The sequence below is a fragment of the Hermetia illucens genome, chromosome 2 (assembly GCF_905115235.1).
Source record: "Hermetia illucens chromosome 2, iHerIll2.2.curated.20191125, whole genome shotgun sequence".
Lineage (NCBI taxonomy): Eukaryota > Metazoa > Arthropoda > Insecta > Diptera > Stratiomyidae > Hermetia > Hermetia illucens.
Genome location: NC_051850.1, coordinates 12,664,076 through 12,808,254, shown reverse-complemented (window position 1 = coordinate 12,808,254; position 144,179 = coordinate 12,664,076). Strand labels below are relative to the sequence as shown.

At 43.2% G+C, this 144,179-nt stretch overlaps 1 protein-coding gene across 1 annotated transcript; it reads right to left on the bottom strand.

The window, feature by feature from the left end:
• Positions 1-47,006: 47,006 nt before the first annotated feature.
• LOC119649386 (homeobox protein Nkx-6.2) lies at positions 47,007-131,602 on the bottom strand. Its single transcript, XM_038051506.1, has 4 exons — positions 130,223-131,602; positions 120,303-120,488; positions 74,390-74,577; positions 47,007-47,415 (listed from the first exon to the last, which is right to left on the bottom strand). The coding sequence occupies exons 1-4, from the start codon at positions 130,938-130,940 to the stop codon at positions 47,221-47,223; spliced, it is 1,287 nt and encodes a 428-aa protein (XP_037907434.1). The 5' UTR covers positions 130,941-131,602; the 3' UTR covers positions 47,007-47,220.
• Positions 131,603-144,179: the final 12,577 nt, after the last annotated feature.

The following is a 144,179-nucleotide window of genomic DNA, read 5'->3' as shown; positions in this document are numbered from 1 at the left end:
GAGAGAATATTTAGGAGAAGCACGGACTGCATTGAAGAAAGGACGAACAGCAAGCCAGACTACGGTGGAAAATAGGATGAACACATATCTTGAGAACGCTTAATCATGGCGATTGGCAGCCAAAGAAACTGATTCAGAATTGACTTATACATCGGTATGGGGCTAATAACGCTCTCGCTCTGTTGACTCAATCAAATTATTTCAAATGCATGTAGACATTCTTGATTGCGTCTATTGTGAACCTAAATTGCTATCCATTCTACGGAGGAAGGACACAGAGGAATTGAAGTTCTTTTCTGTTCCTCGCATGCTTCTGGCTTTATTCATTAAGAATTAGTTCAGCTCATTTACTTCAAAGTCTCGACAAAAAGAAAACATCTTAGGACCCATAACGATCCTGAAGCGGAGCGAGGACATGCTTATATGCCTTTTTACTATGTTGAAGAACTTTCGTTACATTTGTTAAAAATGCCTTCTCTATTCCCTAATTTATTTCCATCCAATTACCTTGATTATGAGGACCAATCGGAAAATGGAAAAATAATGTCGCGAGGCAGCACATCAATTTTTAAAATTTAATTAAAGAATGCAGCACAAGTGTGAAGGCTGTCCAAGACGCTTTTTACTTCTCCAAGACATTCGTTAATAGTGTTAGCGCTGACGACAACGACAACCGTGTCCTGAGAATATTACGTCCATTTCTCAAAAAAACTTTCTCGCCATAGCCGCCATGGCCGCCACCCCGCCCGTCGTTGCCTTGACAGATTTTCAATTAAGCAATTCAATAAGTGAATTACTGCTCTATTTTTCTTTTATTCATTATACGTTATCCACTTTCACGCTTTCCTCGGCCGCTCTCCGCTCCATTTGATTCCGAACATGTTATGAGCAAATGGCGAATGGAACGAGTACAAATGAAAAAAAATTGGATCCAAGAAAAAATGTAGCGAGCGCAGCTTCCAATTTGAATCGAGAAGAAGCAAAGTAGAAAAGAGTTTTTAAAAGCAATAAAAACGAAATGTCGCATATTTTTATGACATTTCTTTTTTGCGCCGAGAGGATACTTTCGATTTGAATTTCGATTCCAATGAAGAGGCATAAAAAAGCAGCTGAATTAAGTAGTAAAGAATGCGAGGGTGAGCCAGGACGCGATATGCAGGAGTCCGCTCCCTTCGCGGGAAGTACCACTCCCTCGCCAAGGAAGCCGTGCCAGGGCAAATTGCTGTTTATGCTACTAAACATAATGTCATCCATTCATAATCCGATTTTAACATTGCTCCGGCATTTTCATATTTTCGTTTCGGGAAAATATTGGACGAAATTGATTTTCAGCAATTGATAGGAAGTGATGTGGTAGTTGGTTGCGTCATGAATAGATGATTCAGAATATCAGCAAACACATGGACATCCAGATCTTTTTGGTTAGTTCTCTCAAAAAGCTAAAATCAGAAAAGACTGCCATTTATTGGAAAGTTTAATTAGCATTAAAATAGGATAATTTTGTAACAATCTTTGGTTGTACCTCAGATTGGTAAAGGGCGAATTGATGCTTACACGGTGCCAGCATCTAAGTGTAATCTCACATCTGTCATTCAGCTTAGGGAGGTGGATAGGGATCTTATTACTTCTTCTTCTTTTTCTTTAGCCTTTATCCCGTTCACAAGTGGGGTTCGGCCATCTTGATCGGTTGCAAAATTTTATTCCATCAAAAGCCTGATCTGGATGTATTGTGATGCCTTCAAATCACTATCCAGGGTATCAAGCCACCATTGTTTTGGCCGGCCTTTTGGTCGCTTACTATCGACTTTGATGCTCAGACCAATCTTGGCGAGTGAATTTTCGCAAGCGCGGATTTTATCCCCATACCATCGAAGACGCCTCTCTCGTAATTTTTCCTCGATCGGTGCAACCCCATATTGATCGCGAATATCCTCACTTCGGAAATGAATCCTAGGGGGTTTTACGAGAGCACCTGCCTCGTGGACTTAATCCCACGGTCTTCTTAAAACACGGGTTAATTTTGTGACCACAATCAGAGCCCCGCTGTGGGAAGCAACAACAGTATCAGTCTATACCGAGTGCGTGGCTCAGCATTCATACTGGTGGATGCAAGACTTACCTAAAACGCAACACCACGCTGAGACCCGAAGGTCTCTGTTCACTTGAACGTAATCACAAACCCCATGATACCCCCAGTATACCCCTGGTAAGGTTTCGTGACCAATTTGCCACTTCAGATGAGTCCCCGTGCAGACTCGGGTCTGATCGCCCTAATTAGGCCTTTGGATCGTTCGCCTACTGCATCATGGCAGGCAAGCCAATACGATACAGCGTCTCCCGGTGCAACCACTATGGAGGTTCTCCTCGGCCACTTGGTTCTGGTTTGGCCCACAGGGTTGCCGGCCCGCCTCCTTCACCGCCACCTTTGAGCACCTGTTGCGCTGATAGTTGGAATTGTCCCAAAGGTAGGCAATGCTTGTGGTAGTGGAGGATGAGCAAATTCTTCCGTTGAAATCTACTCGTAATATTCTCGTTATCTATCCGTTGCAGCTGGACGGTCGGTAAGCAAAGTACCCTTCCTTATTGATTTATTTATTTATTTAATTTATTTGATTAACAATAAAAGGAGGATGCTCCAAGTATTTATTGCATGTAAGTGCATATAGAAAATATAATAAAAGGAAAACAAAAATTACAAAGTGTCAATAACTCTGTTTTTGTGAGCGACTAGTAAGGACCCAGAGGACTAAACTCCAAACGGTTATAATCCCGTAACATTGGAGAAATTGGAGACGAGATGCAACCATTGAAGAAGACATGATTTTCTCTACCATCTAAGTAAAATCTTAAACAGGAGAGAATACTTGAGGGAGATCCATGCAATCGGAGTTTGCTTAGAATTAAGTAGTAGTGGTTAATGGAATCCAAAACTTTTGAGAAGTCAGTATAGATTGTATGGACGTCGTTTCATGTATTTCATGACTTCGCAACAAAGTTGATGAACTCCAACGAATTGGTCATAGTGGCATAGTAGCACCCGGGTTGAAACCCACGCTGTTCTTTCACAATGAGGTGACCGAAATCAGGCGAAAGGCAATCTTTTACGTATCTTTCAAAAAAGGATAGATATAGGACGGTAGATTTCGGCCTGGGTATTGCCACCTTTTATGCGCAAGGGTATAATACGAGCTTCCTTCCACATGTTTGGAAAAATACGTTTGGACAAGCTCTTGTTATAAATTATAGTAAGGGGAAGGGAGATGTTGGGTTTACATTTTTTTTAGGAAGAGATTCGGAACGACATCGTGACCGAGAGAGCCGTCAATGCCATTTAAATATTGAGAATGTGCATTTTTGATCAGAATTTTCGCAGACGAACTGCGAACTGAGTTATAAACCTGCCCCATCCTGACTTCGGCATTGCCGGAACGTCTAAACCTCAGACGAGTTTTGTGTTTCTCACGAAGGGTATTATAGACCTCTATAGAGAATCAGGCAGGGTATTTGCGCAAACTAGCATGGGAGAGGGGAACGAAACAGGAAAGAAGGTTTCCAAAATGTCATGAAATACTAAAACATCCCGGTTGGATGATTGATTTTTTAATGCATCGTTCCCGTCAAGTGCTTTAAGAGAATCATTCAGAGCTCGAAAATCAGCCTTGTGAAAGTTGAATTGGGACTCCTTGCAAGGCGGCAGTATGTTGAATCAATTAACATAGAAATCAACTCCAGAGGCGGATGGTGAGCGCCAATTTTAAAGGAAGGGGAATCATTATCATCATCAACGGCGCAACAACCGGTATCCGGTCTAGGTCTGCCTTAATAAGGAACCCCAGAAACCTCGGTTTTGCGTCGAGGTCTTTCAATTCGATATCCCTAAAAGTTATCTGGCGTCCTGACCTATGCCATCGCTCCGTCTCAGGCAGGGTTTGCCTCGTCTTCTTTTTCTACCATAGATATTGCCCTTATAAACCTTCCGGGCTGAATCATCCTCATCCATACGGATTAAGCGACCCGCCCATCGCAACCTGTTGAGCGGGATTTTATCCACAACCGGACGGTCGTCATATCGCTCGTTGATTTTGTCGTTATTTAGGCAACGAAATCGTCCATCCTCATGTAGGGGGCGAAAAATTATTCTGAGGATTCTTCTCTCGAACGCGGCCAAGATTTCGCAGTTTTTTTTGCTAAGAACCCAGGTTTCCGACGAATACATAAGGACTGGCAAAGTCATTGTCTTGTAGATTAAGAGCTTTGATCATATGGTGAGACGTTTCGAGCGGAATAGTTTTTGTAAGCTGAAATAGGCTCTGTTGGCTGACAACAACCGTGCGCGGATTTCATCATCGTAACTGTTATCGGTTATGATTTTCGACCCTAGATTGGAGAAATTATCAACGGTCTCAAAGTTGTATTCTCCTATCCTTACTCTTCCTGTTTGGCCAGTGCGGTTTGATATTATTGGTTGGTTCGTCTTCGGTGCTGACGTTGCCACCATATATTTTGTCTTGCCTTCATTGATGTGCAGCCCAAGATCGCCGCATGCTCGATCTGGATGAAGGCAGTTTGTACGTCTCGGGTGGTTCTTCCCATGGTGTCGATATCGTCAGCATAGACCAGTAGTTGGGTGGACTTGAAGAGGATCGTACCTCTTGCATTTACCTCAGCATCACGGATCACTTTCTCTTTCTGCTTTTATCTGGCCTCCCACATTGGTCAGGGTCAGCCTAGTCAGTTTTATTAAATTCGTCGGGATACCGAATTTTCTCATGGCCGTGTACAGTTTTTTTTTCAGATTACAGAATTAATAATATTCGCCGACGGGTCAGTCATGGAGGGTGGATCGGGCCCAGGCATGTTCTTGCGGAATCCGATTATAGAACTGGCCCGACCCCTCGGAAAAATGACGACCATATTCCAGGCGGAGATATATGCCATTTCAATGTCTGCGGCAAAAGTGGAGGAGTCGCACCATTCGAATCTGTTCTCACAGTCAGACGGCATTATCAGCACTAAATGGCAACGACATATCAAGCCAGTTGGTATGGAGTTGTCATCAGATGCTGCTGAAACTTGGCCGACTGAACGAAACATTCCTGATGTAGGTGCCGGGACACTCTAACATCACTGGTAATGAGGAGGCTGACAGACTGGCTCGCGGAGGGTCTGGATCCACAATGGTGGGGCCAGAACCAGCTCTTGGAATCCAACAATCTACTCTCAAGTCTACTCTGAATGGGGAATTGCAAGGATTCACGCAACCGAGTGGAGAAATTTGGACTCTTGCCGGCAAGCGAACATCCTTGTGAAGGAGCCTAGGGCCACTAGAGCGGCATTTTTGTTGTCCCTTAAGAAGTGGGACATGAAAACCTTAGTAGGGCTTTTATCGAGACACTGCTCCTTAAACTGCCATATGGAAAAGATTGGGGTAGTGGTTTCGGCTATGTGCAGCCAATGTGAGGAGGAGGAGGAGACAGCCCTACATTATTTATGCAGCTGCCCGGCATCCTCAGATCTCAGACGAAGACACCTTGGCAAGGTTTTCTTCAATGAAGAATCTGCACACTCTCTACCTCGGGAGAAGGTTTTCAGATTCGATAAAGCCTGCGAACACCGTAGGCGGGAAGCCGTTGAATAGTACAATGGGCCTAACAATGGCCTGAATTTGGCCTATTTTTAATGGGACATACGGAAGATGTTGAAATTTGAAGTGATTCATTTGAAGAATTTACCGATATTTCTTTACTTGAGCGACGACTTGTAGCTTGGGGAAGATTTGCTTTTACAGGGGTACCGAGAAAATACCGAAAATTTTACCTTGAACAAAAGCCCCAAACAACTCTGCTCCGTTTATTGTTTGGTACGTGCACCTCCCTGCTTGCACTTCCAGATATACGAAGAATTGTTTGACAGCTTACCTGAGCTTCTCGCTGTTTCCCTGTGCAGTAATTTTAACTCTCCCATGCTCCCCCGCCAGGTGGGGTTCTTCTCTTGGCAGTCCTTGGGCGAGTACAGTCGGTGTCTCGTTGCGATTGTCAAGGGCGGAACTCACTCGCACTACTTAGCAACCGCAGACTTCAGACGCTTTTTTTTGACCGCGGGAAATCCATAATGGATAGGCATCTGGACAGGCATCCCGGGCTCTTACCGACTAAAACGAATGTTACTCCCATGTATTTCGGCGAGGGCTGAGAGCTAATAAGATGCGCTCTGTTGCAAGTTTCACCAGTTTTCTTTTTCCGCCGCTTTGTAAAGAGCACCAACTTCGTCTTGTGTTCGGCAAGCTCCAGTCCGTGGTCTTTAAGCCAAGACTTGATCGTTCATATAGTCTCCTTCGCATATATCTGTACTTCGTCGGGGTGATTGGATGTTAAGACCACTTCAACATCATCTGCGAATCCGACGACAACAGCGCGATGAGCGGCTCCATCTGGCAAAATTGAACGCATTCTTGGTGTCAAGAGTCACCAGTGCGCAGTATTTCCCTACGTCATAGGCTTCTCTGGCTAGTTCAAAAACCAGTTTGGTAGCATCAACCGCTGACTGAGCCTACCGGAAGCCAAACTTCCTATTTGATAAAGAACCGCCACTATCAATTAATGGATATAGCTGGATATAGATTACCCGCTCGAGGACCTTGTCTATTGTATTCAGAAGAGTGATAGGTGTATAGGATGTTGATTCACCTATCGGCTTAAATGGCGTCGGGATCAATAAAATCTTGTGTATTTTCCACTCTTCTGGGAAAGACCCTTCTTTTAGGGAGTCTGTAAATGCCCATTGGAGTATGCTTGGTGGTTTCAGTTTGTATCTTCATGAAGTGCTCTGATGACCAGCCTGTTTCTGGTTTCCTTAAGTGAGAATTTATTGTTCTGGGTCCCTTATCAATAGTAATATAATCGCCTGGTGGTCGTTATGTGTGTTAAGTAATCCAATTACTTTTTTATTTTAATAATCCGTTAAGTAATTAACACCACTTCTCATTTCAACAATCCTTATAAATATTTAAGATATTTTTAAATTAACAATTCATATGTTGTTTTCATTAATGTACACTTAACATTCTTTTTAATTCAACGAACTCAAAAAGACTTCTCTGCTCAATTCCCAACTTGATGATTAAAACTTTTCTCATCTTTTTCAAGTTCCCACTCAATAATTAAATTTTAGTGACAGGTCTCAAAAAACAAAATTACTCATCGCACACTTTTCTGAGATCTTCCACTCCATTGGCGTGCTACGCAAAGTGGATAGATCCGCACCATCTATTCGCCCGCACTCGCAACATTCGAAATAAATTTCGAATGCTGCGAATCCTGCCGCGCCACATGTGTATTCTTCGCTAACATGGCAATGTAGACGCTTGACCGGTGAATCACTTACGAAAGTAAGATCTACGACAAATTCTAGCTCTCCACGCCTAAAAGTGTTTATACTTCCGATGTTGGCCAGGGTGACATTTAAGCTGGATATCTGGTACTACCCGTTACGTGGTTGCAATTGCGGTCTTCGGTTTTTGCTGCAGTCTTTCGCCAAATGATTTTCATCTCCCCATCTTCGATACAGTTTAGATCAATCAGTGGTGCTAGTGCAATCCTTCGCCATATATCCGAATCCGAGGCATTTGAAAAACTTTTTTAGTGGAATTAGCTCGCTTAGCCTTCACACGACCTAACCGATGCGGATTTCATCCGCAGATAGTGCTTTTGTAACTGAAGCCGCAGACATAGTTAGGGTCGCTGCATGCGTTCCACCGTACGCTCTCCTTAGGCTCTTGATGTCCGTTTTCTGCACGTCCTCCAGTTTCAATTGGTGTTTAAACGCTGCACAAATTTCCTCCTTGGTAGTGACCTCGTCAGGATCTTTACACTCTATCGCAATCATTGGCTGACTAACGCGGACGGTCGCTTGTTCGCCGAGTGAAGCTTCGATATTTCTTTGTAGGTCATGGTGCTCCTTTTTTTGCTTCGATAATTCAAACTGCAATCCTCCTTTTGTGTACGCCTAGTTAGTGTTACATTGTCACTAAGCTCCTGCAGCGTAGGATTTGCCTTAACCCTTTGTAAAATATCAGCATAGAACATACCCTCTTTTGTTGTTATTACCAGCGCTTTTTGACGCTTTCGTTTTGTAATCATTTGCTCGGCATACCCTACAATTCGTATTGCCGAAGCTGTGCAGAAGAGGGGGATATCCTCAGACATTTCCTTTGTGATTGCTCAGCTCTAGTTGGGGTCAGACTGCGGACACTGGGTAAACCATTCTATGCAGACCTAAGAGAGATTTCTAGCCGCAGGATGGGAGAGCTGCTTTCCCTTGTGAATACTACGGGCTGGCTCTGAAGATCAGAGCCGGCTTGACTATGATTCCCTGGTCTGAAAACAGCAGTTACGGTCTTAGGAGTTTGTGGCATTAAAATGGCACATCACAATGCTAACTGGGTTCCTCGGAGCGGCCACTGATACCTACCGACCAAAGTACGTCACGCTACGTACTTTCTGGATGACCTGAGACTCTTTCAGGGATTGACTTAACCCTTTTTGATCACTATTAACAAGAGAGAGAGACTAAATATTGGGCAGACATTACCAGAGTGCCCTCTCGAAGGTTATGCTTGTCACCGCCATTTTATCATTGAACATTCGACATCCTTATATCAAACGGGGATTTTTTTTTTCAATTATCAAGTCTACAGATTTATCCTGGCTTAATTTTCTACTCTTTTTACCTTGTCATACCATAATATGCAATATGTCTGGCTGCATACTTCATATTGTTGTTCATTCAGATTACCTACGAATATGGTATCTGCTCCTTTTTGCATCTCAGATATGTCGGAGGATGTCATTGACTGGATACCAAAAAGGGTCCTATATTCGCATTCGTAGCACAGAATACGGGTAGGAACTAGTTTTTTGACTTTATTAATTGCTTTATTATCATAAAATTCCGCCTTGCTGTTTCCCAACTTTGCAGTGGATTCCTGGAGTTGGAGAACTCTGTTGAAACTTCTCTGTAAGAATAGCATGTATATGTTTCAGTAAGTAATAACCAATTAGGAGTGGACACAAATCATGTTCCTTAAAACCATTTTCTTCAGTGGTCAATTTTTTTCTGTAAACTTTGGCTTGTTTTACACAATACTTCAGCCACATCCATTAACACATGTCATCTCAGTGTGTCCTTAACCATACGAGGAAATCATGTACGGTGTTCCTTTGCGCCATAATGTCGTCACTATATCTCCTCCTGCATTCGGAACGCAACAGTGAACTGAAGATGTTTTTGCAGTTTGCCATTTGCGCGGTTAATTTAATTAGAAAGACAAATGGGAACCTGCAAAAGGACACTTAGCCGCATGTACATCGCATTAAACTCCATTTGGGGATGTTTGTCTTTAGCCAGATTTTGGGCTTGACTCTAAGACTTGCACATAGATCCGTGGTGGAGTGCAAAGTGGTTTTGTAATTGGTAATTGACAAGTTGAGAAAAGTTATTCGGCCGAGCCCGGAAGGATGGCAGTTCTTCCGTTGGAAAACAAAATGCTTGCCAAATGCCAGGAAACCACGAGCCCGAGTTTGTTTGCAAAACTTCTTCACATTTGCGGATAATTAAATTTTAATTTGCATATCCGAGTAGTTTGCCGTGACACATGAATATTTTAATTTATTTGCCATGTTTGCATTTGGAAGGGAAAACTTTACTAACTGAAAAATATGCTTGAAATAATTCATTAATGCTGGGTTGTCTGCTAGACAGGATATGGGAGACATGAGGTATAGGGAAGCATTTCCGTACCCAAAACTTTATACAATGTTTAAGATGGAATTACTTCGCTAGCGTTGTGAAGCCTCGCAACTATTGGTATTACCTACTTTATGAGACGAAGCTTGAACAGATTGAACATTTAAGGATCATCGCTGGACAGCATCTGAGAAGGCGGAACGGTTGTATAAACTCTAGTAGACAAAGCGGACTGACCAGGTTGACCCTCACCCAACAATCCGCTGACTAACTTTCCACCTTATTTAAAACTTGAACTTCTTCCCAAGGTAGGATGAATTTCACCATTGATCATAATACGAGGGGCGTTCAGTCCTTGGAAGATCCAAGAGATGACACACCAGCTTGACCTGAAAGAAAATGAGTTTCGAGCGGCACCCTCCTCCGAAGGGGACGGCTTTGTCTGCTTTCGGTGTTTAGGGATAACGTTTTTCAGTGTCTATCTTACGCCGAATGAGACGATGCCGGACTTTCGGCGCAGGCTTGATGCTCTGTAGGACGCTATCTTGAACACAGAGAGGCGGATTCTGGCCTGGGGTGACTTCAATGGCAGGACCCTTGAATAGCGCGTGCCTCACCTGGACTCCACAGAGAAAAGAATTCTCGAAATGGCGAAAACAGGACTGGTAGTTTTAAACACCGGAAATACTCTAATCTTCCGCCGCCCAAGACCCGAGGGAAGCATTCCAAACGTAACCTTTGTGTCGGAGTCACTGGTGTCGCTGGTGGACGGGTGGCGAGTTCTGGAAGACTTCTCGATATGCGACCATCAACACATTGCTTTCGAAGTGGTTGACATAAACTCTCGGTGTGCGTCACTCCAGTGCTCTTTCTGTGCTTGTTGTAAATTTAGTTATGAACCTGATAACGACGTCCTGCGTAGCTTCCATGCCCAGAAGGGCATCGAGACGTGACAAGCCCTATATGTACTGAATTGTAGAGCTCCGGAAGGAGTGTCACAGACTCCACCGCTTAACATAACGTCTAAATGACCGAGAGGAGGCATGTACCATAATCATAAAGTACAGATCGACCAAAAGGAAACTCCGCAGCGCAATAAACAGGAGCAAAGCTCGCTGCTGGCAGGATCTGGTCGATAAGGCGCCATTCACCTTATCGACCAGATCCTGCCAGCAGCGAGCTTTGCTCCTGTTTATTGCGCTGCGGAGTGGGGACTCGGTTACAAACTGGTAACCCGGAAAATTTGTGCTCTGCGGAAACCTTGTTCACTCAAGGCCTAGCAAATGAACCGCATTATATGTACGGACGCTATTCCCTACGCACCCCGTACGCGATGATGACATCGATTCGAAGAGCGCCGAGGATTGCCCACATTTCTGTATAAAAAACTTGAAACAGGCAGTCCTCTCTATGAAAAACAAGAAAGTGCCAGCACCCGATGGTATTCCAGCAGCGGTATAAAAACTGGTATTCGAACACCGGCCAGATCTACTGCTCATAGCATTCAAACCTCGCCTGAAAGATAGCATTCTCCCTTCTCGCTGCGCTTGCGCTGATCAGCAAAGACGACCCTGAGTTGCCGTCTTCATACCGCCCACTTTATATACTTGACACTGCCGGAAAAGTGCTCGAAAATCTCATCAGAAGCAGACTGTTGCAGCGACACGGGCTGCCGGAGACTTATCTCCACAGCAGTTCGGTTTTAGAGCGGGGAGAATCACAGTTGATGCTGTCATGCAAGTCGTGGATGCCGTTCGTCAAGTGGAGGCACATAGCTGCCGAGCTTGATGAGTGGTGCTCCTCGTAACGCTTCACGTCGGAAACGCCTTTAATTCCTTTCCACGTGCTGAACTATCTTCTACGGATATTAAGGGACTATCTGAGGAACCCCTCCCTACTCTATCAAATGCTAGATGGTCAGAGGAGGATGAAGGTTACGTCGGGGGTAACGCAGGGATCCATTCTAGCACCGGACATCTGGAATGTTTCCTATGATAGTCAACTTAAAGTCGAGCTTGGTCGGTTATTCGGATGATGTCGCAGCGCTTGTTGCTGGACACAGGCACAAAGCAGACTTGGCATATTGATACAACGGGTAAGCGGACGGATGATTGCTCATGGTTTCATCCTTGCACTGGAAAAAACCGAAGTAGTCATTCTTATTAAAAAAAGAATTCTGACCCTGCGTCCCATATCGTTCGGCGAGTCGATAATTGAGTGAAAACCAACGGCAAAGTACCTTGGACTGACTCTCGACTCAAAGATAAGCTTTTGTGAGCAAATCAAAGCAGCTTCGAACAGGGCTGCAACTGTAGTTTCGGCGTTAGGTAGGCTAATTGCTAATATTGGGGGTCCTACGTCTAGCAGGCGACATCTCCTGATAAATTCAACGCAGTATGTCCTGCTGTACGGCGCAGAGGTATGAGCTGACGCTTTCGGTAAGGAGGTATATTGTAAGCATCTCGCGCAAGTACAGAGACGGGGAACTTTGCGGGTGGGGTCTGCGTACCGTACATCTCTGAACTGGCAGTGATGGCGATCGCGGGAGTGATCCCTGTTGCCCTTCTAGCCAAGGAGCGTTAAACCATACGCAAGGGAGAAGAACGAAGGGAGGTTGTTGCTCATGAAGGTGGGTTTCGTCAGTAGCTCTATTCAAACACAGGGGATCTCTCTCCAGACAACATTGTCGAGGAGATGCTAAGGAGCGCTGGCAGGTGGAGCCGTGTTGCCCATTGCTTTCAGGTCCTACTCGTTGCTAAGAAGATAGAGCACAACCGGTGGAGGAGGTGGATGGCTGGGGATTCCTTGACTGGCAGTTCCCTACTCGTCTCCCCTCCCGTTAATTTGTGCTAACGTGAATTTCGTTTGAGTATCGAAGTCGATGAGAAAGGATCAAAAGCCTATGACCAAAAAATATGACAAATTCGATTCAGACAAGCCAACAAACGCTAAAGACGAAGAAGAAGAAAAGTACAAGTTCCTTTGAAAGGAGAGAGAAACCTTCACTTCCTGCATCTCCTCTCCCTAGACCTCCACATTAAATAAATTGGAGCGTGCAGTGCCGTCAGATTACGTGAGTCTGGATGCTGAACAGCGAAGTCCTACAGCCACAGCAACGAAGTACCTCTCGGCATTCCCCAAGGACTATTCCACACGCAAGCTGAACTTCACGAGAAACTTTACTGTAGACTTTCCAACCAGGGCAAAGTGGAAGACCGGCGGCGTGTTGCAAGGTTATGACTTAGTATTCTTTACCGATGGATCAACGATGGTCTGTGGAGTCGGCGCAAGGGTTTTTCTCTCCAAGCGGAAGTACTGGCGATAATGAAAGGAGCAAGATTCGAGCCACAATCGTAACATAGCCATTCTGACCGACAGCCAAGCGGCCATCGAGACCTTGTACTCAGTGACGACGCTAGGGCAGTGCAGAGACCTGCTGAACCGTCTGTGTGGCACGCTCAAGATCCCCCTTCTTTGGGTTCCCGGGCATATGAACGAAGAAGGGATAAGCGGGCTGATGGAGTGGGCAGGCGAAGCTCTGCTCTTGGCAGCCTTTCGGTAAATACAGTCGGTATTTCGCTGACGGCTGTCAGGGGCGGAGTCTACTGGCACTATCTAGCAGGCGGAGCCTTCAATGGCGAAGACTTACGAGCTCTGCCAACTCAAGGAGAATTTGATCCGCTTATAGTATAGTCCGACCACGCGAGCTCCTGCGCCAGACGCGTACAAATGCATATAAGATTACGGCGGTCTGCACGGGTCAGTGGCCCATAGGAGACCATGCCGCCAGGCTCGACATACCCTACAATTCGCATTCCCGAAGCTGCAGAGAAGGAATGGAAACCCTCATGCACTTTCTCTGTGATTGCCCAGCTTTAGCTAGAGTCAGGCTACGGGAACTGGGTAAACCATTCTTTGGGGACCTCAAAGAGATTTGAAGGGGGGAGCTGCTATCCTTCGTGAATATTATGGGCTGGCTCTGAAGATCCGAGTCGGCTAGACCCTGCTTCCCTGCTCTCATACCTACCTATCTACCGTGACCTCTGGAAGCGCTACAAATGTCCACGAACATCTCCACCGCGTATTCACCTGTGAGAGTTGCGTCCTCTATCTTAGAATTCAAGGAATGGAGAGCACACTCACGGGACTTCCCACGCTGATAAGTATATTTGTTTTCATTTATCAGGTAAGTTTTACCAGTCACTCCAGACATTTAAAGAAGAATGAGATTAAGCTCATTTGCCTGGAATTCTTTGCTTTTTAATAAACATCCTTGCCAGGCAGGAAGCAGGCACGGAGCCCACCCCAAGACTCATCCGAAAGATATTTCTCAAAGGCCGTTCTAGACGGGTGCTTTATTCAATCGCCTGTTCTCCCGGCGGATATAGTTCCAAGAAAGTTTGCACTAATTCAACTTTCTCTTCTAAGAGATCTACCTTGGCAGATAAACCCGGCTTAAAAGCTCCGCATAGCCTTGAAGTTTCTCTTTCGTCTTACAATTTCACACAGTATGTACTAAAAGTGTCTCGCTTCGAACTTCCTACAAGTCTCCTATAGCCACTCAGTGATTTTCTACCTTCATTCTTATTGCTTTTTCAAGTATGATCCAAAAGTCGTCTGGTAGATTTTCTGAGTTTTTGCAGTTCCAGGTTCCACCAGAGAACTGTTTGACAGCAACTATCTCGGGTGATACAACCAACCACACTCTGAAAGTGTGCAATTTGGCGTTTCCAATTGAGCTTCGAGTGCCAAAGGGTTCCAAGGAATCTCATATAGACAAACAGAGTTTGAAGAAACTGTGGTCTGTCAGTGAGACTTCGTCTCTAATCAACTCTACTGGGTTTGAAGTACAAATTGTTAAGTCAATTATTTTACTTTTCTTTGGCCCGACGAAGGCGGGGTCATACCTTACGTTGGTCGTAATGAGACTGGAGAAAGCGCTGAAACGAAATAGTTTTTCCGTTGGGGGTTGGATTTGCTACTTCCCAACAAGACTGTTGAGCCTTCGCATCATGGCCTGTTAAGAATTCAATACAACCTAACTTCACATATGCTATAATCCCTTAGTTTTTACATCGGTTGAAACCACAAAGGATCATAGGGTAAGTATAACGTTTCTCCTCGTGCCATAAACCTAGGAATTTAAGGTCCTGGATGCAGAATCGTGCCAGCCCTTTTTACTGATCTAATACTACAGATTTTGTCTTGCAATTTAACCGGCTTTCCTGACAGTAATAGAGAATAGGCTTTAACCAACTACAAGCTAATTTGACTAAATTTTACAGATCAGTGCAGCCTTATATATGATGAAGAACTGCCAAGGAGGATCTCATCAGGGTTGGCCGAGGATTGGGTTTCCTTGCATCTAATTTCTCTGAATACTTAGCGGTGCACCAAGGTCCATGTTCTTATTTCCAAGAAGCTTCGCTTCCTGGTTTTCGACTTTAGCCTTCTCAGGTCCATAGTGTGCGCTGAGCATGGCTCTTAGGTCAGTTGCGCCTGCATTACCAGCTTCTTCCTTTTTCCACTTTTCCTGGCAAAGGCGAAAGGGAAGGTGTTGAGTGCTTCTTCGGATGTCTGGAAGATTCTGGTAGCAATGCTACGGATAGGACCGCCTTAGTCAGGATTCCAGTTTTTCCCATTATAGGAGTTCTCCTTTTTGGCTAACTACGCCACAGGCACAGAATGCATGCATGAAAGGGAGAGCATGTTTTCCAGAGATTTCTCTATGGGGGACATGAATTTGGTGATATCTCCAAAATCCGTGACATCTTACCGCTTGGCGAGTATAGGTCCTCAGCTTCTATGGACACTCTTAGTATAGGAGTGAACTACTTCACAACTTCACAAATCTTCAACATCAATTCTTACGTAATTTGAATGGTGTACAATAAATGTATGGATACCGATGTCTTAAAAAGTCAACCCTAACATCCCCAAAGTCCAGCAATATTGACCCTTCTCCCATTCGCTTCATAAAACTACACCAACCTATTGAACTCCGTAAAACCAAAATAAATTGAATTTTATTCGATTCTATTCCTTCTAACTCCCAAAACCGCACAGATTTGTTACGCATTTGTTTCAATTGCCACCGTGTTATTATTTTCGTCTCTCCTTGGGTAAAGACCACCCCTGGGACGCCAGGACCTAATTTGATGGTGACGTTGCCGCTCCTGCAGTATGCTGAGAACCCAAAATCCTTTTCTCGAATATTGTGTCGACGGCTCTGACCACAGGATATTCCATTTTAATTTAATGATTCTTAACCCTATCCTGGACGAGAGAATGGAATAAGGGGGATGACTTTATAGTCGACTAGACGTGGCTCTCTGTACAGTGTTACGATGCGTGCGCTTCGAATGGCGGTAAGGAAGGTGGCAACGGATGCTTCATATTGCATTTAAGATACTTTTGATTTGAATTTATAAATTTAGATGGACTTTTGCTTCGAGCCTGAAAAGTGGTTGTCCTTATTTATGTGGAGAGAATAATGTTTTAAATGTGCATCTAAGAATATTATGAAGTCATCTGATCGGGGAATGGGTTCTGTCCAGAGAATATAAACTAGTTGTCCTGTGAAGAGTATCTATGGCTCATGCATCTGAATCTGTAATAAGTAACACATGCTCGTTTTAAAAGCGTTGCGACAATACGGATAATGCCTGTAGACGGATAATAAAGAGGAATATGTGGTGACAAACGCAAGCTCCGCAGTTTCGGATATCCCCCTTTGGCCATAACTCATCGATTTTTGCAAAGATGCGAGGATCCTTACAATTATGAGTAGTCAATGGACTATAGGAAGCAATATCCAAATTACAACAATTACCACCACTTTCCCATTCTCGAAATCAATGCATTCAAAAAGTGTCCTTTAATTGCCCTCGACAACAGCTCTTTCAAAAGGTTCGTCCTCGTTTGCTCGATGCCAATCCAACCGACTAGGATAAATGGGATTACAAATGATTGGGAAAGGATCTTGCTCTTGCCAATCCGATTAACTTTGACGCATTATAGCATTAGTAACAGTCACCTAATTGTTCTGCACTGCAACATCGGAAAGGACGCAGAAGTGAATGGACGAATGAATAAATGAGGGCATTGAAAAAGTAGTTCAAATGCCAGGTTCCCCTCCCCTCGATTTACCCTCAAATTGACTCTCCAACTAAATGTTATTATACATCATCTAAGTAGCGGAGCATTTGTCATCATAATGAAATGAGCTCGTAAAAAATAAATGGATAAATGACAGCCATTCGAGTCCTGGTTTCGGAATGAGACAGGCTCGGAAACGCACGCAACCAGGTAGAAAATTGATCTTTTGAGTGAAGTGATTGATCACATGCCTCTGATCCTTTTGTCCTATTCATTCCTCTTGGCGGTGGCTGGCAGAGGATATGGCTTGGTGTGAATAGAATCGAATTTTGGAAATTCCGGTGTTTGAGCCTTCAGATTGCTGGTTCGTTTCCTCAGGAGCGTTGGCCAAGGGGGAATTCTGATCGTGGTAAATGCTTTGTAGTTTTTTGTGCTATTAGAATGAATGCAGATGTAAAGGATATAATGAATGTGTTTGTAATAAGGGTAAAACTGACGAAATTGATCTCATGTCACATGAAAAGCAGCAGGAATCGTTTCACAGCTCAGTAAATATTGCACATGATGGTCTATTGAAAGGGAGTTAATCGAAAGATACTTCAGATACCTTTGGGACCAATGCTGAGAACTAGCAAAATTTCAAGCCCCAAGTTACCTTCACACAGAAAATATATTCTGTAGCGCACGAAGATAGAATTCAGGATATATTATATGATATATACTATATACAACAGAATTAGGCATAGTCCTCGTATGTAGGGTTTTCGTAAGATAGGATATCTTTTACTGAAAAAATCCACAAACTTATTTTTGCAATCACTAGCCATCTTCCTGGGAAGGAATTCCAATTGAAATAATTCTCTTGGCCGGACCGATTCCAAAAACTTGGGGTGGCAACTGTTAAGCAAATTAACAACATTCGAAATAAATTTCGAATGTTGTTAGCCCCGCTGCGCCACATCACTCCGCCCCCAAATGAAATCTAGGGGTTTCAGCGACTGAACTCGGAACTGCGTTCCCCATCATTCGGCGAAGTGAACGGGACGTTGATTTGGGGCACAAACAGGCTTCAGCCTGGATAAGGAGACAGCGTTTTTATGTTTCCCGATCTCGAGCTGGAAGAAATGCTCTCCCCGCTCGAGAACACGGTACGGGCCTTCGTATGGAGGCTGCAGCGGCTTCCAAACATCCGTCCTGACCAGGACGTGCGTGCGCGTGTCCAGCTCCTTGGGATCGCAGGCAGGTGCGGATGAGTGTCAGGTGGAAGGTGTGGCTTTAATGCGGCGAAATTTGTCTCTAAGCAGGCGCAGCAATCCCGAATCTGTGAGACCTGATCTCTTGTCCAAGACCGGATCTTTTGGGATCCTTGGGTTCTCCCCGTATATTAGCTCCGCGGTGCTGGCAGCAAATTCCTCTCGGCGGGTTGTTCATTGGCCGAGTAAGACGAGAGGCAAGACCTGAGTTCAGGACGGATCGTCGCGAGCCATAATGGCGGCTTTCAGCGTCCGGTTCGACCGCTCTAGCATCCTGTTGGATTGCGGGTAGTAAGCCGTAGTTCGCTGGCGTTTGAATCTCAGAAGTTTGCCTAACTCCGAGAAAAGGATGGACTCAAATTGTATTCCCTGGTCAGTGATGACCACTGCAGGGACGCCAAAGCGAGGGATCCACTCTCGACAGAGAGCTTCGGCACAAGGTTGCGCCATAATGTCCGTCAGAGGTATTGCCTCAGGCCACCACGTAAACCTATCGATGATCGTAAGGCAATACTTGTAACCATGCGAGCCTCGCAAAGGGCCTACGATGTAGAGGTGTATGGTGTGGAACCGATTGGTAGTGCGGGGACATGAGCGCACTTCTTTTCTTACATGCCTGGTGACCTTACACTTCTGGCATGCGATGAACTCTCTGGCCCAGGAGTTGATGCCCTTATTCATGGAGGGCCAGAAGTATTTCTCCATGACTAATCGACTTGTCGTCCTGATGCCTGGATGCGCTACATCGTGAACCGCGTGGAACACTTCCTTGCGAACGGTGGCCGGAATGTATGACCGGAAAAGGGACCCAGTATTCGCAGTAGAGAGAGAGGTTCGAGCCGAAGATGGGCAATTCCCGAAATTTGTATTTGGGGTTTGATTTGAGGTTCTGAAGTACTGCGTCATCTACCTGCGCTTTGGTGATAGCCAAGAAGTCGGGGATGTTAACCTCGGAGACACGTGACAAAGCGTCAGCAACTATGTTATCCTTGCCGAACACGTGCTGTATGTCGGACGTGAACTGGCTTATAATGGTCAGGTGTCGAAGCTGACGAAGGGACGCTTTGTCGGGCATTTGTGGGTCCGCGGTCAAAGTAGGGCCTTAGAGAATTCGGTATCGCCGTGGCTTCGACAAAAACTCGCGTCGGAAAATCAACGTTAGGTATGTCGTTCGACAATAAAGACGCGGCAGGCCCTCCACTTGGGCGACGGAATCCAGAACGATGGTTCGCCCATCTGGAAGCGCAGTTCCAGATGTCCGGAATAACGGCGGACGCGACTAAATTTAACTATGCGATCGTAGGTCTGGATGAGGAGTCCATCCTCCTGGTGGCCGACATTGTGAAATCGGCCTCCAACACATTGTTGAAGACCTAGTTGATCAAGCGCCTGTCGGTAAGTGAGACAGCTAAGCTGGATCACTATCTACGGCCAGCTTCATGATTTTTTTCAGATTTTTTGGTTGGGCAGTTTCTGAGCACCAAAGAAATCTTCACTTTTCGACCCCTTCCGCCCCCGCCTTTCCAACAAATGTCAAAACTAAGACCGGCATCGAAAAGTATTAATCTAGACCTTGCATTTGATACTCAACATGACTATATTCGGTGAAACAAAATTTACACCCTGCTTTTGCTTGTACTCTCAACGTAGAAAAATATTACTCACTGCATGTCTGGGCGTTCACAGTTCCCACCTTCTCACCAAATTTCATGTCAATTGGTATAGCCGTTTCTGAGCAAAGTCCGTGTGACAGGCAGCTAGACAGACAAACGGAGAAACAGAAAGCCGACATACTTCGAAAGGTAAAAGCAGACCTGGAATTGACGGACTCGAGTGACGAAATGAGTCGTATCAAGTGAATAGAGAAAGGGAATCTGATGATAGAGTTAAATAAATCCAGCAAGAGATCAGCGGATATGATCCATGGCAGATGAAATAGGTTATATTATAATAGATTAGAAAGTTGAGGTTGAGATAACAATCGAATGCAAGTGCCTAGACAGTGCAGATATTTGTGATACGTTAAAAGAGTAATTTGAACTTAGCGATTTCGAGCAGAGGGACCAGGAAAGGAGGAAAGGAGGAAAGGAGAAAAGGAAAGGATTCCGTGGTGCGCTTTTGCTAGAGCAGCAGTTGGGTCACGGTAATAGTACTAATTCAGGAAGCGAATACCTTTCAACAGTTGCTTCAGATATCTTTAGGTCGAAAAAGGCGAGAAAGTAAGGAGAAAAGGAGGAACATTCCATCCACGACTGCACCGGGTACCAGGATACCAGGTATGCAAGGAGAAAGATTATGTGGATGACCAGTATGTTGTAGAAGCTAAGTGGCGCAGGCAAATGAGGTCGATACAAATCAATTTTAATGATCGCAAGGTGGATCAAAAGTAGTCGATTGGTGAATACTAGAAGTCAAAATTGAATTGAAGACGAAGAATCGAAGGACATGGTAGCAAATATTTGATGTGTGACCTACTAAGATTGAGAGCTAGGTTCGATAGTCGAGCTAACAACCTTGACATACCTCAGTGTGTGCGTATGTGTCTGAGGTGGGGGAGAGGCAAAGCCTCTGAGCATTCAGACCTGGGTAGTCCCTTGTACTCGGTTCCCCCGTTTAACGGAAAATCCCGGATTCGTTTATGTATTGCAGGATTTCCGTTCGTGGATGTGATGCTACTCACTGCAGTTGGACCACACCAGCGCCAAAAATCTGATGTCTGATGTGTGCATAGGCAGGGCACTCACATTGAAAATGTTCCGTGGATTCCACTTCCTCATTACAGGATGGACACATATCATCTTGGAGAATTCCTATTCTGAACATATACCCCTGCTAGTGAATTATGGCCTCTCAAGATGTGCAGAATACTACTGCAAGTCTTCCGACAGGATAGACTTTGCAATATGTTTGTTTGGTTTTGATAGGAAAAGTTTGGTGTGTTTAGCAGCATTAAGGCTGAGATTCAGTTCTCCCACTAACTCTTTCAGTGCTTGCGCTTCTAATGATCCAATAGCATTAGTCTATGAGCTACTCTCATTGTAGTGCTCTGAATAAACAAATCGAAGGGCTGTAAATTGAGTAATGCATTCAGAGCTTCACTGGATGTGATACCTTTGGCACCGGTGATACCCAGACATTTCATTTCTTCGGAAAGCTGAAGGGTTGTACTCCTCATCTCTGGAAGGCAAAACCGTTTCCTCCTTTTTGTAAATAATTCCATTGTGGTTTTATTTGGATTTACTGAAAGTTCATTCCTGAGACACCAACTGTCAATCAAATCAACGGCGCGTTGTGTATTTTTAAACACCATTCCGAGATCTCGTCTAACAGCCAGTACAGCTACGTCATCCGCATAACCTTGAACGTGTATTGGCAGATTTTTCAATTCGCATAGTAGTGAATTGATGAGTCCACAGTCCACAGCAGCGGCAATGGCACATCTCCGTGGGGGCAACCTTTCGTCGCTTCCATTGTTAGATAGCAATCAGAACGCACTGCAGCACACATCAATCTCTGCGTTAGCATGAAGTAGATCCACTTTAATAGAGTTTCGTCAACACCATGCTTTCTAGCGGCATCACAAAGTTTTTGAAAGGGCGCACAGTCAAAAGCCCATTCCATATCCACGAACACCCTCATCGCGTACTCACCCTTCATAATTGCATCCTCTATTTTTGAAACCAAAGAATGAAGAGCAGACCTACAGGACTTTTGACGTTGGTATGCATGTTGGTTTTCATTTAGCGGGTACGACCTTAGCGCCTTCTCGCGCTTAACCAGTCTCTCCAGACATTTCAGCGAAAATGATGCTAGGCTGATTTGCCTAAGGTTCTTTGGATTGGAATAGTCATCTTTCTCAGGCTTTTGTTATGAAGACTACCTTCACCTTCTTCCAAGAGGAAGGCACGTAGCCCAGAGCAAGACATCCTCGAAAAATGTTTTTTAAAAGTTGCTGTAAGTGCTGTAAGAGTCTGTATAGACTCAACTCTGGAGTTCGTGAAAGTACCATCCGGTTTTTTAAGGGAGTCCAACTTGGCCGTTTCGTCTTGTTTCGAACGTTTCACGAGCCTCTTATGTTCACGCTGTAACTTCCGGACTTTGGCCTCGGGAAATAGGACAAGCCTCTTCAAAGCACCTTAAAAGTGTGCGATTTAGAGTGTCCAATTGGTCTTCTATCGCCAAAGTAGTCCTTAGTCGCCCAGGGAGCTCAACTTTGTTGCCAAGAAGTTCATTGAACTTTGTCCAATTGCCAAGCAGCTCATTGAACTTTGTTCAATCCATTTTCCTAGGATTCCGTCTTTGTATTTCAGGCTGTTCCCCTGCAATTGTTAGACTAGATTCTAAGTAACGGCGATCTGAGAATGAAACTCCATCTAGTACTCGCCAGTTTCTAATCAACTCTAACAATTTTGAAGTCCAGATTGTTAGGTCAATAACTTTACTTCTTCTTGGCCCCCGAACGTAGGGGCACACCCTACGTTAGCGGTCATCAGACCAGCTGAAGTGATAAAATCAAATAGATTCTCTCCTCTGGAATTGCATTTGCTACTGCCCCAACAAATATGCTGAGCGTTTGCATCACTACCTATTAAAAGTTCAAGGCCACTTGATTTTGCATACACTACCAGATCCCGAAGTTCTCTAGTCGGAAGAGGGCACAAAGAATCATAGGGTAAGTAGGCAGAGGGAACTATAGCGTTTCTCCTCTTACCATTAACCTGCTATTGTAAGTTGACCGCAACAAGGTCCTATCCACTGCGGCAGATTCTGTTAAAACGAACCCATGGCTCTTGAACCAGGAATATACAAGGACAGCCCTGCAATTTTGTCAGCTTTGCCGCCAGTAGATACGAAGAAGCTTTGGCATGCTGGAGGTTGATTTGACTAACTCTTATGTTTGTAGCCAAAAATGCAGTCTAATGTGAAAACAGCCGCTAGCTGAAAAGTCTGCTGCGTTCAGTGTGGATCTCACCGGGGTTATCAGCTTGTCCTCACCTTCCACCGAAAGTTCCGATTTCTTGCGTTCGATTTCTCTGGATAGCACCTTACTTGGTGGTGTAACAACGCCCATGTCCTTCGCCTTCTTTCGCAGTGTCTTCCGTTGTCATCGGCTAGAAGCCCTCCAAGTTTCACGGAGTCCTGTGTGTTCTGACAGCCAAGCCTGTAGTCCCTTCTCCTTTGCGGCTGAAGTTTCTTTCTGCCGAGTCTTCCTCTCGCGTATTTTAGAAGAGTTAGGTAACAGTGTCACAGACCGACCGGCCGTAGTCAGATTTCCAATTTTTCTTATTAAGGGAGTTGCTGTACTATCCTTTTTGGCTGACCGTGCCGTAAACACCGGGTGTAGGTTTTCCATTGAAGTGGAGAGCCTGTGTTCCGCAGATTTCCCCATGGGGGAACATGAATTAGGTGAGGCCTCCAAAATCCACGACCAGATTTCTCAAAGTCGCAGGTGGATTCGAAGTCTGTGACTTCTTACCACTTGGAGAGTTACAATCCTTTGTTTCCATTTTCATGTGTTTTTGGACACTCTTAGTGTAGTAGTAAACTACCCACAAGCTCCCCCAACACGAGAAGGTGGTGTCCGAGGGGGAGGAAATGAGGCTTTGATTCTTAAAAGTTTAAAATAATTTGAAAATGCTGTTGCTGTGCTGTCCTCATGACAAATGATCGGTATTCACAAGCGTAACCAGTTTTGTTGGAAGGAAGCATTGCGTGCGGGGTGGAAATCATGCATCATTGCATAATTGGTCTAATTTTGTAAAGATTCTTTCTTCCTTTCTTTTTCTTGAAAATTGATTTATATAACCAACAAATTTTCGTTAAAAGTTGAGTTTATCTAAAAAAGAGCAACAATGTAGCGTTGAATAATACTATAACCCTTCCTATAGCCATTATACTCAAAGCTTCGTCCGTTATGGAGTGGAATAAAGGATCGTCCAGAATTTTTCCTCCCTTCCCCCTTCCTTACGCAGTAAGTTACTAACTTTGATAGTAAAAAACAGCTTGGAGTCTCCATCCTTACATTCGTATTATTACGAATTTATTGTCTGAAAATGGCCAAAACCGAGAAAAACACTTTTTTGCGATGCATCCTTGAAATATGACATCCATTAGAAATGTATCCTTGATACATCCATTCCACTTGAAACAAAAGCTGAAAGTCTCCACCATGTAACTCAATGCATTCATTTCGGAGGCACTTAACCGTCTTTTAGCCTTCCATTCACGAGATAAAAAGATCCTGCAGCGCCACACAATTGCTTGATGGAAATCGATACAAAATCTTTTCGTTTCGCTTCCTTCCTTTTGTCCGGACCGAACAATTCGTTGTCGGTGTGTTGTGTCGTGTTATCCTCGTCTTGGCTGCAGCGGAAAACAAAAAGACCAGCAAAATCCAATGAAACACATCCAAATCATCAAACAATTTACTCAAAATGGACTCCCGAGATCCTCTGTATAAACGAATCATTTCGAAGTTCGGAAGGGGTTTAAATTACCGCGTCGCCATTTATTTCGAAAGCCACGCGATTGGAAAAATAGCCAGCAGCTCACCAACACAGCCGCCCGCGGACACGACACCACGGAGAGAGGCTCCACCTCCCGAAAAGGCGTGGCCGGAGTGGTTGAGTTGGCTCCCGACTTCCAGTGCGGGAGGCGGTCGGGGTTGCACGGTTTCCGGAATGTGTATATTAACGAGCATAGGTTACAGCGGAACATGAACCGGAGACGCTGCTGCCACTATTATCGCACCCCCTGAAATCAGACCAGCCACGACTCCGTGTTTGTGTAGTGTGTGTACAACATTTACACATTACACACGCGTTTAACAAGATTAAATGCATTTCGCAACATGCGAATAATCAATAGCGAGGCCAAGTGAGCACAGGCTCCACCGCCCCCACCTGCCCCGGCTGTGATTTCTCTGGTCGTGTTCCAGGGGGTAATTATGAATTAATAAAATTCTCCTGTAAATGTGAAATGCAATTTTGAGTTAATGACATTCGCTGCTGCCGCACGATGCGGAGAGATGTGTGCCTTGCAAATACGGAAATATGTTGTGCGTATGCAAATGGTGAGCGGGCAATCAGTCAATTCTTGTAGTTGAGCAGATTGTGGATTTCGGACGGACATGGTGGCCTTTTTGTGGAAGACATTGTTGTTTGCAGAGGAGTCAGCACGTCTTCTTGTTGGGTAATAGTTGAGATACAAACTGAAGGTTTAGATAACGATTTTAAGTATGTGGAAGAAACGGTTTGACTCAGAGATATGCATTAAGAACTTGGCTGTATTTACACTCACATAAGGAGTTAGAGACCACTAATTTGTTAGGAGTAAACATACATCAGTGTAGGGCCCTCTCTGATAAAAGGAAGAGCTGGTTCTCTTCACTACTTAAAAATATAGTACCAGCTCGAAATTTAGAAAAAAAAAGTTTTGTTTAATATTGATTTTTTATGATTTCTAGGGGTAAGGATGTAGGTATCAGTGGCCGCTCCGAGGAGCCCAATTAGAGCTTTGGTGCGCCGTTTTGATGCCACAAACTCCTAAGATCGTGACTGTTGTTATTGGAGCAGGGAGGCAGAGTCCAGCCGGTTCGGATCTTCAGAGCCAGCCCGTAGCATTCACAAATGAAAGCAGTTCTCCCACCCTCCAACTAGAAATCTCTCTGAGGTCCCCAAAGAATGGTTTACCCACTGTCCGCAGCCTGACTCTAGCCAGAGCTGGGCAATCGCAGAGAAAGTGTATGAGAATTTTCCTTCCTTCTCCGCAGCTTCGGCAATGCGAGTTGTAGGGTATGCCGAGCCTGGTGGAATGGTCCCCTATGGGCCAGTGCCCCGTGCAGACCGCCGTAATTTTGAAAGCATTTGCGCGCACCTGGCACAGGAGTTCTCGTGATCAGGCTATGTTATAAGCTAGCCAAATTCTCCTTGACTTGGGACAGCTTGTAAGCCTTCGCCATCTTAGGCCCACGGCTGCTAGGTAGTGCGAGTAGACTCGGCCCCTGACAGCCGCCAGCGGAATACCGACTGTATTCGCCGGGGGACTGCCAAGAGCAGAGCCTTGCCTGGCCAATCCGTCAGCCCGCTTATTCTCCTCTATGTTCCTATGCCCGGGAACCCAGAGGAGAGTGACTTTGAGCGCGTCCCCCCCAGCCGGGAAGATTTCGTCGTTGAGTACAAGGCCTTGATGGCCGCTTGACTGTCGGTCAGAATGGCTATGTTACGCTTGGGGCTCAAATCAAGCTCCAGCCATCGACAGACTTCCAATATCGTCAGTACTTCCACCTGGAATACACTGGCGAAACCTGGGAGACCATACGATTTGGATACACCGTGTGTATTCGACAAAATCCCCGCACGGACTCCATAGGCCATCTTTGATCCATCCGTAAAGAATACTGTCTCATAGTCTTGCAACACGCCGCCGGTCTTCCCCTCGCCCTGGTTGGAAGGTCCACAGCAAAGTTTCTCGTGAAGTTTAGCTTGCGTGTGACATAGTCCGGGGGGGATGCCCAAATTTCCCGAGGTATTTCATCTAGGATGTTGCTGTGACTGTAAGACTTCACTGCCAAGCATCCGGACTCATGTAGTCTGACGGCACTGCACGCTGCAACATATTTAATGTGGAGGTCTAGAGGGAGGAGATGCAGGAGTACATTGAGAGCATCTACCGGGCAGGACTGCAGAGCCCCAGTAGCATCCGCACACGCTGTTCTTTGAATCTTATTAAGCTTCGTTCTTTTGTATTTTTTGTTCAAAGCCTGCCACCATACAATGGAGCCGTACGTTAGGATCGGACGCACTACAGTGGTGTACATCCAGAGAACCATCCTCGGCCGGAGACCCCATTTCTTTGCAAAGGTTCCCTTGCAGGCATAGAAGGCTATACAGGCCTTCTTAACCCTCAGTTCAATGTTCAACCTCCAATTTAGCTTAGGATCCAGGATTACACCCAGATACTTTACATTAGGGGAAGGTTCTTTGTTCATTCAGCCGTCAGTCTTGGTGGGGAATAGCATCAGTTGAGTTTTGGTTGGATTTATGCCGAGTCCGCATCTTGCGGCCCACAGGCACGCCTTTCGCAACGCCCTTTCCATGATGTCGCTCATAAAGGACAGAAACATCCCTGATGCTAATATCACCAAGTCGTCGGCATACGCCACCACCTTCACCACGGTGCTCAGAGGTGGCGGCGAGGAAGATGGGGCGGCAACCCTATCGACCAAACCAAAACCAAGTGGCCGAGGAGAACCTCCATAGTGGTGGCACCGGGAGACGCTGTAATCACTTTGGTTTGCCCGCCGTGATTTAGTAGGCGAATGCTCCAAAGGCCTAATCAGGGCGATCAGACCCGAGTCTGCACGGGGACTCATCTGAAGTGGCAAATTGGTCACGAAACCTTACCAGGGGTATACTGGTACCATGGGAACCGGGAAAGCCCCTGGACTCACATACTTCGGGTGAACTCCTGCTGTATGTGAGGACAGCTCGGTTATTTGCGGTTGGCACCCCTAGTGGGAGTTCATGGTGGTTGTGGTTATGCTCAAGCGAGAAGAGACCTTCGGGCCTCGACGTGGTGTTGCGTATCAACAAGGGTGCCGTACTTCATAGTTCGGTAGAGATTTAGGTAATTCTTGCATCAACCAGTATGAATGCTAAGCCATGCACTTAATATAGACTGGTACCATTGTTGCTTGTCTCAGCGGGGCTCTGATTGTGGTCACAAAATCAATCAGTGTCTGAAGAGGACCGTAGGATTTAAGTCTCACGACAGGTGCCTACGTAAAACACCATGGGCTTCACCACCTTCACCCCGCTGCTGTCCAATGTACGTAAAATTTTGTCCATTACTATTAACCAGAGCATCGGTGAGATGGCGCCACCCTGGGGCGTGCCTTTGTTCACAGCTCTGGTCAAGTGGTTGCCTCCCAGATCCGACTGGATTATCCTGGTACTCAGCATGGATATAATCCAATGCGTGAGATACCCCTCCAATCCTATACCGGTTAAGGCTTCCTTGATGGCGTTGGTACTGACGGTGCTAAAAGCTCCCTCTTTATCGAAGAAGGCAGCAAGGGTATACTGCTTGTACTGCAGCAACCGCTCAACCGTGCCAATTACCTCGTGGAGGGCGGTTTCTGTGGATTTTCCTTTGAAGTAGGCATGCTGGGACTTAGTGAAAGGTGTTCTCTCCATAATCGTTCGTTTTTTTTAAGGAGCAGTGCCTTACTTAGTGCCTTCATGTCCCAATTCTTAAGGGACAATAAAAATGCCGCTCTGGCATCCCCAGGTTCTTTCAAAAATATTGTCGCCCGCGGGCAAGGGTTCAAATTTCTCCACTCGGCTGGGTGAATCTTTGCAATTTCACCCATCAGAGTAGACTTAACGGTGGATGGTCGCATTCCAAAAGCTGGTTTTGGCGCCATCATTGCGGATCCCTGGACGACGAGCCAGTCTGTCAGCCTCTTCATTACTGGCGATGTTTGAGTGCCCCGACAACCGCATCAGGAATGTTTTGTTCAGTCGTCCAAGTTGCAGCAACACCTGATAACCACTCCACATCAACTGGTTTCATATGTCGTTACTGTTTAGTGCTGATAATGCTGCCCGACTGTCGGAACAGATTCGAATGTTCCGACTCCTCCACTTTTGTTGCGGGCATTCTTCTGTTGTCAATGAAATGGCATATATCTCCGCTTGGAATATGGTTGTCATTTTTCCGAGGGGTCGGGCCAGTTTCATTATCGGATTCCCCGCGCCCGATCCGCCCTCCATAACTGACCCGCCGGTGAAGATTATTAAGTCTGTAATCTGAAAAGACTCATGGCCACTTGTCGACCATTCTTCTCTTTTGGTGATTACGATAGTGTACGTCTTTTCAAGAACGAATCTGAAAACCACCAGAAATTAGGATTTCGTTTTCGGTAAGCGCTACGTCGAGGCATAGAAGCATCGCATGCCCGCTGCAATTTTTACACGAGCTGTCGAACTTTTACTTGTGTGCTTCCTGACAGCAATGTTTCTTCCAGAAGTACCTTCTTGAACATTTCTGGGTCAAATTTCTTGGTTACCCAACCCATCGTTATTTTTTTTTTAATGGCTTCATAATATTCCTTTGCGAGGTTTGGAAGATCATCGCTGTGTGTGTACTTCTCGCTAACACGCCATTGCAAGTCTCTGATTAGAGTGTCACTGATGAAGGTGAGGTCTACCACCGATTGAAATGCTCCCTTCTGAAATGTGTTGGCTCCCCCAGATTTGGCAAGTACCACGTTTAAGTACGAGCATGTCTCCAGCAATATTCGTCCTCTTACGTTGGTTTCTCTGCTACCCCATTCTTCTGCTCATGTGCTGAAGTCGCCGGCTATTACTTTGGGATTTTAGAGACTTTCATTGAAGGATAGTTTTTCCAGCAATGACGTGAATTCCTCTAATGTGAGGCTTGGAGCTGCCTTACAACTATAGATGTATATCCCTCCTATCTTGACACATGTGAATTCGTCCTCTGGATGTTTTTTCGCATCTTCTATTGCTTGACTTCCGCAGCTCCATATCGCCGCCTTACGGTTTTGACTGCTATCCATACTTCGCAATGCAGATTCTCATATTGTTCGGATACACTGACAAAGTCGACGCTGTTTTCCAATACGCTTTGGGGAAGTAGGTCTTGGGCCGCTCGACAGTGATTCAGATTGAGTTGCATAAACTTTATTTGACCTTATTTATGAACGCCTTACTGAGGCATTTATTGCTTCCTGCAATGTGGGCGCTGCCCCTTTTTTTGTTTATACGCAGAATATGCATTTGGGCATTCCGTTGAAGTCACTTATAGCATTTAAGCACTGGACTTTGTTCTCGTAACCGACAGACCACCCATCCAATATGTACTTTGTTCACTGCAATCGCCTTTTTTGCTGCTTCGATAGGAAGACTTATCGACGCTACCTGAGTGTCACCGTACGCTGTTCTAAGTCGTAGCATATTATACTCACTCACTGATTGTAATCCTAATTGGGTCTACAAGGCTTCGTATATTTTAGAATTTTGTGGTGGCTTCATCCAAGTCCTTGCATTCGATCACCACCGAATCCATTTTGACAGCCGCAGCTTCATCTAGTGATATTTCAATTTTTTGCCGTAGGTCTTCACCACCATCGTCACCAGCTTTAAGTTCGAACAGCAGGTCGCCTTTCTGTGTTTGTCGTATCCGCGTGATATTGGCATTCAGATCAGTCACGGAGGCATCTGCTTTAACCTTGCCTAAGATTTCCACGTACGTCAACTGGCTAGTTTTTGTTATTATCAGCGCGTCCGGCCTGGCCCTTTTTTGGAGTTTTTTCTTAGGTCTTACCTTTGCCAAAGTGTCTTCGGTGCTCTTTGTGGCCTTTTCTGCATGACCAGAGAAGCATCCGTCGTTCCTAGGTTGCGCCGGCATTTGTTTCTCTTTTCTCCTTTTCGCTGTTCGTTAGGGAGATTGCACTTCTCCATTTGAGTCTCGTTGTCGTTTGTTCCGTATCCTAGTCACTTTGGACGAGCTCTTTGCTAAAGAGCGTTCTGGAAAGAGATGTCTTTTGCTGGTTTGGGTTGCTACCTTCCTTCCTTCCTTCGGCACGTGTCTTCGCGTCCTCTTTGACCTTGAAGTATGTTGCCCTAATAGAACGCATCTGGCGTTGATCGCACTATTTTAACGCTCCGCACATGGTTTACTGGATGGCCACTATAATATATGGTGTAGTGGCTGGTCCCTGTCCAACGCATCTCCTGTAACGCTGTTATGTCAGCCCTATATTGGGACAGGGTATCGGCTAGCTTCTCAGCAGTATTCTGTCTGTACAGGGAGCGCACGTTCCATGAGAAAATGTGCAAGTCGTTATTCCTTTGTCGTTGCCGGGTTCGTCGTTGTGTTGTCCGTCCAGTCCGAGGCTCATGTTGTGGTTTCGTAACGTTGGTTTTCCGTGTAGGGTTGTCAGCCCTACCCAACCCCGAACCTGGAGGACCAGTTGGTACAATTTGTCCCGTTTTTATATGCAGGAGACTCGCCTTCATCCTTCTCCGTGTGCAGCTTTTCGTTAAGAAAAAGCTCCCACCGGTTACCACGTGGAAGTGGTGATGTGGTTTGGTAGTAGAGCTGTTGGTTTAGCAGGAGAGAGAGCAGGTTTTATGCTCCATCGTGGGTAACAATCCACGTTTCGCCCTTCGACCTATACTTCCCTTTGAAGCCCCCCCCCCCCCCGCCTTAGTTAGATCGAGACTAAGAGCAAATGCCATCCCATTGGTTGCACTTACATTAAACTGCCTGTTAGCACCAATTAAACTATCTGTTAGGGGCGTCCTCTAAGTCCTAATCGGCTTTCGCTACTTTCCGGGTGGTACAGGCCGCCACCTCATTCCCATGCTGTCCTAACTTTAGGAATCGAGGCTTTCCTCTTCGGCAATCATCTCAACGACAGGCATGTAACTTGGGGCGACCCAGTTAACAACGAAAACGGCAAAGCGCTCTTCAATTCAATCAATCTGATAAGCTGGGACAACTTTCAACGCGACTTATCTAGTGCATCTCCTGGACAAATCGCGCTTTCACTTCAACGAAGAGCTAGCAATTTACATCTGGAAATGCAACTCTGTCTTCGAAATTACAGTTGACAAAAATGCTCCCGTCTCGCTGCTGGTCACTACAAATACGGATGTTTTTCCTCCAGACAACATAGTCGAGGAGAACCTGATGCCCATTACGTTCGGGTCCTTCTCGTTGCTAAGAAGATAGAGCTCGACTGGTGGAGGAGCCGGTCGGCAGGTTGTTCCTTGAATTGACAGTTCCCTTCTTCCTGACGATGGGGAGGTGTTTAGTTGGTAGTTCGACGACGTACCGAATCGGGAGTCCAACACTGCGTAAATGCATTCACCTACCCTACCTCAAAGGCCCCAAAAGGCCGCCATTCAAACGCGGACTCTTCAGGTGTAACTGACAGGCCGAATTGAACGTACATGACAAGTTTTAGGCAGGACGGCGACTTATGCAAACATTGGCCCATAGACCCGCGCCCTAACCCTGAATGAAGTGTCCCGCGTTTGTGAGAGAGCGCTTCCTACTGGAGGGAGGAACTCCAAATTTTGTGGTAAGTGGACATAAGGCCGAAATTCCTGCTGTAGCCATGTCCGCCGCTATTTTGAATTATTTGAATAAAAAGATAACATTTGCATGTCGAGCGTCTATCCAATAATACTTAGCTTATTTGAGGGTTGACTTTGACCCCGTAATCGTCTATATGATCAATACAAGACGCAGGTTCGGGATTCTACTTTTACTCAAGATGACTGCTTTATTTTTTCTCATGCCAGTCTGAAACCATCGGCAGTAGCATCAATATGCCAAGTCTGCTTTTCGCCTACTGAACAGTGGGTTTGACAACTAGTGCTGCAACATCATATGCATAAGCAACTGGGCGGGACTCTTTTGGTTTATCGAGTCTCAGCAGACTATCGTAGGTAGCATTCCAAAGATTTGGCCCTAGGTTGGATCCCTGTCCTACCTCCGAGGTGATTTTTCCCTTGCCCCTCCAGCGTTTCATAACGTAGGAATCCCTATAGGCAGCTTAGCTACCTAGCAGTGACAAGTTAAAATATTATCTTTAAGCCAAGTGTTGAATACTCCGAGCAGTACGCCGGTCTATGGTGAAACACCAGTCTGTGCATTTCTGCCAGGATTCCCTTCGAGTCCTGGAGTGTCATCAGCAATTTAATATCGAGGTCCATTAGCTTCTGAACAATGGTGGTCTCACCAAAGACTAAAATCAAACACGTATCTGTCAAGCCATTCACAAATCACATCAAAGTCACAATGAATTATTATTAAATCAAGGTGGTGATAGTTGACTTCAAAGTTAGCAAACGCATTTAAGCGGTTATCCTGGCGGGAAAATCTGAGAGTGAAAAAAAGAAAAATCTTTAGATGACAATCTCAAATCACAGAGCCCATCCAATTTGTCGAAAATTAAAATTCCAAATTACATCGGAAAATAATCCTCAAGTTAATTCCCTGCAAAAAGATGATCCTTTTATTAAATCCAACAATACTTCCTACAATAAGTCAATTGTTGCAAACAAAACTACCTTACGGACCGGAATTCCTGCTTCCCTCAACCTTTTAGCACGGCATTGCCTGTCAGATCCCAGGGGAAATAAAACAGGAATGTAGCCACCAAACAAAATAAACAAATCCTATGATCCCTGTCGGGGATGTGTGTGCGTCGTAAAAACCCTCTAAAAGGCATTAAGTCAAATTTGCTTTTAACTCCATGAAGCGGAAATCAATAATGGGCTGAAAATGAAACCTATCCAGGTGTTGTTTAATTGGTTGTATATTTAGTGGTCTTATCCCCTTACCTGCGTCCCGGGTTACCGTGAAGAAGCTGAGCTGTCCGCCTTTAGCGGAAGATTGCATCTGAATGGTGAATTTAGGCACCGCGGCACGTATGGCCAATTATCAGGATTGGGTCGGAATCGAGCCGAGATTGGTTGATTCACTGGTCCTAGATGACTGTTACATGAAATATCTAAAATTTGGTCCATTTGGACCAGAATCAAGCAAGCCTAGATTAGAGAAAGATATGGCAAACTCCGTGCGGTTCTGAAGATTTCGTCCTTATTCAAATGTGCTTTGCTAATCGATTATGGCATTCGCTCTCCTGCAACCTGAATTAAAACTAATCGCATTTGCCTGTTGACCGCTGGATCATCGAATGCACCTGTTTCCAAAAGAAGCTGACTCACAACGTTAAGATTTCTTATTCAAGGTGTGAAAGTCATCTGACAACAAAGGACACGTCTACGTGTCCGTGAATGCACTCACTCATTCATGACAATGATCCCTTCGGCATGCCGGGCCGGAGAACATCCGGTATGCCTGCGCTCATTGTTTCCTGATTTACTTACAAATAGATTGCTTACGATTGTGTGTGCATCTATCGGCAGGGAAGGCACCGAAACCATACAAGGTTTAACTTTTGACGATTACCTACCTTTTCATTATGTGAATCCTTTGTTGTAGTAATTCCTTGACTATGGTAATCGGATTTCGTATTGGGCTTCGTGTTTATTATAAAGGCATTTGAGGAGAAGCAATGGCTTGTGGAGTATCTTCGGTGCAAGGAGTGTATTTTCGGCTAATAAATTTTAGATTTTTTTTCCAATTGATCATTTTTGATGTAACAGGAAAAGTAGAAATTTGAGCGCGGAAAAATTTCCCTCAGAACTTATTCTCAATTTTCTTCCATTAAGACGACACTTCAGGGATATCCCAATTTCGAACTAGCGTAACTCATGTGGAGTTCAAAATTTTGATTATTCTCCTTCAAAATTTCTATCACTTATAGTTTTAGGGTTTCAGAAGATTAGATACATTTTGCACATCACCAGGATGGTGGTATTGGCACTATTGCTCATTACTAGCTTCCTTCTATAGGCGAAAGGACCTTTATGAATCAAATTATAAAGTCTATTGCGGTACCCTCTTTCTCGCATGCGAGTGTCGACTACTCCTTCCAGTGCCACAATTTCACTTAGTCTCTTTTACGTTTCTTGTTTCGTCCTTCAGGCTTATTCAGAAAACCAACAGATCGGGCAAAAGAAGACTCTGCAGAATGATAAACAGAAGCATCCAAAAAATTGAGGCCCTGCGGAGCCACTCGGCAGGTGGACCACGTTGTACGGGCACTATTCCCTGCACATCCTCTATGGGTTACCCAGTTTTCTCTATAAAAGATGCAGTATTCTCTATGAAAAACAAGTACGTGCTAGGACCCGATTTTATCCTGGCAGAGGTATAGAAAGTAATGTTTCTACATCGCCTATACTACTGCTCGGCGCAATCAAAGCTTACCTGGAGGAGAGCATTTTTCCTTCCCGTTGGAAGGTGGCGAGGTTTATGCTGATCAGTGGAAGGCGGATCTGAACTGTGACTAGCAGCGTACCAGTGACTTTGCAGGCTTGACACGACGGGAAAGTGCTCGAAAAACTCAACACTCATCAGGGGAAGACTCGCTGATAGGCGATAGGTGTTGCCGAAGATGTATTCCTAAGACGGCGGCCTGGTCTGATTATTCCTCGGGTTAAAGCTACAGAATTCGGCAAGTCCTCATACTACCTCCTTACAATGGCCGCTGGAAAGCGTCTTCGGATGGATCAAGGGTGTGTAGCGCCAGGTTGAGAGTAGGCTGATCCAACTGACGAAGATTTGCTTGCCTACTGGTTTTGTTTTAGGGGCAAGTGGATCTGGCGGAGGTATGAATCGAAGCACCAGTCCGGCTAATAGGACCCCAAGCCAAGGTGGAACAGCGTACCCCTAGGACTGCGTGACCAATGGGGAGTTTGGTCTTTATTACGTAAACTCTGAATACCTTGGACACCTTCACTTTCAAATAAGACCTTTACTCTGGTGGCCGGGATAGCCAGGGTAAACATTCTTCCTGAACTACTTGTGGAACCTTCATGTTTTGGTCCCACAAGTAGCTCTCGGTTTTAAAAGAAACAAATAAACCTACAATAACAGAAGAGGTGGTGATCGGAGGATAAGCTGCTGGCATCCAGCGAGGAGACAGAAACTGTCGGCAGTAGCATACTCGGAGCCAGTCGTAGCACCGCTGTGCTGAAACCAACCGCAAGAACCTCCCGGAGCGAGGCGGCAGACAGACTAGTGGTTTCCAGCCTGGAATCCACTGTCGTCAAGCTGGGTTTACCAGACATAACTCCTAACCCGAAACCCTTGGCGTCGGGGGATCCCTCAAAAGAAAATACTGACAAGAACTTCGGTGACTGGAAATCTGCTAAGAAGCGAAGGTCCACTGGTGCCCTGCTCTAGAGTTAATACCAGAAGGCCATGCATATTCTCAGCCAAAGCACTAAGAATATGGAGGCTGGTATGGTCGACGATCGGGATGAAAAAGACTCTTGCTAAATACGTGGCGATTGTTTGGGAATGCAACAGCAAGCGCCTGGCAGAAGAGCAGAAGGCGAAGCCCATTGCTCGGAAACGCAATCGATCTCAAGACGAGGTCGAGCAAGATCACAAGCGGAGCAGGGTGCGCAAGAGCTCGGACGCTAAGCAACATCTGGAGGAAAGTACGCAGCAAAAGCTAGCCGATGAGTTATGAACTGTGAAACCTTTCAGCCACGTAGTCAGGAATCACTTACGTGTGCGGCTATCGATTGGTTATTCTGCTTCTCGGTGCGCGCGTCGCTAAAATTAGCTGCGTAAATCATCACATACGACGAGATCCCCAGGAGACCGGTCGCTCGTTCAGATTGCCGAAGATCCGCATGGATAAGGACAAAACTTCAGGATCCCCATGGACGACTAGGTCGTTATTAAGGGTGGAGGAACCCTAGACAAACAGCCAAACTTTTCCGCTCCATAGAAACGGAAAGTGCCTGTAGGCTCTGGAAAAGGTAGATTATAAAGTGCAGCTAGAAGTGAAAGTATTCCGATTTGCAAAACCGGACGACGACCTGGATCCAATCGACGCCGCCAACGAACTGTTGGAGAAGATAAGGATCAACGGTCCGATGGAGACGGCCGAACCCCCCACGCAAGCAGATCAGGCTGAGGGTAACATAGATAAACTCGAAGTACGCCTCGGCCAACCTGCTTGTCTTCGACATCGCACTAACAGAGGAGCCTTGGGTCGGAGGCGACCGAACCAGCAAAAGGCTCCAAAGCAAATATTATGATTTATAATACTACACAGGAGACACTGATCAGGACAGACCTAGAGCAGGTATCCTCGCGAGGAAGAGTCTGTGCACTTTTCTGAGTTCCAGCGACCTAGTCGTGATCAAACTGGAGCAGGCGGGGGCAGAGAACGTGCGTATTTCCCCGGCTTACATGGCTTGAGACCAATCAGTCCCGCCAGAAGAACTACATTTGACAAGCAGCACACCAACAAAGAAGGCCAACTTGTTGATAGGCTGCAACGCTAATTCAAGGCATACGCTTTGGGGAAGCTCAGAAATAAACGAGAGAGGTGAGTCATTCTTTGACTTTATTATTACCAAACCAATCGGTGTGTAACAGAGGCAGCACACCAACCTTCCATTTCCTCAGCTCGAGGAACTATAATGGTTGGAAGGAGGTCCTTGATATAACCCCACTAACCGACAATGGGATTCGTAGGGAAACTGGAGAGTGTCTGACCAAAGATCCTTCTCAGATCATAGTTGGATACTTTTCAGTCTTGATATTGCCGCAGAGGTCTCCAAAACCTTGAGAGACTCCATTCGGATCGACTGGAGAAAGTTTGGTTAAGTAATTTAGAACAAACTTCCCGGAGCGTAAATTGACAAGATTGGCACGACAGACGAAGTGGAGTCAAAGCTCGGGCCTCTAGGAAAGGCATTCGATACCGTCCTTAAGTTCTCGTGCTCTGCCAAATGCAGTAAGAAGACGCTGCCACCGTGGTGGAGCGAAGATTTCTCCAACCTCACGAAGCTGACTAGGGAAAACTGTAACATTTGCTACAGGCATAAATATTGGTAGCCATACAAGGACTGCGTGAAAAAGTACAAGTCGGTCATCAAGACCGCCAAGGGGCGGTCTTGGTTGGACTACTGTCAGAACATCGAAAGCACCGGCGAATCCGCGGGGCTCAGTAAGATTCTGTCCAAGGAACATAAGATCCCATCCAATACAAACAGAACTGACGCCATTCACCTCCAAACCAAGGGTACCTACCATGGTAGGCGGCTGAGTGAACAAAGATTGGTTCTTTCTTCCAATGTAAAGTATATGGGTGTAATCCTGGATCCAAAACTAGGGTTAAAAAGGCCTGTATAGCTTTCTACGTCTGCAAAAGAACATTTGCAAAGAACTGGGGTGGACTAGGATGGTTCTCTGATTGCTCACTGCTGTGGTGCGCATATTCATAACGTAGGGTTCCATTGTATGATGCCAGGATGTGAGCAAAAAATGCAATAGGATGCAGCTTAATAGGATTCGCAGACCGAGTGTTCAGGTACTACTGGGACTTTGCACTCTTGCCCAGCAGATGCTCTCAATGTACTCATGCATACCCCAGACCTCAACATTAAATACGCTGTAGCGTGCAGCGCCGTGAGACTTCGTGAGTCCGGATGATGGACAGCGAAGCCCTACGGCCACAGTAACATCCGGACATTGCCTACGGACTATGCTACACGCAAGCTGAACTTCACGAGAACTAAATTTTTACAACCCGGGGGTCGTGGAAATTTTCGATTTTCCTCGTTTTCGACTAGGCTCTCTGGTCGTCGATTTTCCTCGATATCTCGAGTCCCCGGAGTCGTAGAGTGACAATTTTTGCATTTTCTGAATCGGGGTCGCCTCCCCGTTCGAACAATGCATCGCCCACAAAATCCAGCGATTTTGCATTTTTGCGCATTTTTACGAAATTTTCAATTTTCCTCGTTTTCGACCAGGCCCTCTGGCCATCGATTTTCCTCGATATTTTGCGTCCCCAGAGTGAAAATTCTTGCATTTTCTTAATGGAGGCGCCTCCTCTGGCGACAGCCAAGGGTGGAATTTACTCGTACTACTTAACGGCTGGAGATTACAGTTGGCGAAGCTTCACCACCTGCGCTAAATCGAGGAAGATTTGGTCCATCTATAATAAGACTTGGTTGTAAGAATTTTTGAGCCCGCCGCGTGAAAATGCATGCAGGATTACTATAGTTTGCATGGGCAGTGGTTTAATAGGACAGTATGTCGCCAGGTGCCTACGATTCGCACTGTCTTAGTGGAGAATAGAGAAAACCTCGGGCAGTTCCTTTGCTATTATCCAACTCTAACTAAAGACAGGTTAGGAGCACAGCTGCACGATTCTTTGCTGACCGCAAATATATCTCTAATTGAGCTGCCATTCTTCTAAATTCTACGGTCTGACTCTGAAAATCTGAGTCGACTGCATTCGGCTTTCTTTGCTATTCCCACACCAGTTATGGTTTATGGTTATGGTTTTAGGAGTTTGTGGTACCAAAACGGCGCAACACAGCGGTAATCGCCTACCATCCTTCTGAGCATTGATACTAAAAAGTGGAATCTGTCATGGTTGCAGTCTGTCACCAATACGATGCCTTCTTATTATCGGTAGCGTCCTCCGTGCTGCCTTTCCCGGAGTACGTGAGGGACTTCAGTGGAACCTGACATCTTTTCTCAAACATTTGGACTATGGTGATGACATCTGCTTACTTTCACACCGAGTCATGGAACTGGATGGTTCGGTATTTGTCGAAGGAGGCAGGAGCATAGTTGGAATACCAGCCGAACCAAGGTTGTCGGTTTGGCAGCTCATAGTTCTTTTCCCATTTGTATTAACGGACAGAAACTCGAGGTATTGGTCAGTTTGTCTTTCTTGGTAGCGTTGGCTGCACACCGGGCTTTTGTTTTGACTAAAATCTGGAAATGCAGAGAATTCAATACTAGCATCAACCTGAGCTTGCCTCGCGTCAAAGTTCTTTTTGTGCTTTTATATGAACAGCAGGTGGAAAGTCACCACCATTTTTATTCAATGGCTCCAAGGCTTTTTTAATAGCTGCTTCATCAGAATACTTTTATCTGGCACAATCCGAAACGAAATGTTGCGTAGGGTACTGGGCATTATATGTGGCGATTAGAGGGCCCACGCGACAGTGGATAGGTCACACTTTAAGAGAGGACGACTACTCCATTGCTGAATATACCATGGAATAAAACCCACTCTCTCAGAGTGGCTGACGTTTGGATCGTTGTAGAATCACACGCTATAGAACACTAGAGGAGGAGTGTAGGTTTTACTAGAAGTCCTGGAGAGAGCTAGAGCATTTATCATCGAACTGGGAACGCGTAGGTGTGGTAGACGGTTTACGCTCCATTTCAGGGATATTGGCAAATATGGTGACTTTATCACCCGGCCTTCTCAGTGTTCGGCCATGTTTCACTTTTCGTAGGATCTCATCACCTGGACGAGCCTTTTTGTACTTAATTGGTCGCACTTCAGTCCAGACATTAGTTGTTACTTTCCGTGCTTCTGGGGTTTAGGACATTGAGTTTCCTTAGATTTGGTTACATTGGAGCTCCTGTATTTTAAGGCATTAAGAAGATCTTCTTCCTTCCATGTTAACCCTGCTTGTCTTCGGGTATTCTGGCCATGAAACAATAATCGTATACTATCTTGTCATGAGAGAACTTGGCAGAACCCGACGCTCTCATCCCAGGTGAATTTAGTAATATTTCTAGCAAATGTCGAAATGATCGCAAAGAAAACACTTTATTTGTTTTAAATCGTTCATTTTATTGCTATCTTTAAATTATATTACTATAAAAATGCTCGAGGTATTCACCATAAACAAAACATCAGAGGTATTCAACTTAAAACCATAAAACTATAATTTTTCTTATTTTTATTTCACTTTCTTTTCAGTTCTATTGCCTAAAGCTTAAAAAGGCAAACAAAATATTTATATTGCCCCAACTTACATACGCTTTCATAACATAGATTTCTTGATTCCATTCATGTTTGTTATATTTTAAAATTATTTTAGGTTTCCTAATCCAAATCTTAGCCTAGACTATTTATAATATAATGCAATACTATGCGTGTATCTTTTATATAATAATTATCGCTATTTTAAATAATATGTACAAATTTATGCTGGATTTTTTTGTTTTTATTTTTTTTTATTTTTTTGTGGAAGAAATTTATTTTTTAACTTGTTAACACGTAAAGATAAGTACATATTAACTAGGTATTTATTTATATAAATATTAATGCAATATTTTTAGTGTTCATTGCCTATACAATGTCCTTACATTTGTTACGCATATCTTGCCATTCCACATTTGAAGAAATCAACCTTTTTATATCAGATTTCAATCAATTCTTCATTTATTCAAGATCTTTCAACTATTTTAAATTTAATACAAGATAAAATCCTCATAAATTGTTCCCTCAATTTTTGGAATAAAATCATAATCATATAGTATAATTATAAAGTGCTGAATATGCAATCTTTTTTATAAGAATAGAAGAAAAGATTGATCCCTGCAAATGTGCAGCAATTTTGGGCATCCAATGCAAACAAATGAAAGTGGAAAGGTCTTACAATTGCTTACAAACGAGAATTGTTCAACACACAAACATTCTAAGGATCTACTTTTCATTTATCATCACATTTTCATATTTCCACGTTTTTTTAATTTAAATTGTTTCGTTATTAGATTTATTTTAAATTTTACTGTACAAGCAATTTTATATGCATTTTTTTAAATTTTATTATAAATTAATTTAAATTCGTGTTTGGCGTATCGCCTTGGATTGTTAAACAGCTAAAGGGGAATACTCACTAAAGGTAGCTGCAGGGGGTTGTAAGTTTTCTATTATAATATAAATGTTGAATGGTTTGTACAGTGCAAAAATTAACATGGGTTTCGGGAAAGATACAGAAATAAATTAAATTAATGGAATTGGTAAAGAATTTTCGTTCCAATTCTAGATTCCTACCCGGCAGTAGGAAGTCCCGCGGCATAGTGGAGAGAAATACAGGACTCAGAGAAGAGTACATGGAACTGCGACAAAAAATTTTTAGTGCTGTATTTTACGAGTAGACTTGGCCTTTATTTGCTACTTTCACTGTAAATCTGAATACCCTCACGATGGTGGGCCAAGAGTCGCAATGCTATTCACTGTGAAGACCCTTCTGAAGGGCAGGGTCATGACAATTCCCACAGCCAAATGGAATAATTTGATCTCCTATCGGCAGTTAAGGGTTGAGCCGTAATAGGGGTTGTAACGAAGAAGTGATCTTTAAAATGTCAGCTCAAGAAAATTGTGGTAGTAGGCTGGGCAACATACACCCAATGTGAGGAAAAAGAGGAGATGGAATCGTTTTTCATACGGAAATACCGGGCTTCCCTAGATAAAGATACCTCAGAAGGATCGTTTTGAAAGCAGGAGTAGGACGTCCTCAGCCCATAGAAAAGTCCTTGCATTTGCAAATGCCTACTAATGGTATTGAGAGAAAATTGCCTGAATAGACGCACCAGAGAATACCCTGAATCTATTGCTACCCGATTGCTTGGAACTGCGTTCTCCCTAGCGGGACCTAACCTAAGTGTAATGATAAGAAGAAAAGAAGGATCTGACCACATTTTCCAACTTTATTGTAGATTAGAAAGAAAGGGAGAGGAAGAAGGAAACTGCGTTTTTATAATGAACTCAGAGAAGGAGGGGGGGGGGGGGAATGTAAGGTGATTTTCAGAATATGAGAGAATGCAATGGTTAAGTCCTTTTCAGCAGATATTGAGATTACCTGTACATCGAGGCCCAGATTTGATATGAAGTCGAATATATGAGTTTTGTCTTGTACATTGTAGAGTTTTCATCGAAGTGTTGCGTACACACTTCACAAATTAGAAACTCTCAGAATCTCTGAATAAAAAAAACCATGGTGATAACCCTATGTGATCAAAGCAGTGGGCATAAGTACGTTCCAAGGGGGCGACAGCTCACCGGTACTCTGGTTAATATTGATGGACGAAATTGTACACAGATTGGATAGAAGTAGGCGAAGGTGGTGGGGTATGCTGACGACTTGGTGATATTGGCGCCAGGGATATTCCCTTGGTTATCAGTGAAATCATGGAAGGAGCATTGGGAAAAGTGTGCTTGTGGGCCGCAAGGTGCGAACTTGCTATAAATCCAACCACAACGGAACTGATGCTATTCACCACCTAGGCAAAGGTAGCGGAATTAACGAAGATCGGTTCTTTCTTCCAATGTATAGTGTCTGGGTGTATTCTTGGAATCTAAGTTGAATTGGAGATTGAACATTGAACTGAGGATAAAGAAGGTCTTTGTAAGCTTTTACGTCTGCAAGAGGACCTTTGCAAGGAAATTGAGTCGCTGGCCGAGGTTGGTTTTCTGGATGTACACAGCCTTAGTTTCTCCCGTCCTAATGTATGGTTCTAGTGTTTTTTGACAGGCGGTGAACAAAAGTACAATAGAACGAAGCTTCATATGATTTAAAGGGCGACGTGTGTAGGTCCTACTGGGGCTTTGCAGCTCCTTAGTTCTCCACGTTAAATATGCTACGGCGTGCAGTGCTGTCAGATTACATAAGTCCGGATGTTGTACAGTGAAGCGCTACGGCTATAGTAACATCCTAGATAAAGTATCTCGGATTCATCAGTGTATTTCAAGTGAAAGTACTGTCGATGGCTGGGGCATAATCCAAGCCTCAAGCGTAAAAGAGCCAATCTCGCTGATGGCCAACTGGACGGTGGCGACATACTCCAGACTAGTGAAGCAATGCAGGAACGCGCTGAACAGTCTGGCCGACAAACTCGTCAGCACTTCCAATGATAGAAACATAGAGGGGAATGAACGAGCTGGCGGACTGACCAGTCGGGACTTCGCTTTTGGCAATCCATTCGCGCTAGCAGCCGGGGAGTTCAGATGGCAAAAGCTCATCTCCTACATCAAGCTAAGGAGGATTTGACCCGCCAATAACAAGACCCAATCGCAAGAGCTCTTGTGACAGACGCGCGCAAATGCATACAAGGTTACGGCGAACTGCCTTATAGGGGATCATTTCGCCAAAGTTGCCACATCCTACAATTCACCAGTCTTGGAGGATCTCAGAGAGATGTGAATACCAAGGCTGGTCCCCTTGCTCTTACCATAGCAGTCATGGTCTTATGAGTTTCATCAATTTTATCAAAACGGGGCACCAGAGCGCTGATAGGAGAACTCGGAGTGGCCACTGATACCAACCTACTTACCTACCTGAGCTCTAAAATATTCCCTACGGATATCTGATCAAACCAAGTTAATAACAGGCTATTACTTCGAAAAATCGTGAATTCAATTTATATCAGTCGACTTGCCTACCAAACAGGACACAGACTAAAGAAGAAGACAAAGAGAAAATTTACTGGAGACCTTAAGTTCATTAGTAATATAGACTCCAACATAGAGCATCTTACTGAAAAGTTTGGTGTAAATCCTAATATTATTATCAAGGTTATAGTAGATGAAAGCTGTTTCTTTCTTGTAAATTTGCGTCACTCTAGAAGTAATATTTTTAACAAAAATAGGCTACAAAATATTGAACAGTCGGTTTTGCCTTTTTATCAGGATTTCGAAGATTTTCTAGATTTCCCAAAGTAGGGAATTCAATTAGTGCCCAATGTCGTCCACACTCCGCAACAATGATTACCACATTACTTCCTAGTCCAACAATCCATATTGGATCAGGGCCTTGAAGTGAGTTAGAGCACTTCATTCAAGACCCTAACGGTACACTACAGGATTACAGTATAGGAAGCACCGTGGTCAGCATTACGCTCGCCTGTGATTATTACCCTGATTCACAGCTGAGTCGACTGCTATCCGACGTCAAATCACGATACAAATCCCACTGCCACCAGTCAGATTTGAACCAAGGAGGGGTTGTATCAATAAAAATTAATTAATCCAGCAAATGAACGAGGTCTGCTTTCTAAGGAGGGCTGTGAAATTTTAACCCAAAATCCTCACTCTAAACTTCCGTCGGTTTGCCTGAAACCTACGAAAATATGACTAATATAGATAGTTTGATGAATTATGACCGTTAAATGAACGTTAGGATAATTGCGCCGAAATGTCCATAAAATGGCCATAAAATAGCCTCTGTTTTACATCGTCTTGACAAACGATGTGGTCATGCGAAAGATGTGCTCCAATCTGACCGCATGGGTGTTGACGGACGAATTAAGGGTTGACTGTGAGGTGACCGCGGACGAACTTTCGGGGGGTGTAACTTTTTTCTTATAAGGCATTATTAGAAGGGCAAAAACATATGCATTTAATAATGATCCGGAGATCGAATGCCAAAGCAAGAAGTCGTTGAGCAAATGAAAGTGAAAACAATTCCTTTTGCCTTTTTCAATGATAAAAATGTGGTCCACATGGAGTCTGCACGTCCAGGTCAGATAGTAAACGCTACCTATTATGATGATATTCCCGGAAGATCTAGTAATTCTTCGCGTATGAAAGAAGATCGCTGCGAACTCGGTATTTCACATTAATAATACTAACAGTCACAACACTCTATGTGCTCTTGAGTTCCTAGGAAAGTAGAACATAGTAACCCCAGTTGCATAAGCCTCCTCGCAGGTTCGATTGATATCCTTTTGTTTTTTTTTAAGATTAAGAGCATTCTCAAAGCCACCCATCTTGACGACATTGCAGCTCTCTAAACGGGCTTATCATCAAATCCTTTTAGGCCGCTCGTCGTGCTTAGGAAAGCCGCTTGCAAAAAGATGCAGATTTGCAGAAGAATGTAACTTTCCTATCCTCATTCATACTTTTCAGTGGTCCCAATAACCTTCTAGAAATCCAGCTATCTCAACACCAACATCAAGTTACCACCATCGTTTCTCGAAAGTTTCAAGCTTCCTCAACTTCTGCCTGCACCTTGTTATCGGGGCACCCTGGTTTAATACAACAGCAAACAAAGAACTTTGTCAAGGCACGAGCCGCACGCTCGTGGAAGTGTTGATAAGAATAAAAACTGCACCCATCCACTATACCGGAATGGCCGACGAGTGGATCGCCCATGAGGTACATGGCGCAGAACTGTGGGAGGAGAGTGTAAGCTTCTTAGAAAGTCATAGGCACACCACATAAACCTAAGAGCAAGGGCGCGCATGCTACTTTTAGTGATTTGTGGCAATCATAAAAAAAACACCCCTTCAAGCTATAAAAAGTTGTCGAGTTCTCCTAGATTATCGTAGTTCTCTTGACATCTTCTAGGGAAGACCGCGCGAGATAATATACACTGCTAGTCCAAATGATCACATGCATCTAAATCTAAAGAAAACAAAGTTGGTGGTTTGAGTAGCTCATAAGGTGTTTTTACCAATGGATGAAGTGGGGCTCCACAAATGGCAACCGACACATTAGTGAACGTCTTAAGTCCAAAATCCACAGTTGTGTCGTTCACCCTAATGTAAGTTATGGTTCCATTTGAAATAATTCAGACTTGCTTTCCTATTCGCTAATGATATTTATGCAGCTTGAAAATACCGATGTTTCGGGAACTACTTGTTCCCTTCATCAGTGCTAACAAGTCCATTTGTTGTACTGCATTAGCGGCATGGCTCGCTATGATTAGATTCGAACGATTTGCAATCGACATGACATTGAATTCACCGTGGAGAAATTTAGAGAGAAGCTCCTCCGGGCGTAAGGTTATGTCATCCGCCCTGATGATAGCTCGTTAGTTAAAATTATAATTATAATAATTATTCAAGACGATTGGAAATAATCTAAGGCCTCGCCCCCAAATCGAACAGCGATTGCGTGACCCTCTAAACAATAATTTGAGAACCTTTCGAATCCACTCGAGCGATCGGAACCAATCCAAACCATTCTATCCAAAGATCAGATTCTTGCTAGCAAATAGCGCAGGATGATCTCTGGAAGTCATCTCCTGTATATTGGATTTATCAATATTTATTGATTCAGGATTTTTAGTGATAAGTTTTCTGGAAGCCTCTTCAGTCCGAATAACTCCGAGCTTCACACCTTTTAAGATGAACTGGTCTTACTGGCACATGTATGAAAAAAACCCGATAAGAACTCGCCCTCACATAAGATAAATTAATTAAGGAGGTTAAACTATTTTCATATATTTTATTTGGCAAGATCTTCTAACGCAACTGAAGATAATTTTTTTGATGTTGGTTTTACGATTTAATCATCATCTACCATAATTGCCCCATTCCAAGGTCCTGACAATTTGGGGCAGGCATCGGAAATTCATAAATTTAGTCATAGGCCGCGACCCCCCAAAAATAATAACGCATAAATCCATTTTGATGTTGTGTTAATTTATTGCACTGTACAAGTGCTTCACTGGGGAAAATTACATACATAGGAACATACATACATCCACGGAAGAACCCACAAGGTCCTTCTCACTTAATAAAACTAAAAAGGAAGTTACCATTTATCATCATCCTAAATAGTCAGAAAAAAATTCATCTTTCGCTCACTTACTTTCTTAATTTTCATTATAATTAATAATTCTAGATAATTTTACGCGATCCGATATACAAATGACGATCACGACCAATTCTATTGTCGCATATCATCCTCCAGTCTACTTCGTTTTCGTCCTGGCTCACCCAAATCCAAGCTTTCTGAATCACTGTCCAGCGCTTCACTGCATTCCTCATCACCATCACCAAGTTCCTCCTGTTTTCGTTTTGCTGTTGCCATTTCGGCTGCATGCTTTTTACGCCATTTCGTACGACGGTTTTGAAACCAAACCTGAAAGGAGAAGAAAAAAAGGATTGTTAAGGAAATTTGAATAAAAAATAAGGAATCATAAAATAATTTAAAAGTGTTCGTTTCAAAGGATAATTTCTATATAAACCGCTAATGGAACAATGAAGCTGACAGTTTAGGTGGTTTTTGTAGCATGATTTGCACCAAACTTTCTAGTATCGTTGGGTTAAGCTGAAGGTAAGAAGAGATAGGATACCCTTTCGAAAAATGAGGGGATTGAAGCAAATTTGGACCTAGCAGAAGACCAACTGTACATTAAACAGCGCCAATGATAATGTACGAAGGGTTTCAGCAGACTCGCGGATCATTGACCTCCAAAGAACCTTTGAGGGTTACTTGTCAAACCTTGGGGGTAAAGCTCTACTCTAAGCAATAGTATATGCGTTAGCGATGGACAAATGGAAACTAAGGCTTGACCTCATTGGTTTATTAATAATATGGAATAGTGAAGGGTAGAAACATTGTTTCCGGCTCAATGGAAGAGTCAAAAGTTGGCCTTACTGCTGAAACTCCAAAAATCATCCGACCCAAATTTTTCATATTGCCCTACTTGACTTTTAGACATTGGGGAACGATATTGGAGAGGGTGGTATATAATAGGCTGCTTACAATCATCGAGAAAACAACTAGTTCCAGTAGGAATATGAGTTTTGATGAACTTGTTGTAGGGTTGATACGATAACAGCGGTTGTGGAATTAGATGAGGTTGTTTCCAGCAAGTGTTGGGGAGTGGTGATGTTGTGCATCAAAAATGTATTAAATTTAACTAACTTAGGTGGTGTTCAGGATCCTTTGTCTAAATTGTGTTTACCTAGTTGTTCAGCTCTTCTCTAATTGAAACTTGGTTCGTAGAGTAGCCGAAGGAGTACATTGTTCTAGAAGGATTTCCTCAGGCTTCCTTATTGAGACCCTTTTGATGAAACGTGATGTATAATGGAGTTCCTAGCCTTGGAATGCCAGAGGAGACAACTGTGAATTTTTTGTAGAAGCTTTGGTGATGGTTGTAATCGTAGAGCACACCCAGAGATGTGGGGCTATACTGAATTGAAACCTCTTCATCACCAAATTCGACTTATGAATAGCCAAACTGAACCTGGCGAAATAAAAAAGGAGGCGGTTCTTGTAATAAACCTCAAGAAAAACAAACAATGCCAAATATGTTGAATGAGTATCTACATGCGAAGGCGATTTGTTTGTCTTTGTGTTGAATTAAAAGGAGTGATGATTCGCAGTAAATTTGACAGCTGTGAAAACGAAAAAATGCCAAGGATACGTGCGGTGGACGATGGGCATAGATGTGCGGGTTTAAATCACAGCCTCCCTCAAGAAGTAATATTTAATATTCTGCTACCTGGTGCAGCAACGTCCAAGACTTTTACCTCCATTCATTAAAAAACAAATTGGGTAGCTCATTATTTCCCTTGATGCATCAATCTTGAAGAAATGTAATAGGGAGTAAAGGAGGAAAGCAGAACAACAGCTGAAAAGTGCTAGGGCATCAATCGTGAAAACTTTGATTTGTTCACCATATATACATGGCGAACTAGATATTGTAATCAAAAACCTTCATAATCGGCATGGAACGCGAACCACACTTACGTCCCATTGCTCTCATTTCTGTGAATGGAAGAATGTGCTTTAACTCCCTTCACGATTTTCTGAGAAATACTTGCACTTCTCCTCAATTGCTCTACGCCAGGTGGTTCTAAGGTGACCCACTCTTTGGCCATCTTGGGGTAGTGGATTCCATTGCATTGAATAACCCGCAATGCATTTGTTGCCCTTCCTTAATGTGTGACCTAACCAGTACTACTTCCGCTTCTTGATCAACTCGTCTGTGGATATCTGTCCCGAATGCAGACCAAGTTCTTCATTAGTTATTGTCTCAGGCCAGAATATTCCGTCACAAGGAGTAGACATGAAATTGATGCAAGCGTGGAGCCTTTGAGTGTGGTAATCACTTTCCATGTACTTCTCCTCCTCCTCTCTAGATTGTGAAGAAAATAACGAAGGCGGATTTACCATTGTTAATGGTCGCATGAAGTTTAGTGCTTCATAAATATTCAAGTTGATCAACGCCTTCGATTTTCTGCCCATTAATGTATGTAGGCAAATTGCAATGATCCGTCAGACTGAGAACCTTGGTTTTGTTAGTGTTTATCTTTACCAAATCTTTTGAACCCCTCCGTTTCATTTAGCCGAAACAGTATGAAGAACATTGCCGATAAAGACAGAGTATAGGTGATAACACGTCACCCTGGTAGACGAAAAGCTTACGACCATTGGAAGCTCTTCCTTGATGTGGTATAGCCTGGTGAAATTTTTGGCATTTGGGGCAATTTCAGCTTCCCGCGTTACAATAGTCGTACCTGTTTTCATATATTGTGATTGTACGATAGCCCAAACCGAGAGAGATCCCCCAAAAACCTAAAGAAATGACGGAGTTAACCGTGAAAATGCAAATACTGTAGCTCCACTTTCCCGTCGATCAACGTGCGCACGCCTCTATATTAACCAGGCTCGGAAATGTTGAAAGGGGGGTTTCTTTTGGACATTTAAGTTTCTCTTATGGCATTGGCAAAACGTCATGCCTGCTTTAGTCAATGTATATGACGAACCAGAACCTGAAATACAACCGCTTGGGTGGAACCTCAAAAACTCAATCCTAATTTAGAGGGAAGATATACGACGGAACACATCCTCGATCGATGTTTCCCCTGCCTCAAATTTATAGGAAGAGCGGCTTTTGGGGTACCCACTCTTTCTTGCCATCCAGAGGCCATAAAAATCGAGGACGCACATCGAGAGAAAGATTCTTCTCGATTGGTCCGGGCTACTCACTAGATGGGGGATCCAGAACTCCTTCAATTCCTAAACAAAATTCTGATTTGCTCCAGCCACCTTATACGCACGCCGTGTTTATGAGTTGTGTATTAGGGGCGAACAACATCTGGCCACTGCTTCGGTCACAGAGTTAACGGAGGCGATTCATCACCTGATGAATTGCCTTTGCCCTGGAGGAAATGACAAGTCGTCTACTTGAAGAATTACTTTTGCGGTTTTGGTGAAGGTGGGTAGGTGGTTATGAGTGACCGCTCCGTGGTGTCACAAACTACTAAGACCATGGCCACTGTGAGAAGGACAAAGTGGACTGAATTTAGCCAGGCCGGATCACCAGAGCCAACGCGTGAAATTTATGAAGGATACCAGGTCGCCATTCTGCAACCAGAGATCTGTTTAAGGTCACTAAATAACTATTTGCGTTTGGTCCGCAGTCTGGACTGTAGTGGCCCGTGGGAACCGCCGTGACAGTCCAGTAACTGAGTTTAGTTGTAGGAGGGCCAGATCTTCCTTAACTTAGCGCAAGAGATCAGTTTGCACCAACTGGAGTCAACTGCTACCAAGTTGTACTTGTAAATTCCACCCTTCACAGTCGCCAGTGGGATCGAGGTTGGGCACAACTTCCTCAGGCGAGATAAGTACTGCAAGCGGCCATCTCTAGAAGTGAAGTCGAACATATCAAGAGGTTATGTAAGGAACCGGGCTTCGACCCATGGAGGGGGGGGGTTGCATAAAAATCAGTCATGGCATCAATCAAGGATAAGCGCTCACCACCGGCCACCAGCCCTCATCTGCTGCGGAATATTATTAGCACTCTTTTCCCACAAGTTAGAGTAAATCGAACCTATCCGCTATCCAGATAGATCTCAATGGAATTCCCGAGGTAGCCACTGAAGAAATTCTGGAAGACGGCTGAAAACAAAGCACTAGGTTTAGACGGCGTTCCAAATGAAACTCTGACAGAGCCGTCAAAACAATTCCAAGGTATAAGAAAACAGAAGCTTTTGGTAATACCCAAGCCAAATAAATCTTTGGGTGATTCTTCGTCTTATGGGCCTATATGCTTATTGAAGGACATCGACAAACTTTTCGAATGGGTCATTTTTAATAGCCTTGTACCGATCACAGAAGGGTACAGGGAAGCAAGAACTACTCTTAATGCAATCAGTATGGTGACGGAAATTGTGGAAAAAGCAGTGAGGGGAGGGGGCAATAAATCTTCCACGTTACGCTTCGGACGATGGACGTAAGACATGCAGGGTTCCGCAGGGATCAGTCTTCTGTCCTCTCCTATGATTTATAATGCATGACGGAATTTTGGCTAGAAGAAGATGGACTGATGCTCGCAGAGAATAAAACTGAGGTAGTTCTCATCACCAAACAAAGGAAGCAAATGTCGATAAAAATCAGGATTGGCGAACACGTCATACATTCGCAGCTAACTCTTGAATACCTTGAAGTCTTGATAGACCAAAGACGGAAATTTAAGTCCCATTTTGAGAATTTACCAACAAACGCTTCCGGGGTGGCTACATTGCTGGCAAAAAATATTACCGAATGAAAGTGGCCCTAAACAAAGCCAAAGACAAGCATTATCTCGAGAGTTGTCAGCTCCATCTTGCTTTACGCAGCTCCAGTCTGAATGTCGTCATTGAAGGTAGAGGCAAATAGTGAAAAAATCGCAGCCTTGTATAGATAGAGTGCATTGCAAACTTCGTACCGCATCAGAAGTAGCTTGTGTTATAGCGGGCATCTACATCCTGGGGAATGAGGGTGAATGTTTCTATGACCAATCATATGCAACCGACGGGCCCTACACCTATCGTTGGCAAATAGCACAAAGCGAATTTATTTTGGAATGGCAAAAAGGGTGAGATGATTCTCCTAAGGGACGTTGGACATACAGGATTCCTCCAGATGTCTCAAAATGGATAAACCGAAGGCACGGTGAAGTTAGTAATGACCTATCTCAATTCCTAAGCCGAAACGGATATCCCGGATACATTTATCGCTTCGGGGGTGATGACTCCCAGTATTGGCTGACACGCATTATGATTCCGGAGGGTAGAGAGATCTTTTTTTTTTAACTGCCTGGGATTCGTCGCACGCAGGGCAGAGGCGGAAATTGACACCGGGGCGAGACTGTCACCCGAAAATATCATGTTAGCCTCTGAAATATTTTGGAGGGTGGTACAAAAATTACTGGAGGCGATCCATAATCTGTTGAGGAAGGAGGCTATTAAGAGTGAAGTTCCGCCTGGGCAGTCCGTCGATCTGCTCATTTTTCTCTAAGTTAATATGACCTAGGGTCCAGAGAAAGAGGACTTACGCCCCACCAGCATGGAGGATGTCACAATTGAGTACAATGCCTTGATGACGGCTTGGCTGTAGGATAGAGTGATTATGTTGCGCATGGATCGCGGAAATTTTCCACGTACAGCTCGGCTGAGAATATGAAGCGGATGCCTCAACTCCGGGGACCATCTATCAGTAAAAGAGGCCATGTCGTAACCTTGCAACACATCGATGGTCTGTCACTCTGTCCTGGTTGGTAGTCTCACCGCAAAATTCCTCTTGCGGGTCAGTCTTTTCTTCAGGTAAATAAGTAACTTTGGTTGAACCACTAAAATAGACGAAATATCTTATGGAACTCCTAAAATTTCAAGAACTTTATAGAATTCGAAATTAGCGGTCATCTTTAGTTAAGTTAACATCACTTTCCTGTTCCCTAACACTGCATCTTGGAATTTGCGGTTGGAGAGGCTTTCAACAGGACGACTTTTGGCTAAAACTCCATAGTTCGAGATCCTATTCGGCAAATTGGGCATACGTATGTTGTTGAATAAATATGAGCGATTGACAGGCCTGGCGAAAGGAGAGGGGAAGGGGGGGGGGGGGGGGTTCATGAATAGAGAAACTTCCGTGAAGTGAAAATTTCGGGAGAAAAGGCACCTGAGATCGAATTCCGTACCTACCTCCCTGAAGATTGATGGAACATTGTATGCAAAAACACGCCCAGCAATTAATTTTTGGATTTTAAACTTCTTTTTCTTTAGCCTTTATCCCGTTTACAATATTTGAATTATAAATAAATCTTTCCAAACTAATTCTAAGTGGGACGAGGGAATGTGATTTTAATGGAAGTTTGTTGAAAACGCCACAATGATGGGAGTGAGTTCACTGACCACTTTCGGAGCCAAATAGCTAAGATTTTTCAAGCAATTCAAAATGGAGGAAGAAATTTAAGAAACGCTATATCTTGGAACAAATAAAGATAAATAAATAAATTATTTAATGCGACTTCTATTCTCCAGTCCCTGCCTATTTTCTAAATCATTCTACTTTATCTAATGGCTAATGTTTTAGCATCCAATTAGACCACAGCTTGGCAAGAGAGAAGCATTTCTATTTGAAATTTCTTCGATAAGTTGCATTGAATTAAAGACCGATTTTAGACAGAATATTTCATAGTAAATGTTTATTATAAACTCAGCTTTTTTCGGGTACCCCATTAAGATTTATATTTAAAAATAAATATCACCTGAATAACCCACTTGCTTTCAACTAATGCATCTACAACTCATCATTTTAATGTATTTCATTGACCCATAAAACTCAGGTAAGCCTCCATTTTTATTGTGACTGATATACAAAGGAAGTGGATTGACAGAGCCATTGTTACCGATGAAAACCTATCCATCCTCTCAGATATGCAACATTCAATACACTCAAAAGCCTCGATTAGATTTTTATTTATGATGCATACTCCTATCTAGTTGACGAATTTGTCATCAATCCTTCATCTGTATCTTTCTGGCATATCTCATCCTCTGGCGACTATATAGTCATAAAACGGTTTAAATCATAAAAGCAGTGAAATTTTTCCTGAGATGGGATACCAGCAAGAAAACGCTCTGCGGCAGACGGACCGACAGGCAAACACAGTGGTGAATATTTCTATACAAATCTACTGGGGTACAGCACAAAGATACCACAGATACAAAGACCTTTGATAGTTTTATTGCAACCAATTCTTGCAATGGAACTGTGCAATAAAAAATTAAGAAGAGAATCACCACTTTTTAACCAATTGATAATAAATCTTAACTGAGTGATGTTTTAAGTGAATTTTTAGTATAGTTTGGATTTGATGGCCCCGATAAGGGGGTTGATGCTTTTGTTAGATTCGTTAGTGGGCTTTCAAGGCAAAGTGTTTTTTAAATAGAGTATCTTTTCCTTTTTTTTTTGTTTTTCACTTCTGAGACGGCTCATAATCATAAAAATCAATTTTAGCAGGTACAATAAATATCATCACAATCAAGATGGCTAGAGAGAAGAAGTGCCGGGAAATCCTGTGAGGTAATTTTGGCCGCAGACGATTTCCTTTTCAAATCATTTTTTTAACCGTTTTCTAGTTTAAATGGCGATATCTGATTCCATTTTTTATTTCTGTCTATCTTCTCTTTAAAAAATGATGAGTTCATTTTCAATAAACCTTTTTCGCACTCCTTTATGGTGAATAATATCAAAAATTTGTAGTCAATAATCTCAGCTGGATGAAATCAATAAAAGTGATCAGAAAATCTTAAATTTCTGTTGATTGATTCCGTGGTAGATATTCCAAGAAGCGGTTTGTTTATAAATTCACTTATACAATCTGCCAGTTAAGCTCCAAAAAAGGATTTTGAATGTAGAAAATTTCATGAGAGGTTTCCATTATTTTGGATGTTGTATTCAAATTTATGTTGTTCCAGCCAAGAATTAAGGTATGTATGCATATGTGAATGATGTCCTTTGAAGTTCGACTCCATGCTGGGTGTAGGTGGGTGGTCGAAGTGAAACTAGTTTCCCTAATATTTGACGGTGTATAGATCCTGCCAATTCATTTGTTATCAAATAAGTCCCGGAAATTACCACACTGTAGCTGAAAACATATCCCTTGAAAGTGATTGAGAAAGAAGGCAAGAAGATGTTTGAAACTTGATTCTCAATATGCATCTACAACAGGTAATAATTATCTTTTTTAACTAAGAGGAAATTTAGCTTATAAAATCGAGTAACTCCCTATGATTGATTTGTCAATTGACTGATATCGAAACACTCTTGGTGGTATGAGGGGATGGCGTCTGACAAGTTGGCCGTAGTCCTCCGTAAATTACCAATTCGCAATTCGGGGCTTCTACTGTATCTACTGTACCTTCAGCTGTATCTACTTCTCCTTCTGCCAAGGATGACCATACCAAGCCCACCGATTCAGCACAATTACTGAATTCCGCCGAAAACGTGAACCGTAACACTGGTGCAGTGCCAAAAACGCATCTACGTGTTCCCGCCGGCGCAGGATTTCGTTAGACAAGACTGTGACTTCCGAAAAGGCGCTTCCTACTGTGCATAACAGTGTAGTCTCAACATCATCTCAGGAGTCTATGCACCAGGCCTCCCAATCCGCTTTGAATTCGCCTGCAATGCCTTCCTACATCAGGGTTGCTTCCCCTGGCTCTACACCCCTGATCCAGCGGCCCCCATGCGACGAGTTACGGTCCACCGAGTCTCCGATCCTGTCTCGCTCCATCGTGCCTACAACGGGACAATATCCGCAGCCTCCTCAGCAAATCACGAATCGGATCACAGTCGCCCCACTTTTTGACATCGTTCCTGTTGCCAACGAAGCTCCGCTTCCCGCTATTGCCATATATCCTGGCACTTCATCCACCATACCAGTGGCCCCAAGCTAAAGGTGGCGTCCCCACCTAAACAGCTCTTTATCTCCAGGCTAGCGTTCACAACTTCTACGGGTGATGTTTTGGAGTATATAAAGAGCAAAGTTGGTCTACTTTCTCCTCTGTCCTGCACTAAACTCACAAAAGACAACAACACCGACCGGGTGATTGCATCTTTCAAGGCTACTTATCCACACGAAGTTGGCGTCCTCGGCAACCCTTCTTTCTGGCCTGAAAGTGTACTCATCAAGCCATACAAGCGCCCCAATTCGCGGGTAAATTTCAGGGCAACCCGCCTGCCTCGCCGAGCTATATAACTGGATCCATGTTCACTGTCCGTCTGTTTTATCAGAACGTTAGGGGTTTAAGAACCAAGCTGGGGGCCTTCAATTTATCCGCGCTGGCTTAGCAACACCACGCCATCTGTATCTCCGAAACATGGCTGGGCGATGCCATATTAAACTTCGAGCTCCCCGAAGGGTACTCCACTTTCCGCTGTAACAAGAACCGGGATGCTTCTCGTAATTCCACCGGCGGTGGGGTCCTAATTGCAATAAAAGACACACTCACCGCCGAACTCGTCTTCTCCTCTTCTGGCTTTCCTTTTGATTGTGTTGCTCTTCGTGTCTCCCCGCCCAACTTCCTCCCGTTCATTATTTCTTGTGTATATGTCTCCTGCGCTTGCCCTTCTTACCTGTATGAAGAATTGTTTGATAGTTTGTCTGAACTGCTTACCATCAGATTTCCTTCCCTCCTTTTCTTTCATTGCGGAGATTTGAACCTCCCGGTGGTCACCCGGTCTAATCATCCTAGCCTTCCAATTCCTTCCAACAACCTCTCCCATTCTTCCCCCCCCCACTTTCTTCCTTTATGACACTTGCTCTGCTCTGAATTTCAATACCACCAAAAACTCCTTGGGCCGCACTCTCGATTTCTTCCTTTCCAACCTCCCCGAGCGCCACCTCTCTTTATTTCCTTGCACATCCCCGTTTGTCAAAACTGACGCTCACCACCCCGCCGTTGAATTTGAAGCGGAGCTCCCTCGTTCAAAACCCAAAACCAAGCGTAAATCCACTAAGTTCAACCTCCGCAAAAGCCAATTTTGACGGTCTGAACTTAGTTTTAGCTTCTTTCAACTGGGTACATATATTAAGCAACTCATCGTGTGATCAAGCCCTTATCACCTTCTACAATATCTTCTCTCATCTCCTCTCTTGTTATGTCCGTTCTTCCCCTCCCTGCCTACGTTCGTACCCAACTTGGCTCACAACGGAAATTCTTATTAACATTCGCTTGAAACATACACTGCGGAAGAAGTTTCGGGGTTCTAAGAATGATACCGACCTTGCTCACTTTAAAGCTATACGCTCTACTATGAAGTCAAAGGTCAGAAAAGCACGTAAAAGGTACTTATTGAGCGTCAAAGCCGCTCTTGACCGCGGTAACTTAAAACCCTTTTGGTCTCACGCTCGCAATTCTCGTAATCCAACTCAATCTCTCCCTTCTGCACCTACTTCTCTTCAGTGTTTTCTCCCTCTCTAGCCATTCCTCTCTTTACGCCTTCCTTGGTTGAGTTCCTCATTGGTAATCTTGACCCCAATGTCGGACCTGGCCCCGATGAGCTTCCTAATCTCTTCCTCCTTAACTGTAGAAAACACATTTGCCTCCACTTGAGTATAATCTACAACCAAAGTCTAGATGAATGCTACTTTCCCCGTCTCTGGAAAGAGGCCCTTATCGTTCCTATCCTCAAGAGGGGAGACCCTTCCCTTGCTGTGAACTATTGCCCCAATTCTCTTCTCTCCTCTTGCTCCAAAATCCTGGAAAGATACGTCAACGACTGGTTGACCGCGCACTTCGGTCACCTCATTGTCAAAGAGCAGCATGGTTTCGTGAAACATAGATCAACGGCTTCAAACCTTCTGGTCTTTACCAACTTTGTTGCTAAATGCTTGAATTCACGACAGGAGGTACATGCTATTTATACCGATTTATCCAAAGCCTTTGATACCGTTGACCATAACATTCTCCTCTCTAAACTTTCATTACTAGACTTCCCTCCTTAACACTCTTCAATTCCCTTGTCAAAAACATCCTTGAATATTGCTGTGTAGTCTGGTCTCCCTACCGCATCCGTGACGGCCGCGCTCTTGAAGCTGTTCAACGCAAATTCACCCGGACCCTCTTTTATAAAAAAAACCTTCCACGGGTTGATTATCCGTCACGACTCCGCACCCTCAATCTCCCCTCCCTACAGCAACGCCGTATCTTCCTTGATATGTGTACTCTTTTCAAACTTTGCAATTGTCTGATGGACTGCTCCGCCAACTCGGATATTACTTTCCATATTGCTTCGTCGCATAACACACGTAGTGCGGACATTTTTGATGTACCCTTCGCGGAGCTCAAGATTTACTTTCACTCTCCGATCCCGAGGTTTTGCCGGTCCTACAATGCCCTTCAGGTTGGGTCCTTTGATTCTATTTCCCTCTCTAGCTTTAAGCGTAAAATAAGCCATTCACTTGCTCCTCCCTCTGAGGACAATATATAATAAGGAATTGCTTTCTGTGTATTGTCCTCAATAAATGAATAAATAAACCTGATAGCCATTGACTCCAAATGGCGAAGGTTTACCATCTACCCGTTAAGTAGGACCCGGTCTTCCTAAAACAAAATCTGATCATGAGAGCGGTTGGGTCAGACGTCAGTGGTTTGCACAGGGATGGAGAACATTTCACCAGACTTGGCAGACCTTACATTTCGCATTGCATAAGTTGCGGGAAGGACGAAGGATTGTCAACCCCCCGGTTTATATGTTACTCTTAACAAAGACCTTAAACTCACTATCACGACAAGGCCCAATTCGTTTATCAATTGATTTGAGGCATGTACTACGAAGTACTTTTTCCCATTCAATATGGAAGACAGCCTCTGATTTTGTTGCCTAAACTCATTAAACAACTCATCCTCGAATTATGCCAGCTACCTCGTTCATATGAAAAAGAAATGCCTAGAAGGGGTCATTTGCAATCAACTTTTCTTTGTTACAAAATTAACAGGTGGCCTGCCGGGATCATATTCTCCATCAAGTGTTATCACCGTACAACGACCGTAAAACTTACAAAGTGCTTTCTACTCGGCCAACTCGCGGTAGATTGAGAAGCTATTGGCTAAAATAGGGACCCTAGCATCGCTACAACATGAGACCCATATGGTTCGGTATTGCATCCTCTTCTATGGACCGTTGTTTAGAATAGAGTTTCCGCCCTTTCTAAGTCAAAAAAGACTTCAATATTTGGTTTTGCGGATCACTTAGTTGTTCTTGTCACTGCAAAAAATCTGAAGATATTTAGGTATACGCAAAAGAGACCACTGCGGTCATAAAAATGTGACTAGATTTGGTATAGCTTGACCTAGTAAAACAGAAGTCGAAGGCGCTCTTAATCACTCATTATTAGGTTGGCAATATGGTTAGTAATACATGAGTGGCCGCAGCATCACTTAACAACAGGTTATAAACTACCCTGGAGTAATAATCGACCTAAAGATCACTTTCAAGGAAAATCTGGATTATGTATGTGAAGCCATTAATGGCTGGCGTAATAGCAGGGAGGATGGTGACCACAAGGGCCCAAGATGCAGCCGCAGATTACTCATCGTCGAAAGAAATAAGGATCCCCACCCTAATCTCCCATATGGATCAGAACTACTTAAAACAATTCCAGGCCCAACTTGATGGTTGTAAAAAACATCGGAAGCTCCGTAGTTTTTTTGGCAGTAGGATAAGTGAATGCGTTTATGCACAGAGTGTTGGACTCCCGCAACAGTACGCCGTCGGACTACCAACTAAACACATCAGAGAACTAGCCCGGAACCGTTTGATACATTACTTTGGGCCCCCTCTCCCGGCTTTGGGAGCATTCAAGTCATTATCATTAAGAAGAGCCCGAACATAATGCGCAACATGACTCCATCTGCCAGCGCTCTTCAGTATCTCTCTGACAATCTTGTCAGGAGAGGGCTTCCCTGAGAGCTGACGAAAGCCGTCCTACCTTTCACAAGAGAAAAAGGCGTGTTCAACATCGTCCGCCACTTCATTGCCGAACAATCAATCAGGAGATCGCGCCTTCCCAATCTTGTGACTCTGAAAATCTCCATGCTCATTTAGAAGTTGGGTAAGGAAGTAAACTATCTCACCGTGCATTCGGTTCAGTCACGGATCTAAATTGTTGATGAGCCGCGCAGTCCATTTGCCTCTTAGTTGATTTTGCCAAAAGAGTTGCCATTCGGTAAGAGTGCGTTGACGTTCTTCACCGGCAATGAGCCTCCTTTTCAAGGGCATCAGCCCATACCCCCGCGTCATAGAAACGAACTGACTGCTTTGCCCCCATGAGAAGACGTCTCCTAATAGATATAGTGCCCCAATATCGCTGTTAACTGACTCAGGACCGAGACTCCAGCTGTAGCCCTGTACGCTGTTGCATTGATTTTTTCGAAGCAGCTCATCTTCGAGCCGAGCATTAAATTAAGGTATTTAACCGCTGGTTTTCACTCTGTAGTCAACTTGCCGATCAATATGGAACGCATGGTCGGGATTCTCTTATATGACTACTTCGGTTATGACAGCATTATGACAAGCACTATCCGTCGAGATCGCTGAGTTTGTGCCTTGGTTCGATCAACTGCATTCACGACCTCCATAACACCATCCACCGTGAATCTCCCTGCTTTGAAACCGAACTCCCTTGGGGATAAGTTCCCGGCGATCTTTGTGCTTGTTAAGGACATTGTCACACGGGGTATCCAACGTACAGAACTCTATACATTGCTTTATGGCTAATAGCAAAAATTATGCTGAGCAACATGTCCGAAAATGGCATGATCTCCTCCTGCAACCCGGTCTTAAATTGAATCTGAATAAAACCGAATTTTTGACGATCGATCACCGTGAAACAGGCACTATCGCTGTCAGCGGCAGTGACCTACCCAGACCTGAGCGATCAGCCAAGGCTTGTCGATGTCGATGGTAAGCGACCAAAAAGCCGTCCGGCTGGATAAGCTGGATAGAGGTTCAAAGGTCTCGCGGTGACATTCAGATCAGGCTTTTGATAAAATAAAATGGCGCAATCGATCACGACGGGCCGAACCCGCTTGTGAATGGGACAAAGGCTGCCCCGGCGGTTGTACATTGAATTCTGGTTGACTATCGTTACTTTGTATGAAAGGCGGAGATCTTCACAATATTGAGGCTCCAAATGGGACAAGGGGTGCTCTGAAACTTGATAGTCCTCGCTAAAAGATGATTTCCTACAAATCGACTTTACGTACTGCGAATAACTGCCCGTAAAGTTTGGGATCTTACGGTTGCAGCTTGACGGCACTAGAAATCAATCAAAACGTATCCAGGACCTTTGATTAAAAATTATGCAGCACGTAACTTAAGTGGCGCCACTTTTCGGAACTTTTCCCATCAAGTTCGTTGGACACTCACGCGATACCTCGGCCTAAGCCAGCTCCACCTCATCAGACCATGGCCGAGTTGGCATGGATAAAATGGAAAATGGGGAGCGGTACCCAGTAAAACGTTATCTAGTCGAAGATCCTCACAAGGTCGCAATTCGATTCAACTGGTAAAATGCGGATCACAGTCCAGCATGAAAGACACCGTTGGTCACAAGTTCAGAATTAAACCCGCCCTAGGAAACGGCCCGGTATTACCTGCCCGCTGCAAATCATTCGCCTTTCAAAATTTCAATAATGAACCTAATTGTTCAAGCATTATTCGCTTCACACGCTCTCGCTGTTCGAAAACCACCGGTATCGATCAATTTCGTTTCGAGCCCAGGTCTTTTGTCCTGCTATTCGGAATTTCCAGTGAGATTCCGTTATAGGCCAGGAAAATATCGATAGTCTGGAATAAACTTTTTCATAAGTCGAATGTAATCTTGTGCAAGAAAAGAGACAAAAGTATAAAAAACACAAAATTTTCGTCTCCCTAGGATGAAATTATGCTGCCCACGTGACCAATGTAATATTCTTCTCGCCACTTTCAAAAAGCAAATGATCGAATATTGAAGCATTAGTGATCGAATGATCGCTCAAATTTAAACATCAGATGTACTCGTTTAGAATTATCGGTTGACCACCGTTGCACTTGATTCGTTAGAGCAATGTATGTATTTATATGTTATGTTATGTATTTAGCAAGTACAGCGCACACTCGGTAATTTCCAACATCATTTACATATTTCTGATTTCTATATATCTTAAATGGAACCACTTAGACAAAATGCATTTTATTGAACGCTAACGTAAGTGAGTGTATAGCATTGAGAAGCAAATTACAAGAAAAAGTTCAATGATCACTTTTGCATCAAATGTTGGAGGGTTGTGGAAAATTTTAAGGTTGATCGATTTTGGGTGAAAATTCGGAAACAAAGTTAAAATCGATGAAAATGTAAATACTATGCAGTCCAGATGGGGCACAGAAAATTGGAATGGATGGATGGATGATGAAAATGATAGAATAACTGCTATGTAGTGAGAAAAGAGAGGGGCTGTGAACAACCAAATGAATTTTCCCACAACAAATAAGGATGAATCCCATGACGTGAAACTGGCCAATAAATGTCTAAAGTGGCCACCACCTTCAGCAATCTTATTAAAATTAATTGATGTGTTAACACAACAAGCATTGACACACATAAAATGAGGTATCATGGTTCTCTTTTTAGTTAGAGGTTTTACATTTTAAATTAACAAAGACCGAATTTTTTGCAGCGAAAATTCTGCCCTACTTTTGGCCAACAGTTTATTAGGAATCCTTTAAGATACTGATTGGTACCAAAAAAGCGCGTCCCAACTCGAAAATAGAAAATATAATTCCGAAAATGACATTGCGAGTCGAATTAGAAATGTTTAACTAGGTATGAATGTGTTGGCATTGAAAGAGCAAACAACTGGTTCCCGAAATATTTATTCCGACAAAGTAAAATTTTCTAGCCAAAAAAGGAAGTATATTTTTAGAAAATACCCAACCAAAAACGATTGTATTTCTCATGAGACGTTTATGAACCCTATCTGAACCAAAGGGTTCGACAAAAAACATTCTAATTGGTGATGAAACCCGGATGCTGGGGTCTCTCCTTAACTTGCTTTTAGAATCATTTGAAAATATTCCCGCATTTAGAGGTCGAACAAAATTGGATTTGTTTGTATATTCCTTTCACAAATCGTATCCGATTTCTTGAATATTCCATTCATCTATTCATTTCCTTCCGTAAGCCCAACTTCATCCCCTATAATTACTCGAACACAAATCTTACCCCAAATTAATCACAACCAAAGTCAATCATCTTAAAGATTTGTCCGACAGATAATCATACTAAATTATTGTGGTAAATTTATTCCTTAGTCAGGAACCGGTTACGTCTCAAATAATTATATTCCGTAGTTAATGGATATAATCTGCATGTTGTGAAGGGTATGTTGCACTGTCTGCAGCCATACCCTCTTGTTCCATCTATCACGTTCCTGTTTGTATTTCAATTTTGCTGGGTGACTTTATCGCTTGTTACATTTTCTGGAGACCATACGAGTGTACGGATACGTAAGGGTGTATATTACAGGACTCACTCCAAATATGGTAATTCAATCCTAGACTTTTGTGCACCCATCCTTGCCAGCGTAGGTGATTGCACTGGTGGGGATGTATCCGTGGTGGGGCTATGATATTGGACAAGTCTTGCAAAAATTATGGCTTTCGATTTGTATGAAATGCAATTTTTCCTGAGCCTTTACCTCGCCGCATTTGGTTCTTTGCCATCTACTGACTCCGCTTTCCAACTTGCTAGTTTCACTAACCCCCCCACCCTCACGGAACGAGCGTTTGACTCGCTTACTCATTCGAATACCATCAGGACATTGTTGTAGGCTTCAAAAATATATTGATGGAGAGATGTGGATTGGAGACGCGACTGCAGATTTCCGAAGCATTTGGAAAATGTATTTTTTCACGTTCACGTTATGTGGTACGTGAAGCGATTCCTTTTTGCCTTTTTACCTCGTCGATGGCTTCATACGGACGGACGGTGTGTTGTGGGCCAAGTACTTTGTGGGGTAATTTAAATTTGCGACATATCTCGAGGTTGCAATCAAATTGAAAAATAAAATTCAATTTCTGTTAGTTTGATTTAGTGGAGGATATTGCACATTGCACTTGTCTCGAATTGTTTTTGTCCTTGGCCCATACCACCCCTAGAAAGGATAGACCACTCTTCGGAAGGATAGAAGATGAATGGTGTTTTCTGAAAATGAATGGCAAACGGATATATTTGATGTTCCTTGGAAAACTAGCGATGGAATAGTTGACGGTTCGGTTTCGTCCAGGGCAGAGGCAACTCATCAGACGCTGCCTCACCTCTGGGGCTGGTGGACTTAGGATTGCCCCAATTTTTGAGAAGATCACAAATTGAGGATTCTAATTTGATTGTTTATGTTAAAGTGACAGGAGGATAACTTCAAGCCATCTAAGGACTCCTTGCCATATAAAACTCACCCACTCTCTTCCGGAGATAAACCCTCAACAAAGCCCACTTCGGGAATACCATCCTTTTTTTGGTTTTCAAATTCACAGCTTCTGAATATCCATACGTAATGAAGTAGCTTTGAAAAATGGATGCAATTGTCAAATGAAATCCGTTTGGATGCGCACTTGTGACATTTCAAATCGTAACGACTCCAATCAATCATAATCGCCAAGCTTGCCCGAGCCTGCACCATCCACAATGCATCTACATTATCCAGCCAGCACTATGTCCCGATGGGGGAACAAACCCCGGCAGCTCTTCATTATTACATATAATTATTCTGCACATCAAATTATCTTCAAAAAACTTTATATATCCTTTTTATCATGAACTAACCATACAACGGCCCTTATATAAAAGTCATTAAGAATGCTTTTCATAGCCATTATTCGGAGACCACAGATGTGCACAGATACAGCATCAGTTGTGATGTAGCCAGGCAAAGTGAAGGCAGCAGGAGCCGAGTTTATTCGCATCACGTCTCCCTTCGCACCCTACGAAACCACTACCTACTTATATGCTGTATTGTCTGGCAACATGTTGTAGCGAAACAAGGTCATCCACGTCGTTCCCGGGCCCGAATTTCAAGCCACATAAACAATATTTCTAACATTATTCAAGGGATAGTATTTGTTTGTTACCAAAGTACAGTTTGCTGCTACTTGTTTATGAATTTACAAATCCTTCGCTATCCCTTTTAATACTTGCAGGCGTGGGAGAGGATACGTCAGGAAAAAAAACGGAGTGATATGCATTTCTTTGAAAAAAAGGGACCCATGAGTGACACTTTGAATTGATTCGGCAGACCAATTGCAATAACTTTCTAGACTTGTAAATCTGTTTATCATGAGGAGCGAATAAATATAATAATGTCCTTTTTAGTCCTAAGTGATATCTTTTTGAATTTGAAATCTAGGTCATCCATCAGCTGCGACAATAGCGACAGCATATAGTCTGTGGTGAAAATTGCTGACCCAAACGAGCCGGACTATCTAAAAAAATAAAAAAGTTCGACAAAAGTTATAGTGAAGGTTATCCAAAGCCTGAGTGCAATTTCTATATAAATAGGGGCGGCTCATGGTTTTGACTAAAACAAAACCTTATTAAAATCGGTTTACTGACTGTCTATCTGTCTGTCTGTTCGTTTTTTTTGAGGTTGAATTTTCTAAAGACCCTGTACACATGTGCCAGTGTGTGGGACTTGCCCGCCCCCATCAATAAAACTACCCCCTAACTCCTGTCCTCTTCCTCACGGAACGACCACAAAGTATTTCGTTGCGGGGTCGACATGAATCTAGTGTCTCACTTGGCTCATCAATTGCATTCGCAATCGCGCCTTTCTCGCCTCTTCTGCCTCTCTCAACATGCATTGAATCCACCCTACCGTACTGTTCACTGCATTCGAGTTCTCCTGGCAAGCAAGGATTTTCTCAATTATATTCTCCGGTGCTACTGTTCCTCCCAATGTCTCCTCTAGACTCTTTCTTTCTTCAGCGAATCTAGGACAATAGAAGAAATCATGTTCCGGGTCCTTCGGAATACCGTCGCAGCTGGGAGAGTTGGATGTGCTGTCCAGCTTAAACCTATAGCGGTGAGCTTATAGTCTATCTCACCATGCGTCATTTGCGACCACGCCTTGATGCTAGAAATCAATCTGTGGGTCCATCGGCCCTTTTAGGCCCATTCCCACCGTTGTTTCCATCTGCTTAACGATTCCTCTCTCCTCTATCATAGATGTGTGCCATTTCATCGGCGAAAATGTCGATCGGTATTCCGGCTACTGCATAGGCCGCTTCGCCCGAGATAGTTCTATAAACACAACACACGCTTAAGGTTTGTACCGCGCTCATCTTTTGAGCATTACATGCAGTATACAATGCAGTTGACCAAATTGGAGGTCCGAACAGCAGTATGGAGGTCACTACTCTAGCTATAAGCAGTTTACGAGTGCATCGCGTGTCCCAATATTGGACATCATCCTTGCCAGGGCTATGCTAACACTGAACGCCTTGGTAAAAACATTTTGTAAGTGCTGCAAGAAATCACTCCAAGGTATTTCATTGCTGGTTTTGAAGTGATGATATTCTGCCTCATTCTGATACGGGCAGTGGTTTCCTTACGCAGCTTTATGATAACCACGGAGTACAAGACCTGCACCTTTTAATCACTTCTTTATAGCAGTGAGTTTTTCGGATGAATATAATTCCAAATCCACCAGATCTTTTGCAACAATAACCACCGCTACGTCATCGTCGTAACCCACTATTGTGGCCTCGTTAGTAACTAGGACGTTCAGGATATCATTATACACTCGCGGAGCTAATGTATTCTTTGGTTCAATTATCTGCGCCGTACCAGAGGGTTCTATCTGTTAAGTAGCTGTCGACAAGCACAGTTAGATAACTAGGTACACCAATCGCCGCCAATGACCGCCTTATAAGGTTCCAACTGGCAGAGTTGAACGCATTTTGCACGTCATGGGTAATCACAGCACAATACTTGCTAGCGCCACTCCTTTCGGTCAACGTTGACGGTTAGCCTGGCCGTACGGAAGCCGAATTGTCGGTCTGATATGCTTCCCGGTCTCTCTACAGCCGGGAACAATCTGTTGTAGATTATTCGCTTCAGCATTTTCCCCATAGTCTCCAACAGACATGTAGGTTTGTAGGAAGATGGTTCACTACAAGGCTTACCAGGTGCAGGCAACAACACTAACCTTTGCCTTTTGCATGTCTCGGAAACGATCCCATGTTTGGTATGCCGTCGAGACGCGGAGCTTTGTTGCCTCCCAGCCTACCAGTTCTTTTTTTGTCGTTACTAGAGGTATTTCAGCCACATCTAAAGATGTCCGTCGACTGTAATCGCTTGTGCTCTCCTGAGGGACCAAAACCTGAACGAATTTCAGTGGGAGATTTAATTTTCGCAGCTGCCTAACCCCAAAATCTCCCCACCACAACTCTGTAGATGCTTCCCCGTGGGTCTATATGCGCCTCTACGCAGAATTGCTTGAAGCAGGCCCTCTTGCTTCGTTGTTTTATCTTTCAACTTTTTAAGTATTAAAATTTCTGGTCGCTCGTGCCGTGAAGTGGAAAGTCATCAGTGAATTTTCACGAGGAATGCATTCTGAACAATTGCCTAATTTTTCAAGTCAACTAGAGAAAGAAGGACTTGCCATAGGAGTCCAGAAAGTCTTCTATACTGTCAACCGTGCTGCCCCCCTCCTAACCTGAAAACACCAATCACTAAAATGGTCGCCAGGTAGGCCTGCCGATAGTAGTAGTCGAGAAGGGGGGGGATTTTCCTCGGGCTCAGAGTTTTTACAGGGGTCTGGAGTGGAGAAACTGCGAACAAAAATGGGTTATGGGGTTATGGCGTTATCGGTTATGTATCCCAGTCGCCAGGAGGGTACCAAATAATCACGGACACTAGCAGTTGAATTGGCAATAAGAACTCAGGGTTTTGTTGGCAATTATGTCAGTTATTTCTCCACATACTTGCTTTCCCGTGCTCAGTTCAAGATTTTTCGACCTAAATTGAGGCCTTGGATTTCTTTGGCAGATGGTAAACTACTGCGCTGCCATTGTGTGTAACCTTGATAGTCATGAACATTTGTTCCGGTTTCAGTAAACATATGGCACCACTTGAATATGGTTCGTAACACCTCTGCGATAAATATAAACATAAAGGACACTCCTCAGAAGCTCGGATGCAATATCTTTCAGCATATAGCCGCAAAGGCTCGTAGATCCAAAGACTTTTGGAAGGCAATCACCTACGAAATGGTAAGGCTCAAAGGCAAACAAAACAAACGACTAACTGTTGTGGTATTTTACAAAAGAAAGGGCAGGAAACTCTACGTTACAAGATGGGAAAGGAAATTGAGGCTTAGGAACACTTGCTTCTGGGGAAAAAGGCGTGATACCTAAAACTAGAAATGTGAAGGCGTGTGTACGTGGAGCCTATTCGGGAACAATGTTGAGAATCTATTCTATTCTCTATCCGGCACCACCAAACGAAGTTTTGAGCCGGAATAGGCTATCCTTCACTGATTCAGAAAACCTGTAAATAAGATATTAGGCATCATCATCATCAACGGCGTAACAACCGGTATTCGGTTTAGGCCTGCCTTAAAAAGGAACTCCAGACATCCCCCAATTAGGCATGAATGTTGGGCGCCATATGTGACCGAAAACTGAGGATGGGAGGGAACATCAGGGGCCGCGCCTCAATAACCACCTGAGGCAAAAGAAGCAATGGTCGGAATTACGATTCGTCGTGGATCTTCCCTCTCGATCGCAGCACTCGGGTCCGAAGACCACGCGCGCGGTTAACCCTTTTTTTAGTTTTCAGGTTTAGCTCGCGTTCTGGTTAGGCCGTCGCGAATTCCTTGGTTCGTTTGTTCGTTGTCTCATTTTTAGATCCGGTACGGAGCCACGCATCGGTATAGACACGTTAATACTGTACAAGTGACACGTGAAGGACCAAAGAGCGCCAAGGACCCCCCTCCCCCCCTCTCATTTCCCCGACCCTAGCTAGCACAGAGGCGTGCAAGAACGTGTCAACCGAGCTGCTGAGGTGCTTTGGATCTGAAATTGAGATGTAGACGGAGGGTTATGAATTTCAAAGGTGGAAACCTTTCAAAAGAAGACTGACATAGCTCATGCATTCAACGCCACAGAGATTAGTTTACAGTGCGAAAATGTCAAAATTTTGTTCATTTGGAAAGTGCAGTCTTGCCAGGTAATATGACTACCAAACAAACCTCATCGTTCACTCAGAGAACCATTTTTCCTAGAGGAATGAAGTGCCCAGAAACAGAACGAGGGGCTACAACTCATTGATCTTTTTTACTAGGACTTCGGGAGTTTTACTAGCGTATTTTGTGATATACCCAGCAACCGACTCGAACATGGCAGCTTTAGGCAATATGGATTCGTTGCATATGGTCGATTCCAAAGGGTCCTTGGGGACTTGTGAAGAACTGGTTGCTGGAATAAGAGTAAGAGTGAATGATACCCTCGCTGGATATTTATAGATAAAAGAAAGTCTGAATAACAGAAAAACATCCCAAGGAGAAATTCATCCTTTCAATCCAGAAAATACACCAGCTCACCAAACTCACATGTCCTTATACTAGGTCCAAAAAGCGATGGCTCAGCTCTTCTGGTTTCGGAGTATCAAAGAAAAAGGCGATGCCGTAGCATAGATTCAAGCAGAGAGAAAGGTTCCGTGTTTTATACTTGAATGAAAACAGGACCAAACATTGAAACAGATCAAATGCCCCTAAGTACCTTTCCTGATTTTATTGAATGAGGCGTGGCAGATCATCGTAAGTGTTTGTGTCAGTTGAGTTACCGCATCAGCTTTCATAGAGTATAATTTTTTTGGTATTCAGTACTGGGGGTGCTATCGAATTGTCAGTTATGTATAAGGTGTCCTCGTTTTTGAAAAAAGTCATCCGTGGTGTTTTGGCAAACCATTCATGCGCTCATAATTATTAAAGGGAGCAAATACCACAGCGATGTGAAGTATAAGCAGTTTCGACCTTTTAGTTAGTTTAGTTAACTGGGGGGAGCCTCAGCTTCGAGCACTCAGGCCATTGTTAGGCCCATTGTACTATCCCCGTAAGTTGCCTATTCAATGGCTTCTCGCCTACGGTGTTCGCAGGCTTTAACGAATCTTAGAAGGTTCTCAAGAGGTAGAGAGTGTTCAGATTCTTCATTGAAAAAAACCTTGCCAAGGTGTCTTCGTCTGAGATCTGAGGATGCCGGGCAGCTGTATAAAAAGTGCAGGGCCGTCTCCTCCTCCTCCTCACATTGGTTGCACACAGCCGAAACCACTACCCCAATATATTCCATAAGGTAGTCTAAGGGGCAGTGTCCCGTCAAAAGCTCTACTAGGGTTTTCATGGGACAACAAAAATGCCGCTCTAGTGGCCCTAGGCTCCTTCACAAGGGTTTTCGCTTGCCGGCAAGAGTCCAAATTTCTCCACTCGGTTGCGTGGATCCTTGCAATTTCACCCTTCAGAGTAGACTTGACAGTAGATGGTCGGATTCCAAGAGCTGGTTCTGGCCCTACCATTGTGGATCCAGACCCTCGGCGAGCCAGTCTGTCAACCTCCTCATTACCGGCGAAGTTAGAGTGCCCTGGCACCCACATCAGGAATGTTTCGTTCAGTCGGCCAAGTTTCAGCAGCACGTGATGACAACTCCACACCAACTGGCTTGAAGTGTTGTTGCCATTTAGTGCTGATAATGCCGCCCGACTGTCGGAAAAGATTCGAATGGTGCGACCCCTCCATTTTTGTCACAGACACTTCTCTGCTACCAATGAAATGACATATATCTCCGCCTGGAATATGGTTGTCATTTTTCCGAGGGGTCGGGCCAGTTCTATAATCGGATTCTCCGAGAACACCCTTGCACCCGATCCGCCCTCCATAACTGACCCCTCGGTGAAGATTATTAGGTCTGTAATCTGAAAAGGTTCATGGTCACTTGTCGACCATTCTTCTCTTTCGGTGATTACGACAGTGTATGTCTTTTCAAAGACGAATCTGGAAACCATATGATCGGTCGACATCAGGGCTACCGGATATTTTTCAAAGAATTTCCAGATAGACGCGTGACCGTTTGATTGGCCGTCTTTCCATGCCCCAATGGTATCGAGCCTATATGCGTCGTTGGCCGCTTTCCATTTCACCTCCAAGTGAATGGGGGGAAATTTAGGATAGCTTCAAGTGCCGCAGTGGGCGTAGTACTCATTGCTCCAGTAATACTTAGGCAACCAAGTCTCTGAAACTGCGTTAGCAGCTTCCTGCTGTTAGCAAAGTTCAGTTTTGGCCACCAGACGATGGAAGCATACATCAAAATGAGTTTTATTATGGATGTATACATCCAATATATCCGCTTAGGTGAAAGTCCCCAGGTCTTACCTATCGCATTCCTACAACACCAGAGCAATCTGCAGGATTTCTGATATTGTTTCTGGATATGATGCTTCCACGTTAACTTGGAGTCGAAATGTACTCCTAAGTAGTTGACTGTTTGTGCCAGCTGGATTTCCGCCCCTGCTAAGGTGGTTTTTTTCTCCTTTGTCAGCTACATGGTCTTATTTCAAACTGCTTTAAACCCCATTCTGAAGTTCTCCAATTTTAGGAGTTACTTTAATGTGTTTGCTAATGCCTGAGTATGGATTTCAGGGTAAATAGTTGGTTCAAAAACCAAATGCAGATGTGGCTAAAAACTCTTTCAAGGTCGATGTATATGTCTACGTATTATTCACCATTCAATAGATACCACCTTTCGCAAGGAAGTGTTCTACGCAGTTTACGACTTAACGCATCCAGGCATCAGGACAACAAATCGGCTAGTCACCGAGAAATACTTCTGGCCCTCCATGAACAAGGATGTCAATTCCTGGGCCAGAGAGTGCATCGCATGCCAGAAGTGTTAAGTCTCCAGGCATGTAAGGAAAGAAGTGGGCTCATTCCCCCGCACTACTAAGCGGTCATACACCTTACACCTCGACATCGTAGGCCCTTTGCAAGGCTCGCACGCTTTCAGGTATTGCTTCACAATCATCGACAGGTTTACGTGGTGGCCTGAGGCAATACCTCTGAAGGACATTACGCGCCATCTTGTGCCAAAGCCCTTTGTCGAGAAGGGATTTTTCGCTTTGGTGTCTCTGCAATGATCATTATTGACCAGGGAATGCAATTTGAGTCCACTCTTTTCTCGGAGTTAGGCAAACTCCTGGGATTCAAACGCCAGCGGACTACGGCATACCACCCGCAATCCAATGGGATGCTAAAGCGTTGGCACTGGACGTTGAAAGCCACCATTATGGCTCGCGATGATCCGTCGTGGACTCAGGTCTTGCCTCTCGTCCTACTCGGCTTATGAACAAAACGCCGAGAGGAATTTGCCGCCAGCCTCGCGGAACTGGTATACGGGGAGAATCCAAGGCTCCCAAGTGATCCAGTCTTGGACAAGAGATCGGTTCTCACAGATTCAAGATTGCTGTGCCTGCGGAAAGACAACTTTCATTGCATGAAAACCACACCTTCCACCCGACATACATCCGCACCTGCCTGCGCTTCCAAGCAGCTGGACACGTACACGCACGTCCTGGTTAGGACGGATGCTGTCCGAAATCCGCTTCAGCTTCCATATGAAGGCCCGTACCGTATTCTCGAGCGGGGAGAGCATTTCTTCCAGCTCGTGATCGCAGGACACAAAAAGGCTGTCTCCTTATCCAGGCGGAAGCCCGTGTGCGCTTCGCTTCGCAGAATAATGGCGAACGCAGTTGCGAGTTCAGTCGCTGAAACCCCTAGGTTTATCTCGAATGTTGTTAATTCGACTGACAGATCGGTGTTCTCCGTGGCGGAGTAGGCTTTGAAATAAAATGTGAAAAAATAATTATTTATAATTATGTTATATAGTCTATGCACTTCATCTAATCTATGAATCTTTACCTTTAGCTAAAAAAAATAAGAATGAACTTATTCTATTTTGTAACCCATCTAAGTACTGCACAATTGCACCAACGCTTAACTCTGGTGATTGGTCCTTTGTCTGCCTTGGTGGGTTACTACTACATGACCTATGCACCATTAGAATTGTCAACCTATCTTAATTTGCGAACTATCCACTGTGATTTGCTCCTCCTAACCAATATATTTACAACAACCTGATCCGTTTGGTGGCGAAGTTCTTCAATCGAGATTGTATCAGATCAGAATCTTCTGATGACACCCAAGAGGTTTGGAAATACTCTGAATGAAAAATTTGCTCTGAAACCTTAATTCGAACAAGCACCCTTTAAGCTCCTTAATCTCGTTGTCCACATAATATTTGATGCATACATTTCAGGATTAATTTCATTGTAATTGTAATAAGCAACCCTTTCTTCAGTCAAAAACCATTACTCCCTAATTAAATTCTTAATTTGCACGTAGCATCCACCAGAAGTTATCTTCAACATATGTACATACGATGGCGTTTGATATTTAAACATATTATTCCCAAAGATAACGCGAAAACACCACCATTGTACGCGACATTTACAAAAGGATAAAGCGGAATTGTGATACGAATTTCGTGGCATTTTAAATTCGCTAGACAAGGGAGATAACGCAAAAACGAGCGAGCACCAAATATACAGATTTTTCACTGGCTCTTGGCTGTTTTAAACGACGTGCCAGGAACTCAATTAAAATTAGGATTACGACTAATTTGAATTAAAATACAGCCACGTGTGGTTACAAATCCAATGACAAGGATAAAAAAGATTTGCACAGTTTAGCAGAGCCCTCCGTTCATAGTAACTAGAACGACGTCAACGTCGCCGTCGTCGTCGTCATCAAGGAAAAGTATCCGCCCTTTCCTTTTTGTACTATTACCTAACTCCCTGTTTTCACTGAATTCAACCCAAGGGAACAAGGGTGTTGCTGGCTTTACGGCAGCCAGCCTCCTTGCTAGCGTTTGATGATAGCACCGGAGAGGGTATCCAATCCCGGGCATAGGAATACAAATCAACCGCTGTCAGTGCCCACAAAAACCAGAGACTTTTAAATCCTCTTGGATTTGTTTCAATAAATATGCAAATATCGGCTGAATGAAGTAAGGAAATCGCCACCTCCGTCTCTGAGATGATATCTCCGCCGTCAGAGGAATAGAAACGCCATTAAAAACCATTTAATATGCCCATTAAGTCACACTTTGGATAGGCAACAACAAAGCCCTCTGGCAATATGTTTTATAAATAGGACACTGGAAGGATTTCTACGTACTACAGCCTAATTACCTTCACTTGTGACTCTGTCATTCCTAAGGCATATGCTAATTTGGCTCGTTCAGGACCGGCCAAGTATTTCGTTTGTTCGAATGTTTTTTCTAAAGCGAATATTTGTTGTCCACTAAATGTCGGTCGTGTGTGTTTCTTCTTCCCGTCCTTTTCCGCGTTGTGATGCGCTTGTGATAAGCTTGCTGACACTGAAATTAAAACAAAAACAAAAGTCAAAACATTTATTGGAACAAATATGAAGCACACTAAAAGCAATAACTTCAATTTATTTATTATTTATCATTTCCATTGTGCAACCCACCCCCACCCTCTCACCAGACATTATTCTCTCTTTATTGTTATCTGTTATCTATTTGTAGTATTACGGTATTAGGAGGATTCAATAGCACCACGGATACCATAGATATTTATTTATTCCCTTATCCTTGATGATAAAAACAAGGGCATCATTCATTTTTATGGAGAACATCCCCCTCAGGCAGAGACAAACATTGGATAGGAAATGTACAAAACTCCCTAATCGTCTCCAGTTGAGGATGGAATTTTTTTTTTGTATTTATTATGCGATGACTGCGTATGGGGATTACAAAATCAACAGCGGCAGGAGTATCAAAGATAGCAGAAATGTTGTCGATCATTTAAAGTGTTTCAACACTTTCAAGTGAGAGGAGGGGATTACAGTTGTTTTCATATTTTTTCCAATGTCAGATAAAAATTCTGGGGGGTGAATTGAACCTAGGTGGTAAGTTGAAAAGCGCTAAGACGGTAATGGTAATAGAATTAGAAAGGGAAATGTCCTTGATTCCTACCCTCAATTTCCTTATGATGTCACCAATCCTAGATGAATTTTGGCCCGCCCATTATAGTTCCCCCAACCGTTCCTCTTCAATTCTTAGAGTCATAACCATGAAACCGTTTCCAATTCCAGAGAAGGGTTCTGGCCCGTGTAAAGGCGTCCCCGCTCTCTTCTTAGCTAGTTCGTCCGCTGCCTCGTTGCCTTCCAACTCAGCGAAGGAACCCAAAGTATCCAGACCTTGTTGGACGAGCCGAGTGTATTCAGAGTTCACCTGGTTGGACCTAAGTGCCTTGATTGCTGCTTGGCTATCGGGGAGAATAGCTATGTTCTGCCCCCTATAGTTCCTTTGAAGATTAAAGGAGGCACATTTGTCTATGGCGTATATTTCCGCCTGGAATATGCCAGTGTACCTGCCCATTGGTTCAAAGTATATTTTCCTTGGATCAATGGTCAGTGTACCAAGTAATCAGTTGCTGCTTTAAGCTATATGTCGCAGCCACGCTCTCCCAGTTTGCCTTGTTATTCCAACGTGTATCAAACTTCTTATCGAAGTGAAACCTCGTTGTCATGTTATCCTTTGGTATCAGTAATTCGGGATACCGCCTAGAAAGAACATCAACCTTCCTTCGATTTAGGCAGCTCCCCGCCTCACTCATACTGCCGGCCATCCTGAATATTGCCCTCCTTGCCTGCATCTATATGTGCAGATGGAGAGGGGTTAATCCCAGAAGGACCTCCAGGGATGCCGTTGGGCATGCCCTCATTGTCTCACTGATACACACGCAAGCCAGCCTTTGGAGCTTATGTAATTCCCTGCCTTGTGTGCTGAGTTGGGTTCTTTCTGCCCAGATTACCGCTCCATAGGTAATCATTGGCCTTACTATTGCAGTATCTTTGGGATGCAACCCCATTTTTTTCCTGCTATGGATCTGCAAGTCATCAGAGCCCTCGTGGATTTCCGACAAGTGTTTCCGACATGTGTCTTCCAGAGTAATTTTTGGTCTAGCGTAATTCCCTGTGTCCTATGCTCTACAAAGAAGTAGAAATGTCGAAAACCTACGAAGTTTAGCTGAAGTATACCTCGTTTGAGGGTTCATTTTTTTGAAGGTATTCTAACAAGGACCGTTACATCTGTACTTTAAATTTCCTCTTCGAGAGCGCAAAGCCTACCGCTGAAAGCAGATTAAGCTATTCTGTTAAGCACTTGTGTGCTCTGGATGTGATCAGAGAGAGAAAATCCGGAACCTTGGTGAAAATTATGAGCCATACCTTGAAATTCAAGAATCTAATTTTGTTAGACTCGGTCTTCCAGTGTCGCGACAAAAATATACGCCCTCCTCTTGAGCTGCTTCCAAACATCTTTTTGATTTTTAGTTCTTGTTTCTCGAGAAGTTTCCCAATTTACTTCCCGAAGACGCGAAAGACCGCTTATTTATGTTTTCTGAAGTTAACAAATGTGTGACACTTATCTCAACGCCAACCGCATCTAGATAGTCTTGTTTTATTGCATGTTACATACTTCTTCGCCAAAGTGGACTAGAGTCTTAACATCACATTTTCGAGTACAGGAGTAAACCTGATGAGAGAGGAAGGGAAAGAGGTGATTCCCTCCCTCGTGGAGCCAGAAAGCACGCGACGGAGGAGGAGAAATCCACGACAGGTCACATTTTCATATGGTGACCTTTCCGCCCCAAGTGTCAATCAAGTGCGGTCTATGGGTTCCCCTCGCTGACAACAGGGGCCGAGTCTATTAAATAAGGAGATATCCCTACTAAAGTCGGCCCTTTGGGAAGCTAGGAGGAAGGGCCCCAAATCTCAGGTTGAGTGCACTTTATAATCGATTTTGAAAAAAGGAAAATTAAGACAAGTCCGGAAACCGGAAACTTGACGCTTCAAGTATAAAAGGTGTTGTGTTTCCCTTTGTGAGGAGCATACCGCAGTTCTCCATTGGCTAATAGCATTGACTCGAGGTAATTAAATTGTTCAGTGCTATCAGCTTCAGTAACCTGCCCAGAAGTAAGCGAATTAAATATTTCGGATCAATGCTATCAGCCAATGGAGAACTGCGTAATGAAATTGCTTCACGCATTAATGCGACCTGGATGAAGTGGCATTCCACAACTGGTGTTCTTTGTGATCGACGTATCAGCGAACGTCTCAAATCTAAAATTTACCGCAATGTCGTCCATCTGTCGCTCTCTATAGTCCTGAGTGTTGACCAACTTTAAAAGACAATGAATGGCGTCTTGCGGTAACGGAGACGATGTTGTGTTGAACTGGTGGCGTGACACGTTTTGATCACATCCGAAATGAGGATATCCGCGATCGATATGGGGTTACACCGATCGTGGAGAAATTCCAAGCAAGGTTTCTTCGATGATATGGTTACGTACTTCGCGTTCACGAGAATTCACTTACCAAGACTGGTCTGAACATCGAAGTCAATGGTAAGCGACCAAAAGGCCGGCCGAAACAAAGGTGGCTTTGATACGCTGGATGGGCATTTAGAAACCTCGAGATTGCATCCAGATCAGGCTTTTGATAAAATAAAATGGCGAAATCGCTCACGATGAACCGACCCCGCAGGAGTGACGAGTGCATGAGAGCTCCGTGTCACATAGTTAAAAATTCACTTTTGGGTGATATTGACATTCAAAATCTCAAATTTTCAAAGAAGTGACAACTTTGACTTATTATAACTTTGTCAGTAATAGTGTGATTTCCACCAAACTTGACAGGATCAGGCTCCATATTATAGCCTACATCGCTATGCGGCCAATTATGGAAAATTATAGTAATATACTATTATTAACTTTATTTGAATGGATATCGACATGAAAAGTACTTCGGAGTCTAGCCACCATATAGTGGCAGCTTCTTGATTTTTCAAATTTTTCGTTGGGCAGTTTCTGAGAATGGGTCCGTTAAATAAATGATCACTTTCGACCCCGCGAACTCCCCGCCTTTCCAACAAATGTCAAAACTAAGACCAGCATCTGAAAATACTAACCGAGACCTTTCATTTGATACCCCATATGACTACCTTTGGTGAAAACAAAATTTACACACCCCTTTTGCATGTATGGGACCCTCTTCTTAAATCCGACATAAAAGGAAGTAACTCAGTGTATGCGTGAGCGTTCACAGTTCCCACCTTTTCACCAAATTTGGTGTCAATCGCTGCTACAGTCTCCAAAAATAAATCTCCAAAAAAATACAAATACAAAAACAAACAGACAGAATCATTGCAGGGTCGCTCAGGATTTACTTGAGCAGTCCACGTTCGTATCTGAGATGGAAATTACCACGATAAGTGATAGAAACCGTCATGGTGGCATATGGGTCACAGATTCTACTCATGGAGCTGCGATGTGGGCTTGCGGTCTACAGGCCATACAATCCACTGCAAGTCAGGCAGCCAGTGGCTTTATGTAGGCGAAAATAAGTGGTGTACATGTATCCAGCTGCTACGCACCAACAAGTTTGACACTGTCTGAATTCGAAGAAATCCTTGATAATCTTGTTCTCGACGCAAGGGGACGAAGTCCAAAGGTGAGTGCTGGTGATTTCAATGCTTGGGCCCTAGAGTGGGCTAGCAAAGTATCAAATGCTAGGGGGCGTAGTTTATTAGAAGCTTTTGCGCAGATGGACATAGTTTTGGTTAACGAAGGTGCTGTAAACACATTTCAGAAAGGGGGGGGAGGGGGTTCAGACCTGACCTTTGTCAGCCCTTCGCTGGCGCGTGGTATGTCCTGGTGCGTCAGCAAACGCTACACCCACAGCGATCACCAGGCAATCTTCTTCGAGACATGTGTCGAGCCACAGGACAAAGAGCTATCATGCGCGAAATCGAAAAAGACTTCAGGTTGGTCTGCATAATCTTTGGATGAGCAGACCTTCATAGAGGCGTAGCTAGATCAACCTGATAAAACAAGTGCCTCTACGGAAAGAGCCGTACATGTGGCCCAATGTATCGCCAAACGGTGTGACAAGTCCATGCCTAGGGGGTGCTCATTCCCCAGTAGAAGGCCAAACTACTGGTGGAATGATGAACTTACCGGCCTTCCATCAGCCTGCCACCGAGTCAGGACAGCGGCTCATAGGGCGGTAGGTAGAGTCGATCAGGGGCAGAAAGAATGCACCTATAAGGAAGCCCGCAAACCCCTGAAGCTCGCCATCCAGTGAAGCAAGAGGAAATGCTTTAAGGAGCTCCGCTCAGAAGCGGACGTAAACCCGTGGGGGAGTACTTAAAGAACCGTGATGGGACACCCACTTGCTGAAAATCATCCACGGGTTATTCCCCGAACAAGAGGAGGATACCGACACATTCCAACCACCTCTGATTGTGATGGCAATTCCGCCAGTCACCAGAGACAAGCTGATGGAGATCTGCGGTAGAATAGGAGACAATAAAGCGCTGGGCCTGGACAACATGTCCGAGGGAAAATTTCCAGTGGCATGGAAGCGTCAGAAGTTTGTACTTCTGCGTAAGCCTGGTAAACCTCCCGGTGAACCATCCTCATATCGACCCATATGTCTTTTGGACACTGTGGAGAAAATATTAGAGCAGGTAATCTATAATAGATTACTCCCGGTTGTTGAGAGTCAAGGCTGGCTTTCAGATCGGTAGTATCGGTTCCGTAAAGCCAGATAAACCATTGATGCCATCAGATTGGTTACTGACTTGGCCGAAGATGCAATTTATGAAAAGAGTAGTACCCTGGATATGAAAAATGCATTCAATTCGGCCAATTGGAATCTAATACGCAAATCCCTAGCGAAGGTTGGTATTCCCGGCTATTTCACTGCTATCGTCGATAGTTATTTAACTGAAAGGAGGCTCTGGTATGACACCGATGATGGACCCCAGGAGTACGTTGTTTCCGCGGGTGTCCCGCAGGGCTCCGTATTGGGCCCATTACTGTGAAACATTATGTACGCTGACGACATAGCGCTGGTTGTTGTCGCAAAGCATCTCGAAGTTGTTGAGTTATTCTCAAGCTTGGCAATCGGTGCTGTTAAAAGTTGGCTAGAGAGCTCTGGTGTGACACTTGCGGAGGAAATAACAGAAGCGGTCCTCATCACTAAGCGCCGGAAAAGAAATTACGCCTGTATTAGAATCGGGAATCATATCGTCACTTTCAAGCCGACCATCAAATACTTGGGGGTGGTGATAGACAGGAAGCTCAGTTATAAGTAACACGTACAGTATGTTTGCAATAAATCATCCACTGCTAGTATGGCCCTGGCGAGGATGATGTCGAACGTGGGAGGACCACGGCATACTTCTAGGTTGCTAATGCCAGGGTGCTGGCCTCAATCATGCTCTATGTGATCCCTGTTGCGGATGTCAGTTAACACTAACAAACTGAGTGCAGTCTACAGGAGGACAGCCTTGACGGTATGCTCTGCCTTCAGGACTGTCTCAGATGATGTAGCATTCGTCATCTCTGGAATGATGTCAATTGACACATTGGCAGATGAGATGGCGAATAGTTACAATGCGAAGCCAATCTCTCCCTTATCGCAGACGAAGAACGCTTAGAGGGAGAAATCCATAAATAGTTGGCAAGAGCGGTGGGAACGCTCGGGAAAGGGTCGGCGGACTCACAGGCTCATTCCTGCTATTAAGGAGTGGTTGGAGAGACGACACGGTAAAATTAATTATAATCTCACCCAGTTTCTCACGGGACGTGGAGGATATCGTCAATATACCTGCACAGGTCCAAATTGTGATGGAGTCCCAGAGGACCCAGAACATGTGTTCTTCCACTGTCCGAGATTTGTGGAAGAAAGGAGGAATTTAGAGGACACTCTAGGAGGGGTGCTGGTACCAGAAAATCTGGTGGCGAAAATGGTAGCTCATCAAGAAAATTGGGATGCGGTCAACTCCATGATCGCATTTATCCAAAGCAAACTACAAAAGGGAGAGGAGAGGAGAAAAGCGCGGTCACGTGCGCCGCGTATACAAGAAAGACGACTAAGGTAGAATGAGCTGACTCCACCCCGTGATGTAATACCTTATGGAGGTTCCGCGGGACTTGGGGGACGACGGAGGTGGTTTTAGTGGGTAAAAATCTCACACGCTGGTGAGTCCAGACCAGTATCTTTTGAAGATTCCCACCTCCTGAAAAAAGAAAATACAGGCAGTAAACCGATTTTAATAAGATTTTGTTTTACACGGGATGACCCCTTAGGTTCATCAATTAGCAAATACTGGCCAGTACAACGCAGAATTTTCGAACGTTAGATTTTCTGATTGCCGTTAATTAAATTAGGCTGGGTGAATTGAAGGATAACTGGTTCGAAAATATCTAAGAAGGTATTAAAGCCGAGTCCGGTATACGTCGTACCAAGGAACCATAAACGCGATAGACACGATTTATTAATAAAGAGAGTGGTGAATGCGGTCGAAGGAAAGTATATTGGAAGCGACGGCGAACAATATGTTAGAAGCCAAAGAATTGACATAGGCTGTGGGAAAAAAATATTATTTAGTGGTCCTTTTGGAAGCGGCACAAGTCGTGACAATGTATAGCATGAACGTCTGATTATCAACATTAAGAAACTACTTTTAATCGAGAAACATTATGTTTTCTTTTTGTTGAGCGCAAATTCAGGATAAAATACATAAGTAAAGCTTCTCACTACGTGACTGTAGCATTCAGATATAAGTTCTCTAGCGCCATAGGATGGACACTACCTTATCAACACTTCGGATCTATGTATCACTCACCCTAATTTAACAACCTTAATGTTTTGATATTACTTTCATCCTGATGGGGCAAAACTGCACTAAGATCTCAGCCAATGAAATCACCATCCCTTAACAGAATAAGGTAGTTTCTTGATATGTACCTGGACAGACAAGCTAGTAAGCTAGAAACGAAAACAATCAAATTCTACAGAGTAGAAAGGATATCTCAAGTCAAATAGCAAATTACAAAGAAGAGCTATCTATTTTTTGAATTCGAGTAAGTAGTTGCTTCTTTGAGCCAAAATTCAATTTAAAATCAGACAGATAGTAACGGTGGCGACAAAGGAGTGAACAGGAGCCATATTTATATGCATATAAATAATTAATTGATTAGATGTAGGGTAGGTATCAGTGGTTGTTCTGAGGAGCCCAATTAACGCTTTGGTGCACTGTTTTGATGCCACAAATTCCTAAGACCGTGACTGTTGTTATGGTAGCAAGGAGGCCAGCCGGCTCGGATCTTCAGAGCCAGCCCGTAGCATTCACGAAAGAAAACAGCTCTCCCACCCTACAGCTAGAAATCTCTCTGAGGTCCCCAAAGAATGGTTTACCTAGTGCCCATAGCCTGACTCTAGCCAGATCTGGGCAATCGCAGAGAGAGTGCATGAGGGTTTCCCTGCCTTCTCCTCAGCTTCAGTAATGGGAATTGTAGGGTATGCCGAGCCTAGCGGCATGGTCCCCTATGGGCCAGTGCCCCGTGTAGACCTTCGTAATCTCGAATGCATTTACACGCGTCTGGCACAAGAGCTCCCATGATCGGGCTATGTTATAAGCGGTTCAAATTCCCCTTGACCTGGCACAGCTCGTAGGCCTTCGCCATCTTAGGCCCGCAGGTGCTAGGTAGTGCGAGTAGACTCGGCCCCCGACAGTCGACAGTGGAATACAGACTGTATTCACCAAAGGACTGGCAAGAGCAGAGCCTTGCCTGACCAATCCGTCAGCCCGCTTATTCCCCTCTATGTTCCCGGGAACCCAGAGGAGAATGACCTTGAGCGTGCCGCCCATACGGTTCAGCGCGTCTCTGCACTGCCCCACCAGCCTGGAAGATGTCATCGTCGAGCACAAGGCGTTGATGGCCGCTTGGCTGTTGGTCAGAATGGCTATGTTATGTTTAGATGTAGACTTCACATAGTTGAACTGAATTAACTTATCTTGAATTCTTTGTTTGTACATTTTGAAACAATCAGCCTGTTCGCAGAGCTCAAGCTGTTCCAAGCATTCAGTCGTTTTGGGTAGTTTTTTTTGCACATCCCACTCTTATTAACAATAGTTTTTCTCTGTACAACACCTGTAAACCGGTAGTAAGTTTTTCAAGACCATTCTAAATGCCGAGTACATCAAATTCAATAAATCTTGATCTTTACAAGTCTGTAAATTCCGGCATTTTCCCATAAACCTTTGATTTAAATTGCCTCATTTTAATTCACGTATACACATGCCGCATACCACACATTCACATAATTAAAAAGCCAATCAGCAATCGTTCACTGCTGCTGTTCCTTACTAAACGATCAATCAAATCTTGACTATATACACATGAAAACTCGTAAAATATTGAAGAAAAATCATAAAATGACCATTAACTTCCCACTCAAAGTTGCCGTTGATGGCGAGCCATTGGGATGGAAAGCCACCAGGAGGCCAGAGCGAACCGGCGAATCGGATGGGCTAGTGGACGAAACCTCTAAACAACACATCGTTAAAGCTAAAGAGCGTACTAATTAAGGAATCGGTGATGCGATAGCACCATAAAATGGTCGTCCAAATGGCGAGCGTCGTTAAATGCTGGCCTTCTGATGGCTGCAGGCCGTATGTCTCGATGTTCCCGAATCGCCTACAAAGTGAACACATTGTTCAATATTATTAAATAAAATAAATTTTCAAGTGGCTCCGGCTGCGGACTGACGGACCCACAAAACTACCCGGAAGAGAACGACTCGAGTACATATCAATTTGCGCAAAAAGTAGGCAACAATAGAGCTGTCAGCCCCCCCGACCAGTTCCAATCAAATAGCCGCCTCCCAGTCAAAATGTTGAAGCAATTTGCTACGTTTCCTCCAGTGTTAAGGTACTCCCTAAGGCAATTAATGTCACCCCATTATTAAACGATCCCTAATTATGTGAAATGATTTAAACGAGTAACGGCAAGCAAGGGACGTAAGATAAAATACTTATTGAGGGTAGGAATGGTACGCTCAAGGTTTTACACCACCCGTCCTGGTTCGACGGCTCGTACCCCTGCTGCCGTTCCTGCTTCCACGTTGCTTATGATCCCAAAAATTAAATAAAATAACTGTATCCCTTTTGTACCCTAATTTGCCATTCCATTAGTTACTCGTATGTTACACGTACACATCCCGTTCCGTTCGTCCCGTACCATTATCATCATCATGTGAATGTAATTGTGGGTCGGCCATAAGGACATTATCCTTAATTTAACAATTAGTCTAATGTTTATGGCAATATTGTCCTTAAAGGAGTTGATGGAATGCGTTTATTTGGATGTAGGTAGGACATTATAAGGAACCAGTTGTGTCCCAGTCCCAGTCCCCATATCCAAATGAGTTTTGAGAGTTGGTGGATGGCAATTTCTTCATTTTTTCGCTTCATTTATAATAATTAAAGGACGAACGTGCTGAGATGGGCTTTCTCATCAAAAGTGCGATTCGTTAATTGAGTTTGTGTAAATATGATTCAGGATTGCTCATATCATTCCAGGAACAAAAGTGACTCTTATGAATTAAGTAGTTTTTCCATGTAAATTTGTATCTTTATATTCAGATACGCACAAGGGAAGTGGGTTCAAGTTCCATTAAGGACCGAAAATATGTCGCATTCCCATCTCCCAATTAAATATGCAAATGTATGCGTGCTTCAAAATTGACTAAACAATCTTTTGTAGCAGATTCAGATGTTCACGTACTCCTATGCAAAGACGATCTGTGATGATGAATTTTACGAGCTGTATCGCGAAGGGTCTGAAGGGCTGCCTTGCGTAGGTTATTCAAGTTAATTTGACTCATATGAAGAAGATAGCCACGCCTGAAAAGTATATTATTCATGGGAAAATGAGAGAAACATCTCCAGGGTCTTTGAATTCTGTTTGGTAGGGCGCCGAAGGAATGGAGGTAGTCGTGGCCAATTGGGTGAACCTGGCTATAAACCGGTATAGGTATCTTGAAATGTTTTCTGATCTTTAAGTTGCTTCAGTCATAGCGCCATCGACATTTATTGCGACTTTAATGGGTTGGGAAGGTAAACATTTAATGCACCATTTGGAAGTTGTTATGCTCGTCCTGGCGCATCAAATAGCTAAAATGGAGTTGTAAATACCAAATATGCCTTATAAATGTTAGAAATTGATGTGGTTTTTTTTTCTGGATAGCTGCATACAACGATTAAAATTTGAATCTTAAGGAAATTGTTAGATGCTACACCGAGTTCTCTAATAGTTTATCATACACAGACTTTTCAGTAGTCTGTTGCACACTGACTTGAATATTAGGCGAAGCCAGAAATCAATCCTAAAGGGAACAATCCCATTCCTGCCTATAAATCAAATAATGGGAATAATTGGATATTTCTTCTGAAATTTTATCTATTTTTTTGTCACGCTTGGTTTTTGCAGAGGAAGGCCAAACCTGTAATAGTTTGAATCTTTTCAGCCATTACTTATGCAATACAATCAACGCTCTTCCGCTTGGCAAGAATTCTGTTATATTTTTGATTCATTGACATTGATGTCGAGCTATTGTTGCCCTGAAAAATAACTAGATGGACAGTTTGTAGTATTCGGTGGTTTCACAACATACGAATCATTTTTCTACTCCATATTATTTTTACCATGTTCATTATCCTTTTTACAGTTTGCAAAACTTCATAATTCATATTTATTTGAAATGATCATTTGAACTTAAGTAAAGTTAAGATGTTACTCCCAAATTTTTACCCAAACCCCAAAGTTGTTACTTTAAAATCTACCACAATCCTAACCATTAACTTTTTTCGTTTTTTCACCATTATTATGCTTTGTATATTTCCATGCTAGCGGACAATCAAATGCATTTTTTTCATTAAAGATTTGGCTTAGGCATTACAGAAATATTTATGTACGTAATGTTGTAAAATTTTCAGATATCCATTGTACTATTGAATACCAGAAAATGTAATCAGACTGATTTGTTTTTACGTGCGGGATCCGAGAGTATCGATCGATTGTTGGAAGAAGGAAGGAAGGTGTTTTTCTTTGTCTCAAGCGACGCGGCGATCGAGAGAGACAATTTTTGATCAAGAAAATTTACAACATATCGGGCGCTTAAAGATTCTGTCAAATATCGAATTTTTCTTGTAATTATTTGCTACCTCGGCTGATTTGACTAACCTTGATGTCAACTCCATTATCTATAAGAGGATAGAAGTGGATGGATTCGCGACTGTAAAAATTGGTGCAAAATATAGAGGGATTTTATAGAAGATGCTGTCGCTGAAGATATTCATTTTTTAATTACGGACCTAATTTTTCCAATTAGAAAAGAATAACTGTGTTGTTTCCGAAATTTTGAGGAATTATTGAACATTAGTGAAAGTGTTATTTCTGAATAAAGTAGCTGATGATATAAAGTCCTGTCGGTTAATAAGGTTTAAGCCACAAAAATCCGATTTAAAATGTCGACAGTCGTTTATGGTCGTAAGTAACTAACATTCATAGATAACGCTTCAAACTTATCACGATGCGTTTGTTATGAGAAGCGGTTGTGCGGCTCCAATAATAATGTTTCGACGTAATCCACAGTCCGTGCAATTCATCGGCTAAAAAATCATAAGTCGCCAGGAGCCGATGGAATTACAGCCGAATTGGTTAAATATGGAGGCGACCAGTTACACCAAGTGGTTCATCAACTTGTGCTCAAGGTATGAGACAGCGAATCAATGCCTGACGATTGGCAACGAGGCATTATCTGTCTCATACATAAGAAGGGAGATATCACACAGTGCATTAATTATAGAGGTATCACGTTGCTGAGTACCATCTATAAGATATTCTCCACTATCTTGCTAGGCCGGATAGCCCCATACGCCCAGAACATCATTGGCCCATACCAAAGAGGCTTCACTCCAGGCAAATCAGCAACAGATCAGATTTTCTTTCTACGGCAAGCGATGGAAAAGCTGTTGGAATATGGACAACAGTTGCACCATCTGTTCATCGACTTTAAAGCCGCCTATGATAGCATAGCCAGGGTAAAACTGTACACGACCATGAGAGAATTCGGTATCCCAACGAAATTAATAAGACTGACTAGGCTGACCCTGACCAATGTGCGAGGCCAGATAAAAGCAGCAGGATCACTCTCAAGACCATCCGACATCAACAACGGTCTACGACAAGGGGATGCCCTGCGTCCTCTTTAACCTGGCCCTCGAGAAAGTGATCCGTGATACTGAGGTAAATGCAAGAGGTACGATTCTCTTCAAGTCCACCCAACTACTGGCCTATGCTGACGATATCGACATCATGGGAAGAACCACCCGAGACGTACAAACTGCCTTCATCCAGATCGAGCAGGCTGCGATTGGCGCGAGTCACGCACTGGTCAAACACAAATACGAAGAAGAATAAGGATAGGAGAATACAACTTTGAGACCGTTGACAATTTCTCCTATCTAGGGTCGAAAATTACAACCGATAACAGCTACGATGATGAAATGCGCGCACGGTTGTTGTCAGCCAACAGAGCCTATTTCAGCTTACAAAGACTGTTCCGTTCGAAACGTCTCACCATAGGGTCAAAGCTCTTACTGTACAAGACTATGATCTTGCCAGTCCTCATGTATTCATCGGAAACTTGGGTTCTTAGCAAGAAGCATTGCGAACTCTTCGGCGCGTTCGAGTGAAGAATCCTCCGAAGAATTTTTGGCCCCCTACATGAACATGGACGATTCCGTAGCCTACATAACAACGAAATCTATGAGCGATACCATGACCATCAGGTTGTGGATAAAATCCGGCTCAATAGGTTACAATGGGCGGGTCACTTAATCCGTATGGATGAGGATGATTCCACCCGGAAAGTCTATAAGGGCAATATCTATGGTAGAAAAAGAAGACGAGGCAGACCCTGCCTAAGATGGAGCGATGGTGTAGGTCAGGACGCCAGGCAGCTTTTAGGGATATCGAATTGGTGGACCTCGGCGCAAAACCGGGATGTCTGGAGTTCCTTATTAAGGCAGGCCTAAACCGGATACCGGTTGTTGCGCCGTTGATGATGATGATGACGTAATCCATTGTAAGTACTTTTTGGTATAGGGGTAGCAAGTGCGACACGAAAGTAAATTTATATAGAAAATTTTAATACACAAAAAAAAAGTCCAAAAACTTTTACCACCTTTCAATAGGGACCGCCTTCCAGAGACGCTATACTACAGTGCAAAGCTTTATTGGTTTGAGGACGGTTCAACAAGCGCAATTTTATTATCCAAAAACAATTCTTCACAATTTCAGCCCGTATGTTTTGGGTCATTTAAGAGGCATTTCGTACATAATGGAGGATAAATTCCTGAAAAATATCTGCGTGGACATTTTGATCCGCGATGTTCTTGATACTGTATATTGGACCAACAACATGATAGCCTCCTCCACCGTGCTTAATCGTTTTCATTGTCAAGCGAGAATCGTATTCACAACTCGGCGAACCTCGAGCATCCTTTCTTGCTCCTTTGAGACCAAAAAAGATTGATTTTACTTTCTACCATCGATAAAATATTTACTCGTTATTAGATCATGTTATTTTGCATGTCGAATGTAATTTGTGTTGCTTTTAAAAGTAGCTCATTTCTAGGCTCCGGGCAGTGATGGCTTTTTGATACCACAAGCACTAAATTTAGTACCTTTTGAAGTTCATTAGTACCTCAGAACTCTATCTAATTTTCCAGTATTTTTTAAGTTAAATAGGTAATAGGTAGATAAATAGGGTAATAGGTAAACAACAAACCGTCAGGAAGTGAATATTTGGCAATCCTACGTTTCCCTGAATGATAAAATGACCGAAAAGTTGAACTGCTAACGTTACGCTGCTTGTTGTCATTTTACGAAATAGGTCAAAATTCCCGTAAAATCGGAAAGGCTGTTTCAGTGAATTCAGCCCACTATATCATGAAAAATACAAAATAGCACATTAAGTTGGACATAAAGCTGGTCGGAAGCTGGCAGTTCGAAAGCAACGCAACGTCATTCACAGTCCGCATAAAACTCTGCGACGTGCACGCGTGACTAAGATCACTTTTAGAGCATACACAGAATTTCTTTGGGTAGCGAAGCTTCATAACCGCCACCTGGGAGGAAAAATCGTTCGTCCCCGAAAATAGCCGAGAAGACAGCATGCTATAAAAGTCCTAGCCTTTTGGTATTCAGTGTGTTCTGGTAAAAGTAGATAAAAGCAGATATGTGTGGGTTTTGTCGATGAACATCTTTTGTTGAGGATGCTGGGAGTCCTGAGTCTGCATCCAATTGATGACGGATCGGACCACTTGGGAAGCAACTTTCTCCCTCCCTTGTAGTCCACGGATTCCTTTTTTTTGGGTTAAACACCCAAGTTTATCAAAAAAAAAAGTTGACTGACGGTTTCGTTCAGGGTAGAGGCAACTCATCAGACGCTGCAAGATTCAGGGCAGAGGTGAGGCAGCGTCTGATGAGTTGCCTTAGACCTGGACGATACTGTCAGTCAACTCCATTACATCTCCTCAAAAATGATTTCCGGAAGGCATTGTAGGATGCAAGGAACAAAGTTTCGCACTGATTCACCCAATGCATTGTTGTTTTTTATTAAAACTAAGGTTCAGATTGGTTGGTTTTCATTATTCATGTTCGAAACGACCGCGCCTATGACCGGGATAAAGGCTAAGTGCGCTCAAAAAAAAAAGTTCTATTTAGTATCTTTTTGTTCCGCTTCCGACAATACTGGTGCTTCGGTCGTACATAGCTCGTAGAAGGTACCCAATATCCAATTCGATGTGGTACTAACATTTTATCTCTTAGGAAGTATCAATTTGATGCAAAAGAAGCAGCTTTAACCGAATGTAACTTTGTTAATAAAGGTAGGATTTCCACTAAACTTTCCAGTACCACGCTCCATATGTAAATCTAGATTAATGAATTGCAAGTCTAGTATCAAGTTAAGAGGGTCTGCAGTAAATTTTAAAAATATATTAATATACAATGATTAGCTTTATTTTAGCAGTTATCGGTATCTTAGCTTATATGTCATATAGAGGCATCATCATGATTTATTCAGATTTTTCTGGTGGATAGAGGCTGGCCCTTAATTCAAGTGACCCCTTTAAGACCCGCTAATCCCCCGTTTCACAAACGGCTTCAACACTAATACCTGACTTGGAAAGTACTAATATCAAATGAATCTCACATGACCACGTTCGGTAAAAAAATTTCACACCCCTTTTTTGCATATACAGAGATTACCTCCCGCTCAGAGGTATAAAGTTCCCAGAAGGACCATTAGAAATCATCTTCAGGCTGGCCGTTTGAAATACGCATTAGGCCGAACATTTTTACTTAGTGAGGGCCCGGATATCGATCTTGTAAGTAGAATTAAATTAAATTCATTGAAGTTGAATTGCCTGTAAGACCACGGATTTTTCGGCGTTTGTTCTATGAATATTGTGAGCTTAATAACATCAACCATAATTCCAATCAACTTGCTGAAGTCGCTGGAAAAGACTGGTTTAAGGCATCAAGGTATCGTTACTGATCACTTTAAAAGGTTGAAGCAAGCTTTTGATGAAATGGATTAGAAATATGGACGGGAAAGAGTGTCGTCTAACATTCTACCACCAGCAGACTGTTTTGGCAAAAAGAAGGCAAAAAGAGTGCATTTAGTCACTATGACGGGATGTGTTAATGCTATTGCTATACCACCTATGAACATATTTAAAGGTAAACCATTGAAATCAGAGTTGAGTGAAAACTTGCGACCCGGATTGGTAGAGAAATCAACGAAAGTATATCTGACTAATGATTTTTTGAAGCAAATAGGTGGAAGAATCGTGGAACCAAATGAAAGACACGGCCTAGGAAGCGGCCTCTGCAACCCTTGGGGTCATCAAGCCAGGTAAACGGTACGTCAACCGAGATACTTGGCTTTGGAATGATGATGTTGAAATGAAGGTCCGGGAAAAGAAACGCCTTTATCAGAAGTTTCTCGACGATAAAACGCCGATCAATTGGCAAATTTATTAGAATGCCAACCGGGAAGCGAAAAAAGCGATCGCTGTCAACCGAACGGACCATTACAAAAATCTTTACGGTAAACTGGACACTCGGGATGGCGAGAGAGATCTATATCGACTTGCCAAAAGCCGAGACGAACACACACAGGATATCGAACATTTCTGTTGCGTTAATAACAAAAACGACGCTTTACTTACCAACCATCAAGTCGCCACTGATAGATGGCGAGAATACTCGAGCATATTTCAACGGAAGAATTTGCTCATCCTCCACTTGCACAATCATTGTCGAGATTTGGAATAGTTCCACCTGTCAGCGCAACTGTAGACGAGGAGGCAATAAAACGAATAAAATCGGGGAAAGCCACAGGACCTGACGACATCGCATCTGAGCTCTGGCAAGCGAAGAGTTGGGACCCAACATTGTGGCTCAGTGAATTCTTTGATCCGATTATTCGGGAAGGTAGAACACCATCTGACTGGCAAGAAAGTACCAGAGTTCCATTATGGAAGAAGAAAGTTAGCCCAGCAGAATATTCCATTTACCGTCCGATCCGGTTACTTTCGCATACCATGAAGATTTTTGAACGCATTCTTGGCAAACGTATTCGCGAAACCGTTGAAATAACGGTGAATCAAGCCGGATTTGGCCAAAACTGTGGAACTACTAACGCAATACACGCTGCGCGGTTACTCATGGAGAAACACCGTGAAAATCACAAAAAGGCGTCCAGGTCCAGGCTGAAGCCCGTGTGCATCCCTAAACAACGACGCGTTCGCTTTAGGGACTGATGGGGGAACACGGTTCCGGATTCAGTCGCTGAAACCTCTCGGTTTCATCTGGGGGCGAAGTGATGTGGCGCGGCAGGATTCGCGGCATTCGAAATTTATTTCGAATGTTGCGAATACCAGCGGACGGATGACGTCACCGGCGCTCTTCACTCAGTTTCGAGCTCGCCACAGGAATAGAGAGCAGGCGGTGGAAGAGTCCCATTAGTAGGCGGCGGAATGATAAAAAATAATGACGAATCTTCCTTCAGCTGTCAGAGAAAAAAGAGGAGATTACCAAAAAAAAAGATTTATGTATTTTAATTGTACTTTTAATTATTTGTAAAAATTAACTAGATTTTTTATAATAGTGTTAGCTATAATGTGAAATAAAGTTGTATTCACTAAATCAGTATAATTAGCTAAATTTTCTTAGCATCTAATAGCAAAAATGATCTCCAGCAACTTGTCCAAAAATGGAATGATCGCCTCATGCTGCACCACGCTCTCAGATTGAGTTTAAACAAACTGCATTTTTGACGGACGAGCGGCAGTGATCTACCCAGAACTGAGCGATTTAAATACCTCGGGTCAACGCTATCAGCCAATGGAGAACTGCGTTATGAAATTGCTTCACGCATTAACGCAACCTGGATGAAGTGGCGTTCCACAACTGGTGTCCTTTGTGATCGATGTGTCAACCAACGTCTCAAATGTAAAATTTATTGCAATGTCGTCCGTCCTGTCGCTCGCTATGGTTCTGAGTGTTGGCCGACTATAAAAGACAATGAACGACGTCTTGCGGTAATGGAGAAGAAGATGTTACGTTGGACTAGTGGCGTGACATGTTTTGATCACATCCGAAATGAGGATATCCGCGGTCGTTATGGGGTTGAACCGATGGTGGCAAAATTGCGAGAGAGGCGTCTTCGATGGTATCGTCAATTCGTACTAACGAGAATTCACTTGCCAAGATTGGTCTGAACATTGAAGTCGATGGTAAACGACCAAAACTCCGGGCGAAGCAACGGTGGCTTGATACACTGGATGGGGATTTAAAAGCCTCGAGATTGCACCCAGGTCAGGCCTTCGATAGAGCCAAATGGCGAAACCGATTATGACGAGCCGACCCCGCTTGTGAACGGGACAAAGGTTAAAGAAAAAGAAGAAGACTTGCTGTTTAGATATTATGCCTCCTGGAGTGCGAGTATAATGATCGTATCTTCCAAGTTATAATCGCATAGTCCGGTTTTTACTACCGGATTTGTTGCAATTTAAGCAATATTGATGTTTTTGGTGACTGTGTAACTTATACTGGGGAGAATTTCCAACGCTTCAATTCTTCCAGTTTCCTGTGTGCTCCATGCCTTAGAGACGATTTAACAATTTGGTAAACCTCTTTTCATTAGTTGAACTGACATCAGGGCATCACTTTGTTTTCCGATTAAAATTATATGCTTTCGACTATAAAATCAGCGATATTTTGGCTTAAAATAAAGAGGTCAGCAGTATCAGTCATTATTTCGTGGAATAACAAAAGATCTTTTTTATCGACTTCATTTTACGTTGTTAAAGAAACGTTGATTTGTAGGTGACCGATTTAGTAGTTGCGTATCTTCACAAGATTGTTGATTTTTGTGTATAGATTTCATTATGAAAGGTTGAGAATTTTATAATGGCCTGTGTGTGATCTGTCAAAAGTTCATAGCAATGTTTTCCAATTATCAATTTTCGCGTCATATTTTGGTAATACCAATGTCGACCAATTCACAAATTTTGTCGATCTGGTGTCCAGGGTGCAGATTCTCCAGTAGATGCAAAGTCAGTGTGATATCTCAAGCCACTGTCACTTTTAGGCTGCGCTGGTCACCAGAGTACTCCACTTAGAGGATTCCCAATGCATGTGCTTGGCAGTGACAAAACGTCTGTTTAATAGAGCACTAAAGGTAAAGTCAACGTCTTTAAGAAAATTGAATTGAATTTTTAGATCCGGAAGGATGTTTAATATAGATCTTTCTAATTTGGTACAATGTATCATTGCAGGTCAAACTGAGAATTTGTAGGCCGCAATTTTCTACGAAAGAAGTTCTAAGGCATTAACACTAGACTTCCTGGCATATAATAATGGGGCGGACAACGAGGTTCCTTAAAAAGAAGTTGTTGTAATCGCAAACCCGTGTGATATTCGCAAAGGACCAAACTTTTTCCGGTACGCCATAAGGGTTCTTACTAGATAGAATCAAACGAGGTTAACCTTCGGATTTCCAGACTGTCTGCGTTTACTTTGAAAAAAACGAGAGAGAATTTATCCTATATTTTTCGGATATTTCAATACAATGACAACCAATTTATTCTACCTATTATCGCTTAGGTTTGTAACATGTAGCTTAATTTCTATAAGACTTGATTAATTTTAGATTGAAGACAAGTCGATCTTCATACGTTTTTTCCAGTAATCAATCCAAACAACACATTCAAATGTGAATCATGTACCGGCTTTTTGCCTCAAAATAAATCGTCATCTTTTTTATTGGTATATGACATGGAATAAATCTTTTTTATAAAATGTATCTACAATACCATTGAAATCTTGATACCATTGAAAACGCTGTACTTTAAACCAATTTGTGTATGGGTGAGCTACATATGTAGTTAATAAGGGGTTCTTTTCTCCGACAGAAGCAAGGGAAGTGGGAGAATGAGCATAAAAAAATTATATGAAAAACAACTCATTCTTACGTTGATAGTCTGATTGAGCCAGTTGAAAATAGGAAGGTGAGCGCTTCAACTTGGGATAAGGTATTGAAAGTTAAGAAAATGTTTGTACTTTTCATAGTAGCGAGGCATATTCCCTTTCTGTCAAATATGAAGTAAGGAGCTTTGTATAAAAAAGTAAACAGATAATAATATAATATATACATATGCTTGCCAAAGCCTGGAGGTGACCGGTAGTGTGCCAAAATGTCATAACGTAGTTTCTGTATTCTGCTCCTGAGAAGTACTCACTATTTTGTACCCAAGAACTATTGGGGATTTTCCATTCGTTCGTGGTTGATAAGGGTGAAAGTATTGAATGTTTTTTTAGTTCCCTTTCTTTGGTTTTTGATTAAAAATAAAAAAATTAAAAAATCATCCACAGCAACAGTCATTTTCTTTGTGCTACTCTGACGAAAAAGTGGTCACTTAATCAAAAGCCGATTCTCAGAATCTACCAGGCGCAAAAAAAAACCAAAATACTCTCCACTTCGACATCAAATCGCCCTTAAGTTCATCCTAGGATCCCTAGCATGAAGCACGATTATGGAAAGTTTAGTGAAAATCGTGTCAGGTTAACTGAATGTTTAGAGCACAAGGCTGTTGTGCGGAAAGTCGCGGTTCAAATCTCGCTGGTGGCAGTGGAATTTCTATCGTGATTTGACGTCAGATATCAGTCAACTTAGCTGTCAATGAGTACCTGAGTCAAATCAGGGTAATAATCTCGGGCGAGCGCAATGCTGGACACCTAGAGTGCACTGTAGTCTACGGTTACGATCTTGAATAAAGTGCTCCAAAACACTTCAAGGATCCAATATGGGTTTATGCACCAACGATTATTATTATTATTAGTGAAAATCTTATAAACCCGTGATATGCGAGTCTGCCAAAATAGTAGAAACTGCTTTACAAACTTCTGTTTAGTTTTACTGTCAATGGAAATTTTTACTCCTTGTTTGTTTTATATATTAAAACTAAAACCAGTTCCTCCAGAAAAACCAATACTTTTATTTTCGGTTGAAACCTTCCTAACAAGTTTCTTATCTTTTTTCCTTGTCTTGGTAAATGGCAATACATGTTTTTAGGCAAACTATTTTTTTGTCATTTCCTTATTTCGACTTTATAGGAATTTAGAGCAAATATCTGCGTTTAGTCCCACATCCAATGTATTGCATAACAAAACATGGAAATAATTTACTGAAAGCTATAACTAGTTTTATCGATTTTAGAATTTTACAAAGTTTCCCGTGAAGTTGCAAGATTCCGAAAAAAGAGGTTCCATTTCCATCTAAGAAGTTGTCTTTGAGTTGCGCCATTTATGATTAAAAATCTAATCAAAAGAAGAAGATTTCGATAATTAAGTCAATCTTTTAACTACTTTCCTAGTAATTAACAGGTTTGGTCAAACTTTGTACTATACTCGCCCCCTTCCGAGTGGTTCTTCTTTAAAAGTGAAATTTAGAGCGTGGGTTTTGAATAATTGCCTATAAAAAATTAATTAACTTAATTATTTTCTGAATAAAACATAATTTGTGATTATGTGCCTACTATATGCGTTACTTCATTAATTATTCACACTTGCTAATGGAAGCTCTAATTTCAAAAATGCTATAAGTTTTTGTCTAGCAGTCTACATTTAAAATATGTAATTTCCCAGTAAATTTTTTATAATGATATAGTCTTGTATTGACAGCTGTTGACGTTAGTCTTTCAACACACTTCTTCTTCTTTTTCTTCAGCCTTTGTCCCGTTCACAAGGGGGGTCGGCTCATCGTGATCGATTTCGCCATTTGACTCTATCAAATGCCTGATCTGGATGCAATGGGGAGACTTTTAAATCCCCATTCAGCGTATCAAGCCACCATTCTTTCGGCCGGCCTTTTGGTCGCTTACAATTGACTTCCATGTTCAGACCAATCTAGGCAAGTGGATTCTCGTTGGTAGGAATTACATGACCATACCATCGAAGACGCCTCTTTCCCAATTTTTCCAGGTGTTTGTCCTCATACATTTTTCTAACAATAAATGTAGGTTTTAGGAATTCAACTTCAATATATGAAAATCCTTTTTGTGATTACTAGTGACCCAGCTAGGTGATAGGCACAAAAACCAAATGATGATAAGTAAGACAAAGAGGGGGTGCAGAGGATTCTCTCGCCAGAAGATATAGGGCTGCATCTTCAGCATTCTCGACCAGACAGAATGATTTGGGCAAACGTTCCTAGGCCTATGCGAAAAAGGATTTTCAATATAAAGCAGCCTTTTGCATCGAAATGAACGAGTCGCGAGTCTATTTGCTGGAGGTCAATTCAGCTGGTAAAGCTGGATAATGCTTATTAATGTATAGATCACGTTCACCTGGACATTGTTGAATCGCTGTAAACCTCTGAGCTTGACGGTCTCCCTTGGAATTGTTTATCGCTGCACCTGCAATAACAGCAGATCTGCTGCTTCCACTTGTATGAAAATCTTGGGAGTCCGAGACCTTCGCCAGAGAATGGAAGAAGGGAATGATTGTTAAGCTTCCAAAGAAGGGCACCTGTTATGAATTTAACAATTGGAGAGGTATTTGCGTGCTCCCTGCTCTTGCAAGGTAATACCTAAAATAATCCTGGAACGCATTAAAGAGAATTTCGAAAGCTTGATTGACAGAGAGCAGGCAGGCTTCTGTTCCGGATCTTCCTGCATTGATCACATCAACAGCCTATGGATAATTTTGGTGTTAAACCTTCGCTTCATCTGTTCTTCATCCATTCCAAGAAAGCTTTCGATAGCGTGGACAGAGAGTGTATCTGAAGTGTTATATGTAGGAGGGCATTCCAGAGAAACTAACAGCTATTATCAGAGCGATATATGATGGCGAAAAATATCACGTATCTCAATAGGCTCAAATCTCAGAGGATCTTTAACTCCGAAGCGGAATCCGTCAGGGCTGCATCCTGCCACCGATATTATTTCTTCTTGTTATTTGTGACATTCTTGATGCTGCCTTGTCCGGAGAACGTGGCCGAATTCAATGTACGATGACATCTTTAACCAAACACCTCGATTACGCCGATGAGGTCTGCTTGCTCTCTCGCAGAGTCATGGAATATTGACAAAAATCTCTGAATTTGGAAAGAGAGGTAAGTAGAGTTGGACTAAAGATAAACATCAACGAAATCAAGGTTCTTAGTCTGATGGGCAATCACACTACCTTTATCTGCATTAATGGGCAAATATACCGAGAGCATCGATCAATTGGTATATATAGGAAGCGTTGTCTGCCGATATCGAAATGGATGTGGCCCGACACATTAACGGTGCTAGATTCGCTTTCGCTGCCCTATATCAAGTCTGGAAATGCAGTTATCAAAACATCAAGATCAAACTGAGACTGCTCTGTGTTAGTGTTCCTTTTATTTTACATATGGTAGTAGGTAGTGACCTCATCTGTTTCTGAAAAGCTAAAACCCTTTGTCAACACCTGTCTGTATCATATCATTGGAATGTGCTGACTTGATACTGTTAAAAACGAAGAATTTGGTCGGCGGACAGGCCTGGTACTCGTACGCAATGTGATCAGAAGGCGGAAATGGCAGTGGATAGGTTTACACATAAAGGAAATGTTGCGATTGCATTACCAGCTCGGCCATGCAGTGGAATCCACTTTGCCTTGAAATATAACTTAGTGGCAACCTACCATCCTTACTGTAAGTATACCCAGCAGAGAATTTTGGAAAATGATCGGACCAAACTACTGTAAGTTGGTCAAAGGGTAGTATAGGTCCCAGGGCGAAACATGGATTGCTACCCACGATGGAACATAAAACCTGGGAAACGGCTCCTAAACCAAAACCAACAGCTCTACTACCAAACCCTGTTTCCACCTCCACGTGGTGACCGCTGGCAGCTCTTTCTTAACGAAAAGCTGCGGACGGAGAAGCATGAAGGCGAGTCTCCCGGCTGACAATCCTACACGGAAAACCAAACTTACGAAGCTACAGAAGGAGCCTCGGACAGGATGGATTTTACAACGACGAACCCGTCAACGACAACGAAATAACGATTTGCGCATTTTCTCATGGAATATGCGCTTCCTGTACAGGGATGGAGCTGCCAAGCAGCTAGCCGATATCCTGCCCCAATATAAGGCTGATGCAACAACGTTGTAGAAAATGCGTTAGACATGAGTTCAGAAGGCCTCTCCAGACGGGACCATTTTCAACCAAATTGACCATGTGCTGCTTGAACGCCGCCAGCTCTCAGCCTTGATGAATGTTCTACATATGGGTCAATATAGACCCGGATCACTATCTCGTTGGCATTGTGCTCCGAGCTCGAATTACGACACCACCTACAATCCGCTCTGACAATCAGGTGACAGTGGATACTAAAGCCATCCACAACACAGCCCTCCGCGACACCTATAAGAGGGAAATGGATGCCGCAATAATCACAGTCAACAGAGATCCTGGAGATGAATTTAGTGTGATTAGGTCGTCACTTTCAGCTGATATGACAGATTCGACCTGTGTAACATGAATTTCAGCTAAATCTTTCTGATTTGAGGACTTCCTTTTCCCCTTTTTCATTATAACCTCGCAAGGTTCACATTAATTAAGGGACATTCTCCAATATGATGGCCTGAGGATAACAAGGCAGGGTGGGAACCTCGAAGATCGCATCTTACAATACATCTGAGGCAGGAGAAGCACCGATTGAGAATACAACTGGTGTGGATTTTCCATTGCGATCGCAGTACTCCACTGATTTTTGACGGTCTAATATGTAATTTGGAGCCCCTTGCCACGTTCATTTTGAAAATGGGATATATCGGAAATTTTTCACAATATTCGGCTTGTCTATATTTTTCAAGAATACTGTCCATGTTATTCTGGTTAAACGCGCTAAATAAGTTTGTCATTTTCAAATCGAAATCCTTGAACCAACGACTGACCATATATCACAGCCCATTTATGGTATTTTCGGTGCTGTCGTTATCCCGTATTCGCAAGCCAACCGACATAGTTTAGTTGGGGTCAGTCTGTACCTCAATTTTACAGACCTTTTTAAATATGAAACAAGCATAGCTTTGCGCTCTGGTGTAAAGACTGTTTGATAAGCAAAGCCCCCCGTTATGTTACTTGTCATTTCGTTGTCATGGACACTTTTCAGTTCTGTTAAGAAGGCAACATATATGGTTGCCAATCACTCCTTTGTGAGATATAGCGCGTCCACTACATTTACGTGCTATCGTTTGCGGTTACATGAGATGTGCTTTAGCTCTCCCACGATCTCCAGGGAGGTCCGCACTCCTTCTCTACTGTTCTAAGCCAAGTGCCATTCAGGCGACACCACTCGTCACCCATCTTGGGAGAGTGGATTGTCACCCCTCCTTGGTGTATGACCTATCTACTGCCACTTCCGCCTTTCGATTACAGTGCGAACGATTGGCAGGCCTCAGCGCCGACTAAAAAAGCGTGCAGGAGTGGAAAGAATAGGTTATGTGGCGTTCCTTTAATACTTTTTCCATAGAACAATTTCTTTGGTCATCACATCTTTGGGCGCTTTAACTCTTTAAGTTTTTCATGCATAGTTATTCATTAGTTCATTATTCTTACAAGCAGATAGATTAAGCATCTATTAGCTTGTGCTTTAGTGTGTTTATAAGCTCAAAAACGGCACTCGGTACGAAACCGAGTTTGGCGGTTTTAACTAATTTTTTTAGGTTAGCATTCAACAAGAATAATTTTTGGGGCGACAATTCAATTGAATCTAGGCCTTGAAGTATGTTAGTCATTGAAGATAATAACGATAAACTATAAAACTACGGCGCTCTGTAAGAGTCATTGTGGTCCAGTGAGATTTAAACCACAGCCTTCCGCTGTAGCATTCTAGGGATCTAACCACTAAGTCATTCGGACACAGATTACCAAACTAATTCGATTAAAACTAGAGCCAATGAGACCAACGTTCACGTAGAGAGTATGAGTATAATAATTTAATAAATGAAACTGCTATACCAAAAACAGAACCTTTGACGTGAAAACTGACATTTTTACTTACCACCTCTAAAAAAATCTTTTTGTATCCATAACCGACACCAATGATGAAATTTCTCTCGCTTGCCAGTCGCAAAGTAACAGGTGTGATGAGTTTCAGTCCCTCAACCTCGTTACTCCAGGTTCGAAGCTTAATCACTATAGACTCATTATTTACCTAAACTAAAACAGTCTCATTGAAAACTGAGACGGAGTTGCATCTCACTAGACAAAGCAGACACCATTCTCTATTGCAGGACGTTCACTGAAAAACGTCCGCCTTACCTTTTTAGGCCTCTGGGAAAGTAGATTTTCTGGATAACACATTACGCACTAGTGGACGATCTACGAGTCATTTTGCTGGGAGCCGACTCAGCTAGCAAAGCTTGTATGTAGAAATATAACAAGGACTGGAACTAAGAATATATGTCTTGACCATGATCAATTAATTCAAATCAAGAATATCGAAGTTGAAACCTCCTAAGAAGCACTAGACGCAGGATGGATTGCCCGTTTTGAAGCTATGAACTACGAACATCCTTTTATGTCGGCAAAATGTAAATTTTTTTTCATCAATTATAGTCATGGGGGTATCAAATGAAAGGTCTCGGTTAGTACTTTCCGAAGCTGGTCTTAGTTTTGACATTTGTTGGAAAGATGGGGAATGCGGGAAGTCGAAAGTAATCATTTATTTAACGGTCCCGTTTGCAAAGGAACTACAAGGGGCAGAACATAGCTATTCTCACCGATAGCCAAGCAGTGATCAAGGCACTTAGGTCCAACCAGGTGAACTCTAAACTGGTATGGGAATGCCCTGAGAGGCTGAATACACTCGGCTCGTCCAACAAGGTCTGGATACTTTGGGTTCCAGGCCACGCTGGGTTGGAAGGCAATGAGGCAACCGATGAACTAGCCAAAAAGGGAGCAGGGATGCCTTTACACGGGCCAGAACCCTTCTGTGGAATCGGAAACGGTTTCATGACTATGAATCTAAGAAACGAAGAGAAACGGTTGAGGTATTGGGCGGGCCTACCAGGGATGGAGCAGTCCAGGGTGCTTATTGGGGGATACGAACCCATGCGTACAAAGGATTGCTTAAACCTCACCAAAAAGAACCTTCGAATCATAGTGGAAATTCTCACTGGTCATTGTCGGCTGAACTATCACCTAGGGAAGCTAGGGATATCTACGGACACTGCCTGCAGGTTTTGTGAGGAGGAGGACGAAACCTATATGTAAGTCCTGGGACAGTGTCCGGCACTTGTGCAAAGTAGGTCGATACACCTGGGCGATCTAAAAATAAAAAAAAACGGTCCCGTTCTCAGAAACTACCTAACCGGAAAATTTGGAAAAAATTAAGAGGTTGCCACTATATGGTGCCTAGGCTACGAAATACCTTCCACACCGGTATCACTCCAAATAAAGTTAATGATAGTATATTAATTTTTAGTAATTGGCTGCAAAACCGCCCTTAAGTTCACCCTAGCACCACGAAATAATGTAGGCTATAATATAGAGCACGCTCATACAAAGTTTGGTGAGAATCGAGTCATTACTAACAAAGTTATAATAGGTCAAAGTTTGTCGTTTCTTTACAAATTAAAGACAATATCATCCGAAAATAGATACTCTCACATAATACAGGGTGCGGCAGCATAACTTCCTTTTTTAAAATGCGCGCCACTCAGCTAGTTGATGTCATAGTCAAGAGGAGATACTGTAAAGTTTTGTCCCGACACGGTTCAGTCGCCATCATGCGTTGGAATAGTGAGGAGCGTGCCTTTGCCGTCAATCAATTGTTACATGGGTCACTACATTCAGACAAACTGCAAGTGCGACAAAAGGAAGAACTGGAGTCCCTCGGTCCGTTAGATCACCTGAGAACATTGAAGCAGTGAAAACGTCAATGTTGCGATCGCCACGGCGTTCTGCGCGCAAACACGCATCTGCCCTTGGACTATCCGATCGTTCTGTGAGAAGAATTCTTCGTGATGATCTTCATTTTCATCCCTATAAGATGGCGATAGTGCAGGAATTTTCAGAACGTGACTACATTTCTCGGATGAACGCGTGTGAGCTTCTTTCTTCTTGATGTCGTCCCCGAGGGTGTTATTGTTTTTTTAGCGATGAAGCCCATTTTCATTTGTGTGGGTCGGTTAACACACAAAACATGCCTGAAAACATGACACCAACCCTTGAGAATTGCATCAAAAGCCTTTGCATTCACCCAAAGTCACAGTGTGGTGTGCAATTTCCTCAGCTGGAATTATTGGTCCCTGGTTTTTTGAGGAAAATGAGGTTACAGTGACAGTGAATTCGGACCGGTATGTAAACATGCTACAGAATTTTTTTTTCCCACGACTAGAAAATTTGGATTTGGGGGACACTTGGTTCCAACAAGACAATGACACTTCAAGAGCATCGATGGCTGTTTTGAGGAAACACTTTCCAGAGCGCCTTATCTCAATCAGAGGCGATTTGGAATGGCCGGCACGCTCTCCCGATCTGTCCCCTTGTGATTTTTTTCTATGCGGTTTTTTGAAATCCCGTGTTTATGTGAACCGTCCAAGAACCCTACAAGATTTGAAGACCAACATCCAAGAAGAAATTGCCAACATAACACCTGCTATGCTAACAAGAGTCATGACAAACGCCAGAAATCGGTTTACGCAATGTATGGAGAATGGGGGACGTCACCTAACAGATTTGATCTTCAAAACAATGTAAATAAAAACTTTAGACATGTACCTACATTATAAAAAATAAATAAATATTTTCCGATGCATACAATAGTTTTTATTGAGTTTTGAAAAAAGGAAGTTATGCTGCCGCCGCCAAATATTCATTTGAAGTTGTTGCTGCGCCTGCATCGTCCTTCTGTGCCTCCACAATTGCTGGAAAATTGCCGGTAGTGGGCATCTTAACCTCTACAACATTAAACGGGGTTCGGATACCTGGAGGAGACGACTGCGGCTATGGGTGCACCTTGCCAGAGAATGCGAGAAGTGTAACTTCTACCTAGTGAAATCGAAGAGTCAAAAAATGTCCATATTGCCATTTTCCATCTTCGGGAGCTACAGGGATTTGATGATATACTTCGGCTAAGTCCAAGGTCGAGAAAAGATCCCATATATAGATAAGTGGAACGTGGTATCGGTCTGGAATCGTCTGGGCATTAGACGTTTGTAATTGCCCAATGTTTTCATCCGCCTTTCGTTGGTTCCGCCGACCTTCTGACAGATCGTCCATTATGAGGATCGAATGAGGACCTTGATCTATGTAGTTCTATTTTCCAAATACAAAACACAGGCTATCTTCGTCGATTTCGTCACCCCCAAACTACTTTAATTCACGGAACCATATGGGAGTATCACATGGATGCAGTGGGGGTTACTGTTACTGAAAAGCTAAGAGCCTTCGACAACACCTATCTGCATTGGATCATCGGAGTACGCTGATCTGATTCTTTTACAAACGAAGGATTTGGTTGGCGTACATGCCTTGTACTCAAGATCAGAATAGGCCTGATAGGTTAAACATTAAAGAAGTGTTGCAATCACATTACTGGCTAGGACATGCAGTGGAATCCACTCTCCCAAGATGTCCGACGGGTCCGTCGCCCCAAGAGCACTAAGCGCAGAACAGTAGAGGAGGAGTGCAGGCGTCTTAGAAAGTCGAGGGATAGCTGAAGTGAATCTCAGGTAACCGCGATCGATGACGCGTAGGTGTGGTTGAGGCGCTATACCCCAACTAAGGGTCAATGGTAACCATATATATATACCTTCGGCTTTTCAAACTAGGCAACATAGTCACCAGTTTGCACGGTGATAGGCTCTCTGAAACGATTCGGCCTTACATTTTCAACATAAAACAATATTTTACGTAGAAATGGACACGAGTTAATTTGCTGGGGTTTCAACTTAGCTGGCAGAACATGGCGAAGTATATCCAGGACTGCGACCGGGTCTGCATACATACTATACTAAAGATGTAAGATAAAGCACGAGTACTTTATTGACCCAGAGAAATGTATCAATCCCGATCACCTCGACATTCCCGCAGGAGACTGTTCATATGTCTTGACAATGGTCCATTAACTCAAATCAAGAATGTTGAAGTTCCAACCGTCTAAGATGCATTTTTGGCAAGATGGATTGTCCGTATTGGATCTTCGGCTACAAACTCCACACAGATCAAGCAGCATAATTTTAGACATCACGTGTTACAGTACGCAGTTTTGATCAACAAACTCAGTTGCAAAAGGACGTCGAATAGCTGAGCTACTATACAGCACAGCTTTTTGCATCCTTGTCGAATTTTTGGATAAGGATGGCATTCTATTGGATCTAGTACTCCCCGTGGAAAAATTTAGGAAGCACTTGCGCTAAGTAAAATCAAAGCCGACGGTCCTTCCTAAAAAAGTTAACTTTTTTGTGCGCAGGGCTTTGTCGATGTAGACTCAACGATTTAGGCCTGATTTTTAAGACTTGAATTACTTGAACTCCTTAAATTTCTCCCTTCTATACGCTTTTGTCTATCATTTTACCCTGGGCGCAGTACAATATAAATGTTGGAGGCGATGAAAGGAGCCGCAGGAACTCACGTGATATCAAAAATCTGAAAAAAATCCTGTAGATGGCTCTAGTGGCCTCCTAGGTTGGAAGGAAGTTTGACACACGCATCTGCCAATGTACGTAGGTGGTGGCATAAGAAGTGTTTTCATATATCAAAAGTAAAATTTTAAAATCTCTGATTTTGTGTTTTCATAACAAATTTACCGGATGTATACACCATTTCGGTCTTTCACCAAAAGAAATTCGAAAATTGGCCTCCTAGTATACGAGACAACTGAATTTGGACATATCAAATTCTTGGACGGAGCAAGAAATAGCCGGAGAAGATTAGATGTCCAATTTTTTTGAAACGGCACCATAATTTGTCCATACGTAAGCCCCAAGCCACGAGTCTTGTCCGAGCCTTCGCTTTTAATAGAGTGATTGTCAATGAATGTTTCCAAAATCTACAAACCACGTACAGCCGAATAGATTATCCTCCACGATCCATCTACAATATGGACGAAACTGGTCTTACGAACGTACACACTCCCTGTAGAATTGCAAGCCGCAAAGGTTTTAAGCATATTGGACGGATACCCTTGACAGAAACTCTGATGACAATGGCGTTGACTGTATCAGCGCAAGGAAGCTATGTGCCACCATTTTTCATGTTCCCATAAGTAAACTTTAAACCTCATTTTTTGGAAAAAATGTTCGGCGATGGCGCCTTTACGGTTTCGTAGTCATGTTGTGTTCTGCCAATTATATAAAGGAGCACTGAATATCTGCGAGCCGCTTCGGTCACGCTGCTCCCAGGGCAGAGGTGAGGCAGTGCCTGACGATTTGCTTCTGCCCTGGTAAGAAACCGTAAAGCCGTCATCGGCTAACATTTTTTAAAGTTTTGGTACTAAGCCCTAAACGAGGGGTCCGTGGACCAAAAACAGAGGGAGTAAGTTGCTCCCAATTTGGTCCGGTCCGGTATCAAGTTGATGCGGAGTTAGGACCCCACAATTCTCAAAAAAATATTCTCATTTTTTGTCCAACGCATTTATTGAGTCATTTTCGAGACCATGTCCAGGGTTCAGCAACAAATCCAGTGCTTCTCATTTTGGACAAGCATCAATCTCATATCACTATTGAAGCTCTCCAGTTTTGTCAACACAATCATATAACAGTTTTGTCTTTGCCGTCACATTGTTTGTATAAACTTCAGCCCCTAAATCGAAGTTTTTTCGGTCCATGGAAAAAAAATATACAATCATTATTGTGATTTTTGGATGTTAAGAAATCCTGAAAAGACCATGACAATATATGACATTCCTTCGATTGCCACCTCTGCGTTGCCGTTGGCTCCAACAAATTCAAACATAACACCTGCATTTAGAGCGGCAGGAATCTTTCCCTAGAATCCTGATATTTTTGGTGAAATCGATTTCTCGTCCGGTCATGTCACTGATAGAGCTTGGAGTGAAGAAGACCGATCATGATCAAGGGCGTCAACCGAAAGCAATGCGTCGAATGCCTCAGGGTCAAACCTGATCGAAGATGACATTCCTTTTGCTCAGTTTCTCCAAAAAGCGGGTGAAAGAAAAGTCATAACAAAAGGTCGAAACGCCGGAAGACTGCAATTCTGCCTGACTCCACCGAAATGATTGCACTGGTGGAAGAGGAAGCAAAGAAGCCCGAGAAAATCAAAAAGAATATGAGGAAGGAGCCTTTCGCTAATCAGTCAGTCAGTCCCCAAACAGCGTGGACGCACAAGAAAAGTTGTCTGCAACATATCTGATGATGACTAAAAATATTTCTCGTTAAAAAAAACATTTGTAACAGTTCTCATGATGGCTGAAAGTAGAGGGTTGAAACATTGAAAAGAAATAGTAATTTTTCTTTTGTTTATAGCAGTCCAATTAGGAAACATTTGCAAATCGAAAATGTCACCATTTGTTCCGGTCTCCCCTATTATTTTTTTTATCGTAATTACATTAATTTTTTTTTCTATTTGAATGCATAATAATGGAATCCACAGTTGCAATTACAAAAGCTAATACGGCGAAAAACTGATAGCGTCTACCAACGTTACCATCAGAGATGCGCCTATCTGAGGGCTCATCACCTCATTTATGAAACGAATCTTTATCAAATTATTCCAAAACACTAAATATTGATTGAGAAATGTTGAAACACTTCGAAACCATAATGTCCTATTTAACGTACCTCCGAAGGCCACACTTTACAATAGACACGAATTCAAATGGCATCTGGGATGTTTTTTCCACGTCTATCCGCTCCACAAAGCCTTCAATGGAAGCAGTTTGATGTGATGATGTCGAAAGATCCATCACAATAGATAAATGAAGTTCAATGGAAAACTAACAAAATTAATGCCTTTACAGCTTTGTACTTGGATCTTTTGGACGCTAAGTAACTATCCAGAGGAGAAGGAGAACCATACGCTTCTTCCATTGACCAGTCCCAGTCATTATGATGGCGTTGGGCGATAATGCGAAAGCCCCGGCTGCATTCAACTAACTGGAAGAGTGCCTGCTTCCCAAGGTGTTATTAAAGATATATTTGTAAAGCTTCACAGAAAAGTAATCACAATTAATTTTCAGGAGGAGATAATGACCACACACGTAGCCTCAATGGACTCAGTGATTGTTGTAAGTCTGCAGAGTACAATACACAGACCTTTGCCAGGCAATAACATGGTCTGCGCTTTGTGCTTGGTAGTTGGTCGCCATTATTTCGGATAATTATTTGATGAGTTTTTAATGCACCTGAGGAAGAGGCTTAGGTCCTAATGAGATTAAGTGATTCATTTAAATTCATCGAAACTTTCGAAAAGCCAATGAATGGTTACGTTCACATCAACAACTCCACTCGTCCGTGCAGACGGCATTGAGGAGCGTTTGCCTCTTTCAATGCGCAAAAGCGAGTTTTTTTTTTCTCTGCTTCGTTCAAACCGTTATCATAAAAATAACGGTACGGCTCCATTATCTATGGATATGTTTACATGTGTAAGGGCGTGTATGCGGAGAAATAAAGTCAAGCGAAAATCTGAAAAATAGTCGACTACGAGTACAAGTACTACATGACAGCGCATAAAACAAACAACTCGATCCTTGTATCCCTGCGGGCTCCCTGTCTGTTGTAAGTAAGGCGGATATGCTCCACTTCGCCGTCGACATTCGTCCTCGTCATCGCTCTCGGCTACCTTCCCACCCTCGTCTGGCATCCTATCATCATCATTGTCTGCTTCTCTTCTTTAACTAGGGTTACAGACCAGCACGTCCTTACATCCTTACGTATGTATGTTTGTCGAGTGAAAGTCTTGCTGAATAATATAAATACAATGAAATTGTTTCTCTATATATAATAAGGATAAAAAGTGGAAATGGAGTCGTGGGGGATTGCCGGAGCGCTAGCTCTGCAAGGATGCCGCGGCACGATTGCTTCCCTTCGTTCCAGACTTTTTTCTCAGCACCAGAAGCAGCAGGAAAACATAAAGACCCATGATGATGTGGTGGATTTAGAAAGCGGGAAGAACAACGTTGCAGTACATGCGGGGCCAGGACACGCTATGCCTCCGTACAGCTCGAATAAGGAAGAGATGATTTAGAAAGATGAAAAGATGGTAAAATGGTGAAAGGATAGTGGAAAGATGGCGGATAAGAAGGATTCAGGATTCAGAACCAGAGAAATCAATTCTATTGCAGAATGGGCGAGGGGAGGATTTCCGAGAGTTGTGTATGATTGTAACAGCAATTTTATTATGACACATAATTCCAAACACATGTAAGCGAGGATATGATGCTGGTGTACTTGTTCTGCGAGTTCAATCAATTGGATGTTTTCTGTAGGAGCCCCATTCAAGGATATTGTGAATTGTTAGCTTTATTTGGTACTTGTGATTCCATGATGTAAATGTATTGGCGTTTTATAGCGACTTTATCTAGCATTTATTCCTGGGAATGTCGTTGAGCTTTCTTGAATTAAATCCGAAAATTATTTAACTGATTGTGCTGAGCGAAGGAGGAGGGGTCAATGCCACCCCCTTGCAAAACTTTGAATCCACATACTTTCATTATGGCTAGAGGGTTTGGGTAGCTTGCTTAAACTTCTGAAGGTAGTGAGTCCTAGTTATTTCATTTATGAGATTTCGGGAGACCGCTATAAAAATTACGAGTGGCCCATTATATTTTGGTAAGTGCTCGAGTCACTTGCGTTGACTACCAAATGCTTTTATGGTCCTGCAAGGATTGATGATTGCTCTACAAACTTACTAAGATTATGTTGAACAAAATGGAAAGGATAACCTTAAATGAGAGCATGCAAGGAGTGGAAATTCACTTGACTGAAATTCAAAACCGTAGTGCTTTGTTCATTCGAATACTATCAACGCTACCAAGAAGGATGATGTGGAAAGAACGCTCGACTTCCTCAACAAACTGCACCCCAGTATCGAGTTCACTCTGAATATGGAAAAGAAAGGTGAATTACCTTTCTTGGATCTGCTATTTAAGAGGAATCAAAAGAAATTAGACCTGGAAATCTACGGAAAACCGACGGATACCAAACGGGTTCTCCCCAGCACTTCGAACCACGCTTATCAGCACAAAGTCGCCTCTTTCTACTACATGATTTACCGGATGCTAACTCTTCTCATTTCCTTGGAGGGAGTGATGAAAGACACAAAGCATACTTCTGAGATTGTCAGACTGAATGGTTATTCCGAGCATACCATCAGCAGCTTGGTTAGCAAAAGGAAGAAGACGCTCCAAAGGCAAGAACTCAGCAAGTTGACCTCGGATCAACAGCCCAGACGAAGAGTAAGCTTTGGATTTCACCGAAATTTCCATTTTGTTGAAAAGAGGAGTGGGAAGACATGGTTTGGACGTCATCTTCAGCAGCAAGAACAACCAACTCAAAACACTTCCGGGATCGACCAAAAATCCTATCGATCAAATGACTAAGTCCGGGGTATAAAAAACTTCCTGCATTGATTGCAGGAAAGTATCCAACGGACAAACTAGAAGGAACGAGGAAATACGTTTTGGGGAATACTTAAAGGGAGCAGAATTGAAGGAAAAAAGGGTGCATAGGGTTTCAGATCAAAGGTAGCTAAGCATATCGTCCTAACTAAACACAGGGTTTCCAGAGAGAACGTAAGGTTGGTGAACTGCGATATGAGGAAATTAGACCTGACTGAAAGTATACAAATTTACAAAACACCGAAGGATGAACTTCTTAACGGAGATCAAGGCAACGGTTACTCCTAGCTCGAAAAATTCATCAGGAGGTGCACTCGTATCTGTGTCCGTTCCATTGACGAGACTAATGACCAGGAGGGGAGAATAAATGAGGTTTTAATTGTGCCTGCGATACCAAGGAGAGGAAGTATAAATAGTACGCTTTTTGATTTCTTTTCTCATCAAAACCTAAGCACAGAAGAAGGCAGCAGGCAGTCACCAAAATATGTATATTTGCCAATTAATAACTAATTTTCAGTAAAGTAAAAGGAAACGGCTTTTGGATAGTACTAGTCGTGCCCTTTCATTTAATACCCCACATGACCATATTCTGTGAAAAAAATTTTACACCGCCCTTTCGCATGTATAGGAAGCCCCTTGAAACTCAACACAAAATGGCGCCACTCACTGCTTGTAAAGGGACACACAGACCACATGTTTTTACCGAATTTCATAATACTCGGTTTAGCCATTTTAGAGTGAATCGGGTGGCAGACAGATGGACAGAAACTAACGAATGGAAGAACGCGACGAGCAACTCCGGGTAGGGAAACCTGCTCGAACGTCTGAGGAAGATGCGGCCTCTGACGATCCCTCCATTTATTTAAAGAAATCCACTGAGAAGTGGTCGATGATAAAACAAGAAAATCCGTTCAGAAAATGTAGTAGGATAATAAGATCGTCATCAAAAATATGCAACACGAATGTAACGAAGACCGCCGCATTCAGAGCTTCCTATAATAAATCCCATGAAGAACTTGGCAAGGTTTGCCCAACACTACCCGAAGAAACGACGATGGAAAAAGCAACACAAACAGTCGAAACTCGACTTCAAAAGGAAACTTCACAGCCAAGAAATAAATCAAAAAAACGTGTGAGATAAGCCATTGGCGATCAAATTTTATATTAACAGACTCAAAAGAAAAACAAGGAAGAATCGCCCACAAAAGCACTGGCCAGTGTTGGGACAAAAGGAAGACAGGCGAAGGGATCCTAGCCTAAGCTGGACACTAGTTAAATTAAAAAAGGAGTGAAGCGAGGCCGACAGAATAACTCTGAAACGAAACCGCCAAGAAGCCCTGGTGATAACAACAAACTAGGGCACGCCTTAAGCTGACATTCTACGTAGGGCAAAAGCAGATCCTGAACTTAAGGAGCTAAGGGACAATGTGAGGCGAACTAAGCGAATACAAAAATTATCCAAGAAAACGAAGGATTACGATGACCTACAAAAAAAATCGAGGCTTCATTTGGCGAACAAGCCACCGTCCGCGTTAGTCGACCAATGGTTGCAATAGAGTGCAAAGAACTCGACGAAGTTACCACTGTGCGAAGCACTCAGAGACCAATTGAAACTAGAAGACATACAGAGAACGGATGTGAAGAACTTAAGGCGAGTATATGGAGGAACGCAGACAGCGACTTTTACTATGTATGTTGCGTCAGCTACGAAGGCATTGTCGGTGGGTAAAGTTCGAATACAGGATCCAATTCACCTAAAAAATGCTTTAAAAGCCTCAGAATCGGGAGCGTGGCCAAGGATCGCACTAGCACGATCGATTGATCGAATCTGTGTGGAAGATGTGGAGCAGAAAATCATTTGGCGATTGGCTGCACCAAGGGCCCTCACTCTCTCCCATACAGGGAAGCTAAACATCGCGATTATAACGCGATTATGTAGTACCAGTTTATATGAATGAGAGTCATCCAGCTGAATTTAAATCCCTCTCAAGCTGCTCAGGACCTGCTATCTCAAAAAGTATATACAAAAACCTCCACCAAGACGTTTGGGAAATGGATGTAAGGGGAAAGGCTGCGGTGCGGACCTGCGGAAACTGAATTTTCCAACGAGCAGTGGAGCACCGCGAACACGACTTTGTGAGGATTAAGATCGACCCCCTCTACTTTTACAGCTGCTATGCCGCACCAAATATGACAACATCAGGGTATTTTAATATGCTAAGCAGACTAGTGAGAGACGCCAAAGAGCACAACCCCTTGACAGAGGAGTATGGAAGTCGCGGAACCAAATGAGAGGGGAAGAATCGTACTCGAGGTGTTCTCTTGCCTAAAAATCATCCTAGCTAATGTCATAAGTGAATCGCTGGTCAAGCATATACACTGGCATGTTAGTGAGGAGTATATGCCTAGTAACCACCAGGCGATATATATCACCATTGATAAGCAACCTAGAACCAAAAACTGAAAAGATGAGAACCAGGTTGGTAATCAGAATCACTTGATGAGGATACATTTCTAGAGGTATTGCGGTGGCGTACTGAGTTTACTGGAACGGCTGCAGATAATGCGTCGCAGTTCTCCCAACAGATATATCGAGTCTGCGATGCTTCCATGCCAAGACGCCCGTGGTTGATGCCGCCAAAGTGTTTTTGGAACTGGTCGGGAAAACCTCTGACGAAGGAAAATACTGTGCACTGGTAACTCTCGACATTATAAATGCATTGAATTCTGCCGATGGAACTGTATCATCGAAGTGCTCATCGAGGCACAAACACTAAATTATATATTAAGTATAATTTTCGACTACTTCCAACAGCGGAAGTGGACATACAGGCTAATTCCGAACATATGTGGATGTGGAGTACACGAAACCATGGCGAAACGAATTACGACTTGATTCAATTCTTAAGTGGACATGGTGGTTACAGGAAGTACCTCTATAGGTTCGGTTTGGATGAAACGCCAGATTGTTCTACATGTGAAGCTCCAGAAGATATATGTAAAACACGTTTTCTTCCTCTGCCCAAGATTCGAACACTCAAGGAGAAACCTCGAGGATGATTGTCAGACGATCACGGCTTTACGGTTTCTTACCAGGACAGAGACAAAACGACAGATGCTGGCTAACTTCTGCCCTGGGAGCAGCATGACCGAAGCGGCTCGCAAATGGTAAGTGCTCCTTTATATAATTGGCAGAACGCGACATGACTACGAATTATATTGAGCGCAAATCTGCCTTATTGGCCAGAGCTTCGGTCAGAGCAGACATTTTTTTTAAGAATTGTGGGGTCCTAAGTCCGCATCAACTTAATACCGGACCGGATCAAATGGAGAGCAACTTACTCCCTCTTTTTTTAGTCCACGGACCCCTGGTTTAGAGCTTAGCACCCAAACTTTAAAAAAATTGTCAGGCGACAAGAAACCATAAAGCCGTCATCGCCTACAATTCCCCATACTGTAATGTCCGTGGGGTTTCAGCATTCTCAATACCTCTATTACCCTCTGTACAATTTCACATTTGCCCTCGCGACTTTCAATAATAATAATAATAATAATTCAAAAATAATCATTTTTGTTTTTAATTTTTATAATTTTATCTACAAAACCCTCACACCTTTTAACTTCCACCAAAACTCTAAAAATGAATTTTAAATAAATTTTTAAATATTTCAAGGTTAATAAAGAAATTTTCTAACATTTCAAAACCGATCATTAACTTTTTTTTGGTGTTTTTTACACATGTTTAGACATACATTTGATCATGATGCATATTACGAAATGCATTTCTAACACTTGTTTTTGGTCCAAGCGAAATATTGGGCAGCAGGATCCTGGGATCTAGGTGAACAGTTGTCTGGCTAGAAATCCGTTTTGGGTCAACAGCTGAAGGTTGGTTCTTGGACTAAGGTATCACCTTGTTCTTTTGAAGGAGTTGAGTTGTTCATACTTTATCTAGTATTTTGAACAGTGTTAATTGTAGATCATCAGCAAGTAGTGCGTTACTCTTCTTTTTGTAGAAAATGTATTTCTGGTGTAAACTAATATGGTAAGATGGTGGCGGTGGGCTTGGCAGAATCGTGGGAACCATCAGATTGATAATCGCAAGTTTTGTTCGTGCTAGCTCTAAAGCTGCAATAAGAAATCAGGAACATCTTCAAATGGCGAACAGGATTCGACACTATCATAGGAATTTGAACGATTATTCGACTTGGGGAATCACACGATCACGAAATTTGATTTTTCCGAACAAAGATGATAAGTAAAGCTAATCCGCTGGATGTATTGCAGGTGTTAGTGTCGAGGTAAGTGGAACAATGAATCTTAAGACCACCCTTGAAAATTCATGTCCTCAATCAAAAGATCACTGGCGGTCATTAAGTAGATAATACTGTCAGTGTTTCGTCAGTAAAACGTAGTAAGGTTTATACAGGTGCGTCCACTAGCGCATTGCCATTTGATGATTCGTCTAAGGCTTGTCAATCTGTACTTTATATATACATCGCTAATGAAAATTGTTCGCACCTTACCTACTTCTTTTTGTGGTAGACAAGTTTTCATGAGTGCAACATTTGCAGGAAAATTTGAATTTTCAGAGTGGACTAAATTGAAGAAACGCTGGCACTCAGAATTTAGAAGTAGATTCGGTGAAATTAGAGGTAAGTTTACCGGGTGCACGTCGCGTTTTAAGGGAGACAATCTGTGACTTTGGAGCAACGCCATGCACTGCCGGGAGTAAGGTAGATTCCGTGTCGTCATGTCTTTGAATTAGATAGACAATGATCGTACAGTTCGCTATTTTCCGTTGGTAATAGAAAGCGTGGAAACCCTCTAGCTAAACTTCCAAATTATATTGTTTGGTTCCGCTATGTGGATGACGTTCTGACCATTGTAAAAGAGGGGAATAAACAAGATATACTTGACCAACTCAAAAAGTGGAACCTTAATATAAAATGCACAATGGAAGAGGAATCGAATGGTGGCATTTTCTTCCTCGACATCAAAGTACTAAGGAGAAATAACGGCTTTGAATTTCACTTATATAGGAAGCCATAGAGTATACAGCAAGTCTAACCACTCACTTCAGCATAAAGTGATCGCCTACCTATCAATGGTGCACAAAATTTGACTATACCACTTACTAAAGAAAGGTTTGAAAAAAAAGTCATATATTGTGGATACAGCTACAAAAAAAATAGATTTTGGCAAACTCTAATCCAGAGCTTAATTAGGAAGATGCAAGGTATGAAGGAATGAAATGGCCTAACAACTTTGTTCGAACAAGAGAAGATGAAGATCGACCAGGATCGAGCCAGGATAACACACTCAACGGAATTGCTCCCAACTTTGCGACAAATTTTGGCCAAAGAAGGCATACGTGAAGGTGATGTTTAGGCTCTGGGCCTGTGTTTACCAGCTGTCTTTCAGTCGTATTGGTAATTTGGCTAGGTTTAGGGCGTATTTATGCCAGCTGTCACTCGGTCGTATTTGCCCTTTATTGCTGAGACTCCTTGCAAATAATAAACTCTATTAAACTCCTAATAAACTCTATTAAATCCTCAATGTGTTTCTTGCTTCCATTTCTAAGCAACATGTTAACAAAGTTGAAAGCTTTGCTCCAACTAGGATTCTTTCTAAAAGCGGCAAAGATCTGACATAAGTAGAATATGTGATCAACTGTATCTGGAGTTCCGCAGGTGTAACATAAGTCATTGCTTAGTTTATCAATTCTAAAGAGAAAAGACTTGGCATATACATGACCCGAATAGAGTCTGTTGAGGGTCTTGATTGTGGGAGCTGTTTGCGAATCAATGAATTCTGGTAGAAGAAGCTAGCAAAAAACCCTGCCTTTACTTCTGGAGATTTCTTGGTAATTTAACTGACAGTCCTCGTTGATCCTGTTTCGAACGTGCCATATTATATTATTCTCAGCAATTGTGGTTGTTAGATGGGACCCACTATAGATGACCCCTTTAGCCGCATAGTGCGCCATTTTATTTAGATAGATTCCACTTTTTACCAGAGCCCATATGACTTTTATCGCTTGGATGCTCGAACTCTCAATTCTGCTGACGATCTCCCATGATTGAATCGTTGGTCCTTTGATTTTTAAACAGTGAGCAGGCTTTTTGGGAGTCCGTTATAATGACTACTTTCTCCTGAGATTTATCTTTGGTCAGCAATGTAGCCTGCTTGATAACCATGAGTTCCGCAGAGAGGACCGTCATCGCTCTCATTCTATAGCCTACCTTTATACGGGGAGATGCTGAGACCACAGCACAACTCATGGCTTCTTTTGTTGTTGCTGCATCGGTGGCTTAAACCACGAAACCCTTTCTTCTGGATCAGTTTAGTTTGTTGTGGACTTTCTCCATCCATTCTTGTTTGATTTCCCCAGCTGTCCTGTTCGACCCATTCCAGACTTTCAGCTTTCTAATTAAGCAATGACCTGCGTGAGATATCATGATGTCGAAAACTTCCACAAACAACCGCTGCAGTGCATAAGAATTAAACTGTACACATGCGTTGGAAAAAGGGATCGTTAATCACTGCCTATCAATCCACACTAGGAACACTTGGTTTAAGAACACAAGAGGATCAAAGCATGTCCGATCTCCACGACTTTCGATTGGGAAGTGTTTAAAATATTGGTTAATAAAAGGTTACTTCAGACTTCAATTACAATTGTTAGATGGGCTGTCAATGTCGTTCACAACGACTACGGACGTGTCAGATAGTTTCGGTGTAAGAACCTGATATTTCAACAACAACAAGAAGGAATTTACATTTACTATCATCATCATCAACGGCGCAACAACCGATATCCGGTCTAGGTCTGCCTTAATAAGGAACTCTAGACACCCGGGTTTTGCGCCGAGGTCCACCGATTCGATATCCCTAAAAGCTGTCTGGTGTCCTGACCTACGCATCGCTGCATCTCAGGTAGGGTCTGCTTCGTCTTCTTTTTCTACCATAGATATTGTCCTTATAGACTTTCCGGGCTGGATCATCCTCATCCATACGGATTAAGAGACCCGCCCACCGGAATATGTTGAGAGGGATTTTATGCACAACCAGACGGTCATGGTATCACTCATAGATTCCGTCGTTATATAGACTACGGAATCGTCCATCCTCATGTAGGAGGCCAAAAATTCTTCCGAAGATTCTTCTCTCGAATGCGGCCAAGAATTCGCAGTTTTTTTGTTAAGAACCCAAGTCTCCGAGGAGTACATAAGGACTGGCTAGATCATAGTCTTGTACAGTAAGAGTTTTGACCCTATGGTGAGACGTTTTGAGCAAAACAGTTTTTGTAAGCCGAAATAGGCTTTCGCCGTAGCTGTTGTCGGTTGTGATTTTCGACCCTAGATACGGGAAATTTTCAACGGTCTCAAAGTTTTAGTCTCTTATCTTCATTGTTTTCGTTTGGCCAGTGCGATTCAATGTTGTTCGTTGTTTGGTTTTTGGCGCTGATGTTGGCACCATGTACTTCGTCTTGCTTTCATTAATGAGCAACCCAAGATCACGGGCCGCCTGCTCGATCTGGATGAAGGTAGACTGAACATCTCTGGTTGTTCTTCCCATAATGTCAATATCATAAGCGTAGGCCAAAGGTTGGGTGGATTTAAAGAGAATGGTGCCTCTCGTATTTACATCGGCATCGCGAATCACTTTCTGCAGGGCCAGGTTAAATAGGACGCATGATAGGGCATCCCTTGTCTTAGACCGTTGATATTGAATGGTCTTGAGAGTGATCCTGCTGCTTTTATCTGGTCTCGCACATTGGTCAGGGTCAGCCTTATCTTATCAATTTGGTTGGGATACCGAATTCTCTCATGGCCGTGTACAGTTTTACCCTGGTTATGCTGTCATAGGCGGCTTTAAAGTCGATGAAGTGATGGTGAAACTGATGTTTATATTCCAACAGTTTTTCCAGCGCTTGCCGCAGAGAGAAAATCTAGAGTGAAGCCTCTTTGGTATGGGCCAATGATGTTCTGGGCGTATGGGGCTATCCGGCCTAGCAAGATAGAGGAGAATATCTTATAGATGTTACTCAGCAACGTGATACCTCTATAATTGCTGCACTGCGTGGTATCCCCCAGTCGTCAGACATTGATTCAGTGTCCCATACTTTGAGCATCAGTTGATGAACCGCTTGGTATAATTGGTCGCATCCATAGGCTGTAATTCCATCGGCTCCTGACGACTAATTGTTTCTAAGCCGATGAATTGCACCGACTGTTTCTGCTGACTTATTGGTAAAACTAGGTCTAGATTTGTTATGTCAAATTTTGGCCTGGCATAGAATTTGAAATGAACGAGTGATAGCCGATAACAACGAACACCTCTTGGAGTTGATTTCCAATTACTACAAAGGCAAGACTATTAATACCGAAAGGTGATCCAACCAGAATGATTTTGCATGAATCAGCTTCAATGCTTACCTAAATCCTCTTCTTCTAGTCTTCTTTAAAATAACATCCCTTCACCTTTCACTTTTTTACCACTTACACCATCTTATGTACTTGAATGAATGGGATGGAGTCTATTATAGGATGCTCGAGAATTTAAAGAAAAACGATGCAAACAACGGGACGGTAACATCAACAATGAAGCGTAGATGTACGAGTATCTTACCTTCTTAATTACTGCAACTAAAAGAACGTACAAAGCAGTGGGACCTCTTTGATTGGGATCAAACCACATCACCATCATACGACAGATCATGAGTAATAAGAAATTTCATCAAGATCATAAGGAAATGCGAAACTTCAACTATGTCAGTGCCCCTGGGCGCCTACTTCATATAATTTTACCTGGGATTTAGTGAGGGACTCTTCTCTCATCTTACAAGCTTTTCTTTTAAATGTATCTATGATATATAGGAAGAAATTCAATCGGACTGTATAATAATATCAATCTGCCAAATAGTGATTATCACTATTTGGTCTATCTCACGACTCTACCCCAACTCAACACCATGTTCCTCTGTATCTACGAAAATAAGATCGTTTTCACAAAAAAAGAAGGTAATTACGGGATTCAATCATGCGAAATGACCCACACCAAGCTCCATCGGAAAGCAAAGAAAACGTAACTAGACCTTGCACAACCTAACGACGGTAAACAGCGAAAGTAATTGATCACATCAAAAAGACCTAAAGCCCCAGAAACAAATTCAGAAGTCAATACCTCCGAACTTACTATCTTCGATTACCTTCCATAACATATCCCCGAAAATTAGATATTAGATATGTAATAACACAATAAAAATGGAGTAATTGATTCATTTGTCAGCTTATCATAGACATGAGCCACTTAGGTCGACACAAGCGACATATGTACGATGGGATCATATTGTTTGATAATAATTCATAAATATGTTAATCAATGACAATAAAGATACAATATTATTAATTTTAATAAGTTATCTGACGCCATCTGTTCGCTAATAAAACTATCCAGCACTCCAAGCGTGCATACATGTTGTATCTAAATTAATTAAATCCAACTTGAGCGTAAAAGCCAGCTCGAGTGTTCAGATATAAATTTTCTTACTTGGGACAATATATTAAACCGTCATCGCATTATTCTAATGTAAATAATCGATCAAATCAAGCGTTTGATGATAGAAAAAGATACGCCGGTGGAATCTGATAGCTTTATTTAGACGGTAGCCCGACGGGTTAGTCATGGGGTTTTGTGGTGACCGCCAGGTTCAAGAGGGGGTTTTTGTAGCGACGTTCTGAATGGACAGGAATGTTAATACGAAATCTAAAGAGCTGGAATCTGGATTTAGCACTGTAACGATCTGACACGTCATTTATATTTTTGGATACCAACGTGCGTTACGTTTTCAGTTCCCATTCACAGGAACTAATACCCTCGTTAAATACCTTTGTTGGTAGCTTGTATAAGCTACAATAATTGAATAATTGACGCCGACATCCAATAAACCAATTTTTTTATCGCTACCTAATTTTTTTTTAGGATACCTCTCCCTGAAGATACTAATCTTATGTACTTACTTGAACTAGTTATCCTGTCTCGCCATGCTATTGGATTTGCTACTAGACCCTGTAAACCAGGCCAATATAAATGTGATCTATCAACTATGTGTCCGGAGTGTGCTTTTAAAGGACCTCCTTGACTTTGTGACAGGTATTGTGCCATTCCGGCTGCTGCGGCTGCTATCGAAAATCGCGGCATACCACCTAGAAATAAGAAAGGAAGAATTTATTCAACACTCATATGGAAGCATTGTTTCTTTAAAACTAAGATCGTTTTTCTCATTTTCACTCTTATCATCGAATCCATCGAAGTCCTGGGAATCCGAGGCCTTACTCAGACAGTGGAAGAGAGGGATCGTAAAGGTTCCAAAGTGTTGAGTGCGACAACTGGGAGGGTATCTGCGTACTCCCTGTGGTAGCGAAGGTAATAATTGAAATAATCCTGAATCGCATCAAAGAACATCTCGAAAGTGTGATCGACAGAGAAAAGGCTCCGGATTTTCCTGCATTGACCACATTAACCTATGACCCTGCGGATCATTTTGGAACAGTGCCTGAAGCTTTGACCTCCACTTCACCTGCTTTTCGTTGATTTCTAGAAGATTAAGAGGCTATGAATCTGGAGTTCTCTAAGCAGAAGGGCAATTCCGGAGAAACTAATAACTATCTATTATCAGGGCGACATACGAGGAAGCAAAGTGTTTCGTGCTGCATTGAGGTAAAATTTCAGAGGAATTCGAGGTAAAAAGTGGAATTCGCTAGGGTTGCATCCTGTCACCGATATTATTTCTTCTTGTTATTGGTGACCTGCTTCATCCGGAGAACGTGGAGGGCTTCAATGGACTATGATATTTTCGCTTTCTCATCGGCTCATGGACTTTGGCAAGTAGAGTTGAACTAAAAACCAACAAAATCAAGGTTCTCAGTTTAACAGGTCATCACATTCGGCCTATTTGCATTAATGGGCAGAGCATCAAAAGCAACGATCAATTTATATATCTAAGAAGCAGGGTTTCTGCCGATGATGCCACCGAACTGGATGTTGCCCAATGCGTTAACAGCGCTGGACGCGCTTTCACTAAAATCTGGAAATGCAGTTATCTCAAAACCAAGACTGAATAGGTACCTAAACAGGCAGTTGTGTGTAGTTTAGCAAGTTTTGTCTAAGTTTTCGTTCAATTGTCACAGTGCTGTGTTGTCTGTACGTGAGAGATACCGAAAAAAGTAAGCAGATAGGACAGGAGAAGGAGTGGTGCACGATTAAGCGAATCAAAATCCATTTACAAGGATTTGAACAAGGAGACTCTTCTGCAGCGATGTCTCTGTTTGTTTACCCAGCAATGAGAGCCTCAATCAACTTGTCTAGAAAATTCCTCTGCAACCCGGGAGTGGTACCGCAGTCCTGGTGGAAATTGCAGCTAATGTGGCAGCATGCACTTTTAATAAATTTTTTAATGAATATTAAAAGTGGACAAAGTTGTCATGTATTATAGTATTCAAAGGGTAGTATAGGTCTCAGGGCAAAACGTGGATTGGTAACCACGATGGAGCATAAAACTTGGGAAACGCCTGCTGAACCAATACCAACAGTTCCACTACCAACCTTATCATCTCCACGTAGTGGCCGCTGGAAGCTCTTTCTTGACGAAAAGCTGCGGACGGAGAAGGATGAGGGCGTTCCAGATATGATATCAAAATCATACTTGCGGATTTTAACAGCCAAGTAGGGACGGATAGGGCGGTACGTTGACTTCCATAGTTTACATCAAAATACAAATGATAACGGACTGCGGATCATTCAATTAGCAGTGTCACACGAAAGGGTTGTTGGAAGTACCTGGTTTGCGCTGAAGGCGGTCCACAAACAAACGTGGGATTCTCCAGACGGGACCACTTTCAACCAAATCGACCATTTGTTGATCGGACGCGGCCACCTCGCAGCTTGATGAATGTCAGAAGATATAGGCGGGCCAATATAGACTCGGATCACTATCTTGTTGGCATGGTGCTCCGAGCTCGAATAACAACACCACCCGGAATCCCCTCTGACAGTCAGGTGAGAGTTAACACTGAAGGCATCCACAACACAGTCTTCCGCAAGTTATCATAAATACGGCCACAAACATACTTGACCCCAGCCGCAAAAAGAGTCGGAACATCTGGTTTGACTATGTAAGCTAGCAATGGAACGGAAGAATGCTGCATACCGAGTAATGTTGCATTCTCAAAGGACGCCAGCACTCGCGGAGACTTTTCACGAACTCTGAGCGGAGAAGCGACTTCACAGACGGAAAAAGGAAGCCTGGGAGAACCAACAGGTCTGTGAACTCGAAAAGTACAGGGAGCAACAGCACCAGTCGCGAAAGCTTTACCAACAGCATAGTCAGGGTAAAACTGTACACGACCATGAGAAAATTCGATATCCCAACGAAATCGATAAGACTGACTAGGCTGACCCTGACTAACGTGCGAGGCCAGATAAAAACAGCAGGATCACTCTCGAGACCATTCAACATCAACAACGGTCTAAGACAAGGGGCTGCCCTATCATGCGTCCTCTTTAATGTGACCCTGGAGTAAGTGATTTGCGATGCTGATGTAAATGCGAGAGGGACCATCTTCTTCAAGTCCACCCAACTACTGGCTTATTGACATTATGGGAAAAACAATCCGAGAAGTACAATCTACCTTCGTCCAGATCGAGCAGGCGGCGAGAGATCTTGGGCTGCACATTAATGAAGTCAAGACGAAGTGCATGGTGGCAACGTCAGCGCCAAAAACCAAAGAACGAACAACATCGAATCGTACTGGTCAAACCGAAACAAGGAAGATAGGAGACTACAACTTTGAGACCGTTGAAAATTTCTCCTTCCTAGGATCGAAAATCACAACCGATAACAGCTTCGACGATGAAATCCGCGCACGATTGTTCGCTGCTAACAGAGCCTATTTCAGCTTACAAAAACTGTTTCGCTCGAAACATCTCACCATAGGGTCAACGCTCTTACTGTATAAGACTTTGATCTTGAAAGTTCTTATATATCCCTCGACCTGTATTCTCAGTAAAAAGAATTGCCAACCCTCGGCCGAATTCCAGAGAAGATTCCTCCGAAGAATTGTTGACCCCTTACATGAGTATGGACGATTCCGAAGCCTATATAACGACGAAATCTATGAGCGATATCACGACCGTCTGGTTGTGGATAAAATGCGGCTCAACAGGTTACGGTGGGCGGGTTTCTTAATTCGTATGGATGAAGATGATCCAGCCCAGAAAGTCTATAAGGGCAATATCTATGGTAGAAAAAGAAGATGAGGCAGACCCTGCCTGAGATGGAGTGATGGCGTAGGTCAGGATGCCAGACAGCTTTTAGAGATATCGAACAGCGGAACCTCGGCGCAAGACAAACTACCTAAAGCTCCTTGAAAAACCAGACACCATGCTGAAGGCAGGGCAGCAGAGAGAAAATCCGTCCCTGGGGTAAAAGTTATGCGGAAAAACCGGGACCTCCTATCCTTTTTTATTGAAACTTCTGTTCCGAGTTTCCGAGGAGGGCGGCTCACAGGACGGTAGGGTAACATCGATCGCGTAAAAAAACAGCACGTATCAGGATGTACCCAGGCTAGCTATCCAATAAAACAAGAGAGGATGCCTTAAGCAATTTTGCTCTGAAGTGAAGGTAAACAACTCAGAGATCATTTAGTTCTGCATATTACGTCTTCTACTCTCTTGCTAAAAATTATCCAGGGGCTATTCTCCAACAGGAGGCCGTTTGCAGAGGCCTTTTAATTTAACGGGACTGCTAGAAACCTGCAATAACATAAGGGATAACAAAGCTTCTGGCCAGGATGGCATATAGAATAAGGTCTTTAAGCCACAGTGAATTCTAGACCTAGACCGAACTGGTCATCTACTAGAGGTTATTCCCAGTTGTTTAGAATTAAGGAAACCTTTCACATCGGCACAATGGATTCCTCCCCAACTCAAAACGAACAATGGATTCCGTACATCCAGATCAACTTTATATGTTTCCTTTGTGGAGTATAGCGCATCCACCCAGCCTCTCTTTCTCTTTGTGGTTATTGTTTACTAACCATCCAAGGTGACTGAGATTCGAACCCCAGGAAACGAAATTGATAACGCCGTTAAGGCTTAGGTCTCAAAATGCATAATCGGAACCTAGGACGTGGTCAATTCAACTAATTGGACCCGATTATGGTAATTTCTATGGAGATAAATATCCTCTTTTATTTGTTTTATTATTTTTTAAAGGTTGTGGACCATCGTGTACAATTATGCACTTAATTTGCCTGTTCTGACGGAGGTCACAATGGTACTTCCATACCATAACACTAGTTATAATCGCAAAATATCAAGAGGATGCTGAATTATATTTATGTGAAATAATCAGTGTTATTGAGGTTGGGGAGCGCGTGACCGACACTTTCTGAGAAAAAAAACGAAGTAGTTCCCATCACTTCGAAACACACAATCAAATATTTGGGATATTTGTGATAAACGGAAAGCTCACTTCTAATTAGCACATGCAATATGTTTGGGAAGAAGTATTCAGCGCGAATATGGCTCTGGCAATGATGATACATAGGGTGGGAGGGCTGTAGTATACATGCAGACACATGAAATGAGTGTGGTCTACAGAAGCGCATTCCTAAAGGTGACGTACTCGAGGAGGGCGATCAGACCCGAGTCTGCAAGGGACTCATCTGAAGTGGCACTGGCCACGAAGCCTCACCGGAGGTTATTTGGTACCAAGGGAAGCAGGACGGTCCTCTGGGAGCATATGCTTCAGGAGAATTCCTGAGGTTGTAGCACGTTAGCACCAAAAATCTGTTGTGTGATGCGTCCATAGGCGGGGCACTCACATAGAAAATGTTCCGTCGATTCCTCTTCCTCATTACAGGATGGACGCGTATCATCTTGGAGAATTCTTATTTTGAACACATGCCCAATGAATTATGGCCAGTCAAAATAATCACAATACTTCTGCAAGTATTCCTGCTTTTCGACAGGATATACTTTTCAGTATGTTTGTTTGGTTCTGACAGGAATAGTTTGGTGTGTCTAGCAGCATTAAGGCTTCACCACTTGTCATTATAAGAAGCTTGTTCCTAGTTTTTGATTGCAGCATCAGCCAATGCTACTGACACCCCAATTGCTGGTTTCGGTCCGAACATGAGGGAAATTGAATCCCTTTTTGCTGTGGTTTTATTTGGATCTACTGAAAGTCCATGCTTGAGACACCAACTGTCAATCAAATCAACGGCGCGAGATCTCGACCAACAGCCAGCACAGCCACGTCATCCCCATAAGCTTGAGCGTGCATTGGCAGATTTTGACGGTTCACATAGTAGTGAGTTGATCAGCATACTCCACAGAAGTGGCGATAGCACACCTCCTTGAGGGTAGCCTTTCGTCACTTCCGTTGTTAAGTAGCGTTCAACACCCACTTCAACACACAGCAATCTCTGCGTTATCATAGTGTAAATCCACTTTTTTAGAGTTTCGTCAACACCATGCTCTCTGGCGACACCACAGAGCTTTTGGAAGAGCGCACACTCAGAAGCTCCTTCAATGTCCACGAACACACCCATCAGGTACTCACCATTCAGAATTGCATCCTCTGTCTTTGAAACCAGAGAATGAAGAGCAGACTCACAAGACTTTCCAGGTTGTTTTCATTTAGTGGGTGCGCCCTTAGCGCCTTCTCCCGAATGTGATGCTCAATCAGTCTTTTCAGACACTTCAGCGAAAATGATGTTAAGCTGATTTGCCTGAAGTTCTTTGGATTTGAATACTCATCTTTCTCAGGCTATGATATGAAGACTACCTTCACCTTCTGCCAAGAGGAAGGCACGTAGCCCAGAGTAAGGCATCCTCGAAAAATATTTCTTAGAAATTGCTTTAAGTGCTCTATACCCTCCTTTAGCATCACTGGGTAGACGTCGTTCATGTCAGGTGCTTTGAAGTACCAAGTATCAAATGATAGTATACCGGGGAGTTAGTTGGTGCTGTTAGAGACCTTCGGGCAAATATTTTTTGGTGCACACAATATTTGGGATTTTTTTTGTTTGTTTAGGGATCGATGGAGGAAGGAAAGTGGACGAAACCTATGATTGTTAAATACTTGGGTACAAAACCCAAAACTAAGTTCGAAATCTAAATCGGTTATGCTGCTCCCAAGGCAGAGCTGAGGCAGCGTCTGATAAGTTGCCTCTACTTTGGACAAAATTGTAGGCCGCTTTCCTCTATGATCTTTGGTGGGTAAATTATTACCAAATTGACTATAAAAAAAGAAACATTGGAAAGCAAAATCTATGCTACCTCCAGTCTCACTTATATATTTTTGGTAACTAGTCACATTGATTGCAGGATCGTATACGCTTTCGGGTTCTATGGTTGCCAGGAAACCCCATTGCCGGGTATAATGCGTTAACTACAACTGCTATCGTGGTCAGTTCATGGTAATTTGCTTCAGTTCCCTCTATTACTCCAGGAAATTTGCATTGCTTTCTACTATTCTTGTGCCATACAGCTTAAAGGTGACTTACTTTTCTACCATCCTGAAGTCTCGTTATTCTTACAAAGTTTCCTAGTGTAAAACAAAACCTTATTAAAACGGATTTACTGTCTATCTGTCTGTTTATCACATGCTTTTTCTCTAAAACGGCTACACTGATGGATATCTATGAAACGTCGCGCATACAATGAATTGTATAAATTTTCTTGGGGTTTAAAGAGAGTGAAAAGTGGGGATGTAAACATCCTTCTAATATACCCATGTGGGGTATCAAATAAAAGGTCTTAATTAACACTTTCTTAGATAGGACAATTTCGACGTTGTTTTGAAAATTGGGGAGTAAGGTGTAAAAATTTAAAGTGAGGTAGTGCTTATTTTCGGAAATTTTCCAACCAAAATATGTGAAAGCATTCAGGGTAGTAGGCCCCAAAATACACATCAAACCGGTATCTGCTCAAAAATTTAATATTTGTACAAATTGGCCGAAAAAAACCCTTAAGTTCCTCCTAAGTAGTGGTACCAAGTAGAGAATAGTATCGCTCTTAATACTGGAAAGTTTCGTCAAAATCCTGCCATAAGTAGGAAAGTTATAGCAACTCAAATTTATCAATTTTATCGAATTTATCTACATCTCCCATTCTCTTTTTGTATTTGTTTCAAATTTTAAATAATGTTCAACTCTCCCAGCAAAGCAAGTTACTACTATGCCTGATACCCAGAGTTCACCGTTTACGGCCACATCTTAACCTCTGTTACCATTGAGCCCTCGGCACGGTAGTCACACCTTAGCTTGGGGTTTTGATTACCGCTTGGCTTCAGGTGTCACCTCCCGTTTCCTGGAGGATTTTCCTCACTGAGCTCCTTCACCACGACAAGGTAGGTAATCGTCGAGGGAGCGACAAACAACCACAATGTACTAGGATTGAAACCTGGAGTGTCAAGATTGCAAAGTTGACACTTGCTGTTTAACGGTTTGATGCAGGCATCCAAATGTTGTATTAAGAGTATCCTTCATTTGAACGCATCTTAATAATTAAGAAGGAATTTCTTGATGTACCAACATTTTTCAGTGATAATAGATAACAAGTCGAGAAACCGGAAGCTGGGCGCTTCAGGTGTGAAAGGTTTTGTTTGCTTCTTGTGTGAGTATATTTGAGTGTAGAACTATCCTATTTGTACGAAGCCCGTTAAGAATATGCATTTAGCATATCAGATTTTGTACCTCGGGTTGTAAATTTACATGGTAAAGACACCTTTGAGCTACTGTAACTTTGTTACTAATAGTATGATTTAGATTAAACTTGGAGATAATATGCTTCATATTATATGTTATACCACTACCAACTTTTATAACTCTGAGATAAACTTAAGGGGGGTTTTACTCAATTTTCCCAAAAATATGGTAATATACTATTATTAACCTAATTTGAACAGATATCGATATGGAGAGTATTTTGAGGCCTAGGCACCATACAGAGACAGCTTCATGATTTTTTCAAATTTTTCGGTTGGGTAGTTTCTGAGAACGGTTCTGTTAAAGAAATCATCACTTTCCACCCCTCCCACTCCCCGCATTTTTAACAAATCTCAAGACTAAGACCGGCTTCGAAAAGTACTAATTAAGACCGTTTGATACCCCACAGAACTATATTCGGTGAAAAAAATGTTTACGCCTCCCTTTTACATGTATCGGGACCCCCCTCCCCCCTAAGTCTCAACGTAGAAGGATATCACTCACTGCATGTCTGGGAGCCACAGGTCCCATCTTCTCACCAAATTTCGTGTCAATCGGTATAGCCGTTTCTGAGAAAAGTGCCTGTGACAGACAGACAAAAGGGAGAGATCGCTAAAAAGATGGCAAGAGCGTTGGGAACGCTCGGGAAAGGGCCATCAAGGAGTGGTTGGAGAGACGGCACGGTGAGATTAATTATACTCGTAATCTTCCCCAGTTTCCCACGGGGCACGGGGATATCGCCAGTACCTCAGGGTTAAACTAGATACCTCACCCGATTGTCAAAACTGCGATGGAGTCCCAGGGGACCCAGAGCATGTATTCTTCCACTGTTCGAGGTTTGTGGAGGAAAGGAAGAACCTAGAGGAGACTCTAGGAGAGGTGCTGATACCAGAGAATCTGGTGCGAAGAATGCTAGCATGTCAGGAAGACTTGGATGCGACCAACTCCATGGTCGTATCTATCCGTATGTTGGTTCCACGGGGCTTGGAGGAAGTCGGGGGTAGTTTTAGGGGCTAAGAATCCCACACGCTGGCGTGTCCAGACCAGTGTTTTTTGAAGATTTCCGCCTCCTCAAAAAGAAAGGACAGACAGACAGACGGACAGACAGACAGACATTGAACCGATTTTAATAAGGTTTTGTTTTGCAAACAAAACCTTAAAAAAGCGCAATTGTAGATTCATCGAATTTATGAGATATTTCGCTAATGCAACAGTTTACTATCCTGAAATAAAGAGGATACTACAATGTTGCTAAATCCCAATCAAATAATGGTTAATGGTTCGAAGGACATACTTTGCTGACACTACTAGAACCGATTGTAAGTGAACAGCTTGAAGGTCAATGGCTAATTTGGTCTGCTAAACCATTGAAAAAGGAAAAGATACTTTCAGCAAAAAGCTGCATGTGAAACCCATACTGGATAAACCAGCGAGAAAGGTGTAGAGACAAGAAAGGAATAATGAGGACCAAAAAAAAAATCCAATCATCAAATGGATCCCAATGTTAACTGTCGTCACAAGAATGGAAAAAAAATCTTGCAAGGAGAAAAAAACAGAACCAGGAGGGAATGGCCATATCCTGTTTTGCATTCGCTGATAGATGTGAGTATAGCTCGACTGCAGCCGAAGTCGTTCGGATGAAATCAGCATCAAAAATAGATATTATAATATATGGTATCATATTCCTAATATTATGTGGTATCATACTCCTTTGGAAGAGATGAGGCTACATCGACCCCAGTAGTGTAACCTGTGTATACTAAAGTATCCGGAGAAGGTCTTACTTCGCCTACTATTTTTTTGTTCTAAGAAAGGTTAATGCTTTAGGAAATTCAACAAAAATGTTACTTCCACACTAGTGAATCCATTATCTCTCTAAAACGCGTCCTTGTCCTTAATTCATGTAAATTTTGGTGTCAAGGTATTCCTATAACAAGTAAAAGGAGCACAATAGTTCTTTAAGGACGCGGTGCGACTTTCCCTTAACAGAATAATAATAATTCCTACGTTGATATACTAAATGATTGCAGCTGAGAGACAAATAAAAGGACCTTCTTGTTAGGAGTGAAAATAGCAATTTCCAGGCAACTGATGAACTCTCGTACGGTTTTCAACATCTTATCCTTATCTAATCATCACATATCATCATAATAGTCTAAACTCACCTCCAGCCAGAGCATTGAGCCCATTCGACGTTACAGGTGGCGGTCGTGACAATATCGTATCAATACCATGCGGATTGGCCGTACCATGTGAATTCTGTGTTGATGTTTGTGTTGCACCCAATCCTGCACCAATTCCCCCGCCTACACCCGCACTTCCACCCCCCAACGGTCCATGTTCATTGAGACGTGGTGGACCGCCAGGCGATTTCATTTCTGTCATGGAGTGTAGGGCGGCTAGTGGTGGCCCAAGGAAGCTCAATGGCAATTTATGTTCCAACATTTCGGGTACAGCGATTTTCGGCGAAGGATAATCGCTAAAACGCTTACTCGACAAATTCTCAGGACTACGTGTATCCAAGCTGTCGCCACCGGGAGGTGGACTCTGTCCACCTGTATCCTCACTACTTTTCTGACTCACAGGATATGATTGGGCACTGTCTACAGGACTGTTATTGTTCTCATAACGGTGATTGTTCAATTCAGGACTTTCCGACTGAAGGCAGGACGTTATTGTCGCCGAGTCCTCGAGACGGTGGTTTATGGGTCCGGAGGAGTCTGTGTTGTTTCGCTCGATAGTGTTATTATTTATGCAACTACTATGATAATTACCACTGTCCTTGTTAGGCTTGAAAGGTTGATAGTCACTGGGGGTTTCTAGGACGGGGCTGTTACTAGCTCCTGTGTACTGATTCGCGGGGCTGGAACTGTTCTGTCGCATGTATTTCACCGATTGATTGAACTCTATCGAATTCGAACTGTTCTCGTCCCGGTAGTTTTGGCAATGGTTATAATTGAAAACCGACTGAGGGTTGGATGCACCCGTAATGAACTGACTCGCGAAGGGCGAAAAGCCATGGGCTGCAACTGCAGCTGCAGCCGCCGCGCTAGGGTTGATTATTCCGCTTCCGGTGCCGGGCGATCTAAACGCTGCGAAATTGAAGGCGGACGCAGGTTGCAATGGGAAGCCGGGGAACGGTTTGCTGGCCGCCGCCGCCGCGTTCGACACAAAATTCGAGGCGAGATGATGCGAAAGTCCACTCAGTTTTGGGCTATCAGAGCCCGCCACATTGATATACGGGCTACCCAGATTGATGCTGTTATCACAAAATGGCACAATTTAGATTCATTACAACACTCGCGACTATCCGGGATATGGCAATTATCCTTCTAATCCGCCGTCTCCGCACAGTAACTTCCTGAACCACTCGCGACTTGTTCACTGCACCGCGCCTGAAGCAATAAGGAAGCAATCGAACTGCCTAATTAACTGCCTGAATGGACTGTGAAATTGTTATCAACTCAGGTCGACTTCCGGTCAGATTCACACACGACAAAGGACAAGGTACCTGCACCCGATCGAGTAGGCCTAGGACTGACGAAGCCGCTCGGACGCTCCACTCGCAACAAATTACTTTCAATGGTCACGGCAAGGAAGCAGCCGGGCCAGCGAGTTACTTGATATTCGCACCTTTCGAACTTATTTAACTAACATACACTTCGTCACGTTCGCCTAAGTACTTAATGGTCGCTTAACAAGGGGGCGGGCTGGCTGACTACTCCCCTTCGGACTGGGCCTGGAGCCACTTGCGGCCGTGCATGGAAAAAAGACTCAGATGGACAAACAGTAGCGCACTCGTGGTCGTGGTGGAGCGGCACTGGAGTGTGTTTGTTGCACTTAAATTAAACACTAATGCAAACACAATCACTGTTCGTCGCGTTTAAAGGCTGAAAGGTAGTCGCTCGCCAGTCGCCACTGCTCTCGATGACGACTCAACTGGAAAACGAAGAGGTGGACTCCGCGCCCTTCCACGCAGTGTCTGTCATATTTCAAGCAGATTATGGAGGACTAAAGGCGAATCCAATGAACAGAAATTATCGCCAGGAACGCCTTATGCTGCGTCGCAACGGAAGCGTGTGTTGCTGTCAGACTGGAAGGGCTGCAAATCGACCCTGCGAGCAACACCACACCGACTGCGAGTCACCCTGTGTCTGCACAGCCATGCGCACCTCCCTCCCTACACAGCTCAATTCATGCAATTCCAAGGGGCGGGGTCTGAGCTGCGTGTAGCCGATGGGCTGGGCCACAGACTCGCAGTGCAACTTCTCGTCGGGGTTCATTTTGTGCAGGTCCCGAGCCCGCCCGTCGACCAGCCACAGTGGCCGTGGCACCACTACGAGCTGTTGATTCCATTCTCTTCCATTCTCTGCCTAATGATTTTGTATTTGTATTAATAATCTTTGCGTTAATTGATTTATATCCATTTATTCGTGTGGCTAGTGTTAATATAATATTATTATTTTATTGTCCATGATCCTTGTCCTGGCTGCGTGGAATGAGTGCTGGTTCTCGACTTTTTTCGCTCGTCCTGTTGACGCTCGGGGACTGATTTTTTCCTGGTGCGGTGGAACGAATTAACAAGCGCTTTTTGATGTTCTCTGGATGCGGAGTTAATATGGTTCCAGTAGAAAAATTTGGTTGGATTGTCCCATGGTTGACGCTCCAAGGCCGGGGGCTGAGGCGCCCCTGCCGCTGGGTGTGTGCTATTTCATTCGCATTAAAGTTGATTTGCCATATTTACACGAAGTGTTAAATGAAACCACTAAAATGTGATAAAATTCAGTTAGCGAAAAGTTAATGATGGTAGAGTTGTTGTGAATGAAATGCACACGCATGTGATACTATGAATGCAATGATTTTGAAATATGGAAACTACCCAAGGGGTTGAATATGGGAAAATCCTTTTCAAAAGAATCGGCTAACGTTTAATTGCTCTTGAATTTCAGCTCTCATTTCCGTGGGGTTGCTGAAATTGCAGCTACTGGTCGATACGGAACATCTCTCTGTTGGGTGGTCAAGACGCTTTTGCATTTTTAGTTTAAATTAAAAACATTTTATTTTTATTTACATCAATATTTACAACTCCTTCTTGAAATCCCAAATGGCATTATTAACATTTTACTTTCAATTATTTTTCCTCACAAATCAAGGCCTACTCCGCCACGGAGAACACCGGCGTCGGCAACTGTCAATCAAATTAACAACATTCGAAATGAATTTCGAATGTTGTTAACCCTGCTGCGCCACACACTCTTCAATTGCCTTTCATTTCATCTGATAGTGGATGCAATACTGTTTTCCGCATGCCTAATATCTCACATCAGTTTTAACAATTCTTGATTCGAAGCTTCCTCCTTGATCTAAATGAAGGCAATTCCTACGGATAGACGTACTTTATTTTTAAAGTTTCGTGTGAAACAAAACTTTATTAAAATCGATTCAGTATCTCTGTTTATGTCTTCTTCTGTTTTTTTTTATTGAGGAGGTGGAAATTTTGTGGGATTTTTACCCACTAAAATCACCAGGGACTCCCACGACTCGTGGAACCACCATGAGGTATTATATCACGGGGCGAAATTAGCTCACCTTTTGTTTCTATGCGGCGTACATAACCGCGCTTTTCTCGTCCCCTCTATTTTTGCAGTTTGCTCTGGACAGATGCGATCATGGAATTGATCTGGTCCCAATCCTCTTGACGATTTTCTGGTACTAGCGCCTCTCTTAGAGTCTCCTTTTGGTTCTTCCTTTCTGCTACAAATCATGGACACTAGAAAAAAAAACCCACAGGGTGAGTCCATCGTAATTTGGATAATCGAGTGAGGTATCCAGTTTAAACCTGTGCAGGTCCTAGCGATATACTCTCTGTCCCATGAGAAACTGCGCAAGTAAAATAATCACTCTGACCCTGCCGTTTCTCCAGCTGCTCTTTGATCACAGAGCTGACCCGATTCTTTCGGACTCGTTCCCAACGTTCTTGCTATATATTTACAGATATCTTTCTTTCGACGTTCTTTGTCTGCGATAAAGAAGAGATAGGCCTTGCATTGTATAAGTTCGTCATCTCATCTGCCATATGACAAGCATAGCATCATTCCCGAGATGACGAACTCTGCATCATCTGAGACAGTCCTAAGGGTAGAGCACAGTTTCAGTGCTCTTCGGTAGATTGCAATCGGATTATGAACGTTAACCAGGGCCATAGAGAGGACATCCGGGCCAGTGGTGAAAATTATACGGGTCTGAATTGAGATTATGGCGGACTGCACTTGTGACTTATAACTGAGCTTTGCGTCCATCGCCACTCTCAAGTATTTGATGACCGGCTTGAAAGTGCTGATAAAATGCCTAATTTGAACACGGGATAATTTCTTTCACCGCACTTGGTGATGATGACCACCTCTTTTTTTTCTCCGCAAACGTCAGAGCAGAACTCTCTAGCCAACCGTTAACAGCACTGATTGCTTGACATAAGTATAACTCAGTATATTCGAGATGATTTGCGACCATAATCAGTGCTATGTCGACAGCGTAACCCACCACCGTGGATTCCTCTGAGAGCCGGAGATTAAGCAATCAAGTACAGAGCCCTGTAGGACACCCGCGGAAACAGCATATTCTTTTGTCACACCCCAGCTATCGGCAGTCAATGGTTGATCCGGCTTCATGCAACCCATACTGCTGATCTGAAATGCCTCCCGGGCTCACGACCATCGGTATCAATCTATTATAAATTACCCGCTCCAGCATTCTAGAAAATGTATTCATCTATAGGAAGACAGCTTGGAGGGTTACAGCAGCAATGCCATTTCGAACAATTCAGCGAACATGTCCGGCCTGGATTTTACGGCGAGCTTAAGGGCCCTATTGGGTATTCCGTCCAGGCCTGAAACAGCCCATCAGTGGTCACTTCCGAAATTGCCGTCATATTTACAGATCTCTGAAAGGTGTCAGCGCCCCTCTCTTGCTGGTGGACTATTCCTTGGATGATTTTCAACAAGATGGTAGGGCACGTGATTTGAGGAGTTGACCGCTCTATGAATCGCCCCATCATGATTCTATAGGCGCTCCTCCATGAATTTAAATCTGCCTCAAAGCAAAGCTTCTTAAACATTCCCTTTTGCTCGACTGGATAGCCAGTTTGATATTTTTTCACTCTTCCTTGTATGCAAGCTCTTTTTGCATCTGATGTTGTGGGCGTATGGGACTATCTGGCCTAGCAAGGTAGAGAAGAATATCTTGTAGATGGTACTCAGCAACGTGATACCTCTATAATTGCTGCACTGTGTGATCTCCCTCTTTTTATGTATGAGACAGATAATGCCTCATTGCCAGTCATCAGGCATTGATTCGTTGTCTACACGTTGAGCATCAGTTAATGAACCACTTGGTGTAATTGGTCGCCTCCATATTTAACCAATTCGGCTCCTGGCGATTCATGATTTTTAAGCCGATGAATTGCACGGACTGTTTCTTTTATGCTTGGTGGTGGCAGCATTTGTCCGTCGTCTTCAGTTGGCGGGACCTCCAAATCGCCGATATTTTGGTTGTTGAGCAGTTCATCAAAATATTCAACCCATCGGTCCAATATGTCGAAAATCAGATTTCCCTCTTTGTCTCGGCAGGATGAGCATCGAGGTGTATAACGCTTCGTCCTGCTGACTTGTTGGTAAAACTTCCGCGCCTGGTGCGGTTGCTCCCTGTATTTTTCGAGTTGACAGAGCTGTTGGTTCTTCCAGGCTTCCTTTTTCCGTCTGTGAAGTCGCTTCTCCGCTAGATAGAGTCCGTGATAAGTCTCCGCGCGTGCCCGTGTTCTTTGAGAATGCAACATTACTCGGCATGCGGCATTCTTCCGTTCCGTAGCTAGCTTATGATCACCGTCAAACCAGCCGTTCCGACTCTTTTTACGGCCGAGGCCAAGTATGTTTGTGGCCGTATCAACGATAACGTTCTTCAGGTGGTTGTGAAGATCATTTGTTGATGCTTCATCTCTAGGATCTCTGTTGACTGCGGTTATTATGGCATCCACTTGCCTCTTATGTTGGTGTTGCAGAGGACTGTCTTGTGGATGGCTTCAGTATTCACTCTCACCTTATTGTCATAGGGGATTTTGGGTGGTGTTGTTATTCAAGCTCGGAACACCATGTCAACGAGGTAGTGATCCGAGTCTGTATTGGCTCCCCTTATATGTTCTGACAATCATCAAGGCTGAGAGGTGGCGGCGTTCGATCAACACGTGGTCAATTTGGTTGAAAGTGGTCCCGTCTAGAGAGGCCCATATATGTTTGTGGACCGCTTTCCGCGCAAACCAGGTACTTCCAACATCCATTTCGTACGATACTGCTAACTAGATAATGCGCAATCCGTTATCATTGGTATCCTTACGTAAGCTATGGCTCCGTCCCTACTTGACTGTTGAGCTCTCCAAGTATGATTTTGATAACATACTTGGGACAGGCTTCGAGGGTCCGCTCAACTGCCTCGTAGAAGGTATCCCTCTCCGACTCTGCAGTCTCCTCTGTAGGGGCGTGAACGTTTATGAGGCTTATATTTCTAAACTTGCCTCGCAAACGCAGAGTGCATAGCCTTTCGCTTATATTTTCGAATCCGATAACAGCAGGTTCATTTTTTGGCGGACTAAGAAACTGAGCACATGGTTTACTGGAAGGCTCTTCTCCAGGGACCCGTTGACGTTACCGGGTTCGTCGTTGTAAAATCCATCCTGTCCGAGGCTCCTTCCGTGGCTTCCTCCCAACCTGGAGGACCAGTTGGTACATTTTGTCCCGTTTTAAGGCGCGGGAGACTCGCACTCATCCTTCTCCGTCCACAGCTTTTCATTAAAAAAGAGCTCCTGCGGTCTTCATGTGGAGGTGGAGATAGGGTTTGGTAGTAGAGCTGTTGGTGTTGGTTTAGCAGGCGCTTCCCAGGTGTTATGCTCCATCGTGGGTACCAATCTACGTTTCGCCCTGGGTCCTATACTACCCTTTGACTATCAAGAATTGCGGGGTCCTAAGTCCGCATCCACTTGTTGTCGGACCGGACCAAATGGGGAGCAACTCACTCCCTCTTTCTTTGGTCCACGGACTCCTCGTTTAGGGCTTAGCACCCCCCCCCCCCCTTCGGTCACGCAACTTCTAGGGTAGAGGTGAGGCAGCATCTGATGATTTGCCTCTGCCATAGTAAGAAATCGTAAAGCCGTCCTCGCCTAATATTTTTGAAGTTTGGGTGCTAAGCCTTAAACAAAGGGTCCATGCCCGGAAAAAGAGGGAGGAAATTGCTCACCATTTGGTCCGATCCGACATCAAGTGGACTTAGGACCCCGAAATTCTTAAAAAATATACTCTTTCAATTGTTTTGACTTTGCACAGTACCTCACTCACTACAGTGATTTCATGAACTTGGATCTGGCCAAGGCATATTATCAAATTCCCGTAGCTTCGGGTTCACCAGGGCAACATTTGGCCTGTGCAATGGGCCATCTCAAGTACATTTGTCAACGTCTCCTTGAGACCGGTCTTGTTCTAATCGTTGAAAAGTGTAAATTCCTACAAAAGCTGGTAGAATTTCTCGGCTATATGATCACCCCTGACGGAATTCAAAAAGACGTAGACAAGCTTAAAGCGATAAAAAAAACTGTCTCCTGCCGACCACGTTGAAAGATCTATTTCGATTCTTGGGCATGCTAAACTTTCATCGTCGTTTCCTGCAATTCCCATTGCCGAAGCTGCGGAGAAGGAAGGGAAACTCTCACGCACTTTCTCTGCGATAACTCAGCTCTAGCTGGAGTCAGGCTGCAGACACTGGGTAAACCATTCTTTGGGGACCTCAGAGAGATTTCTAGCTGCAGGGTGGGAGAGCTGCTTTCTTTGGTGAATGCTACGAGCTGGCTCTGAAGATCCGAGCCGGCTGGATTCTGCCTCCTTGCTCCCATAACAACAGTCACGGTCTTAGAAGTTTGTGGCATCAAAACGGCGCACCAGAGCGCTAATTGGGCTCCTCGGAACGGCCACTGGTACCTCTACCCTATCTACTCCCAACAAGCGCGTAAGAAAGGAAGTAGACGAATTCCCTTGGTCGACTAAGCGCCTCCACACCATCCACCGCGACATCTTAGGCTCTTTGTGAAATTCGCACGGTTATAAATAGTTACAAGCCTCGCAGTCATCGAGAAGTCTGCGCCTGACTAATATTACCTCACAATCAAGCCAAGGCCGCTTGTGGAGAATGGATCACCCGCTTTGGTTTACAAGCCGCAACCATCACGGACCAGGGAATGCAATTTAAGTCTACCCTTTTCTCGGAGTTAGGCAAGCTGCTGGGTTTTAAACGCCACATGACCGGTGCATACCACCCGCAATCTAATGGGACGCTAGAACGTTGGCATCGGACTCTGAAGGTCGCCTTAATAGCTCGATTATTTGTAATGGTCGCAGTCCTTGCCCTTCGTCCTCCGGGGGTCGACACCCCTCGACATGCTGGTGGGTCCCCATTAGGGTAAGTGCTTCGCGGAGGCCGGTGCAAGCATCATATGAGGGCGTTTAAAAGTCCTGGAGCAACAGATACGTTCTCTACTCACTACAAGTTCCATGTCCGAGGCGGGCCAAATGGGTCTGATTCGCGCAAGGCGTTCATGAAGCGTCAGGTTCACCCGGCAACATCATTGGTGGAATCGCGTCCCGGGTTCCTCCGCTGGTTTTAGCTGGAGCAAAGTGGTGTGCGGCGCAACGGAGATGCGAACCGCACACTGCATTATCGTCGCATTGATCGCAGCCACTGCGCACGAGATCGAGCGGGATCGTGCTTCCTTCTTGCTGCAAACTTCGAAGGAGTGGGGACCGGTTTTAAAAAGCCATCAGCTTGTTAACGCCGGTAATATAGGATGTTTGTGGTGTGCATATCCAAACTTCCTCGTTAAGGAAACTAGTACACTGGATCTTGTTATTTGATGATCAAAAGTATGAAGAGACTATGCTTTGGTTACGATTAATGGTATTGTTTCTCATAATCAAAATGTTTCTATTATACAACAATATTTTTAACCCTTTCCGCTCACCTTCGTTTCACAGACATGCTATTATGAATACTCCAATATAATCGATTGGCAGTGAAACCCAAAATGCCATGGAATAGCATTTTACGAAGCAAATTCTGAGCCAATGACTGTTTTCTACATGCTCGGCCTATCTAAAAATTTAAAATGCACATCACATCGTGTCGATATTTTTCCAATCAAATCTGAAAAGGAATAAAATAAAGAACGAAGACACGTAATAAAATATAAATTTGCTGATTCTTATGTGGAATTTACTTTTAGTTTCCAACATCTTTGAGGAATGGGAAATATTGGCTGAATTTGTTTTCAGGGTTTTCAGGGAATTGTTGTCTTGTGAAATTTGCAAACAATTCAAACAGAAACTTTTCCATATGGAGAACAAAGGACGAGTTATTTATTGTAATTTATTTGATGCTCGTGCGAAGATACAAGATGAGAAATGAATTTAACTTTTTATTTTCTGTAATTGACCCTGCTCCAAACGAGTGGAAAACTAGATGAAGACGTAAACCTTTCAGGCAATTCGTTACGATTACATCGAATTTGAATTTAAATGTTTAACCCTTAAAAATATTAACTAGCATCACTTACAGTATGTAATAAAAGTAAACGATCCAAAAGTCTATAAAAACTCGAATGACTCCACATCTTTTAAAAATTCCGGGGTATCTTTTACTTTTACCCCTTGTAATATAATATCACCAAGTGTTATCTTCCTCTTTGTTCACCGTCAAAGGGCGCAAAGTGTGTTGAAAGTAAAATCTTAAATTCATATTTAGTTACAACGAAAAAGACAGAAGTGGAGAGAATGAACTCTTTCATTTTTATATTGAAAAAAATAAAAGTTGGGGGAGGTAATTTTTCAGGAAACACGTTTTTTTTTTATTTAAATGCGACAGAAACGTAAACAGGGACGTATCATTATACATTTTTTATCATCTGGCTAGCCGCCACCATGCTGCGTAAAGATGAGTCCTTAATTAATTTTTTTAAGGACGGACAGAATGGCTTTTAATTAAATCTTTCATAGGAGGAAGAGGACATGATTACAATGTCACCCAAGATTGTGAGATTTGTATATAGAAAAAGATGGAAACTAGATAAGACAAGGACTTTTTTAATAATTATCTTTTGAAGTGCATTTCGTTGTTTTTTTTATTCTTGGAAATTGCGCATCTAATTAAGCCATGCCAACACACGGTTTAATAAAATGCAGAGCAGATTGTGGTGTTTAATTAATTTGTTTTCATTTGTAAATGTATGCGTTTCAAGGTGAGGGCGACAGTGGGAAATTAACCTCAGATGAATTTTAACTGATGTCCGATGGATTATATGAAAGACAATTTTAATGACAGGTAATATATAGCTGCCATTACTGTTTCCCTCCTAGCTCCGAAGGACATCTGGCAAGAGTATATTTCTTTCAATATTTGCCAGAACTTGGCGCGAAGATTATTAGATTAATAACGAACCATAAACTGCTCGAAGAACTGAAGAACCCTGAATACCTCATTGTATTCCTAGATGTCTCGGACTCCGCGCAGAGTCTAGTTGAACCCATGCTAAGAAGGTAGACTCATTCTCCTTTTCTTATACAGACAGCGTGTCCCACTTGCCAGAATCCATTGGGATCATTCCCGCACCCACAGCCTCGCCTGAGATTGTCCTGAAAGCGCTGCACACCATTGACATCACTAAACAGTCTATCAGGTTTATCCTCCTCCGACAGATAGGTGCCGCGTAGTACAGAGTAGCGAACCACTCCGGCCACAAGGAATCTTTGCCTGTATCTTGGACCTTCAATATTAGGCATTGTCCATGCTAACGATATGCTCGTATTCACCTCTTTCCCATAGAAATTGTCCAGGTGACCATTGAAATTGATCTTCACGTCAATCATCACCCCCAGGTATTCGATAACCGCCTTTGAAATAATAATTTAGCCACCAACGCGAACACTAATCGAATACCTTTTCCTATGGTTGTAAATCAAGACCATCTCCGTCTTTTGCTTGGCAAGGTCAATTTACTATCTCCAGCTACGCTTCATGGTACTGATGATTTCATTCGCATCCATTTCAACATAGTTAGGTTGCTTTGCGACGACAACCACGGCCAGATCATCCGCGAAACTGATTTTCGTGGCCTCTTTCTACACAGGTAGGACATAGACACCTTTGTACATCACGATTCACAGGAGAGTACCCAACACTGAACTCTCCGGCACGGCTTCGGACCCTCATCCGTATCGTACTTCTTTTTCTTCAGCTTTTGTCCCGTTCACTAGTGGTTTCGCCATTTGGTTCCATCAAGAGCCTGGCATGGGTGGAATCGCGAGCCTTTTAAATCCCCATCCAGCGTATTAAGCCACCGTTGTTTCGGCCGACTTTTTGGTTGTTTACCATGAACTTCGATGTTCAGACCAATCTTGGCAAGTGAATTCTCGTTAGCGCGAATAACCTCACCATACCATCGAAGACACCTCTCTCGAAATTTTTCCACTATCAGTACAACCCGATATCGATCGCTCATATCCTCATTTCGGATGTGGTTAAAGCGTGTCACGCCACTAGTCCAACGCAACATCTTCGTCTTCATTACCGCAAGACGCCATTCATTGTCTTTTATAGTCGGCCAACGCCCCAACACAGGACGGATGACATTGCGGTAAACTTTAGATTTGAGATGTTGGTTAATACGTCGATTACAAAAAATACCAAATGTGGAACGGCGCTTCATCCAGGTTACGCTAATGCGTGAAGCAATCTCATTACGCAGTTCTCCATTGTCTGATAGCATTGACTCGAGATATTTAAATCGCTCAGTTGTGGGCAAGTCACCACCACTGACTGTGGCAATACCTGTTTCATTGGGATCGGACGTCGAAAATTCGGTTTTATTCACATTCAATCCGCAACCCTGTTGCATAAGGCAGTCATTCCATTTTTAGACATGTTTTCCGAGATCATTTTTGTTATTAGAGGCAAGGAAAACACTATCTGCATAAAACAGTGTATAGTGCACTGGATGTTGGTGGAAGTGTTGTAGCAGGACATACCAGATGAGTTCGTGTGGAACACGGCCAAACGTTATCTCCAGATCCGGAAATGCTATGTAAAAAGGGTTGTGCTTCTCATGCTGTTTGTCAGTAGTTCCACAGTTCTTGACAAATGCGGCTTGATTCACAGTTATCGTACTAAAGTTTCGTTTCCGAGGGGCGACTTTCGCATGGCTTCTCCGGCAAATTTCCGCAAGCTCTTCCACATTTACCATAAGTATGATGAAGAGATCCAACGCTTCTTTTGCGCCCCAATTTGTGCGGGGGAAAGAGCGCCGTCACTATATCGGGAACAAGATCCATTCTGGTGTTCGCTCAACATCTTTTTCAGAAGATCCCGGTACGATGTTCCCTGGGAGTTTTCGTCTGCTTCTGGGCAAAGTATTCTCGCCTACTGGTGCTTAAGTTTACCAAGAAGGTCCACGTATACCTCCCGTTTCTCGCCGAAGTCTGGTCTTCCTCTAGATCAGATCTTTCTTGCTCAAAAGCATGTAGTCTGCAACACAGCAATTGCTGCGCTCCATCAATAATTTGCGAGGATTTGCCGCCATCGTATGGTCTCGTATGTTTCGTTATGTATCTCATCACAAGCCGCATCATCGGGATCATGGACTCCCAATAGCACCCTTATGAATGCAATGTTTTCACGGACCAACCTTGATTTACAACTACGCGGGAACACACAACGCCATATGGGGAAAATGAACTATGTTCTAAGCCCCAAGTCTACCTCCGAGAGAAAATGTGGTCCCTGGGATTCGAAGTTCGACTACTCCAATACATCAGCGCATATCGTCGCTATATGATCAAATTGTAAATATCTGAAACAGCGCCTGAAGGACACCTGTTTTCTAAGTCTCCAAACGACCCAGCTTATTTTCACTTCACCAACCAATTAAAATGCCGATTCAGCCGATAAACTGATAGATACTTTTCCGTGCCATTGGGTAACGATCACCTGCTTTTAGCCCGTACTTGACTCTTTTACCTTGAAGACTTCTCCACCTTTCCCAGGAAATTTTTAGTCGTCTTGCCCAGAATCTATTTCTACAATCTATCCATCAATCATAAATGGGTCCAGCGTAGTCAACCCGCTCAGAATTGACGAATGCCCTTCTTTACAACGGGTGTTCACTGGAGTAATGTACTTCTTTTAAACAGCTTCTTCTTCAGGCTATCTGTAAAATTAGATGCAACAATCGCTAGTAACCTACAACTGCTTGTCTGTGTATGTTGGGGAAGCAGCTATAGTCTCAGCCGTGGTGGTCCTTTGTACTCGACACCTCCATCTAACGGAAAATCCCGGATTTATTAACGTATCGCAGGATTTCCGTTACTGAATGTGATGCTACCCATCGCAACTGGAGAACATTGGTACCGAAGATCTGATGTCTGACGCGTCCATAGGTGGGGCATTCACATAGGAAATGCCCTGTGGATTTCGTTTACTCATTACAGGAGGGACACGTACCATCTTGAATAATTCCTACTTTGAACATATGTGCAGCTAGCGAATTATGCCCTGTCAGAAGCCTACAATACTCCTGCAAGTCCTTCTGTTTTTCGCCAGGATACACTTTTCAGTACGCATGTTCAGTTCTGACAGGAAAAGTTTGTTGTATTTAGCAGCATTTACGCTCTGCCACCTGTCATTGTGGGAAGCTTGTTCCCACTTTTTGAAAACAGCCTTAGCCAATGCTACTGATACTCCAATTGCTGGTTCCGATCCAGACATGGGAGAGATTTCACCCTCTTTTGTTAAGGCATTCGAGATTTCGTTTCCCTTAACGCCATAGTGACCAGGTATCCAGAGTAGTTTCACCGTATTGAATCTAGAGATAAAGTTCAAAAGGTCTCTGCATTCCTGAACGATTTTCGAAGTGATCAAAGGACTACTCAAGTCACCCGGAAGCCAAATATTTTTCCTCTTGGATTGCCTTTGCTACTGCCTCAACAAATATGTTGATCATTCGCATCGCAATCTATTAATAGTTGGAGACCACTTGATTCT

Excerpts from the sequence above, each read along its gene's own strand:
- LOC119649386 (XM_038051506.1), bottom strand. The coding sequence starts at position 130,940 with ATGCGACAGAACAGTTCCAGCCCCGCGAATCAGTACACAGGAGCTAGT. Across the intron at positions 74,578-120,302 it reads AGACAGGATAACTAGTTCAA|TGTCAGCAAGCTTATCACAA; the intron begins GTAAGTACATAA and ends TTTTAATTTCAG. Across the intron at positions 47,416-74,389 it reads TGACAGAGTCACAAGTGAAG|GTTTGGTTTCAAAACCGTCG; the intron begins GTAATTAGGCTG and ends TTCTCCTTTCAG.